Source organism: Anomaloglossus baeobatrachus, unplaced genomic scaffold, assembly GCF_048569485.1.
Source record: "Anomaloglossus baeobatrachus isolate aAnoBae1 unplaced genomic scaffold, aAnoBae1.hap1 Scaffold_424, whole genome shotgun sequence".
Taxonomy (NCBI): Eukaryota; Metazoa; Chordata; class Amphibia; order Anura; family Aromobatidae; genus Anomaloglossus; species Anomaloglossus baeobatrachus.
The window spans coordinates 127,725-270,000 of record NW_027443575.1 but is presented as its reverse complement, the minus strand read 5'-3'; the positions used below and the strand labels follow the sequence as shown (position 1 = coordinate 270,000).

The window sequence follows — 142,276 nt, the reverse complement described above, 5'->3', positions numbered from 1 at the left end:
ATGCACATCATCCTCCTGTGTCCTCCAATGTATTCAACAAGAGGATTTTTATGGTAAATGGAGAAATACAAATTTTACACCTAAAACGCACGGGACTCGGATACAAAAGATTTTTTTTCTTTCATTGTCGCCAATGTCCAACATGGCTTTATTCTACGTATTAATTTGTAAAGTTGATTGTTACAGTATATATTTGTATCCCCGACCTACTGTCTCCCCCTCCCTAATTACCCTGTAGACTGTGAGCCCCTGAGGGCAGTGTCCGCTCTCCTCTGTACCCGTCTGTCAGTGTTATATATTTGTATCCCCGACCTTCTGTCTCCTCCCCATTCCCCTGTAGACTGTGAGCCCCCGAGGGCTGGGTCCGCTCCCCTCTGTACCCGTCTGTCAGGATTGGTTTATTCACTGTAATTTATATCTGTATTTTGGGTGTAACCCGTTCCCATGTACAGCATGGAATAAATGTTCTCTATAAAAATAAAGCTATAAATATATCTCCTTTTTTTTTTTAAATTGATATACTTATTTTAATAAAACTGTTCTAGAAGTTTGGGCTGAATGTTCATTTCTATAATGATAAAGCTCGGTGTGACATTAGTGAGCAGTCACTGCCGGTCGGGCTGCGGTCACAGTGTTGTAGGTAGTTTCCAAAACATCTCAGTCCTCACATGTAGACCCACAGTAAACTGATCAGATCTCGCTGACAATTTATTTTCTGTCTTTAGCAGCCCCCTGATCCTCTCTCACGCCCCCCATTTATTAGGCCCCAGTCCTGTTTCACCCCTTTGGTGGCAACATAACTCCATGAGGCTCACACCGCCTGATTCCGGTCATATGGGGCAAAAATGTTTTTTAATTTTAAAGGGACGTAAGTTGCTTTTTGCTGAGCGTCTGAAGCTGTTGTCACCACTGTTCCATAGGACAGGCTCTGGCAGAGGTCACACTACATATTTTACAGAGGGGGAACAATACTCCTTAGAAATCTTGAGAAGTATTTTTAGCCAAGGAGGAGAACATCATAATTTGCAGCAACTCAAAATGATAGTACATACAGTAGATGGGTATCTATAAGGCCCCCTTTCAGATGTCCGTGTTTAAACAGGTGCAAGCCACACGTACCAGTATGGTTGTCCGTGTGGTACCGGTAAAAAAAAATAAGATACTGAAATGAATGTTTTTGTTGTTTTTTTGTTTTGTTTAATGTAGAAAGCCTAAAAAATTAAAGATATAGGGAGATAAATAGAGCTTATAGAATAGTGTTCTAGAGATAGTTAGCTTGACCAGCATTTTTACACCACTTTTATTTTTTAATTTAAAAAAAAAAAAGACGTGGGGTCCCCCCAACTTTCATGTCCAGCACAGGAACAGCAGCAGCTGTAGGCTGAAATCCTCAGCTCTCTGCTGTACCTTGGCTGGTTATGAAAAATAGAGGGGATCCCATGCTTATTTTTTACATTTTTAGATTAAAAAAAATTACGTGTGGTCCCCTCCATTTTTACTAAAAAAACAGCCATGGTACAGCAGACAACTGGGGGATGATATTCTTAGGGTGGAAAGGGCCATGGTTATTTGGCTCTTTCCAGCCTAACAATAGCAGCCCACAGACGCCCGAGAAGTGGCACATCAATAAGATGCGCCAATTGTGGTGCTGGACCTGGCTCTTCCCGTTGCTTTGGTGCAATGGCAAACTGGGTAATATTTGTGGGGTTGATGCCAGCTCCAGCATACACCCCTACTACTAATCCAGTAGATGAAAGGAGAATAACAAACTTTATTTGAACAAAAAACCTTCGACCTCATTCACCAATTTATTTGATTTTTATAAATAAAAAACAGTTCTGCCGTAATCTATGGTGAGGTCCCACGACATTCCCCAAAAGCAAACCTGGAAAGACATAAAAGAGAAAATCATTCAATAAATAAAGACAAAAGACACCCTCTTTTCCAATTTATTTCTCTATCAAAGCCCTAATCCTGGTCTGCCGAAAGCCAATTGGGGGCGGTCACGTCAATCCTATACTGCTGTCACACTCAATAGAGAACCGAACATTCCTCATTGGTTGTGAAAGTACACACACACTGCTGTGGATGCTGCTGTTCGATGACCTGCATCTCATAAGGTGAGCTCAGGTTATTCAGGTCAGCAGTATGTGTGTGGGCGCGGCAGTGATGTCACAGGTTAATCAGAGTTCACAATGAACTCAGATGACATCCTGATGACACCCGCGCTACTGTGGGTGTCGCGGCAGTAACGTCATGGGTTCATCGGAGTTCCCAATGAACTTTGAAGAACCCGTGAAGTCACTGTCGCTACACCCGCGGTAGCGTAGGTGTCGTCAGGATATCAGAGTTCCTTGGATACTCACCTGTCCCCAGCGATGCTGTCCCTGGCACTGATGTCTATGGTGCTGCTGCTTCCAGGTCCTCCGTTGAGTGCATATTCATGGAGTATAATGAGCGGGGATCGGAAGCAAGTGACAGCAGGGCTGGAGACAAGTAAGTGTAAAAATTCATTTTATTTCAGAGACACGTGTTTTCTCCGGTTCTTGTCACACGGATCACATCAGTGTGTGACACCCGTGCTGCCTGAGAAAAAAAAAAATAATGTCTGCATGCAGGGAAATGTGGGGCAACACGGTCCATGTAAAAACATGCATGTGAGGGGAACACTATAGAATAACGTGAGTACGTGTGGCATCCGTGTTAAAAATGGATGTCACACACACATACCTGAAACATATGGATAAAAATTCCCCGTTTTCCCAATCTGTGCGGGTTCCAGTGATCGGACACTGATCAGCAGGTGATCACCTGGCCCATGGATAGGTGATAACTTGTTTTCACTAAACAATCCTTTAAGGCGTGTAAACAATCCCTACAATTATTTGTCCGACAGCTCTCTCTTGACTATCACATACAGGATGTGCTCGGCCAAATGTTCTTGTGTTCTCTCTCTGAGAGCAGATGTCGCCTCCTCTGGGGGTGGATTATCTTTCAAGAGATCAAAAGCATCAACAAGTGGAATTCAAACACGCCGGTTCCTTCACTCCCTTTCCATCCATTCTCGAGGTAAGTCAGATAGCCCCCATACACATCAGATTGTTGTCTGATCCGGGCGATTTTAGCCCTATGTTTATGGAGCTTTCATGTAATCTGTATAAGGGCTTATTCAAACATCTATGAACGTCAGTACAATCTCTGAACACAATGCATGGACTGGCTGAGGCCGTCCTTATAGACAGTACTGCGAGCTCAGAAATCATGAGCCTCAGTGCAGCAACTCCGCTCTAGTCACCTCTGTAGTGAGATAGAATGGAGTTACTGTACAGGGGACGTTCCTTATAGACAGTGCTGTGAGCTCAGAAATCATGAACCTCAGTGCAGCAACTCTGATCTAGTCACCTCTAGTGAGATAGAATGGAGTTACTGTATAGGGGACGTTCCTTACAGACAGTGCTGTGAGCTCAGAAATCATGAACCTTAGTGCAACAACTGCGATCTAGTCACCTCTAGTGAGATAGAATGGAGTTACTGTACAGGGGACGTTCCTTACAGACAGTGCTGTGAGCTCAGAAATCATGAACCTCACTGCAGCAACTCCGCTCTAGTCACCTCTAGGGAGATAGAATGGAGTTACTGTACAGGGGACGTTCCTTACAGACAGTGCTGTGAGATCAGAAATCATGAACCTTAGTGCAACAACTGCGATCTAGTCACCTCTAGTGAGATAGAATGGAGTTACTGTACAGAGGACGTTCCTTACAGACAGTGCTGTGAGATCAGAAATCATGAACCTCACTGCAGCAACTCTGATCTAGTCACCTCTAGTGAGATAGAATGGAGTTACTGTACAGGGGACGTTCCTTACAGACAGTGCTGTGAGATCAGAAATCATGAACCTCACTGCAGCAACTCTGATCTAGTCACCTCTAGTGAGATAGAATGGAGTTACTGTACAGGGGACGTTCCTTACAGACAGTGCTGTGAGCTCAGAAATCATGAACCTTAGTGCAACAACTGCGATCTAGTCACCTCTAGTGAGATAGAATGGAGTTACTGTACAGGGGACGTTCCTTACAGACAGTGCTGTGAGATCAGAAATCATGAACCTTAGTGCAACAACTGCGATCTAGTCACCTCTAGTGAGATAGAATGGAGTTACTGTACAGGGGACGTTCCTTACAGACAGTGCTGTGAGCTCAGAAATCATGAACCTTAGTGCAACAACTGCGATCTAGTCACCTCTAGTGAGATAGAATGGAGTTACTGTACAGGGGACGTTCCTTACAGACAGTGCTGTGAGATCAGAAATCATGAACCTCACTGCAGCAACTCTGATCTAGTCACCTCTAGTGAGATAGAATGGAGTTACTGTACAGGGGACGTTCCTTACAGACAGTGCTGTGAGATCAGAAATCATGAACCTTAGTGCAACAACTGCGATCTAGTCACCTCTAGTGAGATAGAATGGAGTTACTGTACAGGGGACGTTCCTTACAGACAGTGCTGTGAGATCAGAAATCATGAACCTTAGTGCAACAACTGCGATCTAGTCACCTCTAGTGAGATAGAATGGAGTTACTGTATAGGGGACGTTCCTTACAGACAGTGCTGTGAGCTCAGAAATCATGAACCTTAGTGCAACAACTGCGATCTAGTCACCTCTAGTGAGATAGAATGGAGTTACTGTACAGGGGACGTTCCTTACAGACAGTGCTGTGAGATCAGAAATCATGAACCTTAGTGCAACAACTGCGATCTAGTCACCTCTAGTGAGATAGAATGGAGTTACTGTATAGGGGACGTTCCTTACAGACAGTGCTGTGAGCTCAGAAATCATGAACCTTAGTGCAACAACTGCGATCTAGTCACCTCTAGTGAGATAGAATGGAGTTACTGTACAGGGGACGTTCCTTACAGACAGTGCTGTGAGATCAGAAATCATGAACCTTAGTGCAACAACTGCGATCTAGTCACCTCTAGTGAGATAGAATGGAGTTACTGTATAGGGGACGTTCCTTACAGACAGTGCTGTGAGCTCAGAAATCATGAACCTTAGTGCAACAACTGCGATCTAGTCACCTCTAGTGAGATAGAATGGAGTTACTGTATAGGGGACGTTCCTTACAGACAGTGCTGTGAGATCAGAAATCATGAACCTTAGTGCAACAACTGCGATCTAGTCACCTCTAGTGAGATAGAATGGAGTTACTGTACAGGGGACGTCCCTTATAGACAGTGCTGTGAGATCAGAAATCATGAACCTTAGTGCAACAACTGCGATCTAGTCACCTCTAGTGAGATAGAATGGAGTTACTGTACAGGGGACGTTCCTTACAGACAGTGCTGTGAGATCAGAAATCATGAACCTTAGTGCAACAACTGCGATCTAGTCACCTCTAGTGAGATAGAATGGAGTTACTGTATAGGGGACGTTCCTTACAGACAGTGCTGTGAGATCAGAAATCATGAACCTTAGTGCAACAACTGCGATCTAGTCACCTCTAGTGAGATAGAATAGAGTTACTGTACAGGGGACGTTCCTTACAGACAGTGCTGTGAGCTCAGGAATCATGAACCTCACTGCAGCAACTCTGATCTAGTCACCTCTAGTGAGATAGAATGGAGTTACTGTACAGGGGACGTTCCTTACAGGTGCTGTGAGATCAGAAATCATGAACCTTAGTGCAACAACTGTGATCTAGTCATCTCTGTGCTGGGCAGTGTTGTAAGTAGAATTTGATGGGCCCCAGTGCAAAATTAGGACCTGCCCCCCCCCCCCAACACAGATACACTGGGTACAGGATAATGACACCGACACTTGGGGCATGGGATAATGACGCTGACACTCAGGGTACGGGATAATGAAGTTAACACTTTGCTCTTTCCCTCAGCACTCAGGTTTCCCATGATCTGAAATCCCTCTTTCTATCATCATCCAGCTTTCCTATGTTCTGATATCCATCTTGTCCTCAGCACCCAGCTTCCCTAGGCTCTGCTATACATCTTTCCCTCAGCACCCAGCTTTCCCATATCAGAGTATCGGAAAGCTGGGTGCTGCGGGTAAGAGCCTCTTTCCATCAGCACAAAACTTTCCCATCCCAAGCTTATGTCTTTGTCCCCCCTCGTATATATAGTTCTCCAAATACTATAATGGCCCCCACATAGCCTTCCATATAGCATATTGGGTCCCACGTAACCCTTCATTTTACTAGAATGCGCCCCATAGTCCTCCTTGTATTATAATGCATTTCCCATAGTCCTCTATGTATAAGGTAGCTCTTATAGCCCTCCAATTATTATACTACAACTCCCATAGTCCTCCATGTATTATAATTCACTCCATAGTCCTCCATATATTATACTGCACCCCATAGTCCTCCATATATTATAATGCACCCCCATAGTCCTCCATGTTTTATAATGCACCCCCATAGTCCATGGATAAGGTAGCCCTCATAGGCCTTCATATATTATAATGCAGCCCCCATAGTCCTGCATGTATTATAATGCACCCCACAGCTCACTATGTATTCTAATACAGACCTCAGAGGCCTCCATGTATAATAATGCAGCCCCCATAATCCTCCATATATTATAATAGTAGCTGTCATATACCGTCCCCCAGGCCCACCCACCCAGTTCCTTGACCACTTTTCAGCCTGGCTGCCGCACTTCATGTCCTCAGAATTACCAACCCTCATCCTAGGAGACTTTAACATACCCATGACCAGCCCCTCCTCCCCATCTGCATCCCAGCTTCTATCTCTCACCACCTCCCTTGGCCTCTCACAGCTCTCATCTTCTGAGACACATGAAGATGGTAACACTCTTGACCTGGTCTTTATCCGCCTCTGCTCAATCTCTGACTTTGACAACTCACCTCTTCCCCTCTCTGACCACAACATCCTCTCCTTCAAGCTCACAAACCCTCGTCCACCCCAGTACACTCCCACCTATCACACATTCAGAAACCTACAGGCCATTGACTTTCAGACCCTTACAGACTCTTTACACTCATCACTGTCCCCTATATCCTCACTTTCCTGTCCTGATCTGGCTGTAAACCATTACAATGACACACTCAGAAATACCCTAGACCAAGTAGCACCCCTCACCCTCAGAACCTCCAAACACAGAGTAAAACAGCCTTGGCTCACTTCCCAAACTCGATTTCTCCAGCGATGCTCTAGGAGTGCCAAACGCATATGGAGGAAATCCCGCACACCAGAAAACTTCATCCACTACAAGTTCATCTTAAGAACCTACAACTCTTCCCTTCACCTCGCCAAACAGACCTACTTCACCACCCTTATTTCCTCACTATCCAACAATCCAAAAAAGCTCTTTGACACCTTTCACTCCCTCCTCAGTCCCAAAGTACATACCCCCATCACAGACCTTCATGCTGATGACCTGGCCTCATATTTCACAGATAAAATAGAAAACATCCGCCAGGAGATCAGCTCCCAGCTACCAAGCGTTGTGAATCCCATCCCTCCATATATCCCATCAAGCTCACTTTCCACATTTGACCCAGTCACAGAGGAGGAAGTCTCCAGGCTCCTCTCTTCTTCTCATCCTACCACTTGCCCTACTGATCCCTTACACCTACTCCAGTCCCTCTCTCCGGTTGTCACCACTCACCTAACTAAAATCTTCAATCTCTCTCTCTCTTCGGGTATCTTCCCCTCCTCCCTCAAACACTCTATTATTACTCCATTATTAAAAAAACCTTCCCTTGATCCGTCCTGCACAAGCAACTACAGACCAGTCTCCAATCTCCCCTTCATCTTCAAACTCTTGGAGCGCCTGGTCTACTCTCGCCTCACCCGCTACCTCTCCTCTCACTCTCCTCTAGATCCTTTACAGTCTGGCTTCCGCCCTTTACACTCAACAGAAACTGCCCTTGTCAAAGTGACCAATGACCTATTGACTGCAAAACGTAATGGTGACCACTCTCTGCTTATCCTTCTTGACCTCTCTGCCGCCTTCGACACTGTTGACCACCATCTCCTTCTCTCTATGCTCCATTCTATCGGCCTAAAGGACACTGTGCTCTTGTGGTTCTCTAACTATCTTTCTCGCCGTTCATTCAATGTATCATTTGCTGGCTCCACATCTTCTCCTCTTGCTCTCACTGTTGGGGTCCCTCAAGGTTCAGTCCTCGGCCCTCTTCTTTTCTCCCTCTACACTGCCCCAATTGGAATGACCATCAGCAGATTTGGTTTTCAGTACCATCTTTATGCTGATGACACACAGCTATACACCTCATCCCCTGAGCTCACCCCCCTGTACTACAGAACAGAAGTGACTGCCTGACTGCAGTTTGCAATGTCATGTCTGCTCTCTATCTCAAACTTAACCTTTCCAAAACTGCCCGCTCCTGCCGCTTGCACCTCAAGAACATCTCTAGAATCCGCCCCTTTCTCACAATGGAAATGACAAAAACACTCACCGTGGCCCTGATCCACTCTCGCCTTGACTACTGTAACTCTCTATTAATTGGTCTCCCCCTAACTAGACTCTCTCCTCTACAGTCCATCCTTAATGCAGCAGCTAGGGTCATCTATCTGGCTAATCGTTACTCGGATGCCTCTGCTCTGTGCCAGTCATTGCACTGGCTGCCCATATATCACAGGATCCAATTCAAACTGCTTGTTCTCACCCACAAAGCTCTCCACAGTACAGCACCCCCTACATCTCCACCCTCCTCTCTGTCTATCACCACAAAGCTCTCCACAGTGCGGCACCCCCCTACATCTCCACCCTCCTCTCTGTCTGTCTCTGTCTCACCCCACCCGTTCTCTACGCTCTGAAAACGACTTTCGACTAACATCAACACTAATCCGAACCTCCCACTCCCGGATCCAAGACTTCTTCCGAGCTGCACCAATCCTCTGGAACGCTCTACCCCAAGAAGTTAGGATGAATCATAACTTACTCTGCTTCAGACGCTCCCTAAAAACGCATCTTTTTAGGGCGGCCTATCACACTCCCTAATCTAATCCAATTCACACAGTGCCTCTACAACTTCTCACAACATAACCCCACGTCAAACTCCATGCCACCCAAATGCATCTCAAGATTCAGGCCCACTGGTCCAGGAAGCCATTATCTATCCCCCATTTCCTTGAAATTGCTGGATTGTCATTATAAATAAGAACTTGTACCTTTCCCCCCCACCCCACCCATATCTCATTGTAGAGTGTAAGCTCTCACGAGCAGGGTTGTCTTTTTTTTCCCCTCTAAATATTGTATTTTCTATTACTGTTATTACTGTTACTTGTTTGTATATGATCCTCCTGAATTGTAAAGCGCTGCGGAATATGTTGGCGCTATAGAAATAAAGATTATTATTATTATTATTAATATTATTAATACAGCTCACATAGTACTCCATGTATTACTGTATAATGCACTCCCCATAGTCATTCATGTATTATAATGCAGCCCTCAAAGTCCTCTGTATATTATACTGAACCCCATTGTCCTGCATATACTGCACCCCATAGCCATCTATGTAAAATTCACCCCATAGTACTCCATATATTATACTGCACCACATAGTTCTCCATGTATTATACTGCACCCCATAGTACTACATATATTATACTGCACCCCACAGTCCTGCGTATATTATACTGCACCCCATAGTTTTCCATATATTATAATGCACCCCCATAGTCCTATATGTATTATAATGCAGTCACCATAGTCCTTCATACACTGTGTGCAGAATTATTAGGCAAGTTGTATTTCAGAGGATTTTTTTCTATTATTGATCAACAACTATGTTCTCAATCACCCAAAAGACTCATAAATATCAAAGCTTAATATTTTTGGCAGTTGGAGTGGGGTTTTTTAGATTTGGCTATCTTAGGCTATGTGTCCACGCTGCAGAAAATGAACGGATTTTGCCGCGGATTTCTCGCGGAAAAGCCGCGGATTTCCCGAAAATCTGCAGCACCGGCACTTCCCAGCCATTTCTATGGCATTTTGGAAAAAAAAAAATCCGCACCAAAATCCGCGGCAATTCTGCGGTAAATCCGCAGCAAATCCGCACCTTTGAAAAGGTGCGGATTTTGCGGGAAAGCTGCGGATTTTGATGCAGAAAAATCCGCAGCTACATTCTCTCGTGGACACATAGCCTTAGGAGGATATCTGTCTGTGCGGGTAACTATTACTGTGCAGAATTATTATGCAACTTAATAAAAACCAAATCTATTCCCATCTCACTTGTTTATTTTCACCAGGTAAACCAATGTAACTGCACAAAATTTAAAAATAAACATTTCTGACATGCAAAAAAAAAAAACACAAAAAATTAGTGACCAATATAGCCCCCTTTCTTTATGATGACACTTAACAGCCGACTATCCATAGATTCTGTCATTGCTTGATCTGTTTACACTCAACATTGCGTGCATCAGACACCACAGCCTCCAGCCACCACAGCCTCCAGCCACCACAGCCTCCAGCCACCACAGCCTCCAGCCACCACAGCCTCCAGCCACTGCTCCCAGAGGTGGACTGTTTTCTCTCCCTGTAGATCTCACATTTTATGAGGGACCACAGATTCTCTATGGGGTTCAGATCAGGTGAACAAGGGGGCCATGTCATTATTTTTTCATCTTTTAGACCTTTACTGGCCAGCCACGCTGTGGAGTAGTTGGATGCATGTGATGGAGCATTGTCCTGCATGAAAATCAAGTTTTTCTTGAACGATAGCGACTTCTCCCTGTACCACTGCTTGAAGAAGTTGTCTTCTATAAACTGGCAGTCGGTCTGGGAGTTGAGCTTCACTCCATTCTCAACCCGAAAAGGTCACACAAGTTGATCTTTGATGATCCCAGCCCATACCAGTACCCACCTCCACCTTGCTGGCGTCTGAGTCGGAGTGGAGCTCTCTGCCCTTTACTGATCCAGCCTCTGGCCCATCCATCTGCCCATCAAGAGTCCCTCTCATTTCATCAGTCCATAAAACCTTTGAAAAATCAGTCCTAAGATATTTCTTGGCCCAGGCTTGACGTTTTATCTTATGTTTCTTGTTCATAGGCGGTGGTTTTTCAGCCTTCCTTACCTTGGCCATGTCCCTGAGTATGGCACACCTTGTGCTTTTTGATACTCCAGTAACGTTGCAGCTGTGAAATATGGCCAAACTGGTGGCAAATGGCATCTTGGCAGCTTCACGCTTGATTTTCCTCAATTCATGGGCAGTTATTTTGTGCCTTTTTGTCCTGGAACGCTTCTTGCGACCCTGTTGGCTATTTGACATGAAACGCTTGATTGTTAGGTGATCACGCTTCAAAGGTTTGGCAATTTCAAGACTGCTGCATCCCTCTGCAAGACATCTCACAATTTTAGACTTTTCAGAGCCTGTCAAATCTCTCTTCTGACCCATTTTGTCAAAGGAAAGGAAGCTGCCTAATAATTAAGCACACGTTATATAGGGTGTTGATGTCATTACACCGCACCCCTCCTCATTACAGAGATGCACATCACCTGATTTACTTAATTGGCAGTTGGCTTTCACTATACAGCTTGGAGTAGGACAACATGTAGAAAAAGTATCATGTGATCAAAATACTAATTTGCCTAATAATTCTGCACACAGTGTATTGTATTATTCACCCCGTAGTCCTTAATGTATTCTAATGCAGCCCTATTGTCCATGTATAAGGTAACGCCATTAGTCCTCATATAATGCAGCCCCCATAATCCTATATGTATTATAACGCATCCCCATAGTCCTTCATATTGTATTATGCAGCCCCATAGTTCTCCATGTATAATGCACCCTCACATTCCATGTATAAGGTGTCCTTCATATTGTATTATGCAGCCCTATAACCTCCATATACAGTGCCTACAAGTAGTATTCAACCCCCTGCAGATTTAGCAGGTTTACACATTCGGCATTAACTTGGCATTGTGACATTTGGACTGTAGATCAGCCTGGAAGTGTGAAATGCAGCAAAAAAGAATGTTATTTCTTTTTTTATTTTTTTTTTAAATTGTGAAAAGTTTATTCAGAGGGTCATTTATTATTCAACCCCTCAAACCACCAGAATTCTGTTTGGTTCCCCTAAAGTATTAAGAAGTATTTCAGGCACAAAGAACAATGAGCTTCACATGTTTGGATTAATTATCTCTTTTTCCAGCCTTTTCTGACTAATTAAGACCCTCCCCAAACTTGTGAACAGCACTCATACTTGGTCAACATGGGAAAGACAAAGGAGCATTCCAAGGCCATCAGAGACAAGATTGTGGAGGGTCACAAGGCTGGCAAGGGGTACAAAACCCTTTCCAAGGAGTTGGGCCTACCTGTCTCCACTGTTGGGAGCATCATCCGGAAGTGGAAGGCTTATGGAACTACTGTTAGCCTTCCACAGCCTGGACAGCCTTTGAAAGTTTCCACCCGTGCCGAGGCCAGGCTTGTCCGAAGAGTCAAGGCTAACCCAAGGACAACAAGGAAGGAGCTCAGGGAAGATCTCATGGCAGTGGGGACATTGGTTTCAGTCAATACCATAAGTAACGTACTCCACCGCAATGGTCTCCATTCCAGACGAGCCCGTAAGGTACCTTTACTTTCAAAGCGTCATGTCAAGGCTCGTCTACAGTTTGCTCATGATCACTTGGAGGACTCTGAGACAGACTGGTTCAAGGTTCTCTGGTCTGATGAGACCAAGATCGAGATCTTTGGTGCCAACCACACACGTGACGTTTGGAGACTGGATGGCACTGCATACGACCCCAAGAATACCATCCCTACAGTCAAGCATGGTGGTGGCAGCATCATGCAGTGGGGCTGTTTCTCAGCCAAGGGGCCTGGCCATCTGGTCCGCATCCATGGGAAGAATGATAGCACGGCCTACCTGGAGATTTTGGCCAAGAACCTCCGCTCCTCCATCAAGGATCTTAAAATGGGTCGTCATTTCATCTTCCAACAAGACAACGACCCAAAGCACACAGCCAAGAAAACCAAGGCCTGGTTCAAGAGGGAAAAATTAAGGTGTTGCAGTGGCCTAGTCAGTCTCCTGACCTTAACCCAATTGAAATCTTGTGGAAGGAGCTCAAGATTAAAGTCCACATGAGACACCCAAAGAACCTAGATAACTTGGAGAAGATCTGCATGGAGGAGTGGGCCAAGATAACTCCAGAGACCTGTGCCGGCCTGATCAGGTCTTATAAAAGACGATTATTAGCTGTAATTGCAAACAAGGGTTATTCCACAAAATATTAAACCTAGGGGTTGAGTAATAATTGACCCACACTTTTATGTTGAAAATTTATTAAAATTTAACTGAGCAACATAACTTGTTGGCTTGTAAGATTTATGCATCTGTTAATAAATCTGTCACGCTCCCCGGGTCCTCACCCCCGTTCCCCGGCTCACCTGCCACGCTCTCCGCTCCCCAGTCACCGGATTCCGTCCGTCCCAGGGCTCCGGGCCCCCGATCCCGGCGCTCGACAGCTTCCCTGGACCTGGCCGGCTCCCCTGCGTCCTCCTCGCAGCCTCCTTCCCTGGCTTCTGGCACCCGGGCGGCGCGCATGCGCATTAGGGCGCGCGCAGCGGTCACTGACCCTTTCTTAAAGGGCCAGCGTCCATTAACAGGAAATGAGGTTGCACAGGTACAGGGTATATAAGGGGTCATTGTCCAAGGGGGCGGGGCCTGATCTTCGTGTTCCCTGAGCTAGGAGTCAGGTCTCCTGGTGTTACTGTGCTCGTACTCACCTATCTCTCTTTGTAGAGCCGTGCCTGCTTCGCCATCCAGTCTGCCGTGTCCTGATCCCCTCACGCTGTCCGTCTGCCATCTGACAGTCCGTACCATCCCGGATCCCTGCGGTGACCCGTCATCTTGCTCCAGAGGTTCCGGACCCCGCCTGATATCACCTCGGCCTCCGAACCTGAGCTACGTCACCAAGACCACCTTCTGTGACTCCGTGGTCCCTGGGACTCCTCCGCTGCCTTCACTTGCACGGACTGTTCTACTGCCCATCAGTGCTTCAGCTGCCGGACTCCCTACCACCATCTCAGAGAGTTCGGTCCAGTGGATCCACCTCCTGGGTCTGCCCGACCGCCCGGCCGTGACAGTAAGATCAGGCCATGGATCCCGCTGCAGCACTATTGGCCCTGCAAGAGGAACTCCAACGCCAGCGTGAAGTCCAGACCCGCATGCTGCAATTTATGACCTCCGTGGACACCCGCCTGTACACATTACAAGCATCCATGACGCCTGCGGCACCCAGGTCCTCCAATGGACAATCCACGGCTCCCGCACCAGTGGCAGCCTCGTCGGGTGCTTCCCAACTCCGGTTGGCTTCACCACCTCGTTATTCTGGAGATCCCAAGACCTGCAGGGGCTTCATCAACCAATGTTCCCTTCATTTCACGCAGCTGCCACATCTATTCGCCTCCGACCAAGCCAAGGTCGCCTTTATAATGTCCCACCTAGAGGGCGAGGCACTGGCGTGGATGAACCCCTTGTGGGAGAAGGAGGACCCCGTGACCAAGAACCTTCGAGAGTTCCTGCAGGCCTTTCGCAGTACCTTTGACGAGCCGGGACGCGCCTCTGCGTCTGCTTCATCACTTCTCCGCCTACGTCAAGGAACACTGACGGTGGGCCAATACGCCATCCGTTTCCGCACTTTGGCTTCTGAACTCGGGTGGAATAATGAGGCCCTGACAGCCGCCTTCTGGGAGGGACTCTCGAGTCGCATCAAAGATGAGTTGGCGGGTCGTGACTTGCCCTCCACCCTAGATGCCCTGATTGCCCTGGCTACTCGAGTGGACATTCGTTTTCAGGAGCGCTCTAAAGAGCTGTCTCGTGAGAGACGACCGGTACGGCATTCCTCACCTCCCCAGAAGCCCTCCGCACCTCAGTCATCAACAGCTGGGATTCCCGTCCACGAGCCCATGCAGATTGACCGTGTGCGACAGTCTGAACAGCGTCGAGCAGAGCGGCTCGCCAAGGGCCTCTGCTTTTACTGCGGAGAGGGCACACACCTGCTACGCGCCTGTCCAGAGAGGCCGGGAAACTCCAAAGCCTAGGGTTGGTAGGAGAGGCCACCCTAGGTGCTGGGACTCTCTCAGACCCGGTTATGTGGACTGTGCAAGTGTCAACGGGAGAGACACGGTTCACGGCTGAGGCATACCTCGATTCCGGGGCAGCAGGCAATTTCATTCAGCAGGCCACGGTGGACAAGTACCAGCTGCCTGTTACTCCACTTGACAAACCCCTCGTGATAGCCTCTGTGGATGGGAGACCCCTCTCTGATACCATCTCCTGGGTCACCAGACCGGTCGAACTACGTATCGGTGCCCTGCACACCGAGAACATCTCTCTCTACGTCCTTCCACACATGTCCCATCAAATCCTGCTGGGACTTCCCTGGTTGCGGACACACGAACCCTCAGTCAGCTGGGGTACTGGCGAAATCACCCGATGGGGTCCTTCTTGTCATGAGAAGTGTCTGAAGTCCATACCACACATCCGACGACCTCCGGTTCCAGAGAACCTACCGGAACTGCCCTCGGCCTATTGGTCCTTCGCAGACGTCTTCGACAAGAAGGAGTCTGAGGTACTTCCGCCACACCGTCCCTACGATTGTGCCATCGACCTGCTCCCAGGAACAACACCACCTCGAGGACGGATATATCCGTTGTCCCCAGCCGAAACCAGGGCCATGTCTACCTACATCACAGAGAGCCTGGCTAAGGGATTCATCCGGAGATCCTCCTCTCCTGCGGGAGCGGGCTTCTTCTTCGTTAAGAAGAAAGAGGGTGACCTACGCCCCTGCATCGACTACCGGGGTCTGAATCAGATCACCGTAAAGAACAAGTACCCTCTGCCGCTCATCCCCGAATTGTTCGACCGGCTCAGAGGAGCCCGTGTGTTCACCAAGCTGGATCTTCGGGGTGCCTACAACCTAGTTCGTATCCGCTCTGGGGACGAATGGAAGACCGCGTTTAATACTCGCGATGGGCACTATGAATACTGCGTGATGCCCTTCGGCCTATGTAATGCACCAGCAGTCTTCCAAGAATTGGTGAACGACATCTTCCGGGACCTCCTCTACGTCTGTGTAGTAGTGTATCTGGATGACATCCTTATCTACTCCCCGGACCTCCAGACCCACAGAGAGAACGTCCAGCTGGTCCTACAACGACTGAGAGAGAATCGTCTATACGCCAAATATGAGAAGTGTGTCTTTGAGCAGTCTTCTCTCCCTTTCCTGGGATACATCATCTCGGGTACTGGACTGCAAATGGATCCTAAGAAGGTGTCCTCCATACTCAACTGGCCTCCCCCTTCTGGACTAAAGGCAATCCAACGGTTCCTGGGATTTGCCAACTACTACCGCCAGTTCATCCCTCACTTCTCTGCCCTGACTGCTCCTCTCTCCGCCTTGACCAAAAAGGAGGCTAATCCAAAGGACTGGTCACCTGCGGCCGACGCCGCGTTTTGCTCACTGAAGCGAGCATTTGCCTCCGCTCCTGTACTCCACCGTCCGGAGTTAAACCGCCAGTTCACCTTGGAGGTGGATGCCTCCTCCTCGGGAGCCGGAGCAGTGCTCATGCAAAAGTCCTCCTCCGGCAAGATGGTGACGTGCGGTTTCTTCTCCAAGAGCTTCTCTGCACCTGAACGTAATTACACCATCGGTGACCGAGAACTATTGGCGGTCAAACTGGCTCTGGAGGAATGGCGCTACCTCCTGGAAGGAGCAGTGTACCCCGTGATTATCTACACGGACCACAAGAACCTGGAATACCTACGGTCCGCTCAGCGACTGAACCCACGGCAAGCCAGGTGGTCCTTATTCTTTGCCAGGTTCGACTTCCAGCTCCATTTCCGACCCGCAGACAAGAATGTACGTGCGGATGCCTTGTCTAGGTCTTTCATGCCCATGGAGCAGGAGGAAGAGACTACCCAGCCTATCATCCCTCCTAGCAAGATTATTCCGGTGGCCCCTGTCACCCTGGCCCAGATACCGCCCGGAAAGACCTATGTCTCTGAGACTGACAGGCAAAAGGTGTTACACTGGGGTCATGCCTCGAAAACAGCCGGTCATGCAGGCCAGAAGAGAACATGGGGTGCGATTGTACGCCATTATTGGTGGCCATCCCTTCGCACGGACGTCGCTGCTTTTGTCTCTGCCTGCTCCTCTTGTGCCAGGAACAAGACGCCCAAACACCTGCCCTATGGCCGTCTTCTGCCTCTGCCGATACCCACAATTCCGTGGCAACACATAGCGATGGATTTTATTACGGACTTGCCATTATCCTCTGGACACACAGTCATATGGGTCGTGGTGGACCGGTTCTCCAAAATGGCTCACTTCGTCCCTATGGCTGGACTGCCCTCTGCTCAGGAACTCGCGGAAGCCTATATACATCACATCTTCCGCTTGCATGGTTTCCCATCCCACATCGTGTCCGACCGAGGAACTCAGTTTACCTCCCGCTTCTGGAGGGCGCTCTGCAAACATCTGGGTGTGACTCTGGACTTTTCTTCTGCTTACCATCCTCAGTCTAATGGCCAAGTGGAGAGGGTCAATCAAATCTTGACCTCCTTCTTACGTCACTACGTCAACGCCCATCACGACGACTGGTCCACGCTTCTACCTTGGGCTGAATTCTCACATAACCACCACATCAGTGAGTCGTCCTCCAAATCTCCCTTCCATGTAGTTTACGGACTTCAACCCTCCGTCCCGTTGCCTATATCCCCTTCATCGGATGTTCCGGCTGCTGATACTGCAGTTCGTGACTTTGCTACCATTTGGGACTCTGTCAAAGCGTCCCTTGGGCGCGCTTCCCAGCGGATGAAGAAACACGCTGACAAGAGACGTCTGGATCCTCCGTGTTTCTCTCCTGGTGACCTGGTCTGGCTTGCTTCCCAGTACATCCGATTGAAGATACCTTCCTACAAGCTGGGTCCTCGCTACATCGGGCCGTTTAAGGTCCTCAGCAAGATCAATGAGGTATCCTACAAGCTACAGCTCCCGGCCACGATGAGGATACCCAACTCCTTCCACGTCTCTCTGCTCAAGCCGGTTGTCCTTGGTCCCTTCTCCGCTGCTGCCAGTCCGGCCCCTCCTCCTATTGCCGATGATGACATCTATGCGGTAAGGGATATCGTGGCCATGAAGACCGTACGAGGTCGACAGTTCTTCCTGGTGGACTGGGAAGGGTATGGTCCTGAGGATAGGTCTTGGGAGCCCAGGGAGAACGTGGGCACTCCTCTTATCCGTGCCTTCATGTCCCGGTTGCGGGGAGGGGGGCGTGGGGGGGGGGGTACTGTCACGCTCCCCGGGTCCTCACCCCCGTTCCCCGGCTCACCTGCCACGCTCTCCGCTCCCCAGTCACCGGATTCCGTCCGTCCCAGGGCTCCGGGCCCCCGATCCCGGCGCTCGACAGCTTCCCTGGACCTGGCCGGCTCCCCTGCGTCCTCCTCGCAGCCTCCTTCCCTGGCTTCTGGCACCCGGGCGGCGCGCATGCGCATTAGGGCGCGCGCGCGGTCACTGACCCTGTCTTAAAGGGCCAGCGTCCATTAACAGGAAATGAGGTTGCACAGGTACAGGGTATATAAGGGGTCATTGTCCAAGGGGGCGGGGCCTGATCTTCGTGTTCCCTGAGCTAGGAGTCAGGTCTCCTGGTGTTACTGTGCTCGTACTCACCTATCTCTCTTTGTAGAGCCGTGCCTGCTTCGCCATCCAGTCTGCCGTGTCCTGATCCCCTCACGCTGTCCGTCTGCCATCTGACAGTCCGTACCATCCCGGATCCCTGCGGTGACCCGTCATCTTGCTCCAGAGGTTCCGGACCCCGCCTGATATCACCTCGGCCTCCGAACCTGAGCTACGTCACCAAGACCACCTTCTGTGACTCCGTGGTCCCTGGGACTCCTCCGCTGCCTTCACTTGCACGGACTGTTCTACTGCCCATCAGTGCTTCAGCTGCCGGACTCCCTACCACCATCTCAGAGAGTTCGGTCCAGTGGATCCACCTCCTGGGTCTGCCCGACCGCCCGGCCGTGACAAAATCCTGCTCTTGTTTGAAGTTTGCAGGCTCTAACTTATTTGCATCTTATCAAACCTGCTAAATCTGCAGGGGGTTGAATACTACTTGTAGGCACTGTATAATGCACCCCTAAAGTCCATGTATAAGGTAACCCAATTAGTCCTCCATATAATGCAACCCCCTAAGTCCTATATGTATTAAAATGCACCCCATAGTCCTTCATATTGGATTATGCAGCTCCATAGTCCTCCATGTATAATGCACCCCTATATTCCATGTAAAAGGGATCCTTCATATAGTATTATGCACCCCTTATATTCCTGTATATAGTATTATGCACCCCTTATATTCCTCCATATAGTATTATGCTCCCCTTATATTCCTTCATATAGTTTAGTACACGCCTTATATTCCTCCATATAGTAGTATGCACCCCTTATATTCCGCCATATACTAGTAAGCAGCCCCCATATAGTGCACCACCATATTGTGTGCCCCAATATAATATTGTGCGCCAACATATAGTTATATGTATCACGCTCCCCGGTGCCCGTGCCATGCTCCCCGGTGCCCGTGCCACGCTCCCCGGTTCCCCTGCCACGCTCCCCGGCTCCTCTGCCACGCTCCCCGGCTCCTCTGCCACGCTCCCCCGCTCCCGGACCTCGCTTCCCCGCTCCCGTGCCACGCTCCCCGGTCCCCCGCTCCTCAGCCTCCATGCTCACTCACCTGCGTCCTGCAGGCAACCCGGTCCCTGGTCCCGGCGCCCGTCTGCTGTCCTGAGCCGGCCCGGCACTCCTGCCTCCTGTACACCGCATCCTGCTCTGGCTTCTGGCACCCGGGCCTCGCGCATGCGCATTAGGGCGCGCGCGCGGTCATTGACCTTTTCTTAAAGGGCCAGCGTCCTCCAACAGGATATTAAAGATGCAGGTACAGGGTATATAGGGGGTTCCTTTCCAAGTGGGCGGGGCCTGTTCTTCGTGTTTGCTAAGCTAGGAGTCAGGTCTCCCTGTGCCATTGTCTCGTACTCACCTATCTCTCTTGTAGAGCCGCTCCTGTCCCGCCAACCGGTCCTGACGGTTCCAGAACCCCGAACGGACTGTCCGCCATCTTCTCAGTTCCTACCGTCTCCGATTCCTGGATCTGTGTGGTGACCGATCTCCCCGTTCCGCTGGTTCCGGACCCTGCCTGACATCATCTCGGCCTCCAAACCTGCGCTCCGTCACCTGGACTACCTTCAGAGACTCCGTGATCCCAGGGACTTTAACACACACTCCTCTGAACGGACTGTCCTGCTACCCGTAGTGCTTCGGCTACCGGGCACCTTACCCTCGGTGGGGTGCTCAGTCCAGTGGATCCACCTCCTGGGCCTACCCGTCATCCTGGTCCTAACAATATGCAGCCCCATATACTATTTTGCAACCCCCATATATGCTTCCCCATAGTCCTCTGGAATTCCTGATTAAATACACAAATATACTCACTTCTACTCATTCAGCCACTGCCCCAGTCTCCTCAGCGTGTGTCCACTGTTATGCCACTCTGACATTTTAGCACATCAGTGCGCAGTAGTGACGTCACTGCTAGAGATGAGCGATGTTCGAGGTTCGCCAATTTCATGTTCGAGTGATTTTTGCTAAAAGCTCGACAGTTCGAGTTACGTTCGAGAACGGTTCGATCACCAAAAAGCCTAGCTAGTTACTAGCTGGCTTTTCACTGTAATAGTGTGAGTCACTCTGTGATTCACACTATTATCAAATTTCAGCGTATAGTGTGCGGGGGGGACGGGGTTTAGATCTGTGCTGCTGCAAAGTGCTGAGAGAATGCCGATCACCATTTTTTAATTTTTTTTTCCCCTAACCGCGCGTGCAGTGGGGCGTTCCAGGCTGTCAGCAAATCACAGACACACACACAGCTAAGTGGATTTTTGCCAGACAAGCAAGGGCATGTGTCATAGGCTGTGCATGTCACATGTCCTTAACCTATAAGATACGGCCATTTTCTCCTTCGCCGCTATTATCTGTCTTCTGCGTGTGGGTGACAGTCACCGCTCACGCTGCTGCTGCTGCTGTGTGCGCTATAGAGATACAGTGCAATCTACACAGCGCTTTAGGGATTAGGGACTGCTGGTTATTTCAGCCCTTTTCAGGGCTGATTTACAGGCATTCATAGCCATAGCTGCTAAGCATGTCCGTGCAAATGCGGTGTAGGGCTTTAGATAACAGCGTCTGGCTACCTCAGCTCAGGCAATTCCTTGCTGCATTTTTTCATTAGCAGGGATAGAAAGTGAGGCTTCCTTTGCTGTCCTGCTCACCAGAGCACCCGTGCATTCTACCCACATGCACATTTTTGCCACGCTATTTTATTTGCCCAAAGAGCTGACACTTTTTGTGCCATCCTAAAAGTGTCTGGAATACTACCTTAGTGTTCCTTTGCTGTCTTGCTACCTACAGCACCCGTGCATTATACCCACCTGCCCATTTTTGCCATGCTATTTTATTTGCCCTAAGAGCTGACACTTTTTGTGACATCCTAAAAGTGTCTGAGATAGTACCTTAGGGCGGCTTTGCACACTACGACATCGCAGGTGCGATGTCGGTGGGGTCAAATTGAAAGTGACGCACATCCGGCATCGCATGCGACATCGTAGTGTGTAAAGCCTAGATGATACGATTAACCAGCGCAAAATCGTCGTAATCGTATCATCGGTGCAGCGTCGGCGTAATCCATAATTACGGTGACGCGACGGTCCGATGTTGTTCCTCGTTCCTGTGGCAGCACACATCGCTGTGTGTGAAGTCGCAGGAGCGAGGAACATCTCCTACCGGCGTCACCGCGGCTTCCGTAGGATATGCGGAAGGAAGGAGGTGGGCAGGATGTTTACATCCTGCTCATCTCTGCCCCTCCGCCGCTATTGGCCGCCTGCCATGTGACGTCGCTATGACGCCGCACGACCCGCCCCCTTAGGAAGGAGGCGGGTCGCCGGCCAGAGCGACGGTCGCAGGGCGGGTGAGTGCGTGTGAAGCTGGCGTAGCGATAATTTTCGCTACGCCAGCTATCACATGATATCGTACCTGCGACGGGGGCGGGGACTATCGCGTGCGACATCGCAGCATCGGCTTGCGATGTCGCAACGTGCAAAGCCCGCCTTAGTGTTCCTTTGCTGTCCTACTACCCACAGCACCCGTGCATTATACCCACCTGCCCATTTTTGCCACGCTATTTTATTTGACCAAAGAGCTGACACTTTTTGTGCCATCCTAAAAGTGTCTGGAATACTACGTTAGTGTCCCTTTGCTGTCCTGCTACCCACAGCACCCGGGCATTCTACCCAACTGCCCATTTTTCCCACACAATTCTAATTGCAAACTGTGCTGCCACTGTTAGGGGCATATTAAAATTGTCTGGGATAGTCAGTGTTGGTTCTTCAGCTGTCAATAAAGCTAGACCACCTCTGCAATCTACAGCACCTCTCCATTTTTGCTACCACATTTTAAGTGTCCAATCTTTTCACTAACAAAATGAGTGGCAAAAGGACAGATGCTGGTGGAAAGGGGAACAGGCGTGTTGGAAAAGGAAAAAAAGTTTGTGTCTGTGGGGTAGGTGGGAAAGCTACATTAACATCTGCTGAAGAAATGCCATCTTCCAGCAAAAGTAAGATGTCTACTACTTTCCGTGGACAATCCGATGTGCTTCCTTTTTTACGGAACCGAACAACTGTAACAAAGGTAGATGATGCACAAAAAAAGAACAAGCTTGAATGGATCTCAAGTGCTCCAACAAGTGGCCTCTCCTCCACCTCAACTTCAACATCCAAAAAACAACAGTCCTCTGAGTTGTCATCCCAATCGCACTTGCTTTCTCCCAGCTCTCAAGTCTCCACCCGCCCTGAAGAGTATGGTGTAACAGAGATGGCTGAGTCTGCAGAGCTGTTCAGTCACACTATAGCCTGGGAATCAGAGGTCTGTTGCCAAGCTACAGTGAGTACAAACCAGGAAATGGTCTGCAGTGATGCCCAGAAGCTTTGTGAGTCTGATTCAGGCCTTGATGACCAAGTTTCTGAGCATAATGTAGACCCTCATTCCCAAACTGTAACACCTGTTGGTAGAGACAATGAGGAACATACTGATGACGATGAGACGCAGATACCAGATTGGGATGACAACTTAACTTGATAATGAAGTTCTAGATCCCACTTACTGTCAACCCACAGTCAGGCACTCGAGGAGGACACCAGAGTCGGTGGAGGAGGATGCAACTGATGACGAAGTTACCTTGCGCCTTCCTTTACAGAGTCGGAGAACTCGAAGCACGTCAACAACTGCATCCTCAGCCACAACTCTGCCTCTGAGTACAAGTCGGGGTGGCTCTGCAGGTCGCATGGCCTCTAAGCCTTGCCTAGCCGGGTCCTTTTTTGACCTTGCAAAGGATCTCCCAAATCATGTGATCTGTAAAATTTGTCACCAATCTATAAGTAAAGGCCAAAACCTCACCAGTTTGACAACTTCTTCCATGAATCGTCACATGAATAACAAGCATAAGTCCCAGTGGGAAGCTCACCGTGCTGCAATGCGGCCTAGCGGAGCGGGCCAACCACCGCCTGCCCCTTCAAATTCCTCTGCGCGCCCTTCATCTTCTATGACTGTGGGGACAGCTGTCACACATGTTTTTCCACGCAGACCTTCCACCTCTTTAACCGCAACAGCCAGTTTGCTTGGCAGGTTGTCAGTTGGTTTGGAAGGGGAAACAAGTGCTGGTGTAGAGCTCTCTCAGACATCGAGAGCACCAACTTTGGATGAAGGCAACATCATGTCTCCGCCTGCACTTTCCTCACAGACCTGCAGTTTTCCAGGGACACCCTACTCACCACCGTCTCCACACAGCAGCCAGATCTCGGTCCCTCAGATGTGGACAAATAAAAGGCCATTTCCTCCGAGCCATGACAAAGCTAAGAGGTTGACTTTCAGCCTCTGTAAGCTTTTGGCTACCGAAATGCTGCCTTTCCGCCTGGTGGACACAGAAGATTTTCAAGACCTTATATCAGTCGCAGTGCCCCAGTGCCAGATGCCCAGTCGCCACTACTTCTCCAAGAAAGGTATGCCTGCGCTACACCAGCATGTCGCACACAACATCGCCGCTTCCTTGAGAAACTCTGTGTGTGACAGGGTGCATTTCCCCACCGATACTTGGACCAGTAAGCATGGACAGGGGCGTTACATGTCGCTGACTGGGCACTGGGTAACTATGGTGAGAGATGGTGAGGGGTCTGCTGAACAAGTCTTGCCATCCCCACGACTTGTGCGTCAATCCTCTGTATGTCGAAGTTCCTCCACTGCTTCTGCCTCCTCAACCTCATCTGGGTCCTCCACCTCCGCCCAAAGCCTGTGTGGTCAGGCCACCCGCGTTGTAACTGTGCACAAGGAATCCCACACACCTCCTTACTATGCTGGCAGCAGAGCTCAACGGCATCAGGCGGTCTTTACGTTGAAATGTCTGGGAAATAAGAGTCACACAGCTGAGGAGTTGTGGTAAGCTCTGCACTCGGAGTTTCGTAAACGGTTGTCTCCACTCAACCTGCAGCCAGGTAAGGCCGTGTGCGACAATGCTGCAAACCTGGGTGCGGCCCCTCGCCGGGGCAAGGTGACACACGTGCCTTGTATGGCTCACGTTTTGAACCTTGTTGTCCAGCAATTTTTCACCCACTATCCCGACCTAGATGGGCTTCTGCACAGGGCACGGTCACTCTCTGCTCACTTCCGCCGTTCAACCGCCGCAGCTGACTGACTTGCATCGCTGCAGAGGTCTTTCGGCCTGCTGGTTCATTGCCTGAAATGCGATGTGACGACACGCTGGAATTCGACTCTCCACATGTTACAGCGACTATGGCAGCACCGCCGAGCCCTGGTGCAATACGTTATGACGTATAGCCTGGGCCAACGAGATGCAGAGGTGGGGCAGATCACGCTGATGGAGTGGTCTCAGATCAAGGACCTATGCACCTGTCACGCTCCCCGGGTCCTCTGCTCCGCTCCCCGGCTCACCTGCCACGCTCCCTGCTCTCCAGCCTCCATTGGCCGCGCTTCCCAGGCCCCCTGGTCCCCGCTCCCGGCGCCCGTCGGCTTCCCAGCCCCTGGCCGGCTCTGCTGCTTCCTCCTCTCAGCTTCCTGCCCTGGCTTCTGGCACCCGGGCCGCGCGCATGCGCATTAGGGCGCGCGCGCGGTCACTGACCCTTTCTTAAAGGGCCAGTGTCCACTGACAGGAAATGATGCACACAGGTACAGGGTATAAAGGGGATTAATGTCCAAGGGGGCGGGGCCTGTTCTTCGTGTTTCCCAAACTAGGAGTCAGGTCTCCTTGTGTTCCTGTGAGATACTTACCTCTCTCTCTTTTAGAGCCGATCCTGCATTGCCATCCGGTCCTGCTGTATCTCGAACCCCGAACGCTGCCTATCTACCATCCTGACAGTCCGTACCATCCCGGTTCCCTGCGGTGACCCGTCATCTCGCTCCAACGGTTCCGGACCCCGCCTGACATCATCCCGGCTTCCGAACCTGAGCTCCGTCACCCGGACCACCATCAGTGACCTCGTGGTCCCAGGGACTTCTCCATTGTGTTCTAAGTGCATGGACTGTTCTGCTACCTAAAGTGCTCCGGCTACCGGACTCCGTTCCCTCTTCGGGGAGTTCGGCCCAGTGGATCCACCTCCCGGGTCTGCCCATCCATCTGGCCCTAACAGCACCCTTCTGCACAGCTTCGACATGGCGACGAATATGTTTAGCACTGACAATGCCATTATTAGCATGACAACAGAAGGGCTAACAAGATCTACAAGGACCAGACGTTCATCATCACCAAGGCGGCAGGCATGGGACAGTGGGGGAGAGGGATTAACAAGGGCGCATGGTAGCAGCCAAACTGTTTAGGAAGGGGCAGGAGCCCATGAAGAAATGGAGGACGAACTGTCGATGGGCATGGAAGACTCAGCTGATGAGGGAGACCTTGGTCAAATTTCGGTTGTTCGAGGTTGGGAGGATATGTCAGAGGATGGCAGCATGGTTATCACCTCGCCGCCACCAACACAGCAAGGACTTGGTCTGCTGGAATGGGCAAAACACATGAGTGCCTTCTTGCTGCACTACCTTCAACATGACCCTCGGATTGTCCGAATTAGAAGTAATGATGACTACTGGCTTGCCACACTCTTAGATCCCCGGTACAAGTCCAAGTTTTGTAAAATAATTCCAGCCATAGCAAGGGACGCACGTATGCAGGAGTATCAGCAGAAGCTGTTACTCGATCTTAGCTCGGCTTTTCCACCAAACAACCGTGCAGGTGCAGGGAGTGAATCTCCCAGTTGTAACTTGACAAACATGGGACTGTCTCGTCATCAACAGTCAAACCGTACCAGCAGCACCGTATCTGGTGGTAACAGCAGTTTTATTGAATCGTTTCATAATTTTTTAGACCCTCCTTTGCAAGGCCATCAGAGACAAGAAGTCTGACACATAGTCAACGGCTGGAGAGGATGATACAGGAGTATCTCCAAATGAACATCGATGCCATGACTTTGCAAATGGAGCCTTGCTCATTTTGGGCTTCAAATCTTGAAAAATGGCCAGAGCTCTCCACTTACGCCTTGGAGATCTTGTCGTGTCCCGCGGCCAGCGTTGTCTCTGAACGTGTCTTCAGTGCTGCTGGGTGTGTGCTGACAGATAAGCGCACGCGTCTGTCCAGTGACAATGTGGACAGACTGACGTTCATCAAAATGAACAAGTCATAGATCAGCAAGGACTTTGCTACCCCGGTGTCATCCTGGGGAGAGTAAAGGCTTGTGGATTTGGATTGTGCTTGATGCAAGTCAACATGTGAAGTTTACAACTGGGGCACAAGTGATGCCACTGATGTGGTGTCTGTGTGGCCCAATTTTTGGAAAAAAGGGAAACTCCGCTTGGAGTCCCCTTGCTGTGTTTTTAAAAATGATCCAAGATGAACAAGTCATGGTTCAGCAAGGACTTTGCTACCTACCCTGGTGTCATCCTGAAGACAGTTAAGGCTGGCGTATTTTTGAATGTGCTTGATGCAAATCAACAGGTCAAGTTTACAACTGGGGCACAAGTGATGCCACTGAAGGGGTGTGTGTGGCCCAATTTTTGGAAAAAAGGGAGACTCTGCTTAGAGTCCCCTTGCTGTGTTTTACATGATTTTAGAAGGGCGTGCCATGCCTATATCTGTGTCTCCTCTTTTTCCTCGTCCAGCTGTTTGTTTTCGCATGAGTATATGTCCTTGTCACTTTCCCATGTGTTTGTGGTATGTTGTGAGTTGTTTGTCACCTTTTGGACACCTTTGAAGGTGTTTTCTATGTGTTTTTATGTGTTTGCCTCCCATTGTTTTCAATGGGATTCGAGAGGTTCGTCAAACGGTTCGTCGAACGGCGCCTCGAACGGAGCCTTCAGAGGCTCGCTCATCTCTAGTAACCGCAGTCCTCCATGCTGAAACATCAGTGTCTCACAGACACATAGTAGTAGAATGATTAGAAATAGCGTGTTCTGCTCCTCCTCGCATTGTTCCTTTCAATTGTATTGGCATCTGTGATGGTGATGCCGATATAAATGAAAGTACGATCGTCGGCAGGAGGTCCACGGGGCCACAGTGACTCACGGGCCCAATCTACACAGCTCACTAGTGAATCATCTAGAATGGAGTGGCAAAAATGAGGTGCTCAAAATATCCACTCTGATATAGACGGCTCACTACTGAAGCAGCTAGAACGGAGTGGCTAAAATGAGGTCCTCAAAAAATCCACTACGACACAATGTGGATGAGGACTTTCAGCTGCGCTCTGTTACGGTTTTTGCTTTGATGCTCCTCCCACTATTCAAAAAATTCCATTCCAATCACTTCAGTACCAAATATACATAATGTAGTGGCTAAAATGAGGTCCTCAAAAAATCCACTCTGATATAGACGGCTCACTACTGAAGCAGCTAGAACGGAGTGGCTTTTTTGAGGTCCTCAAAAAATCCACTACGACACAATGTGGATATTATGAGGACTTTCAGCTGCGTTCTGTTACGCTTTTTGCTTTGAGGCTCCTCCCACTCTTCGAAAAAATCCATTGCAGTCACCTCAGTACCAAATGTACATAATGTAGTGGCTAAAATGAGGTCCTCAAAAAATCCACTCTGATATAGACGGCTCACTACTGAAGCAGCTAGAACGGAGTGGCTAAAATGAGGTCCTCAAAAAATCCACTACGACACAATGTGTGAAATTATAAGCACTTTCTCGGTTGCGCTCTGTTACGTTTTTCGCCGTGAGGCTCCTCCCACTCTTCAAAAAACTGAATTTCAGTCACCTCAGTACCAAATGTACATAATGAAGGCTACAGAGAGATCCTCAAAAAATCCACTCTGATCCAATATGGTAAGTTATGAAGACTGTCAGCTGCGCGGTTCCGTTTTTCCTTGTGAGGCTCCGCCTACTCTTTCAATGTCAGTCCTGCGGCCACGACTCGTGGAAATACGGTAAAATTAAAATTCCAGCAAAACTGAACAATCAGCGCTGTGTGGAATTATTTATATTGTAAAAAATAATAATAAAATGTAAGTTCTAATAATAATGAAAATAAAAATTTGCCCTTTGGAAAAAAATAATAAATATAACAGTGTGAGCATCTAATAAATAAAAACATGAAATCATTCCAATTATAAATCTGATTCCAGTTCCTGCTGTAGAAACTGAACTGTGCTGTATGGAGAAAAGATCACAGAGATCATCAAAAAATCAACTCTGATCTAGCCTCCTCACTGGTGAAGCAGCGAGAACGGAGTGGATAAAATGAGGTGACCAAAAACATGTGACTGCAGCGAGGCCTCAAGAAATCAACTCTGATCTAGACACTTCAGCACTGAACCGGCTAGATCAGAGTGGAAAAAATGAGGCCTCAAAAAATCAACTCTGAACTAGACGCAACCCTGACAGGAGACGCTGCTCTGTGCCCCCAACACTGACAGGAGACGCTGCTCTGTGCCCCCAACACTGACAGGAGACGCTGCTCTGTGCCCCCAACACTGACAGGAGACGCTGCTCTGTGCCCCCCAACACTGACAGGAGACGCTGCTCTGTACCCCCAACACTGACAGGAGACGCTGCTCTGTGTCCCCCAACACTGACAGGAGACGCTGCTCTGTGCCCCCCAACACTGACAGGAGACGCTGCTCTGTGCCCCCCAACACTGACAGGAGACGCTGCTCTGTGCCCCCCAACACTGACAGGAGACGCTGCTCTGTGCCCCCAACACTGACAGGAGACGCTGCTCTGTGCCCCCAACACTGACAGGAGACGCTGCTCTGTGCCCCCCAACACTGACAGGAGACGCTGCTCTGTGCCCCCCAACACTGACAGGAGACGCTGCTCTGTACCCCCAACACTGACAGGAGACGCTGCTCTGTGCCCCCCAACACTGACAGGAGACGCTGCTCTGTGCCCCCCAACACTGACAGGAGACGCTGCTCTGTGCCCCAAACACTGACAGGAGACGCTGCTCTGTGCCCCCAACACTGACAGGAGACGCTGCTCTGTGCCCCCCAACACTGACAGGAGACGCTGCTCTGTGCCCCCAACACTGACAGGAGACGCTGCTCTGTGCCCCCCAACACTGACAGGAGACGCTGCTCTGTGCCCCCCAACACTGACAGGAGACGCTGCTCTGTGCCCCCAACACTGACAGGAGACGCTGCTCTGTACCCCCCAACACTGACAGGAGACGCTGCTCTGTGCCCCCAACACTGACAGGAGACGCTGCTCTGTACCCCCCAACACTGACAGGAGACGCTGCTCTGTGCCCCCAACACTGACAGGAGACGCTGCTCTGTGCCCCCAACACTGACAGGAGACGCTGCTCTGTGCCCCCAACACTGACAGGAGGCGCTGCTCTGTGCCCCCAACACTGACAGGAGACGCTGCTCTGTACCCCCAACACTGACAGGAGACGCTGCTCTGTACCCCCCAACACTGACAGGAGACGCTGCTCTGTGCCCCCAACACTGACAGGAGACGCTGCTCTGTACCCCCCAACACTGACAGGAGACGCTGCTCTGTGCTCCCAACACTGACAGGAGACGCTGCTCTGTGCCCCCCAACACTGACAGGAGACGCTGCTCTGTGCCCCCCAACACTGACAGGAGACGCTGCTCTGTACCCCCAACACTGACAGGAGACGCTGCTCTGTGCCCCCAACACTGACAGGAGACGCTGCTCTGTGCCCCCAACACTGACAGGAGACGCTGCTCTGTACCCCCAACACTGACAGGAGACGCTGCTCTGTGCCCCCAACACTGACAGGAGACGCTGCTCTGTGCCCCCCAACACTGACAGGAGACGCTGCTCTGTGCCCCCAACACTGACAGGAGACTCTGCTCTGTGCCCCCAACACTGACAGGAGACGCTGCTCTGTGCCCCCAACACTGACAGGAGACGCTGCTCTGTACCCCCCAACACTGACAGGAGACGCTGCTCTGTGCTCCCAACACTGACAGGAGACGCTGCTCTGTGCCCCCAACACTGACAGGAGACGCTGCTCTGTGCCCCCAACACTGACAGGAGACGCTGCTCTGTACCCCCCAACACTGACAGGAGACGCTGCTCTGTGCCCCCAACACTGACAGGAGACGCTGCTCTGTACCCCCAACACTGACAGGAGACGCTGCTCTGTGCCCCCCAACACTGACAGGAGACGCTGCTCTGTGCCCCCAACACTGACAGGAGACGCTGCTCTGTGCCCCCCAACACTGACAGGAGACGCTGCTCTGTGCCCCCAACACTGACAGGAGACGCTGCTCTGTGCCCCCAACACTGACAGGAGACGCTGCTCTGTACCCCCAACACTGACAGGAGACGCTGCTCTGTGCCCCCAACACTGACAGGAGACGCTGCTCTGTGCCCCCCAACACTGACAGGAGACGCTGCTCTGTGCCCCCCAACACTGACAGGAGACGCTGCTCTGTGCCCCCCAACACTGACAGGAGACGCTGCTCTGTGCCCCCAACACTGACAGGATACGCTGCTCTGTACCCCCCAACACTGACAGGAGACGCTGCTCTGTGCCCCCAACACTGACAGGAGACGCTGCTCTGTGCCCCCAACACTGACAGGAGACGCTGCTCTGTGCCCCCAACACTGACAGGAGACGCTGCTCTGTGCCCCCAACACTGACAGGAGACGCTGCTCTGTGCCTCCAACACTGACCGGAGACGCTGCTCTGTACCCCCAACACTGACAGGAGACGCTGCTCTGTACCCCCCAACACTGACAGGAGACGCTGCTCTATGCCCCCCAACACTGACAGGAGACGCTGCTCTGTGCCCCCAACACTGACAGGAGACGCTGCTCTGTGCCCCCAACACTGACAGGAGACGCTGCTCTGTGCCCCCAACACTGACAGGAGGCGCTGCTCTGTGCCCCCAACACTGACAGGAGACGCTGCTCTGTACCCCCAACACTGACAGGAGACGCTGCTCTGTACCCCCCAACACTGACAGGAGACGCTGCTCTGTGCCCCCAACACTGACAGGAGACGCTGCTCTGTGCCCCCCAACACTGACAGGAGACGCTGCTCTGTGCCCCCCAACACTGACAGGAGACGCTGCTCTGTGCCCCCCAACACTGACAGGAGACGCTGCTCTGTGCCCCCCAACACTGACAGGAGACGCTGCTCTGTACCCCCAACACTGACAGGAGACGCTGCTCTGTGCCCCCAACACTGACAGGAGACGCTGCTCTGTGCCCCCAACACTGACAGGAGACGCTGCTCTGTACCCCCAACACTGACAGGAGACGCTGCTCTGTGCCCCCAACACTGACAGGAGACGCTGCTCTGTGCCCCCCAACACTGACAGGAGACGCTGCTCTGTGCCCCCAACACTGACAGGAGACTCTGCTCTGTGCCCCCAACACTGACAGGAGACGCTGCTCTGTGCCCCCAACACTGACAGGAGACGCTGCTCTGTACCCCCCAACACTGACAGGAGACGCTGCTCTGTGCCCCCAACACTGACAGGAGACGCTGCTCTGTACCCCCCAACACTGACAGGAGACGCTGCTCTGTGCCCCCAACACTGACAGGAGACGCTGCTCTGTACCCCCCAACACTGACAGGAGACGCTGCTCTGTGCCCCCAACACTGACAGGAGACGCTGCTCTGTGCCCCCCAACACTGACAGGAGACGCTGCTCTGTGCCCCCCAACACTGACAGGAGACGCTGCTCTGTACCCCCAACACTGACAGGAGACGCTGCTCTGTGCCCCCAACACTGACAGGAGACGCTGCTCTGTGCCCCCAACACTGACAGGAGACGCTGCTCTGTACCCCCAACACTGACAGGAGACGCTGCTCTGTGCCCCCAACACTGACAGGAGACGCTGCTCTGTGCCCCCCAACACTGACAGGAGACGCTGCTCTGTGCCCCCAACACTGACAGGAGACTCTGCTCTGTGCCCCCAACACTGACAGGAGACGCTGCTCTGTGCCCCCAACACTGACAGGAGACGCTGCTCTGTACCCCCCAACACTGACAGGAGACGCTGCTCTGTGCTCCCAACACTGACAGGAGACGCTGCTCTGTGCCCCCAACACTGACAGGAGACGCTGCTCTGTGCCCCCAACACTGACAGGAGACGCTGCTCTGTACCCCCCAACACTGACAGGAGACGCTGCTCTGTGCCCCCAACACTGACAGGAGACGCTGCTCTGTACCCCCAACACTGACAGGAGACGCTGCTCTGTGCCCCCCAACACTGACAGGAGACGCTGCTCTGTGCCCCCAACACTGACAGGAGACGCTGCTCTGTGCCCCCCAACACTGACAGGAGACGCTGCTCTGTGCCCCCAACACTGACAGGAGACGCTGCTCTGTGCCCCCAACACTGACAGGAGACGCTGCTCTGTACCCCCAACACTGACAGGAGACGCTGCTCTGTGCCCCCAACACTGACAGGAGACGCTGCTCTGTGCCCCCCAACACTGACAGGAGACGCTGCTCTGTGCCCCCCAACACTGACAGGAGACGCTGCTCTGTGCCCCCCAACACTGACAGGAGACGCTGCTCTGTGCCCCCAACACTGACAGGATACGCTGCTCTGTACCCCCCAACACTGACAGGAGACGCTGCTCTGTGCCCCCAACACTGACAGGAGACGCTGCTCTGTGCCCCCAACACTGACAGGAGACGCTGCTCTGTACCCCCAACACTGACAGGAGACGCTGCTCTGTGCCCCCAACACTGACAGGAGACGCTGCTCTGTGCCCCCAACACTGACAGGAGACGCTGCTCTGTGCCCCCAACACTGACAGGAGACGCTGCTCTGTGCCCCCAACACTGACAGGAGACGCTGCTCTGTGCCCCCAACACTGACAGGAGACGCTGCTCTGTGCCCCCAACACTGACAGGAGACGCTGCTCTGTGCCCCCCAACACTGACAGGAGACGCTGCTCTGTGCCCCCAACATCCAGCCTGACACCCCAGAGCTATCACTAATGAGGAGAAGCGGAACATTCCCCACCTCAGGGTCAGATCCGTCCGCTCTGCACAGCCCGAGCCCTGCCCCGCCCACAGCTCTGCCCCGCCCACAGATCAGTTCAGCCTAGAGAATACAGACCACGCTGAATAAAGGACACGCCCCAATAGTAGATGAATACGCCCCGGAAGTGACGTCATAGCCTGCAAGCAGCCTGTATTCTCTAGCTTCTATCCTGGTGCTTCTCGCCCGCCGCTCTGCCCCGCCTTTTCCGGTGACGTCACCCCTCAGGAAATCTGCAGGACGTGTCCTCCCCCAGCACAGAGCGGAGAACTCCAGATCCCAGCGCTCTACAGAGACACAGACTCCCCGCACCACAAGTCCCAGCCACACTAATGTCACACTGCGCCTGCGCCCCCAGTGCTGGCCACAGAGCAAGTGCAGCGCCACCTACAGGCAGAAGCCGGGAATAAGGGTAAATGCCGGATCCTCTGGAGACGTTTCTCCGAGTTGTTTCCTGTGAAGTTTCCGTTATTTTCTCATCTTTTCTCCATTCAGATTCCTCCAATAAAGAATCCTCTGAAGAAAAGAGGCAAAATGGCGGCGAGGATCATTCCCCTCACCCTGGAGCTCCTCTCCCATCTTACTGCAGAGGTGAGAGGCTGTGACGTCACCACATGACATCATTATCTATGGGGATAACAGAGGATATGACCGGGGAGGTGAGAGGCTGTGACGTCACCACATGACATCATTATCTATGGGAATAACAGAGGATATGACCGGGGAGGTGAGAGGCTGTGATGTCATCACATTACATCATTATCTATGGGAATAACAGAGGATATGACCGGGGAGGTGAGAGGCTCTGATGTCATCACATTACATCATTATCTATGGGAATAACAGAGGATATGACCGGGGAGGGGAGAGGCTCTGATGTCATCACATTACATCATTATCTATGGGAATAACAGAGGATATGACCGGGGAGGTGAGAGGTTCTGATGTCATCACATTACATCATTATCTATGGGGATAACAGAGGATATGACCGGGGAGGTGAGAGGCTCTGATGTCATCACATTACATCATTATCTATGGGAATAACAGAGGATATGACCGGGGAGGTGAGAGGCTCTGATGTCATCACATTACATCATTATCTATGGGAATAACAGAGGATATGACCGGGGAGGGGAGAGGCTCTGATGTCATCACATTACATCATTATCTATGGGAATAACAGAGGATATGACCGGGGAGGTGAGAGGTTCTGATGTCATCACATTACATCATTATCTATGGGGATAACAGAGGATATGACCGGGGAGGTGAGAGGCTCTGATGTCATCACATTACATCATTATCTATGGGGATAACAGAGGATATGACCGGGGAGGTGAGAGGCTCTGATGTCATCACATTACATCATTCTCTATGGGAATAACAGAGGATATGACCGGGGAGGTGAGAGGCTGTGACGTCACCACATTACATCAGTATCTATGGGGATAACAGAGGATATGACCGGGGAGGTGAGAGGCTCTGATGTCATCACATTACATCATTATCTATGGGAATAACAGAGGATATGACCGGGGAGGTGAGAGGTTCCGATGTCATCACATTACATCATTCTCTATGGGAATAACAGAGGATATGACCGGGGAGGTGAGAGGCTCTGATGTCATCACATTACATCATTATCTATGGGGATAACAGAGGATATGACCGGGGAGGTGAGAGGCTCTGATGTCATCACATTACATCATTCTCTATGGGAATAACAGAGGATATGACCGGGGAGGTGAGAGGTTCTGATGTCATCACATTACATCATTATCTATGGGAATAACAGAGGATATGACCGGGGAGGTGAGAGGTTCTGATGTCATCACATTACATCATTATCTATGGGAATAACAGAGGATATGACCGGGGAGGTGAGAGGTTCTGATGTCACCACATTACATCATTATCTATGGGAATAACAGAGGATATGACCGGGGAGGTGAGAGGCTCTGATGTCATCACATTACATCATTATCTATGGGAATAACAGAGGATATGACCGGGGAGGTGAGAGGTTCTGATGTCACCACATTACATCATTATCTATGGGGATAACAGAGGATATGACCGGGGAGGTGAGAGGTTCTGATGTCATCACATTACATCATTATCTATGGGAATAACAGAGGATATGACCGGGGAGGTGAGAGGTTCTGATGTCACCACATTACATCATTATCTATGGGAATAACAGAGGATATGACCGGGGAGGTGAGAGGCTCTGATGTCATCACATTACATCATTATCTATGGGAATAACAGAGGATATGACCGGGGAGGTGAGAGGTTCTGATGTCACCACATTACATCATTATCTATGGGAATAACAGGATATGACCGGGGAGGTGAGAGGTTCTGATGTCACCACATTACATCATTATCTATGGGGATAACAGAGGATATGACCGGGGAGGTGAGAGGTTCTGATGTCATCACATTACATCATTATCTATGGGAATAACAGGATATGACCGGGGAGGTGAGAGGTTCTGATGTCACCACATTACATCATTATCTATGGGAATAACAGAGTATATGACCGGGGAGGTGAGAGGCTCTGATGTCATCACATTACATCATTATCTATGGGAATAACTGAGGATATGACCAAGGAGGTGAGAGGCTCTGATGTCATCACATTACATCATTATCTATGGGAATAACAGAGGATATGACCGGGGAGGTGAGAGGTTCTGATGTCATCACATTACATCATTATCTATGGGGATAACAGAGGATATGACCGGGGAGGTGAGAGGCTCTGATGTCATCACATTACATCATTATCTATGGGGATAACAGAGGATATGACCGGGGAGGTGAGAGGTTCTGATGTCATCACATTACATCATTATCTATGGGGATAACAGAGGATATGACCGGGGAGGTGAGAGGTTCTGATGTCATCACATTACATCATTATCTATGGGGATAACAGAGGATATGACCGGGGAGGTGAGAGGCTGTGACGTCACCACATTACATCATTATCTATGGGATAACAGAGGATATGACCGGGGAGGTGAGAGGTTCTGATGTCATCACATTACATCATTATCTATGGGGATAACAGAGGATATGACCGGGGAGGTGAGAGGCTCTGATGTCATCACATTACATCATTATCTATGGGAATAACAGAGGATATGACCGGGGAGGTGAGAGGCTCTGATGTCATCACATTACATCATTATCTATGGGGATAACAGAGGATATGACCGGGGAGGTGATGGACTCTGGAAATGTCTGTAGTGATATTATTAATGTCTTCACACTCAGGATTACACAGTAGTGAAGACCTCTAGTGATCGCTGTCAGGTCCCTGTGTGTGAAGGACGGGGAGGAACCCTGAGCCCAATCCCGGGGCCTCCACCTCACCCCCGGATACATGAGGACATCAATGACCAGAAGATTCTAGAACTCACCAACAAGATGCTGGAGCTGCTGACTGGAGAGGTGACACTGCTGGGAATGCTGGGACATTATACAGGACGGCACTGGAGGATTCTGGGTGATGACGGTATCATTGTGTTGTCAGGTTCCTATAAGGTGTCGGGACGTCACCGTCTATTTCTCCATGGAGGAGTGGGAGTATCTAGAAGGACACAAGGAGCGGTACAAGGAGGTGATGATGGAGGAGCCCCAGCCCCGCACATCACCAGGTAATAGACAGGACTGAATACACCCGGCCTATAATTATCTGTATGTAATAATGATGTCCGTCCTGTCTGTGTCTCCTGCAGGTCTCTCCAGTACGAGGACGACCCCAGAGAGATGTCCCGCTCCTCCTCCTCCACAGGATCCTCAGGTAGATGGAGATCTCCCCTATGAGGTGTAGACGGCTGTGACCTCCTTGTGTTCAGTCTTGTTTTCTCCTCCAGTATTAGATGTTTTATACTTGTGTAATGAGAGCGGTGGAGACGGCAGGATCACAGCTGACCACAGGCCTCACATGTCCGGATCTTATCTCCATTATTCCCGGGGACTTTTACAATATTTTGTTTTGCAGATTTTGGATCCGGATAAAGATCTGAGCAATATTAATTCTCCAGAGAGAAATGTGAGGGGCGATCAGCGGAGTAACGAGGGGATTCCTACAGATCACCGCCCCGGTGAGGCTCTTAGATGTATAATCACTTTTTTGGCCAAAATCTTGCTCCTTTATGATGCAATACTGTTATGTGATGTCACAGGTTGTGGATTTATAATATGGATGATAAGATACAGCCGGGGATGAATTATACTAATGTGACTGCAGCCGGTTTCTTCATCATCCGCGGTCAGTCCTGATGAAGAAAAAGTATTTGTCCAATTTGGGACTAAGAAGCCGTCGTCTCCTATTACTCTCATGTCAGTGTTTGATAACATTATAAAGAATATGGAGACATAAACCCCAATATCAGTGACTGACAGCCGGGCTCCTGCCACAATGATTGGGATTGGAGATAACGCTGAGCCTCATCTTTACCCCTTAAGATGCTGCGCTTAGTAGCAAAGAAGGACTCTAGGTGGTTAGATAATGGAGGGGACTTTCTCTCACCCATGAGACCCAATGGACTAAATAAATAATTTTTTTTTGCAAAATGAATGTGCACTGGAATAAAAAAAATCTAAAACCTTTTTATTTTTACAAATCTATTAAATAGACTCCTATAGAGTGTAACCCATATAATAAAGTTAATACGTTATTTTGACATAAAGGGTTTCTTGAAGTCAAACAGAAGAGAAGGTATTTTCCCTCTGGATATAGAAATTCCATGTTACAGGGAAGTTGGGTTATTGGGGATAACCTAAAGGTGGTAAAGGCCCGGACTTTATCCTCAATCCCAATCTCCAGAGTAAAGGCCATAGAGATCAGAGGATGACTGATCGGCTTGGCCTAACAATTGGAATCTATAACCAGAAATGCTTCGATCCTGAAAACCTTCATTAATGGGTACAAGATGGAGTTACTCTCCAATCCAATGTTGTATTAAGTGATGCCACGCCTACTAGTCGAATTCTTACCGGGTGCATGCATATCGCAGAATTGCGTTGTGTGACCGCCGTTCCCAGCTCAAAAAACGGTGAATCATCGCAGCACACAGTGTGCGCACTGGGAGGGTGCATAAGTCCGCAGTCACAAAGAGAGACTGACGACTTAACATTTAAGGCCAGAGAACCCGTTTAACAAAGTAGCTGTGACTCCAGACAATCATCCATCCAGAAATAACCAGCACTGAGGCATGTGAGTAGTGAGTGTAAATGGCTTCTCCCAAAATGTGATTGGGCAAACCAAACAAGAATTTGCACCCTCGGATGGCGTGGCCTGGACGTCAATGTGAGGAGACGTGTCTCTGGAGCTCTCCTGGAATCACCCGCAATAAATACCTGACACGTCGCTAGTACCGCTGCCTCAGCCGGCTGACTGGATATTGCGGTAGTGGTGATTTGTCCGGGGTGAGTCTGGTGGATCATTAGCAGCGCCATGACCCGCCGCCGGCAGAAAGACACTTGAGGCGGGAAAGTCCCCAGCTCTCAAGATGGCTTTGTGATAAGGGAGGAAGCAGAGAAAGCCAATGCAGCCTGCCAGCAACAGATGCAGGTCGCAGCGAAGCTGGCGGTTTGCCCGGAATTCAGAGGAATCCCTGCAGCATGCAGACAATGGAGGTGAGGAGGAGGGGGAAGACGCTGCAAGCTCTGATGAGATGGGGGATGGTGAAGAGTAGCAAGATAGTGCACGAGAGGTGGAGGTGGAGAACGCCCACAGTGCAGAGGAGGCTCCAGAAAACCCCACTATAAAGGACGTTTTGGCAGTGGTGTCCTTTTGTAAACAAGCCCTGACTACCCTGACAAAGCAAGTTTAGGGAATACAGGCAGAGGTTGCTGGCATCAAGAAGGACTTGAAAAAAAGCTGACCTGAGAACAGGAGTTGTGGAGGAAAGGGTGGGGATAACAGAGGACCATATCACAAAATTACAAAAGTCTGAAAAAACGTTTGCACAGCAGATAGCTGAAGTCATGGCAAAAAACGATGACCTAGAGAATCAATCGTGAAGGAATAACATCAGGATTGTTGGCATCCCTGAGAAAGCGGAAGGAAGGAACCCCACTGAATATGTAGAAGGGTGGCTCAGGGAAAAAATTGGTGCTAATGTCTTATCCAAGCTCTATGCCGGGGAACGTGCACACAGAGTCCCGATGCAGTCACAGCCAGCCGGCAGGGGTCCTCGCACTATGCTAGCCAAGCTCCTTAACTACAGGGACACTATACTGCGAAAGGCAAGAGACATGGAGGATCTTATGATTGACGGTCAGAGAATTTCCATATACCCGGACTACTCCATTTCTGTTCAATAGCTGCGTATGACTTTTACTGGAGTAAAGAGGCGCCTGTGAGAGATTGGGGTGCAATACTCAATGATGTTCCCGGCAAAGCTAAGAGTGACGGCGTTGGAACGGGTGCACTTTTTTACAACTCCGGAGGAAGCCATGCAGTGGTTGTACGCAAACGAAAAATGGATCCGTGCGAAGGATTGAGCTGACTGTCTGAATCTGCAGTATATTGGAGAAGGCCGGCTGAGGCTCTACGACATCATTAGGAGCTTACAAGGGACCCTTCTTGTTTTTTCTTCCCCCCCCCCCCCCCCTTTTATCTCCTCCTTCCCTTTGGGATTGAGGTAGTATACAGGGGAGTGCGAAGGGTTTGATGTGAGCTTCTCAGGACATGGGGACTGCCTAATTAGGCGCGGTGGTGGTGTCTACAATTTGAGATTCCAGTTTAATTACTGTTCGCCATTTTACTGTTATATTGGTTGAATGGAATATGATTATACATAGGAAGGGTGGGAGCAGGGAGCTGTTGAAAAAGGGACGAGTTTCAAAATGTGTCTAGGAGGGGAAGACTGGATAGGCGGGGAGGAATTTAGCACGGACAATGGTCCAGGTTTGGAAAACCCGATGCTTCAAGGGAGTACTCAAGAACAGGAGGTGGCGGGAAGCAGGGGGCGAGGGGGGAAAGGGGTAGGGTAAAGGAAGCATGAGGAGATACTACAAGGTTGGATGGTTTTACTGGGTGGGATTATGGGGGATAGAATTAACGTGTTGATTTGGAATGTTAGAGGTTTGTCAGATAGGTCCAGGAGGGCGGCAATAATTAAATATATTCAAGACCAGAATCCGTCAGTAATATGTCTACTAGAAACCCATCTAACAAAGGAGACAACACATGTTTTAAATAGGAGATGGGTGCAGAAGGCCTAGCATTCCACCTTTTCCAACTATGAAGAGATAGAAGTGTATGTGGATAAAGTGGGACAGTGTGTGGCCGTCAAGTGTAAAATATTTGGCAAACTCATGTGTATAGCTGCAATATATATACCACCTCCACATATGTGCACCAAACTAAGGGAGATAAGGGAGTTCTCTGAGAAGGGGGGAGTAATCCCTTTTTTACTGGTGGGGTTTTCAATAATGTGATAGATCTGTACTGGGATAGGAGTAGTAGACCTCCAGGTATTCAGGATAGTTGTATGACCCCATTTGGCACTCTTATTGGGGAACTTGGAATGGTGGATGCCTGGCGAGTAAGGAATGAGAGGGTATCCTGCTTCTCTTGTTACTCTGCTTTGCATAACATTTTGTCCCGCATTGATATGTTACATAGTTACATATAGTTACATAGTTACTTAGGTTGAAAAAAGACCTAGGTCCATCTAGTTCAACCTTCCTCCACCAGTTCTACATTTAGTCACTAAGTCATTTATAACCAACAATGTTTTGTGTACTGAGGAAATCATCCAGCCCTTTTTTAAAAGCTGTTATAGTATCTGCCATTACAACCTCTTGTGGTATTGTATTCCACAGTCTGACCGCTCTAACTGTAAAGAACCCTTTCCTATTTAGGTTTCGGAATCGCTTTTCTTCCACTCGCAGTGAGTGCCCCCTGGTCCTTAGTATTGTTTTTGGAAGAAATAAGTCATGTGCCAGTCCTTTATATTGACCACACATGTATTTATACATATAAATGAGATCTCCTCTGAGACGTCTTTTTTCTAAGCTAAACATATCTAACTTTTTCAACCTGCCATCATATGGGAGGCCTTCCATTCCTTGTAATAGTCTAGTTGCCCGCCTTTGAACTGACTCTAACTTCTGAATGTCCTTTTTAAAATGTGGAGCCCAAAACTGGATCCCGTATTCCAGATGTGGTCTTACAAGTGATTTATAGAGGGGTAACAATACGTTGGGATCACGGGATCTAATCTCTCTTTTTATACACCCTAAAATCTTGTTTGCTTTAGCAGCTGCTGCTTGACATTGAGTGCTGCTGCTCAGCTTATTTGTAATGAGAATACCCAAGTCCTTCTCCTGTTCTGTAGTCCCGAGTTTACTTCCATTTAATGTATACGCAGCTATAGGATTACTCCGTCCTAGGTGCATTACTTTACATTTATCAACATTAAATCTCATTTGCCAAGTATCTGCCCATTCTGACATCTTATCCAGATCTTTTTGTAATATTATACTATCCAGGTCAGTTTTTAATATCCTACATAGTTTGGTGTCATCGGCAAAGACTGACACTGTACTATCAATCCCATCCACAAGGTAATTAATAAAGAGAGTAAAAAGAATCGGTCCAAGCACAGATCCCTGCGGCACACCACTGCTGACTATAGCCCATTTAGAGAATGTACCATTTATGACTACTCTTTGTTTCCTATCTCTTAGCCAATTCCTTACCCAGTTGCATATTGTGTCCCCTAGTCCTTGCTTCTGGAGCTTTAGTATAAGGCTATTATGTGGTACAGTATCAAATGCCTTTGCAAAGTCCAAATAAATCACATCAGCTGCATTACCAATGTCCAGGTTTGAACTTACCCCCTCATAGAACCCCAACAGGTTGGTTAGACACAACTTATCTTTCATGAATCCATGCTGTTTGTCAGTTATCATATTTTCTTTGTCGCTCCATTGGGAGACCCAGACAATTGACAATTGGGTGTATAGCTATGCCTCCGGAGGCCACACAAAGTATTACACTAAAAGTGTAAAGCCCCTCCCCTTCTGCCTATACACCCCCCGTGCTCCCACGGGCTCCTCAGTTTTTATGCTTTGTGCGATGGAGGCAGACATGCACGCATAGCTCCACAGCTTAGTCAGCAGTAGCTGCTGACTATGTCGGATGGAAGAAAAGAGGGCCCTTAACAGGGCCCCCAGCATGCTCCCTTCTCACCCCACTCTTGTCGGCGGTGTTGTTAAGGTTGAGGTATCCATTGCGGGTACGGAGGCTGGAGCCCACATGCTGTTTTCCTTCCCCATCCCCTTTAGGGCTCTGGGTGAAGTGGGATCCTAATCGGTCTCCAGGCACTGAGACCGTGCTCCATCCACAGCTCCTTGGGACTCTGCTGGATAAGGAGCCGAGTATCGTCAGGGACATGGCCCTGCTACTTTCAGGTACTCTGTGTCCCCGTGGGGACCGCGCACAGAAACACTCCAGCATTGCTGGGTGTGTTAGTGCGCCGGGGACCGCAGCGCTGACCGCGCTTGTGCCATCACACACTGCAGCGTGGCTGGGTGTGTTAGTTTACTGGGGACTACCGCGCTGACCGCCGCTGCCATGTTTACTCTGCGGCGCGGCTGGGACTGTTAGTACGCCGGGGACTACCGCGCCGACCGCGCTTATACAGCGGCCGCGCTTATAACTTTAGTCCCCGGCTTTTGCGGCCTAGTCTCATTCTTTTCCCGCCCCCAGGCCTGCCAGTCAGGGGAAGGGCGGGACGCTGTACAGGACATCAGCACTGAGGGCTGGAACATGCTCTGCATACTCCACCCCCCTCACTGTGCACAGTGGGGCACCAGATTCCCGCACTTTCTAGGGCACGCCAACGGCCCCCTCCTCTCCTCAGGACGCCGGCAGCCATTCCTGTCCGCTCTTCTGACGCTGGAGAGGGGAGACAAGCTCTGGGAGACCCAGGCAGGGATTCTGGTGACCACACAACCGCTTTGAGCGGGCGGTAAGCAGCACCTGTGGTGCTGGCCCCACTTGTGCAGAAGTGTACTTATAGATTATATGATTATAGGCTATACTTTACACTGTATGGTGCACGGTTGATTTTTGGCTATATACCCTCCTGGGTTGCTCAGGGGAGACAACAGCATGGCGCCCACAAGAAGCAAGGGTGCCAAAACTCAGGCTTACTATGCTGCCTGCGCCGCATGTAAGGCTTCACTACCGGCAGGTTCCACTGACCCTCATTGTGTACAGTGCTCGGCCCCTGTGGCACTTGCTCAGCCGGAGCCTCTGCTAAGGGTGGCCCAGGGGGAGCCACCTGCTAACACTGTCCAGGTGACAGGGACGGAGTTTGCAGTTTTTACTGAAAGACTTTCTGAGACTATGGCTAAGATACTAGAAGCTTTGCAGTCCAGACCGGTATCTCAGACCAGGGGCACTGTGGAATCATTGCCCCCTGGTTCCCCTCTGTTGGAACAACAATGTCCTCCCGGGGTGTCTCATAGATCCCAGGGTGAGGTCTCTGACACGGACCGCAGCCCCAGACCGCCTAAGCGAGCTCGCTGGGAAATCCCCTCGACATCATCACATTGTTCAGGGTCTCAGCGGGAGGACTCTCTGTATGATGAAGCGGAGGTAGCTGATCAGGATTCTGATCCTGAGGCCGCTCTCAACCTTGATACTCCTGATGGGGACGCCATAGTGAATGATCTTATCGCGTCCATAAATCAAATGTTGGATACTTCTCCCTCAGCTCCTCCAGTAGAGGAGTCAGCTTCTCAGCAGGAGAAATTCCGTTTCAGGTTTCCCAAGCGTACAACGAGTATGTTTCTGGACCACTCTGACTTCAGAGAGGCAGTCCAGAAACACCGAGTTTGTCCAGATAAGCGTTTTTCCAAGCGCCTTAAGGATACACGTTATCCCTTCCCCCCTGACGTGGTCAAGGGCTGGACTCCGTGTCCCAAGGTGGATCCTCCAATCTCCAGACTGGCGGCTAGATCCATAGTTGCAGTTGAAGATGGGGCTTCTCTCAAGGATGCCACTGACAGACAGATGGAGCTCTGGTTGAAATCCATCTATGAAGCTATCGGCGCGTCTTTTGCTCCAGCATTCGCAGCCGTATGGGCACTCCAAGCTATCTCAGCGGGTCAAGCGCAAATTGACGCACTCACACGTACGTCTGCGCCGCAAGTGGCGTCCATAACCTCTCAAACGTCGGCATTTGCGTCCTACGCTATTAATGCTGTCCTGGACTCTGCGAGCCGTACGGCGGTTGCAGCCGACAATTCGGTGGCAATACGCAGGGCCTTGTGGCTGCGGGAATGGAAGGCAGATTCGGCTTCCAAAAAGTGCTTAACCGGTTTGCCATTTTCTGGCGACCGTTTGTTTGGTGAGAGATTGGATGAAATCATCAAACAATCCAAGGGAAAGGAAACATCCTTACCCCAGGCCAAACCAAACATACCCCAACAGAGGAGGGGACAGTCGAGGTTTCGGTCCTTTCGGGGTGCGGGCAAGTCCCGATTCTCCTCGTCCAAAAGGCCTCAGAAGGATCAGAGGAACTCCGATTCATGGCGGTCTAAGTCACGCCCTAAAAAGACCGCCGGAGGTGCCGCTACCAAGGCGGCTTCCTCATGACTTACGGCCTCCTCACACCGCATCCTCGGTCGGTGGCAGGCTCTCCCGCTTTTGCGACACCTGGCTGCCACAGGTAAAAGACCGTTGGGTGAGAGACATTCTGTCTCACGGTTACAGGATAGAGTTCAGCTCTCGTCCTCCGACTCGATTCTTCAGAACATCTCCGCCTCCCGAGCGAGCCGATGCTCTTCTGCAGACGCTGGGCACTCTGAAGGCAGAAGGAGTGGTGGTCCCTGTTCCTCTTCAGCAACAGGGTCACGGTTTTTACTCCAACCTGTTTGTGGTTCCAAAGAAGGACGGGTCTTTCCGTCCGGTCCTGGACCTAAAACTGCTCAACAAACACGTAAAGACCAGGCGGTTCCGGATGGAATCCCTCCGCTCCGTCATCGCCTCAATGTCCCAAGGAGATTTCCTTGCATCGATCGATATCAAAGATGCTTATCTCCACGTACCGATTGCTCCAGAGCATCAGCGCTTCCTGCACTTCGCCATAGGAGACGAACACCTTCAGTTCGTGGCACTGCCGTTGGGCCTGGCGACAGCCCCACGGGTTTTCACCAAGGTCATGGCTACAGTAGTAGCGGTCCTCCACTCTCAGGGTCACTCGGTGATCCCTTACTTGGACGATCTGCTGGTCAAGGCACCCTCTCAAGAGGCATGCCAGCACAGCCTCAACGCTACTCTGGAGACTCTCCAGAGTTTCGGGTGGATCATCAATTTTCCAAAGTCAAATCTGACACCGGCCCAATCGCTGACATACCTTGGCATGGAGTTTCATACCCTCTCAGCGATAGTGAAGCTTCCGCTGAACAAGCAGCGTTCACTACAGACGGGGGTGCAATCCCTCCTTCAAGGTCAGTCACACCCATTGAGGCGCCTCATGCACTTCCTGGGGAAGATGGTGGCAGCAATGGAGGCAGTCCCTTTCGCGCAGTTTCACCTGCGTCCTCTTCAATGGGACATCCTACGCAAATGGGACAGGAAGCCGACGTCCCTCGACAGGAACGTCTCCCTCTCTCAGGCAACCAAAGCTTCCCTTCGGTGGTGGCTTCTTCCCACTTCGTTATCGAAGGGGAAATCCTTCCTACCCCCATCCTGGGCGGTGGTCACGACGGACGCGAGTCTGTCAGGGTGGGGAGCAGTTTTTCTCCACCACAGGGCTCAGGGTACGTGGACTCGGTAAGAGTCCTCACTTCAGATCAATGTTCTGGAGATCAGGGCAGTGTATCTGGCCCTAAAAGCGTTCCAGCAGTGGCTGGAAGGCAAGCAGATCCGAATTCAGTCGGACAACTCCACAGCGGTGGCTTACATCAACCACCAAGGAGGAACACGCAGTCGGCAAGCCTTCCAGGAAGTCCGGCGGATTTTGATGTGGGTGGAAGCCACGGCCTCCACCATATCCGCAGTTCACATCCCGGGCGTGGAAAACTGGGAAGCAGATTTTCTCAGTCGCCAGGGCATGGACGCAGGGGAATGGTCCCTTCACCCGGACGTGTTTCAGGAGATCTGTTGCCGCTGGGGGATGCCGGACGTCGACCTAATGGCGTCCCGGCACAACAACAAGGTCACGGCATTCATGGCACGTTCTCACGATCACAGAGCTCTGGCGGCAGATGCCTTAGTTCAGGATTGGTCGCAGTTTCAACTCCCTTATGTGTTTCCTCCGCTGGCACTGTTGCCCAGAGTGTTACGCAAGATCAGGGCAGACTGCCGCCGCGCCATCCTCGTCGCTCCAGACTGGCCGAGGAGGTCGTGGTACCCGGATCTGTGGCATCTCACGGTCGGCCAACCGTGGGCACTACCAGACCGACCAGACTTGCTGTCTCAAGGGCCGTTTTTCCATCTGAATTCTGCGGCCCTCAACCTGACTGTGTGGCCATTGAGTCCTGGATCCTAGCGTCTTCAGGATTATCTCAAGAGGTCATTGCCACTATGAGACAGGCTAGGAAACCAACGTCCGCCAAGATCTACCACAGGACGTGGAAAATATTCCTGTCGTGGTGCTCTGCTCAGGGTTTTTCTCCCTGGCCATTTGCCTTGCCCACTTTTCTGTCCTTTCTTCAGTCCGGATTGGAAAAGGGTTTGTCACTCGGCTCCCTTAAGGGACAAGTCTCTGCGCTCTCTGTGTTTTTTCAGAAGCGCCTGGCCAGACTTCCACAGGTACGCACGTTCCTGCAGGGGGTTTGTCACATCGTCCCTCCTTACAAACGTCCGTTGGAACCCTGGGATCTGAACAGGGTGCTGATGGTTCTTCAGAAACCACCGTTCGAGCCAATGAGGGATATTTCTCTCGCACGCCTTTCGCAGAAAGTGGTTTTCCTAGTAGCAGTCACTTCACTTCGGAGAGTGTCTGAGCTAGCAGCACTGTCATGCAAAGCCCCTTTCCTGGTGTTTCACCAGGACAAGGTGGTTCTACGTCCGGTTCCGGAATTTCTCCCTAAGGTGGTATCCCCCTTCCATCTCAATCAGGATATCTCCTTACCTTCTTTTTGCCCTCATCCAGTTCACCAATGTGAAAAGGATTTGCACTTGTTAGATCTGGTGAGAGCACTCAGATTCTACATTTCTCGTACGGCGCCCCTGCGCCGCTCGGATGCACTCTTTGTCCTTGTCGCTGGCCAGCGTAAAGGGACACAAGCTTCCAAATCAACCCTGGCTCGGTGGATCAAGGAACCAATTCTCGAAGCTTATCATTCCTCGGGGCTTCCGGTTCCATCAGGGCTGAAGGCCCATTCTACCAGGGCCGTGGGAGCGTCCTGGGCCTTGCGGCACCAGGCTACGGCTCAGCAGGTGTGTCAGGCAGCTACCTGGTCGAGCCTGCACACTTTCACGAAACACTATCAGGTGCATACCTATGCTTCGGCAGATGCCAGCCTAGGTAGGCGAGTCCTTCAGGCGGCGGTTGCCCACCTGTAGGACGGAGCCGTTACGGCTCTATTATGAGGTATTATTTACCCACCCAGGGACTGCTTTTGGACGTCCCAATTGTCTGGGTCTCCCAATGGAGCGACAAAGAAGAAGGGAATTTTGTTTACTTACCGTAAATTCCTTTTCTTCTAGCTCCAATTGGGAGACCCAGCACCCGCCCCTGTTTTTTTGTGTACACATGTTGTTCATGTTGAATGGTTTCAGTTCTCCGATATTCCTTCGGATTGAATTTACTTTAAACCTGTTTATAATTTTTTCCTCCTTCTTGCTTTTGCACCAAAACTGAGGAGCCCGTGGGAGCACGGGGGGTGTATAGGCAGAAGGGGAGGGGCTTTACACTTTTAGTGTAATACTTTGTGTGGCCTCCGGAGGCATAGCTATACACCCAATTGTCAATTGTCTGGGTCTCCCAATTGGAGCTAGAAGAAAAGGAATTTACGGTAAGTAAACAAAATTCCCTTCATTTTCTGCAATATATTTTTGCATGTCATCCCTTAAAATGCCCTCAAAAACTTTGCATACTACTGATGTCAGGCTTACTGGACGGTAGTTGCCTGGATCTACCCTCTTACCTTTCTTAAATATCGGTACCACATCAGCAATCCTCCAATCCTGAGGCACCAACCCCGTTACAAGTGAGTCTAAAAAGATGAGATACAGCGGTCTGTCGATTACGGAGCTCAATTCCCTCAATATTCGTGGATGAATGCCATCTGGCCCTGGGGATTTGTCAATGTTTAATTTACTCAGACGTAGGCGTACTTCATCTTGTGTTAAATTAATTATATCGGGTAGTGGACTTTGATTTTTCACTTGTTGAATGATCCCTGGTACAGTCAGTTCCTTGGTGAATACAGATGAGAAATGCCTATTTAATATCTCAGTCTTTTGTTTGTCCTCTATAACTAACTTGTTATTATATTTTAAGGGTCCGATACTATCCTTTGTTTTCCTTTTGGCATTAATGTATTTATAAAAGATTTTGGGATTTATTTTAATGTCATTGGCGATTTTTGTTTCAGTAGCTAGTTTTGCTTGTTTGATTTCTTTTTTGCATTGCCTATTGATATCTTTATACTCCTGCAATGCTATTTCTGTATTCTCAGCCTTTAAGATTTTAAACGCCCTTTGTTTTTGTTTTATTATACTTTGTACAGTCTTATTTATCCATAGTGGTTTCTTTTTATTCCTGGACATTTTATTACCAGGGGGTATACGTTTTTTACAGGACTCTAGTAGTATATCCTTAAACTTACCCCATTTATGTTCGGTATCCCCAGTTACCATGACTCTGTCCCAATCTACACATTTAAGCTCTTCCCTTAATTTGTTGAAATCAGCTTTCCTAAAATTCCAGGTTTTAGCATTCCCCCTTTGAAATGTTCTATTGAATATTACGTCGAAGCTTTCCATATTATGATCGCTGGTGCCCAAGTGCTCCCGGACCTGTAGATCTGAAATTGTATCCGGTCTATTTGACAGGACCAGATCTAGCAAATTATCTCCCCTGGTCGGTTCACCTACCATCTGAGAGAGGAAATGGTCTTGAATGGTAGATAAGAACTTACAGCTTTTAGCAGAACCAGAAGATTCTATGTCCCACTGTATGTCTGGATAGTTGAAATCCCCCATAATAAGAACCCGATTATTATTATTAGCTGCCTTTTCAATTTGTTCCAGAATTTCACCCTCTATTTGTTCAGGTATGTTAGGAGGCTTATAGCAAACTCCAATTAGCATTTTTCCATTATTCCCCTCCCCATGTACATTTACCCATACTGACTCTACATTGTTGCTGTTCCCCTCAATGTCATCATACAACACAGGTTTTAGGTTAGATTTGATAAATATACACACCCCACCACCTTTTTGGCCTTTCCTGTCCTTCCTAAATGTACTATAACCCTGTATGTTTGTCACCCAGTCATGGCTTTCTTTGTCGCTCCATTGGGAGACCCAGACAATTGGGTGTATAGGCTATGCCTCCGGAGGCCGCACAAAGTATTACACTAAAAGTGTAAAGCCCCTCCCCTTCTGCCTATACACCCCCCGTGCTCCCACGGGCTCCTCAGTTTTTATGCTTTGTGCGAAGGAGGCAGACATGCACGCACAGCTCCACAGATTGGTCAGCAGCAGCTGCTGACTATGTCGGATGGAAGAAAAGTGGGCCCATATAGGGCCCCCAGCATGCTCCCTTCTCACCCCACTCTTGTCGGCGGTGTTGTTAAGGTTGAGGTATCCATTGCGGGTACGGAGGCTGGAGCCCACATGCTGTTTTCCTTCCCCATCCCCCTTAGGGCTCTGGGTGAAGTGGGATCCTATCGGTCTCCAGGCACTGAGACCGTGCTTCATCCACAACTCCTGTGGAGCCTGCTGGATAGGAGCCGGGTATCGTTCAGGGACATGGCCCTGCTACTTGGAGGTACTCTGTGTCCCCGTGGGGACCGCGCACAGCAACACTCCAGCATTGCTGGGTGTGCTAGTGCACCGGGGACCGCGGCGCTGACCGGGTTAAATGTGCCATTACACACTCAGCGTCGCTGACCGCGGGGACTACCGCGCTGACCGCCGCTGCCATGGTTAACACTGCGGCGCGGCTGGGACTTGTAGTGCGCCGGGGACTTCCGCGCCGGCCGCGCTTATACGGCGGCCGCGCTTATTACTCGAGTCCCCGGCTTTTGCGGCCTAGTCTTTTTTCCTCCCACCCCCAGCCCTGACAGGCAGGGGAAGGGCGGGACGCTGTACAGGACGAGCGGCAATGAGGGCTGGAGCATGCTTTGCATACTCCACCCCCCTCACTGTGCACAGTGGGGCACCAGTTCCCGCACTTTCTGGGTCACGCCCACGGCTCCCTCCTCTCCTCAGGACGCCGGCAGCCATTCCTCTCAGCTCCTCGGACGCTGCAGAGGGGGACAAATTCTGGGAGACCCAGGCAGGGACTCTGGTGGCCTCACAACCGCTTTAAGCGGGTGGTAAGCAGCACCTGTGGTGCTAGCCCCATTGTGCAGAAGTGTAATTATAAATTATATGTTTATGGTATATACTTTACACTGTATGGTGCACAGTTGATTTCTGGCTACCCTATTGTGTTGCTCAGGGAAGACAATAGCATGGCGCCCACAAAAGGCAGGGGTGCCAAAACACAGGCTTATTATGCTGCCTGCGCCGCATGTACGACGCCGCTACCGGCAGGTTCCACTGACCCTCATTGTGTGCACTGCTCGGCCCCTGCGGCACTTACTCAGCCGGAGCCTCTGCTAAGAGGGACCCAGGGGGAGCCACCTGCTGACACTGTCCAGGTGACGGGGACGGAGTTTGCAGTCTTTACGGATAAACTCTCTGAGACTATGGCTAAGATACTAGAAGCCTTGCAGTCCAGACCGGTATCTCAGCACAGGGACTCTGTTGAATCATTGTTCCCTGGCCCCCTCAGTTGGACCAACAATGTCCCCCCGGGGTGTCTCATAGATCCCAGGCTGAGGGCTCTGACACAGACCCCAGCCCCAGACCGACTAAGCGAGCTCGCTGGGAAATTCCCTCGACATCATCATATTGTTCAGGGTCTCAGCGGGGGGAATCTCGGGTTGATGACGCGGAGACAGCTGATCAGGATTCTGATCCTGAGGCCGCTCTCAATCTTGATACTCCGGACGGGGACGCCATAGTGAACGATCTTATTGCGTCCATCAATCAAATGTTGGATATTTCTCCCTCAGCTCCTCCGGTGGAGGAGTCAGCTTCTCAGCAGGAGAAATTCCGTTTCAGGTTTCCCAAGCGTACACCGAGTATGTTTCTGGACCACTCTGATTTCAGAGAGGCAGTCCAGAATCACCATGATTGTCCAGATAAGCGTTTTTCTAAGCGCCTTAAGGATACACGTTATCCCTTTCCCCCTGACGTGGTCAAAGGTTGGACTCAGTGTCCCAAGGTGGATCCTCCAATCTCCAGACTGGCGGCTAGATCCATACTTGCAGTGGAAGATGGGGCTTCACTCAAAGATGCCACTGACAGGCAGATGGAGCTCTGGTTGAAATCCATCTATGAAGCTATCGGCGCTTCTTTTGCCCCAGCATTCGCAGCCGTATGGGCGCTACAAGCTATCTCAGCAGGTCAAGCGCAAATTGACGCAGCCACACGCACGTCCGCGCCGCAGGTGGCGTCCATAACCTCTCAGACGTCGGCATTTGCGTCTTACGCTATTAATGCTGTCCTGGACTCTGCGAGCCGTATGGCGGTTGCATCCGCCAATTCGGTGGTACTCCGCAGGGCCTTGTGGCTACGGGAATGGAAGGCAGATTCTGCTTCCAAAAAGCGCTTAACCAGTTTGCCAATTTCTGGCGACCGATTGTTTGGCGAGCGTTTGGATGAAATCATCAAACAATCCAAGGGAAAGGATACATCCTTACCCCAGCCCAAACCGAACATACCCCAACAGAGGAGGGGGCAGTCGAGGTTTCGGTCCTTTCGGGGCGCGGGCAGGTCCCAATTCTCCTCGTCCAAAAGGCCTCAGAAAGATAAAAGGAACTCTGATTCATGGCGGTCTAAGTCACGTCCTAAAAAGACCACCGGAGGTGCCGCTACCAAAGCGGCTTCCTCATGACTTTCGGCCTCCTCAATCCGCATCCTCGGTCGGTGGCAGGCTCTCCCGCTTTTGCGACACCTGGCTGCCACGGGTAAAAGACCGTTGGGTGAGAGACATTCTGTCTCACGGTTACAAGATAGAGTTCACCTCTCGTCCCCCGACTCGATTCTTCAGGTCATCCCCGCCTCCCGAGCGAGCCGAGGCTCTTCTGCAGGCGCTGGGCACTCTGAAGGCAGAAGGAGTGGTGGTCCCTGTTCCTCTTCAGCAACAGGGTCACGGTTTTTACTCCAACCTGTTTGTGGTCCCAAAGAAGGACGGGTCTTTCCGTCCTGTCCTGGACCTGAAACTGCTCAACAAACACGTAAAGACCAGGCGGTTCCGGATGGAATCCCTCCGCTCCGTCATCGCCTCAATGTCCCAAGGAGATTTCCTTGCATCGATCGATATCAAAGATGCTTATCTCCACGTACCGATTGCTCCAGAGCACCAGCGCTTCTTGCGCTTCGCCATAGGAGACGAACACCTGCAGTTCGTGGCACTGCCGTTCGGCCTGGCAACAGCCCCACGGGTTTTCACCAAGGTCATGGCTACTGTAGTAGCGGTCCTCCACTCTCAGGGTCACTCGGTGATCCCTTACTTGGACGATCTGCTGATCAAGGCACCCTCTCAAGAGGCATGCCAGCACAGCCTCAACGCTACTCTGGAGACTCTCCAGAGTTTCGGGTGGATCATCAATTTTCCAAAGTCAAATCTGACACCGGCCCAATCGCTGACATATCTTGGCATGGAGTTTCATACCCTCTCAGCGATAGTGAAGCTTCCGCTGATCAAATATTTAGCACCAGTGAGGATAAATTACTAAAACTTAGCTTTTATTTAAGCTCTTTAAAATTCAAAGATAAACAGATAATTATAAAATACACTTAGGATCACCCTGCAGGTAGCCAAGGTGCATGTTACCATGCTGTAATAAACAACCCTTGGAAAAACATCAATAGGGGAATACAAATTATGTGTAATACAAATATCAATTACTGTCATACACAAAGCATTCTGAAGATATTGAACACAGGTTCCGTTATCTAAATGCCAAAAATTGGAGACCTATCTCCTCAAAGACAGTAAGATATAGACTATCTCCTTATACAGGGATCGCTTACACATAATAGAATATAAAACTTGGAAAGATCTCACCCATTTGGAGGATCTTCAGACGTTTGGTACGGCAGTTCGTCTTATGGAGGGGTCACAAAGGGGCTTGTGGTCCAGGCTGGATATAGCTCGCCCTAAACCCCCTTGTCTCCCGTCCTTACAAGGACGGTCCACATCTGAACCTGTGTCCTTGCAAAAAGTAGTCCCACATGCCTCCCACCTCCCGACGCGTTTCGTCACTTTCTGTGACTCCTCAGGGGTCCAAGCATGAAAGATCATGTAGTGGGTCAAAGAGTGGTGTGTGACCTGCAGAGTCCAAACACCAAATGCTGCCTTTGGGCAGCATTTGGTGTTTGGACTCTGCAGGTCACACACCACTCTTTGACCCACTACATGATCTTTCATGCTTGGACCCCTGAGGAGTCACAGAAAGTGACGAAACGCGTCGGGAGGTGGGAGGCATGTGGGACTACTTTTTGCAAGGACACAGGTTCAGATGTGGACCGTCCTTGTAAGGACGGGAGACAAGGGGGTTTAGGGCGAGCTATATCCAGCCTGGACCACAAGCCCCTTTGTGACCCCTCCATAAGACGAACTGCCGTACCAAACGTCTGAAGATCCTCCAAATGGGTGAGATCTTTCCAAGTTTTATATTCTATTATGTGTAAGCGATCCCTGTATAAGGAGATAGTCTATATCTTACTGTCTTTGAGGAGATAGGTCTCCAATTTTTGGCATTTAGATAACGGAACCTGTGTTCAATATCTTCAGAATGCTTTGTGTATGACAGTAATTGATATTTGTATTACACATAATTTGTATTCCCCTATTGATGTTTTTCCAAGGGTTGTTTATTACAGCATGGTAACATGCACCTTGGCTACCTGCAGGGTGATCCTAAGTGTATTTTATAATTATCTGTTTATCTTTGAATTTTAAAGAGCTTAAATAAAAGCTAAGTTTTAGTAATTTATCCTCACTGGTGCTAAATATCCAACTGTATGTGAGTATTGTCCCCCAGAAAAACACCAACTGGTGATTTCTTGCTTTATTACTTCCGCTGATCAAGCAGCGTTCACTACAGAAAGGGGTGCAATCTCTCCTTCAAGGTCAGGCACACCCCTTGAGGCGCCTCATGCACTTCCTGGGGAAGATGGTGGCAGCAATGGAGGCAGTCCCTTTCGCGCAGTTTCACCTGCGTCCTCTTCAATGGGACATCCTACGCAAATGGGACAGGAAGCCGACGTCCCTCGACAGGAACGTCTCCCTCTCTCAGGCGACCAAAGCTTCCCTTCGGTGGTGGCTTCTTCCCACTTCATTATCGAAGGGGAAATCCTTCCTACCCCCATCCTGGGCGGTGGTCACGACGGACGCGAGTCTGTCAGGGTGGGGAGCGGTTTTTCTCCACCACAGGGCTCAGGGTACGTGGACCCAGCAAGAGTCCTCACTTCAGATCAATGTTCTGGAAATACGGGCAGTGTATCTTGCCCTGAAAGCGTTCCAGCAGTGGCTGGAAGGCAAGCAGATCCGAATTCAGTCGGACAATTCCACAGCGGTGGCATACATCAACCACCAAGGCGGCACACGCAGTCGGCAAGCCTTCCAGGAAGTCCGGCGGATTTTGATGTGGGTGGAAGCCACGGCCTCCACCATCTCTGCAGTTCACATCCCAGGCGTGGAAAACTGGGAAGCAGATTATCTCAGTCGCCAGGGCATGGACGCAGGGGAATGGTCCCTTCACCCGGACGTGTTTCAGGAGATCTGTTGCCGCTGGGGGGTGCCGGACGTCGACATCATGGCGTCCCGGCACAACAACAAGGTACCGACGTTCATGGCACGGTCTCACGATCACAGAGCTATGGCGGCAGACGCCTTAGTTCAGGATTGGTCGCAGTTTCAGCTCCCTTATGTGTTTCCTCCGCTGGCGCTGTTGCCCAGAGTGTTGCGCAAGATCAGGGCCGACTGCCGCCGCGTCATCCTCGTCGCTCCAGACTGGCCGAGGAGGTCGTGGTACCCGGATCTGTGGCATCTCACGGTCGGCCAACCGTGGGCACTACCAGACCGACCAGACTTGCTGTCTCAAGGGCCGTTTTTCCATCTGAATTCTGCGGCCCTCAACCTGACTGTGTGGCCATTGAGTCCTGGATCCTAGCGTTTTCAGGATTATCTCAAGAGGTCATTGCCACTATGAGACAGGCTAGGAAACCAACGTCCGCCAAGATCTACCACAGGACGTGGAAAATTTTCCTGTCGTGGTGCTCTGCTCAGGGTTTTTCTCCCTGGCCATTTGCCTTGCCCACTTTTCTGTCCTTCCTTCAATCTGGACTGGAAAAGGGTTTGTCGCTCGGCTCCCTTAAGGGACAAGTCTCAGCGCTCTCTGTGTTTTTCCAGAAGCGCCTAGCCAGACTTCCACAGGTACGCACGTTCCTGCAGGGGGTTTGTCACATCGTTCCTCCTTACAAGCGGCCGTTAGAACCCTGGGATCTGAACAGGGTGCTGATGGTTCTTCAGAAACCACCATTCGAGCCAATGAGGGATATTTCTCTCTCACGCCTTTCGCAGAAAGTGGTTTTCCTAGTAGCAGTCACTTCACTTCGGAGAGTGTCTGAGCTAGCAGCGTTGTCGTGCAAAGCCCCTTTCCTGGTGTTTCACCAGGACAAGGTGGTTCTGCGTCCGGTTCCGGAATTTCTCCCTAAGGTGGTATCCCCCTTTCATCTCAATCAGGATATCTCCTTACCCTCTTTTTGTCCTCATCCAGTTCACCAATGTGAAAAGGATTTGCACTTGTTAGATCTGGTGAGAGCACTCAGACTCTACATTTCTCGTACGGCGCCCCTGCGCCGCTCGGATGCACTCTTTGTCCTTGTCGCTGGCCAGCGTAAAGGGTTACAGGCTTCCAAATCAACCCTGGCTCGGTGGATCAAGGAACCAATTCTCGAAGCTTACCGTTCTGCTGGGCTTCCGGTTCCCTCAGGGCTGAAGGCCATTCTACCAGAGCCGTGGGTGCGTCCTGGGCTTTGAGGCACCAGGCTATGGCTCAGCAGGTGTGTCAGGCGGCTACCTGGTCGAGCCTGCACACTTTCACGAAACACTATCAGGTGCATACCTATGCTTCGGCGGATGCCAGCCTAGGTAGACGAGTCCTTCAGGCGGCGGTTGCCCACCTGTAGGAAGGGGCCGTTTTACGGCTCTATTACGAGGTATTATTTTACCCACCCAGGGACTGCTTTTGGACGTCCCAATTGTCTGGGTCTCCCAATGGAGCGACAAAGAAGAAGGGAATTTTGTTTACTTACCGTAAATTCCTTTTCTTCTAGCTCCAATTGGGAGACCCAGCACCCGCCCCTGTTTTTTTGTGTACACATGTTGTTCATGTTGAATGGTTTCAGTTCTCCGATATTCCTTCGGATTGAATTTACTTTAAACCAGTTTATAATTTTTTCCTCCTTCTTGCTTTTGCACCAAAACTGAGGAGCCCGTGGGAGCACGGGGGGTGTATAGGCAGAAGGGGAGGGGCTTTACACTTTTAGTGTAATACTTTGTGCGGCCTCCGGAGGCATAGCCTATACACCCAATTGTCTGGGTCTCCCAATTGGAGCTAGAAGAAAAGGAATTTACGGTAAGTAAACAAAATTCCCTTCTTCATCCAGCCAGGTTTCCGTAATGCCCACCACATCATAATCCATGGTTGACATAAGAGTCTCCAATTCATTCATTTTATTTGCAAGACTTCTTGCATTTGCCAGTAGACATTTAATCCTATTAACACCTTTATTACTCCTAGCCTCCCTACGTTCCTTGCATGTCCCATCCCCCCCTAATCCTTCATTGACCCCTACCATCTCACTGTCTCTATCTGCTCTATCTATCCCCTTTTTTGCTCCACTACCCTCCCTCCCCCCCGATCCTAGTTTAAAAGCTCCTCCATCCGTCTGACCATTTTCTCCCCCAGCACAGCTGCACCTTCCCCATTGAGGTGCAGCCCGTTCCTACCGTAGAGCCTGTAGCCGACTGAGAAGTCGGCCCAGTTCTCCATGAACCCGAACCCTTCCTTCCTGCACCAATTTCTAAGCCACATATTTATCTCCCTAAGCTCCCGCTGTCTTTCTAGTGACGCTCGTGGCACCGGTAGTATTTCTGAAAACACCACCTTGGAGGTCCTGGACTTCAGCTTCTCTCCTAGTGCCCTGTAATAATTTTTAAGGACCTTCCACCTGCCTCTAACTTTGTCATTAGTACCAATGTGCACCATGACCGCTGGGTTTTCCCCAGCCCCACCCAGCAATCTGTCTATCCGATCCACAATATGTCGAACCCGAGCACCCGGCAGACAACACACTGTTCGGCATTCACGGTCTCGGCGACAGATGACCCTGTCTGTCCGCCTAATTATAGAGTCCCCTACCACCAACATCTGTCTGGGCTTTGCTGCACTCCTATTTCCCACCTTCCTACAGCAGTTGTTTTCCTGGTTGCTAGGAGCAACATCCTGCTGTAGTGACCCTAGTCCAGGCCCTTCATTCCTAATATCAGCCAAACAGGCATATTTACTAGGTTGTGCCAGGTCAGGACTAGGCTCCCTGACACTTTTCCCCCTACCTCTTCTTCTAACTGTTACCCAGCTACCTACCTCTGGGTCCTGATCTTCCCCACTTCCACCCTCCTCCATATCACTGGCCCCAGCCAGAGAAAGCTCAGTGAGCTCTAAACTCCTCTCCAGGTTTGCAATGCCCCTTAGTGTTGCAAGCTGCTTATTTAGATCAGTTACCTTGGCTTCCAAATACGCAACATGCTTGCATCGAGTGCAGACATATTCACCCTCGAACGGCTGCTCAAGGCATGCATACATCTGACAAGATACACACCTGGTAGCATTGTCCATGGAGCACCTATCAAATGGGGATCAACAGTAAAGTAGAAAAACAAAGAGAAAAAAACGAAAGAAACCCAATGGAAAAGTATAAGGATAAATTCAAACTATGTTCTTGTGTCAAACTATGTAATTGTGTTGAAACTATGCACTTATCTTAATTTCAGCACTTTACTTCAGTTCAGCACCTCACTCGCTCAGCTAGCTATGGCTCTAGCTAGTGATCTGATGGATGCAATGATAGGCGATGTGCAATATCTGACGAGTGATTTCAGATCATAGCCCGATTCTAGTGTCCATGCGACAGGAGACCCTGAAAGGGGGAAGAAGGTGAGAGTGGAAGCTTCATCCAGCATAGATCCGTCATATTAATATGGGGAACATAGAGTGGGATTTCAGGGAATTTTTTATCCACAACGAGGGTAGCACTGGTCCCATGGTGTTATGGGATGCGATGAAGGCATACCTCAGGGGGCTCCTGTTCAGGGATATCTGTAAACGTAAAACACAGACGAGGCAGGATGAGAAAAATAGCCTGGAGGCCCTAGATAAGGCGCAGCTGGAAGCAATCCGGAGTAATACAACGGACGCGAAGCAAAATCTTAGGAAGGCGCATGAGCAGGTTAATAAGATGCTTTTGGAGAAGGCGGTAATGAAGCAGGCATTCCAAAAACTGAATTTTTATGAGGAGGGAGAAAAAGTTGATCATCTATTATCGGTCATAGCTGCAGCTCAAAGGAGCAGCTCATTTGTGCATGGTATGGACACGGTGGAGGGGACACAGGTCACTGAGGTTGAAGAGGTCCTGGGGGTCTTTAAAGATTTCTATCGCACACTATATTCTTCCAGCGGTGAGGTAAGGGCGGAAGAGGTGGACTCATTTCTTGAACGATGTGAGCTTCCTGTGTTGTCGGTGGCCGATAGAGATAAATTGGAGTTACCTATTACTATTGATGAACTGGAGGGCGCTCTGCATGGCATGAGCAATGACAAGGCACCGGGAGCAGACGGGCTACCAGTTGAAACTTATAAACAGAAGAAATCCTATTACCCAAACTATTGAAAGTCTTTGAGGTGGCGGACGGGGGAAGGTGTATTGCCTGGATCTATGAGAGAAGCAATAATAGTAGTAATTCCTAAGGAGGATAAAAATCCGAGGCTTCCGGACTCATATAGACCAATCTCGCTAATAACAGCGGACGTGAAACTTCTGGCTAAAGTGTTGTCAAATCAGCTAACTGGAGTTATATCTAACCTAATACATATGGACCAATCAGGGTTCATGGCCAATAGGTCGACAGCTGCTAATATCGGGAGACTATACCTTAATTTACAGTTGCCGCCTGATAACCCTGGCCGGAGGGTGATCGCTTCGCTAGATGCCCAGACAGCTTTCGATAGTGTTGAGCGGGTGTATCTGTGGAAAGTGTTGCAACATATGGGTTTTGGCCCACGGTTTGTAAAGTGGGTGCAGCTGTTGTATAATAGGCCTACTGCTAAAGTGAGAGTTAATGGTATGACTTCCTCAGCGTTTGAGTTACACCAGGGAACGAGGCAGGGCTGCCCACTATCGCCGCTCCTATTTGCTATTGCAATAGAGCCTCTGGCGGCGGCCATTAGGAACTCAAAGGAGATCCATGGATTTAGATATGGAAACTTAGAGGAGAAAATAGCTCTATATGCCGATGACCTATTACTTTTCTTGGGGGATCCGTCAGCCTCATTGGATCATGACATGCAGATAATAGAGAAATTTGGAGAAGTTTCGGGACTGACCATTAAATGGTCTAAATCGAGCCTCTTTAATGTGAATGGGGAAGTAACCTGCACAAATGATGATACTGGGGCTAACAAATTGAAGAGTGTTGACGAATTAAAATATTTAGGCATCCAGATATCTCTGCCAGTAGAAAAATACATACAGGTGAACTTATAGCCGCTTCTTAACAAATTGAGAGCCAAAGTGGATGCCTGGAACAAGCTAGATTTATCGGTTGTTGGAAGAGTTAATTTATTAAAGATGGTAGTAATGCCTAAACTCCTATACATACTGCACAATGCCCCTGTTTGTATTTCAAGAAGAGATTTAAAGGGATAAACTCACTGTTTAGGGACCTGGTGTGGGGTAAAAAGTAGCCTATGGTGAGATTGGAGACTTTAGAGGCCGAAGGATGAGTGGGGTCTGGCAATCCCAAATCCGGAATTGTATTATATGGCGGCGCAATGTCAACACCTCAGGGGTGGTCCGATCGGGAGAAAGATGGGGGCATTAAAGAAGTGCTGGAATACATAGTGGGTAGAAGTCCATTGATAATGGGACTAGAGGATGGTGCGGTGGGGCTCCTGGGTGGAACACCTCCTACAATGGCACTTATAAACAAGACCTGGGAGAGGCTAAAAAGGGTGAGAGGGGTGACCCGGTTAACTAAGTTTACACCTATCTGGGATAACAGTAATCTCCCGGAGATTCAGAAAATGGGGAATATTGAGGAATGGAGACCCAAGGGTGTAATATACATGCATCAGATATTGGACGGAGGAATTCTGAAATCGTTCCCACAGTTTACAGAGTGAGTTTCAGTTACCGGCGTCCGGCTGGCTTCACTACAGTCAATTGAAACATGCGATTGCAGCCCAAGCGGCTAAAAAAAGTGTGGACATACAGACTGACCTGGTACTGGAGTATGTGTGTAAGGGCGGAGGAAGCACTAAAGGGATAATTTCTGGCACATATATACTACATACCTTTCTTTTAGACTACCTACTTAAAACTAAATCTAAATGGGAGGAGGAAGTTGGGCCGATAACGGAGGAGGTGTGGGAGAGTATCCTGGAGTATGTACCTAAACTCTCTATGAGCGAACTGGCCAGGTTATCTCACCTATGCGTGATTCACCGGGTATATAGGTCTCCCTTACTGATGTTTAAAATGGGGTTGAAAAGGAATTCGGAGTGTCCAAGGTGTCAGGGATCTGACGCAGGTATTGTTCATATGATGTGGTCTTGACCGAGACTGGTCTCCTTTTGGACTAAGGTTAGTCACAAGATAGGAAAAACATATGGGTGTGTCCTTCCCAGGGAACCATTGATATGCCTATTGGGATACGTTGAGGAGCTTGGGGTTGAAAATACTATGAAAATTGCCATTGCTAGGCTGCTATATGCGGCAAGAAAGTGAATCGCCAGGTCCTGGATTGAAAAGGACCCCCCGACCAGGGGAGAGTACATTAAAAGGGTGAAATGTATTATTCAGCTGGAGCAGGGAGTGTATGAAAGGGGGAATGTTAAAATGTTTGAGAAGCTATGGACTTTCTGGCTGCAATGCGGATAGGTGATGGACCAGTAAACTGATATGGGACGGGGATAGCCATCGGAGACCTCTGATGTGTTTTGTTTTATATTATTTGTATTATTAGTAATTCCTCTTGCGCAGCGGGGTGAACTGGACGTTTGCTATACTACAGTTGGAGGATATTCTAAGTATGTACTAAATGGGATGTAGTATTGGGGGAGGAGTGCTGCTGGTGGGGTGGGGTGGGGGAGGGGGGAAAGGGGTAATTGATATGATAAACTTAAATTGAATGCCGATTTGTTATACTGTTGTATGTATTCTGGTTTGATAAAAAAAAGTATCTGATTTGAAAAAAAAAAAGAAATTGCACCCTCCTGAATAGAAGTGAAAGTGGAAGGCAAAACATAAGAAATAAAGACAACGTCCTTCATCAGTTGTACGAACACAAAACAGGCAGTTTCCAACAAAGAGGGAAAGCAACAAACAACCAGAAAGCATCGGTTTGAACCCCAGAGAGGAGCCATGATAATACCTTAGTAGGCATGAAATCCTTCATTGCCTCCCAGACGCATTGTGTGGAGGAATCGTGACAGCACCCTCTTCTAGGGATCACAATCATGCTTTACGATGTCCAGCGTCATCTGCATCTCTATATAAAGCCGGGCGTACCTCTCGGCATTGAGCATGTCCAACGCCAGGTGTAGGCTCACTGCTCATGGTCAGAAGTCATCGCACTTCCGGTCTTGCACACTATATATCTCTGAAGCCAACAACAGAAGAATCCAAGAAAAGGAACACCGGGCACTAATCAGCTCACCGACCGACCTCCAAGCAAATTCACCTTTCCACTCAAAGTCCGGTACAGCTCACTCCGGCATAGTTACAGCTTTGCTCCGGGCACTGGTGCTCCTTCCAAGCATAAGTCCCATCCATAAGAAGCAAATTAAGAGGAGGGCACTCACCGGGCTGCCATATACAAAAAGTCTGTTTATTTCAGCATCAGGTAAAATATAAAAACAGCGGGGGAGAGGAAGGGGAAATGCACGGCACAGCAGACGACGGCCGTTTAGTGCTTAAGAAGCAATTCAACAGGTCTACAAACACATGACATCAGATCCCCTTTCTTATAGGGCAACACCCCACAGAGGAAATATCAGAAACTTATAAAAACATTTTAAAAACATCAATAAACAACAAAAATGCAAATATAATCCACTAGAGAATACTATTCATTCAATTATTAACAGAAATTGTCATTTAATAGAGAAAGATGGGGATCTAACCGATTTGGCAAGACATAGACCAATACAATAGTAGCCTTCAAAAGATGCAAAAGTTTGGGTGATATTTTGGTTAAAAGATATTTGCCACCCACTATCTGGTTGCATAAATATAGCCTAAAAGGGAATTACAAGTGTGGCAGTTGTTCATTTTCCAAGTTTCACTGCACAGATAGACCTCTAAAAATAGGGAACATCTGGCATATTACTAAACAACTGATCACTTGCAAAACCAAAATGGTGGTATATATCATTTTTTGCCCGTGCAGAATGTACTACATCGGGAAAACTATCCGGCCGCTCTTTGTTAGATTTGGAGAGCACCGCAACTCTATAGAGACAGGTATTGGTGCAACTAAAATGATTTCACATGTTAGAGACATACATGGAGCCAATACAAATATACTAAATTTTGCTGGTTTAGAGCAAATGGAGCCCAGAGCAGAAGAAGGAGATCTCCATAACATTCTACTACAAAGGGAAGCTCAATATATAATAAAGTACAATGCTCTGGGCCCGCTAGGGTTAAACGAGAAAAACGATCTCCGTGTTCTTGTACGATTAGAAAAGCCGGAGATTTCTTGCTTTTTTCATGTCTTTGTTATAAGTGTTACAGTCTGATGTTGTTTATTGATGTTTTTAAAATGTTTTTATACGTTTCTATTTCCTCTGTTGGGTGTTGCCCTATAAGAAAGGGGATATGACGTCATGTCTTTGTAGATCTGGTGAAGTGCTGGTTAAGCACGAAACGGCCGTCGTCTGCTGTGCCGTGCATTTCCCCCTCCTCCCTCCCGCTGTTTTTATTTCATGCTGAAACAAAAAGACTTTTTGTATGCGACAGCCCAGTGAGTGCACTCCTCTTTTGCTTCTTACATCTCTGAATTCAGGACACGTACAGCTGTTTGTAGCCCAGTGAGTGCCCTCCTCTTTTGCTTCTTACATCTCTGAAGTCAGGACACGTAAAATCTGTTTGTGTGCTACTACGTATATGCTGAGACTGTTGGGCAAGGATTCTAGATATGCATACAGAACTGCTCGTTCTGGGTGCTAGTATGCTGTCCGCACTCTCTTCCAAACTGGGCTGGAATAATGAAACACTGGTGGCAGCTACATTATGGCAAGGATTGTTTTGTAGGATTAAGGACAAGCTGGCTGGTCAAGATGTGCCTTCTTCTCTGGCCGACCTGGTTTTGCTAGCTATCCGCCTTGACCTCAGGTTCCAAGAATGATCCAGAGAGATGAACCTGGAGAAAAGACTGTTACGCCTGGTTCCTTCATTCCAGAAACCCCATATGCCATGACCCGTAGACTCTGTGACTCCTCCCGAGCCCATGGAAGCGGATCAAATGCATCCAGAAAAGCGCCACTGAGAGATCCATCCCACTGGAGAGGGGTGCTTCTACTGCGGAAGTACTGCTCACCTGATTCGTTTCTGTCAAAGAATTCCGGGAAACTGCCAACCTGAGGGTCAGTAGGAGAGGCTACCCTAGGTGAGAATGTTTCATCACTATTTATTTATATCCGTGTTTGTAACTAGTGGCAACACCTGATTCACCGAGTTGGCCTTATTGGACTCTGGTTGCATCGGGAACTTTGTACAGCAGGCCATTGTGGATCAGTATCTGATTCAGGTCCATCAGCTACAAGCTCCCTATGCAGTGTCCTCTGTGGATGGAAAGCACTTGTTAGAGGCTATCCATTTAATCACCGAGCAAGTTGACCTTCAGATGGAAATGCTGCACATGGAGAGAATCACTTTCTACTTGTTACCAAGAATGTTGCATTTACTGTTATGGAGTCTGCCATGGCTTTGGAGGCATGAACCAATTTTAGAATAGAGATCCAGAGATGTGCTCAGGTCGGGGTCACACCTGTCTCAAAGAATGTTTCTTTTCAGCTCAACCTGTGAGGCCTTCAAATCTTCTGGGTCTGCCGTCTGCCTGCTGGTCCTACTCGGATGTCTTCGACAAGAAGGGAACTGAGACTGCCACCACATAGGCCACGTGATTACCTTATCAACCTACTTCTTCCTGGTTCCACTTCTCTCCACGGTCGTATCTACCCTCTGTCTCAGGCGGAGACCCAAGCCATGTCCGAATACATCAAGGAAAACCTGGCAAAAGGATTCATCCAAAAGGTCCTGCTCACCGGCCGGAGCCAGATTTTTCTTTGTCAAGAAAAAGGATGGTTTCCTTCGGCCATGTATTGATGATAGAGGTCTTAACGAAATCACTGTCAAGAATAAATACTGGAATTGTTTGACTCTCCGTGGTTCCAGGATCTTCTCCAAGCTTGACCTCCGTGGTGCGTATAACCTCGTCCAGATATAACCATATGGGTGATGAATGGAAGATTGCTTTTAATGCCCGTAACGGTCACTTTGAGTATCGGGAAATGCAATTTGGGCTCAGCAATGTTCTGGCGATCGTCCAGGAATTTGTGAACGATTTATTTCAGGACCCTCCTCTACCCATGCGGGGTGGTGTACCTGGACGACATCCTGGTGGTCTCTCCTGATCTCTCTACACACAGGAACTACAGAGACTAAGTGAGAATCAATTATACGCCAAATTTGAGAAGTGCCCCCTTGAACTGTCTTCCCTCCCTTTGCTTGGTTACGTAATCTTGGACACCAGCCTGAAGATTGACCCGGACAAGGTGTCGGTGGTGCTGAAGTGACCCTGTCCTGATGGAGTAAAGGTGATTCAACTGTTCCTCAGTTTTGCCAATTATTACCATCAGTTCATCCCTCAGTTTTCTTCCCGGATTCTGCGCATTACTGCCTTGACAAGCAAGAGGGCGAATCCTAAGATGTGGACTCCAGAAGAAGACAGCTCGTTTATCGCCCTCAAGGCCCTTCTTTTCGGCCCGGCGCTGCATAGATCGGACATTAATGGGAACTTCATCCTGGAAGTGGATGCTTTGTCCTCCAGGGTTGGTGCAGTTCTCACACAGAAGTCTACCTGCTGGTAAGACATTAACCTGCGGTTTCTGTTCCAGGGTCTTCTTTGCTTCTAATCGCAATTCGCTACCGAGCACTGTTAGCGACTAAGATGGCTTTGTAAGCGTGGCAATACCTTCTGGGGGGTTCGGGGGTGCATCCAGTCATCATCTACACTGACCACAAGTCCTTACAGTTGGCTCAGAGGCTGAGTCAGTGCTAAACCCGCTGGATGCTGTTCTTCGCTCATTTTGACTTTGTTCTTTACTTCCGGCCGTCCGAGACAAACGTCTAGGCAGATGTAATGCACTTTCCAGGTCCTTTCTACTGCTGATCAAGAAGAAGAGCCTCAACATATTGACCCCCTCTGAGATGTTCCCGGTGGCACCAGTAAACGTGTCTTAAGTCTCACCCGGAAAGATGTTTGTTGCTAAGGCAGATGGGTGTGTGTTGCAACAGGGTCTGTCTTCTAAGCTGGCCGGTGACGCTGAACAAATGAAGACAACTCTGCTCATCTTGCATTACTGGTGGCCAATGCTTCCTAAAGACTATGTGGAATTTGTCTCAGCCTGTCCCTCGTCTGCTCATAACAAAACCTCAAGAGTGAGTACTCTGCTCGTTCCATATAGTGTATGTTCAGCAGCCCAAAATCCAGTTCCCTATGGCGATTTCCCCCAGCAACCCTGCAGCCGATGCTCTCATCAATACTTTCTTCGATGTCTGGGCGGAGACCAAGTCCTCCCTGGAGCAGTCCTCCATCTAAATGAAGAGTCATACGGATAAGAGACGCCTAGACCTCACTTTGTTCCAGCCAGGAGACAATCCCAGATATGTCTGCCTCAAGTTGCTGTCCTACAAGTTAGGTCCCTGCATTATCAGTTTCTTCAAGGTGCTCCAGCTGATCAATGATGTGTCCTACAAGCTAACGCACAAGCAGCAACTGGTGAGTGCCTGATGTTTTTTCCTTTTTTATCGCTCTGATGTTCATATGTTTATTCACATCAACGGCACCGCAGAGCATGTGCACCTTTTTCGGCCCAGTATAGGATGTTCTGAAAGTTTTTTTGGTGTTGGGGCAGTGCCCTGAACTGTTCTCCTTTTTCGCATGAATATGTTCCATGTTTCTGTCCTCCAACCTGTCCTGAGCCGCTACTTCCAGGATTCTGGAAAGGGTTCAAAGTAAAACCCTCCTCTTAGAGGACTAGAAGGGGTTTGGTCCTGAGGAGAGATCATGGGAGCCCAATAAGAATAATATGTCCTTCTTCTCCTTAAAGGGAACCAATCAATATTTTTGTATATGAGCTGAAGCCAGTGCTATACTGTCACTATCAGGCAGATTATCTACATACCATTAGTGGGCAGCTCGGATGTTTAGGCTTTCAAATCTAAGAAAGTGAAGTTGAAAATTCGTCAGCTTTTTGATTGACAGTTTCACTGCAGCAGATAATAGCAGGGTGGGTTATGCACATGGATTCCCGCCCCCCGCCTCTTGTTCCTCCCTCTCTCTCTGGCTCTATGCTAATTTTTCTATTCAGTAAGATGGCGTCGGGGTTGGTGTCTGCGCATAGCGCTTATCTCAGCACCATCTTTCTGAAGTCCGTGTTACCCCCTGTCATTATATTCTTGTGTTCCGGTGTTCTGGAGTGGTCCGGTGTCCTGTAGCGCTCCCTCGGTCACAAAGAGAGCTGAAGAAGCAAGGACGCATGCGCCGCCCTCAGCCACAAGAATATAATGACGGGGGGTAACACTGTCTTCAGAAAGATGGCGCCGGAGATAAGCGCTATGCACAGGCGCCAACTCCAATGCCATCTTACTGAATAGAAAAATTAGCATAGAGCCAGAGAGAGGGGGAGGAATAATAGGCAGGGGGGGGTGGGAATCAATGTGCATAACCCACCCTGCTATTATCTGCTGTGGTGAAACTGTCAATCAAAAAACTGACGAATTTTTAAACTTCACTTTCTTGGATTTGAAAGCCTAAACATCCGAGCTGCCCACTAATGGTATGTAGATAATCTGCCTCATAGCACCAGTATAGCACTGGCTTCAGCTTATATACGAAAATCCTGATGATTAGTTCCCTTTAAGGCCTGTTTCACACGTCAGAAAAACACAGATGTTCTTAACTGACATGTAAAACACGCCTATGTCCTTCCGTGTGCCATGATTCACGGCACACGGGGGTTGTCCATGTGCAATCCGTGAAATGTGATCCGTATTCCGTGATTGCACATGGACAAATACTCACCTGTCCCGTTCCTGTTCTCCGTGGTGCTGAAGTCTCCAGTTCTGCAGCATCCGGCCCCCGCCACTCTCTGTCCTCTGCAGCTAATAATGAATATGCACAACAGTAATGAGCCGGGCAGGAAGCCTGCATCCCCGCACTGCATCCCCGCACTGTCCTGCCCCTCCTCCCCAGCTTCAATGCCAGCACACTCACCAACCCGTCTGTTCCGTCCCTGGTCCCTACTGCCACCTCCCGGGACCTGTGCACGCCGCATAGCTCTCCTGGTAGCAATCTTAGGGCGTGCATGCAGCTTTTCTGAAAGGGCCAATGAGCCCTAACCCGGAAGTGCCTCTCAGCCTATGGCTGAGAGCCACTTGGTATTTAAACTACCGTGGTCTATTCCTAGAAACACGTTGTTAAGGTTGCTTACCTATGTGCTGCTGCTGTGTTACTTAAAATTGTCTGTTTCGTAGTCTCAGCTGCTGCAGCTGAATCGTACCCTATCGGCCAAGCCTGCTGTACTGGCTACTGCTGCATCGTACCATATCAGCCAAATCTGCTTCATCAGAGACTGTCAGTGTCCATATCCCTGGGGTCAGCTGTCACAGCACCGCATCTCCCTGAGTGGCAACTGGTATCTACTTGCAGCCCAAATACACCCTCACCAAATACACCCTCATCAAACAGAGGCTGTGGTGACAAACTGGTGCGTGCCATAGCCACGTCCCTAAGATATTCTATGTGCTGTAGTTCAGTGGGTCCACTCCCTTCTTGCACCTGCAAGCTTTACATCGTGAAGCCCAGTTGTTAGGTCCTTCCACTACTCCAAAGTCCAAATTATTTGATCCTGTGTACCTGAGATTATGTCTGCTGAACTTTCATGACTCTATTTTGAGTGGTCACCCAGGGGTCCCAGCTACCCTGAAAGCTATTGCTAAACTTTTTTGGTGTTCATCCATGTTTAATGATATTAAAGATTTTGTATCCGTTTGTGAAACTTGCGCACACGCTAAAGGCCATCATAGCCGGGGAATTGGCTGCATTTTGTCCATGAATTTCATCACTGATTTGCTTTTGTCAACTTTCACAGAATTCACAGAAATTCTTCTTTCCAGACCTAATCTTGACCTTCACTGTTAACGGCCATTTTTTAATTACATATCAAACCGAGGAAAGGGCAACTTGAAAACTCTTTGCTATCTTCCTATAGCCTTCTCCTGCTTTGTGGGCCTGCACCATTTTCAGAGTGCTAGGCAGCTGCTTAGAAGAACCCATGGCTGTTGTTTTTTGGCACAAGGTTAGAGGAGGCTGTGGTGTTTATAAAGGTTTGAAATTTCCATCACCTGGTCTTTCCTAATGATGGTGAACAAGCCATAAAGGCCTTGTCACACACAACGAGATCGCTAACGAGATCGCTAATGAGATCGTTGCTGCGTCACCGTTTTCGTGACACAGCAGCGATCTCGTGTGACACCTACCAGCGATCAGGCCCCTGCTGTGAGATCGCTAGTCATTGCTGAATGGTTGGGACCATTTTCTCCAAAGGCGATGTCCTGCTGGGCAGGACGCATCGCTATGTTTGACGCTGTGTGACCGGGTCCCAGTGACAGCAGAGATCGTTACACAGGTCGCTACTGAGACCTGTATCGTTACTGAGTCGTTGGTAAGGTCTGACTGTGTGACATCTCACCAGCAACTTACCAGCGATCCCTATCAGGTCGCATCGTTTTCGGGATCGCTGGTAAGTCGCTAAATGTGACGGGTGCTTAACCCTAACAGGGTAATTAAGGACTGAAAAAAACCAAGGAGAAAAATTGTAGGAAAAATACCCTGACTATAAATAAATAAATTGCAAGTGCTTAATAACAGGGTACTTAGTATATACATTTTTGCAAAAAGGTAAGAAGCTGTCTCACCTCGTCACGGTGTACCCATCTGAGACAGTCCCTAACCTACTAAAGTTAAAAACATATTCTGTACCTGACTTGTGTCATGTCCAAAACTTCAATATGGATGGTAAAGTGGTCAGCTGGGTCCCAGATTAAATACACAGCAAAAAGTGAGACGCAGGTAATTGTTCAGCCTCAGTATCAGGAGGGCTGCACCCCCAACTTGCATTAACGCAAGATAACAGACAGATAATTAAGGACTGAAACCTTGATCAAAGTTATCTGAGCACACAAATATCCAAGGGTGGCCACACTTTTCTATCAGTCAATTTTCCTTTTTGTAATTTTTAAAATGTAAAAGATGAAAATAATTTTTATTTTTTGCTTAAAATACAAAGGACATGTGTCATCTGTGACTTTCTGCCTTTTTAGAGATTTCATATTCAACTTGCTTAACTGTTCACAATAACAGCAATTTTCACCAAGGGTGCACAAACTTTTGCATGCCACTGTACTGGCCGTTCGCAGTCCAGTAATGTTTCTATAACAGAAGCTACATGCTGCTTTCCATGTGGAAACACAAACTTTTTGATGCAATTTCCATACAATTGTACGTCTTTTGATGGCTGGATATCATCATATATGACTGTTTTGAGGTGTGCTAAATAATGCATATATATATATATATATATATATAGATATATATATAGATATATAGATATATATATAGATATATATATAGATATATATATATAGATATATATAGATATATATATATATAGATATATATATATATATATATATATATATATATATATATATATATATATATATATATATATATATATATATATATATATATATATATATATATATATATATATATATATATATATATATATATATATAATTTGGACCTGATTTCTCACCCTCATGGTTGTTTGGTTGGACCTTTAGTGTTTAACCATTAGGACCCCCTTTTTGTAAAACCTGTTGTGTTATGAATGTGTAAATTATTTGATTTGATCTATTTCTTGCTATAAAAATATGTAATAAAAAAAGTTTTATATTTTTGCAGGTAACTAGTTTATGACTCATTCTTTGATAAATTGGACTATGATTCCCAGTTTTTCCTCTTGTTTAGTGATATGCTGCTTTGGAGGTGGATGTGGCCCCCTTATTTCCTGAGCCCTTGTGCAGCTGCACAGGTAGCACTAGTAATGGGGGGCATTTTACTACCGTGTTTTTCCAAAAATAAGACACTGTCTTATACTGTTTTTGCCCCCCCCCCCCCCCCCTCCAAAAAGCACTAGGGCTTTTTTTTTGGAGGAGGTCTTATTTTTGGAGAAACATGGCTGGGGGTAAGTTTATCCCCTCCAAAAAAGCAGACGCCCCACTTTCCAGAGGACACATACTTACCAGACCCGGATGTCTGCATGGCTCCCAGGTCCTCCCTGTGATCTCTGGTGGGTGCTGCATGCCGTCCTTCCATGCTTCTGGCTGACTGACTGACACACACACACACACACACACACACACACACACACACACACACACACACACACACACACACATTACATCCAGTGTTACAGAATACTTCTGGCTGCAGGGAATGATGGGAGGAAGTCACGTGTCCGGCTCACAGGTCCTGTAAGCAAGCAAGCAAGCATTCTTGTGCTCCACTGACCAGCCTCCCAGGATTCTGCCATCCAGAAGAAATCGGTGTCGCTGGATGTGGGGTGTGTGTGTGATGCGATGTGTGTGTGTGTGTGTGTGTGATGCGATGTGTGATGCGATGTGTGTGTGTCATGCGATGTGTGTGTGTGTGATGCGATGTGTGTGATGCGATGTGTGTGATGCGATGTGTGATGCGATGTGTGTGTGTGATGCGATGTGTGTGTGTGTGTGTGTGTGATGCGGTGTGTGTGTGATGTGATTGTGTGTGTGTGTGTGTGTGTGTGTGTGTGTGTGTGTGATCAGATGTGTGTGGGTGTGTGATCACTGCAGGGCCTCCCGCTCGGCGTCTGTGGAGTGTGATTGTGGGGTGCCCGCTTTCTATAATGAAGTGTACTGCAGTATCTCTAACTTTTTTAGCTGCACGGACACTCCATTATTGAACCGTGGCTAGGGCTTATTTTCAGGGAGGGCTTATTTTTTGAAAAACACGGTATATGTGTACCGCCCCGGTGCTCGGCGGCCGCCGAGCCTACTCTGATCCGGACTCGAGTGGTGGCTCGAGCGTCTCCGGACCCGGGGGCCCCAATGGTCACTTCGATCTGAAAGGAAGGGCTGGCGCTTTAGGGGATGTAGGTGTACGGCCGGAGCCATGTTGGTAAGTTCGTGACACCATCCACGGGTTGTGGTGAAGGTGTGCACCACCGCTGCTGTTTTACAGGGCACCCGTGGGAGATATTTGCGCAGCAAGTTGTTAACCCCGCCGTGGGTAGGGATGGTGGCCCCGGGACCCGTTGGCGGAGAGTTGGGCGGTGCAGGGCAACATGCGGCCGGAGGGCACTGTTGTACTCATGCTTAGTAACACACACCAGTCTTTGGTAAACTGAGTTGATGGTGGTCGGTGCCCGCAGCCGGCTGCGGTCAGGTCCCCCACCCGGTTGGTGGTCTCTGCCTTTCTCCTGCACTGTGTTGTGTGATTCTGCTGCCTGTGCTTCAGCAACAGGGAATCCGCTCCCCGGCATTGTGTATGTCGGGAAAGCCCTTTGCCCGCAGACGCTGGCACGTGGGATCTCCTGCCTGTGCGGTGGCTTTCTATCCCCCTCGTTGGGCTGTTGTCTTCAGTTGGAACTTGGGTGGGAAAGGACCTATAGTCCTGGCCGCAATCAGTGAATTAACTCAGTCCAGTGGTTTCTGGACCTCGTTTCAGGGTCTGAGTACCCCCTCCTTGTGCTTTGGTTTCCAGTCTGTTCCCTGGGTCGGTACCGGCGGGCCACTACCCTGTCCCGGTCCACCATGGTTCCACCAGGCTGTCTTCCCGGCTCCTGCGGGCAGAGGCCTCCGTATGCCTGCTAGCCAAATGTGCCTGGGCTCCGACCCTGGCACCTGTCAGACTGCCGCAGACCTGTGTCACAGGCCTGCTTCTACTCTGCTTCATCTCCTGAACGATCTCTCCTACTCCTCTCCTCCAACTCATCTGACTACTTTTCCCGCCTCAGGCTATCCGAACTCCTCGGTGGGCGTGGTCAACCACCTGACCACGCCCCCTGGTGTGTCCATCAGCACTGAGGAAGGTGGTGTAGGGTTTTTGTGGTTGGCTGATGTGACCTAATGTAGGGACAGGTGTTGTACGGGGCCTACCTGTGACTACCTGGCTGGTCCAGGGCGTCACATATAGAATCAATGTAGGGGCCATTACACTGTTTACAGGATTATGATGGAGCCATTATACTGTATGTGAGGAATTATACAGTATGAAGGATTGTGTGGGGTCCATCATACGGTGCGTGTGGAGGAATTCACAGTGGGGGTATCATACTGTCTTTTGGGGCACTTATTTGTTTATACCTTGAGCCGGAAGAAGCTCTTAAGGTTAAACAGGACCTGTGCTCGCACAAGACTCCCAGCACATAGTGTAGAACTACAGATCCCAGCACTCTGCAGAGAGACATAGATCCCATGCTGGACGGCACAACAAATCACAGCCACACTAATGTCACACAGCACTGCGCCTGCGCCCCCAGTGCTGTCCACAGAGCAAATGCGGCACCGCCTAGATGCAGAAACCGGGGTATATGGTTACATGACGGTTACAATGTAAACGTTTCTCTGTATTGTTTACTATGAAGTTTACGTTGTTTTAATAGTCTCCTCATTTTTCCATTCAGATTCCTATAATAAAGAATCCTCTGCTGATCACATCTCTGCGACAATGAAGGACAGAGGCAAGATGGCGGAGAGGATAATACACCTCACCCTGGAGATAATCTTCCATCTTACTGGAGAGGTGAGAGGCTCTGATGTCATCACATTACATCATTATCTATGGGAATAATAGAGGATATGACCGGGGAGGTGAGAGCTTCTGATGTCATCACATTACATCATTATCTATGGGGATAACAGAGGATATGACCGGGGAGGTGAGAGGTTCTGATGTCATTACATTACATCATTATCTATGGGAATAACAGAAGATATGACCGGGGAGGTGAGAGGCTCTGATGTCATCACATTACATCATTATCTATGGGAATAACAGAGGATATGACCGGGGAGGTGATGGACTCTGGAAATGTCTGAAGTGATATTATTAATGTCTCCACACTCAGGATTACACAGTAGTGAAGACCTCTAGTGATCGCTGTCAGGCTCCTGTGTCTGAAGGACAGGGAGGAACCATGAGCCCAATCCCGGGGCCTCCACCTCATCCCCGGATACATGAGGACATCAAAGACCAGAAGATCCTAGAACTTACCCACAAGATGCTGGAGCTGCTGACTGGAGAGGTGACACTGCTGGGAATGCTGGGACATTTATACAGGACGGCACTGGAGGATTCTGGGTGATGATGGTATCATTGTGTTGTCAGGTTCCTATAAGGTGTCAGGACGTCACCGTCTATTTCTCCATGGAGGAGTGGGAGTATCTAGAAGGACACAAGGACCAGTACAAGGAGGTGATGATGGAGGAGCCCCAGCCCCGCACATCACCAGGTAATAGACAGGACTGAATACACCCACCCTATAATTATCTGTATGTAATAATGATGTCCGTCTTGTTTGTGTCTCCTGCAGGTCTCTCCAGTACGAGGACGACCCCAGAGAGATGTCCTGCTCCTCCTCCTCCACAGGACCCTCAGGTAGATGGAGATCTCCCCTATGAGGTGTAAACGTCTGTGACCTCCTTGTGTTCAGTCTTGTTTTCTCTAGTCACCCTCCAGGACAGCACCACAGCAGGAGTTAACTCTCTGACCAAATAGGGATAGGAAACAGAGTCCCTTACCACCTCCCATTTCCAGTTTTGTTTTCTGTCCTTATGAGGGCATGAAGAGGTTACCTGCGGTGCTTCGTGGCTGGTGACCAGAACACTGCTACAGCAAAATTCCACCTTTATACCAGGTAGCTGAGGTCAGAGCTCACTCGCTTTCTCCTTCATCGCTGATTTGCAAAGGCAGCAGTACTATCAAATTCTGCAAGAAGGGCCCTGTGGTTCAAGTTCTGGAGCAGTGATGCTACATCAAAGATCTGGCTCTTCTCCATCCCCTTCCAGGGAGAGTACATCTCCAGTCTGGCTCTAAACGAGTTACTAGAAAGGGCAATCGAAAAATTCACTACCAGAGCATAAACCGATAAAAAATATTTTCAGAGCCAGCCATTTCAGTATAGAGGTAAAGGTAAAACAGGATGGTGGAGTTACCTAAAAGGATGAAAAGGCAGGAACATTTTTACCTCCCAGAGGTCGAACGATTGGAACTAGCATCAGGAGAAACAATGACGCCAACATAGTAGGAGGCCACATCTCAAAATTCCTTCCCAATTGCAAATTATTTCATCAAGCCAGTGGGTCCTAAATACTATCAGAGACGGGTTGAAGATTGAGCTCTCCTCCTATCCTCCACGACATCTAAGACTCACCTGTACTTCCTTTCAGGGTTGGCAGGACACGCTCATGTAAGGTCTTCGAGAGCTCCAGAGGTCTGGGGTAATATCACCACTTCCAGAGACAGAGGTCAGACAAGGCCGCTACTTTCAGTTATTCTTGATAAAGAAACCCAATGGCTCGCACAGGGTTTTAATAAACTTAAAACCCTTGAACGAGTACTTAACCTACAGACGGTTTAAAATGGAATCAGTCAAGTCCATAATTCCACTAATCAGGTGCAATGTCGTAATGGCAACAATCGACCTAAAGGATGCCTACTACCATATCCTAATCCACCAGTCTCACAAGAAATTCTTCGAGTTTGTGGTGTCTCACAACCGGTAGATATTACACTACTACCCGTACAACGTAAACCCATTCGGCATCTGCTCAGCTCGTTGTGTGTTCACCAAGCTGAGGGCAGAGGTTGTGGCTTTCATTAGGGAACAAGACTTCTGCATTGTTCCCTACCTCAATGGCTTCCTTGTCCTTGCTCCTCAACTCCGGTACTCCAACAGCACATACAGATAACCCTCGAGGTCCTAAAGAAGTTGGGGTGGAAGGTAAATCCAAGGAAGTCCGATCTGAAACCCTCCACAAGGAAGAATTTCCACAGAATCCCACTAGACTCAAGCAAGCAAACATCCTTCCTGCCCAGGGAAAATCAGTCAGAAATCAATTCCAAATCTCAGCGATACACAGAGATCGGTAACACTGAGGTTGACAATGTCAATACTGGGATCTATGACATTGTACATCCAAGCAGTAGCCTAGGCCCAGGCCCGCATGAGTATCCTGCAGACACACATCTGTTGTGATTGTCAGTTATGCTTTGGCTGCTGGGAGGCTCCCTCTTGTGGCCAGGAATGGTTTGGACAGAAACCAGGTGTGTTGAGCAATGGGCGTTTCCATTGCTAACTCTCTGCTTATTTAAATCCTGGTCTGATAGCAGGCTATGCCGGATGTCAGTTGTTCTTTGTTCACTAGCCTGCTTCAGACCACATCTACCTCAGATAAATGCTTTGCTCTTTATTTGTTGCTTTGTGCTTTTTGCTCTTATCTGAGTTTGTCATTTGCTGTGGTTGTTTTCAGTTTATTTGCATGCAGGGATCTTCCCTCTCAGTTGCTTAGCTGGGAAACTCCCTGCAGTTATGTTTGGAGTATAGCTCCTATAAGTCCACGTGTTTGTGGCTTTTTTGAATTTGTAATGATTCCTGTTTTCTGTTCATTGGTATGACAAGAGCGCCTGGTATAGGACGGAGTGCAGATCGTGCGATCTGAGGGCTTTTTTGTACTATCAGGAATTTGGAATTTTGTAGGGTTTTTCTCTAGCCACCATCAGCCCCTTTCCTGTCCTTTCCTATTTTAGTCAGTGGGGGCCTCACCTTTGCTAATCCTATGATCTATCTGTGTATTATGTTTTCCTATATCACCGCAGTCTTTGATTGTGGGGGGCTTGCTATTCTTTATCTATTTTCTGAGGTAGAGAGTTATTCATCTTTCCTTCCTTTAGGATAGCTAGTTCTCCGGCTGGGTTCGCGGTGCACAGGATGTTAGTTCACCCCTCGGCTACTTCTAGTGTTGATGGTTAGTAAGGGGATGGCGGCCAGTTTAGTTGCCAATGTTCTTGTCACCTTTTACCAATGATTTATGGTGGTCTTCCATGGTTCCGGATCATAATAGTACATCCGGCCTACAAATTTAAAGGGTACTCTTAAGAAGGAAAAATAAAAAAAAAAGGTGTGCTGAAAATTGTTTTTTTTTGTGTTTCTCTTTTTCTTTGGGTTTTGTGGAAGATTTCTTTTTTCTAGCATGGATGAATTGGGTGAGCGTGTTGCTCATCTTGATGCTAAGGTTCGTCATATAGAGTCTTTTCTTGCACAGACTCCCCTTGCAGAGCCTAAGATTCTTGTTCCTGAATTTTTTTCGGGAGATAGGTCAAGATTTTTGAGTTTCAAAAATAATTGTAAATTATTTTTTGACCTTCGCCCTAAGTCCTCAGGGAATCCCGTACAGCAGGTTAAGATTGTCATCTCCTTACTGCGTGTTGAACCTCAGGACTGGGCCTTCTCTTTAGCGTCTGATGATCCGATTCTCAGTGATGTGGAGTCCTTTTTTCAGGGCTTGGGTTTATTATATGATGAACCCAATATTGTGGACCAAGCAGAAAAGGCCTTGTCCTTAACTCAGGGTTTGGATTCTGCTGAAACTTTTTGTCAGAAGTTTCGAAAGTGGGCGGTCCTTACCAAATGGAATGATGACGCGCTTGCGGCTCTTTTTCGGAAGGGTATTGCTGATACAGTGAAGGATGTAATGGTGGCATTCCCCATCCCTTCTGGTCTTGATGCCTCTATGACCTTGGACATTCAGATTGATAGGCGGTTGCGTGAGCGCAGGAAGATACCTGCTGGTTTTGTTCCTGTGGAACAGCCTTTGGAGCCTATGGAGTGTGATAGGGTCCTCTCTAATGCTAGTCGGCAGGGGTTCAGACGGAAGAATAGACTGTGCTTCTATTGTGGAGTCGCTTCTCATAACATCTGTCTGCCCTAAACGTGAAAGGAGATTGGCTACTTCTGTTAGGGGTGCTTCACACACAGCGAGCTCGCTGCCGAGATCGCTGCTGAGTCACGCTTTTTGTGACGCAGCAGTGACCTCATTAGCGATCTCGCTGTGTGTGACACTGAGCAGCGATCTGGCCCCTGCTGCGAGATCGCTGCTCGTTACACACAGCCCTGGTTCGTTTTCTTCAAAGGCGCTCTCCCGCTGTGACACACAGATCGCTGTGTGTGACAGCGAGAGAGCGACAAATGAAGCGAGCAGGGAGCAGGAGCCGGCGTCTGGCAGCTGCGGAGGCTGGTAACTAAGATAAACATCGGGTAACCAAGGTGGTTACCCGATATTTACCTTAGTTACCAGCCTCCGCAGCTCTCACGCTGCCTGTGCTGCCGGCTCCGGCTCTCTACACATGTAGCTGCTGTACACATCGGGTTAATTAACCTGATGTGTACTGTAGCTAGGAGAGCAAGGAGCCAGCGCTCAGTGTGCACGGCTCCCTGCTCCCTGCACACACAGCTAAGCGGTGTGCGCTGGTAACTAATGTAAACATCGGGTAACCATACCCGATGTTTACCTTAGTTACCAGTGTCCGCAGCTTCCAGACGCCGGCTCCGTGCAAGCGCAGCGTCGCTTGCACGTCGCTGCTGGCTGGGGGCTGTTCACTGGTCGCTGGTGAGATCTGCCTGTTTGACAGCTCACCAGCGACCATGTAGCGATGCAGCAGCGATCCTGACCAGGTCAGATCGCTGGTCGGATCGCTGCTGCATCGCTAAAGTGTGAAGGTACCCTAACTGTGGGTTCTTTGCAACCAAAGTTTCTTTTGTCTGTCACATTGCTTTGCTCATTGTCTTCCTTTTCTGCATTTGCCTTTGTGGACTCAGGGGCAGCGCTCAATTTGATGGATTTTGGGTTTGCTAGGGATTGTGGTTTCCCCATGGTTCCTTTGCAAACTCCTATTCCTTTAAGGGGCATTGATGCTACCCCTTTGGCAGAAAATAAACCCCAATTTTGGACCCAGGTGCCTATGAAAGTTGCACCAGCGCATCAGGAAACTTGTACATTTTTAGTATTGCATAATCTACAGGATACCTTGGTACTGGGATTTCCGTGGTTGCAGACCCATAATCCAGTTCTTGACTGGAGATCCTTGTCGGTAGCTAGTTGGGGTTGTCAAGGTTTGCATCAGGACCTTTCCGTGTCGTCCACGTCTGCTCAGGCAGTTGATGTTCCGGCCTTCCTGTCTGATTTCCGTGATGTATTTAATGACCAGGAATCTGATTCTCTGCCCCCACACCGGGACTGTGACTGTGCCATTGAGCTGGTGCCGGGTTGTAAATTTCCCAAGGGGTGGATTTTCAACTTGTCTGTGCCCAAACATGATGCCATGCGGTCATACATCAGGGAATCATTGGAGAAGGGGCACATTCGGCCCTCATCTTCTCCTTTGGGTGCTGGCTTTTTCTTTGTTGCTAAGAAAGATGGGTCGTTGAGGCCTTGTATTGATTACCGTCTTCTTAATAAAATTACGGTCAAATATCAGTACCCTTTGCCTCTGATGTCTGATCTTTTCGCTAGAGTGAAGAGCGCCAAATGGTTTACAAAACTGGATCTCAAGGGTGCGTATAATCTCATCCGTATTAAGGAGGGTGATGAATGGAAGACGGCTTTTAATACTCCTGAGGGGCATTTTGAGTACCTAGTGATGCCTTTTGGGCTCACTAATGCACCCTCAGTCTTCCAGGCCTTCATGAATGATATTTTTCGGGACCTTATTGGTAAATTTGGTAAATTTTTGATTGTGTATTTGGATGACATCTTGATTTTTTCTGATGATTGGGACTCTCATGTTGGGCAAGTACGGGCTGTTTTTCCGATACTTAAGGATCATGCACTGTACGTTAAGGGGTCAAAGTGCCTCTTTGAGGTGCAAAGGATTTTCTTTTTGGGCTTCATCTTGTCTCCCGCTATCGAAATGGACCCGGTTAAGGTTCAGGCTATTTACGACTGGGTGCAACAGACTTCTCTAAAATCCCTGCAGCAGTTTTTGGGGTTTGCTAATTTGTACCGTAAATTTATAGCCAATTTTTCTGCCATTGTCAAACCTCTGACAGATTTGACCAAGAAGGGAGCTGATGCTGAGCATTTGGACCCCAGAGGCGATTGTGGCCTTCCAGGAGCTTAAAAGGTGATTCACTTCTGCCACAGTCCTGCAGCAAACTGATGTGTCTCGCCCATTTCAAGTTGAGATCGATGCCTCAGAGATCGGAGCTGGAGCTGTTCTGACTTAACGAGACGCTACTTCGGGTAAACTTAAGCCCTGTGCCTTTTTCTCTCGGAAGTTTGCTCCTTCTGAACGGAATTATGATGTGGGGAACCGGGAATTATTGGCTATGAAGTGGGCATTTGAAGAGTAGAGACATTGGTTGGAGGGGGCTAGACATCAAGTTGTGGTGCTTACGGACCACAAGAATCTCATCTATCTGGAATCGGCCAAGAGGTTGAATCCTCGGCAGGCCAGGTGGGCTTTGTTTTTTACCCGGTTTAATTTTGTGGTCTCTCTTTTGCCGGGAACCAAGAATGTTAAGGCCGATGCCCTTTCCAGGAGTTTCTGTGCTGACTCTTTGGAGGTTGTCGAGCCGTCTACTATCCTGAATGATGGTGTAGTTTTCTCGGCCATTACGCCTGATCTGCGGTTGGCACTGGCGGAATTTCAGGGGGATAAACCTGAGAGATGTCCTGCGGGGAAACTGTTTGTCCCGGACCAATGGAGAGACCGAGTTCTCTCTGAGGTTCATTGCTCTGTTTTGGCTGGTCATCCTGGCATTTTTGGTACTCGGGATCTTGTGAGACGCTCTTTTTGGTGGCCTTCCCTCTCCCGGGATGTCCGTCGTTTTGTGCAGTCGTGTGGAGTTTGTTCTAGGTCCAAGCCCTGTTGTTCACGTTCTAGTGGGCTGTTATTGCCTTTGCCGGTACCTAAGAAACCTTGGACGCACATCTCTATGGATTTTATTTCAGAGCTTCCCGTCTCTCAGAAAATGATTGTGATTTGGGTGATCTGTGATAGATTCTCCAAGATGGTCCACTTGGTTCCCCTACCTAAGTTGCCGTCTTCATCAGAGTTGGTGCCTTTGTTTTTCCAACATGTTGTTCGTTTGCATGGTATTCCTGAAAATATTGTTTCTGACAGAGGGGTGCAGTTTGTATCCAGGTTTTGGAGGATTTTTTTGCTCCAAATTGGGTGTTCAGCTGTCTTTCTCCTTGGCGTTTCATCCTCAGACCAACGGTCAGACTGAAAGGGCTAACCAGACCCTGGAGACCTATTTACGGTGTTTTGTTTCTGCGGATCAGGATGACTGGGTTTCGATTTTGCCTTTGGCTGAATTTGCCCTTAACAATAGAGCTAGCTCTACCACATTGGTGTCCCCCTTTTTCTGCAATTTTGGGTATCACCCCAGGTTCCTCTCGGGGCAGCTTGAGGCGTCTGATTGTCCAGGGGTGGATTCGGTGGTAAACAGAATGCAGCAGATTTGGGGGCAGGTAGTGGATAAATTGTTTCAGTCCCAAGAAACTGCCCAAAAGTTTGCCAACCGGCGTCGGACTGTTGGTCCCCGGTTTAAAGTAGGGGACATGGTGTGGTTGTCCTCTAAAAATATTCCTATGAGAGTTCCATCTCCTAAATTTAAGCCCAGATTTATTGGACCTTATAAGATTTCGGAGATTATCAACCCTGTATCTTTCCGTTTGACTCTGCCTGTGTCATTTAAGATTCACAAGGTCTTCCATAAGTTCTTGTTGAAGAAACATGTGGAGCCAACGGTTCCTACAGCAGCGCCTCCTGACCCTGTTTTTGGACAAGGGGATCTGGAGTATGAGGTTGAAAAAATTCTAGATTCCTGTCGCAGTAGGCGACAGCTTCAGTACCTTGTGAAATGGAAGGGTTATGGGCAGGAGAATAACTCTTGGGTTGTGGCTTCTGACATTCATGCGGACAGGTTGGTTCGCGCCTTCCATCATGCTCATCCCGAGCGACCCGGTGGCGTTGGTGAGGGTTCGGTGACCCCTCCTCAAGGGGGGGGGGGGGTAATGTTGTGAATGTCAGTTATGCTTTGGCTGCTGGAAGGCTCCCTCTTGTGGCCAGGAATGGTTTGGACAGAAACCAGGTGTGTTGAGCAATGGGCGTTTCCATTGCTAACTCTCTGCTTATTTAAATCCTGGTCTGATAGCAGGCTATGCCGGATGTCGGTTGTTCTTTATTCACTAGCCTGCTTCAGACCACATCTACCTCAGATATATACTTTGCTCTTTATTTGTTCCTTTGTGCTTTTTGCTCTTATCTGAGTTTGTCATTTGCTGTGGTTGTTTTCAGTTTATTTGCATGCAGGGATCTTCCCTCTCAGTTGCTTAGCTGGGAAACTCTCTGCAGTTATGTTTGGAGTATTGCTCCTATAAGTCCATGTGTTTGTGGCTTTTTTGAATTTGTAATGATTCCTGTTTTCTGTTCATTGGTATGACAAGAGCGCCTGGTATAGGACGGAGTGCAGATCGTGCGATCTGAGGGCTTTTTTGTACTATCAGGAATTTGGAATTTTTTAGGGTTTTTCTCTGGCTACCATCAGCCCCTTTCCTGTCCTTTTCTATTTTAGTCAGTGGGGGCCTCACCTTTTGCTAATCCTATGATCTATCTGTGTATTGTGTTTTCCTATATCACCGCAGTCTTTGATTGTGGGGGCCTTGCTATTCTTTATCTATTTTCTGAGGTAGAGAGTTATTCATCTTTCCTTCCTTTTAGGATAGCTAGTTCTTCGGCTGGGTTCGCGGTGCACAGGATGTTAGTTCACCCATCGGCTATTTCTAGTTGTGATGGTTAGTAAGGGGAAGGCGGCCAGATTAGTTGCCAATGCTCTTGTCACCTTTTACCAATGATTTATGGTGGTCTTCCATGGTTCCGTATCATAACACACATCCTAGCCTCTTGGGACGAATCGCTGTTATGGTCATGAGACCACAAAAGATCTTGCAAAAAAAACATAAACGATGATTGAAGATAATGCACAACAGTAGTTGGAAACTTAGCTGGCTGCAATTCACTAACTGCACAAATACAAATAGAAGTAGCAGTGGAGCGTTCCTAACCAAGGTAGACTCCTCTTCACCGCCAGAGAACTAACCTCAAAGATGAAATGAGGAATCTTGACTTGCCTCAGAATTGCCCCAAAGGAAAGAGACAAGCCCCCAACATATAACGACGGTGATTTAAGAAAAAACAACACACAGATGGAAATTATAGGGTTAAGCAAAGTGAGTCCCTGCTAGCTAGATACAAAAGGATAGGATAGATTTCCTAGTTACAGCCACTAAAAACCCTTAAAGAAATACCAACACCTGATAATCAAAAATTCCTTAAAAAGATCACACGATCTTTCCTCCCACTATATCAGGAATTCTTGTGCAAATACATGAGATACAAAAATACAAACTCTAGATTAGATTAGACTGGGAGCAAAACTCCCTTTCTTGCTGGGAATAAATAGTCCTACAAACAAAGTGCAGGGAGAGCACTTATTCACATGCAAGAAACAAAAAGGTGCTTGAGAACTAATTAAATCTCAGAAGGAAAAAATAAAAATACTTATGAGGCATAGCTGCAGACCAGGATGGCATGTAAACAAAACCGACGCAAAGGAACGAAAAAATCGCTGCAGAAATCATTCCTGGAGAGTCCAAAAAAGGAGCAGAAAAAAATGCATAAACAGAACTTGCAGGGAAAGGCAAAAGCCTCAAAGCTGGAGGACAAAGTTCAGGACATTTTCTCATTGAGCAGAAACAATTATCACCAGCAAAGGCTAGACAGAAATTGTCTTCCTTTATTTCTCCAGGCTGGACTCCATAGGCTTCCTGGAACAGCAATCATCTCCTGCACCTGTCTGAGCAACAGATGCAGAATCGGACCCACTACCGGCACTAGCCACCAGAGGGAGCGCAGAAACACTCTCGGGAACAGCACCATGTCTAATGATATTCACAACATATCGCCCAGGTCCCTAGACAAGAAGGTCCTTCTACCTGGGCGGATAAGAGTATAACTTTTATTGTAGATGTCCAAGAAAGTATGCCAGCCAGAGAGGTTGGGGAGCAATGGTCTAACAAATATCCTTCCAGGGACTCTGCACTCGACATCAGCTGCAAGTCTTCCCCTGTCAGGGAACTGAAAATAGTAGTCTACACTGTGTGCAGACTTATTAGGCAAATGACAATTTTTATACATGTCCTACTCCAAGCTTTATAGGCTAGAGAGCCAACTACCAATTAAGTAAATCAGGTGATGTGCATCTCTGTAATGAGGAGGGGTGTGGTGTAATGACATCAACACCTATATAAGGGGTGCATACTTATTAGACAACTTCCTTTCCTTTGGAAATATGGGTCAGAAAAGAGGTTTGAAGGGCTCTGAAAAGTCCAAAATTGTGAGATGTCTTGCAAAGGGGTGCAGCAATCTTGACATTGCCAAACGTTTGAAGTGTGATTTAAGCGCTTCATTGCAAATAGCCAACAGGATCGTTAGAGGCATGTTGGGCAAAAAAGGCGCAACATAATTGCTCATCAATTGAGGAAAATCAAGCGTGAAGCTGCCAAGATGCCATTTTCCACCAGTTTGGCCATATTTCATAGCTGCAACTTTACTGGAGTATCAAAAAGCACAAGGTGTACCATACTCAGGGACATGGCCAAGGTAAGGAAGGCTGAAAAATGTCCACCTTTTGAACAAGAAACATAACATAAAATGTCAAAACTGGGCCAAGAAATATCTTAAGAAGGATTTTTCAAAGGTTTTATGGACTGATGAAATGACAGTGACTCATGATGGGCCAGAGGCTGATCAGTAAAGGACAGATAGCTCCACTCCGACTCAGACACCAGCAAGATGGAGATAGGGTACTGGTATAGGCTGGCATTATCAAAGATAAACTTGTGGGACCTTTTCGGGTTGAGGATGGAGTGAAGCTCAACTCCCAGACCTACTGCCAGTTTCTGGACGACAACTTCTTAAAGCAGTGGTACAGGAAGAAGTCGGTATCGTTCAAAAAAAACCATGCTTTTCATGCAGGACAATGCTCCATCACATGCATCCAACTACTCCACAGCGTGGCTGGCCAGTAAAGGTCTAAAAGATGAAAAAATAATGACATGGCCCCCTTGTTCACCTGATTTGAACCCCATAGAGAACCTGTGGTCCCTCATAAAATGTGAGATCTATAGGGAGGGAAAACAGTACACCTCTTGGAACAGTGTCTGGGAGGCTGTGGTGGCTGCTACATGCAATATTGATCGTAAACAGATCAAGCAACTGACAGAATCTATGAATGGTAGGTTGTGGAGTGTCATCATAAAGAAAGGTGGCTATATTGGTCACTCATTTTTTTCGGTTTTATTTTTGCATGTCAGAAATGTTTGTCTAAATTTTGAGCAGTTATATTGGTTGACCTTGTGAAAATACACAAGTGAGATGGGAATATATTTTGTTTTTATTAAGTTGCCTAATAAGTCTACACAGTAATAGTTACCTGCACAAACAGATATCCTCCTAAGATAGCCAAATCTAAAAAAAAAACACTCCAACTTCCAAAAATATTAAGCTCTTATATGTATGAGTCTTTTGAGTTGATTTAGAACGTAGTTGTTGATCAATAATAAAAAAAATCCGCTAAAATACAACTTGCCTAATAAGTCTGCACCCAGTGTGGGTTCTCAAAGCTGCAGTTACTCTCATCAGCCTAGCCCAAGAAGCATACACCAAATATACAACCCCCCCACCAGGGTCCACTCTTCTTCTTCTTCTTCTTCTTCTTCTTCTTCTTCTTCTTCTTCTTCTTTTTTTCTTTTTTTTTTTTTTTTTTACCCATTACCTCCACAGGTCGAACTTGGTGGTTTGTCTTCTGAAGCCACTCTCCTGAAAGCCAGAGGCTAGCCTGTCGGACAGGGTAATCGAAACCCTTCAGACGTGCAGCACACCAGTAACAAACGCCATTTATAATAAAATATGGAACACCTGGTGTAAACCCAATATTCCAGACCCATTCCGTCCTAGCATAGCTCAAATCTTAGGGGTACTTTGCACACTGCGACCATCGCTAGCGATCTCGTTAGCGATGTGAAAATCTAGATCGCAAGTGCGATCTTTCTAGGTCGCACATGCGTAAAATTACTTATGTGCGATCCCGAAAGATCGCACTTGCGATCTAGAATTTCACATCGCTAGCGATGGTCACAGCGTGCAAAGTGCCTCTTAGTGTTTCTGCAGAATGGGCTAAAGAAAGATCTCAGACCTGGAACACTTAAGGTCCAAATCTCGGCTCTAGGTTCCTACTTTCATCAAAACCTTGCAGGCCACCGTTGGATCAAAAGTTTCATGTCAGTTAGGTTAAGACCCAGACAAGTCAACCTAGTTCCCCTTTTGGATTTGAAAATAGTTCTTAAAGGACTTACACAACCTTCCCTTTGAGCCAGTTACCTCATCAAACCTAAGAATCTTATCCTGGAAAACCACCTTCCTGGTGGCAATTACCACAGCCAAACGAAAAGGTGAACTCTAGGCTTTGTCAACAAGAGAACCGTACATATGAATTTGCAAAGACAGAATACTATTTCGCTTAGATTAGTCATTCCTTCCAAAGGTATTATGAGTTTTACAGTTCCTAGGACATTGTGTTACTATTCTTCTGCCAAAAGTCTACCAATTATAAAGAAGTGGAATTCCATTCCTTAGATGTACATAGAGGAGTAATGAACTACCTTCCAAGAACCAAGCCCTTGCAGAAGGACCAAAGTCTCTTGTCTAAATCATTGGTCAAACCACAGGCAAGAAAGCTTGCAAGAGTACAATCACTAACTGGATTAAAAATGCAATCAGCGAAGCATGCAAGAACCAGGGTCTCACAGCTCATTTTACCAGATCAGTGTCCGGCTTTTGGGTCCGAGAAACCAGACTCCTCCATTGAGCAGATTTGCAGAGTCACCACTTGGTCCTCAGTCCATACCTTCTTAAAGCATTATAGGCTATATTTGCTATCTAATAAAGACCTATCCTTTGGTCGAAATGTCCTTAAAGCTGTTGGCCGCCCCCCCTAAGTGTACTTGTTGGTACTCCTCCTGTGGTGCTGTTGTGGATGGAGAATAAAGAAAATAGAATTTATCTTACCGGTAATTCAGTTTCTAGGAACCCTTCATGACAGCACGGTTATTCCCTCTCTGTCTGTTTTGCACTTAATGGCTTATTTCTGAAATAAAAGATTTAGACCATTCATGCTAGTGTGGTTTCTTGAAAAAAACAACACTGCAGATGGGAGGTGGGAAGAGGTTATTTCTTTATCGCTTCATTGGGGGACACAGGAAACCATGGGTGTATGCTGCTGGGACTAGTAGGTGACACTATGCAAATAAGAAAGATGGCTCCTCCCCCGCAGTATACACCCACTGACTGGAGCTGAGGAGATCAGTTTTTGCTTAGTGTCCGAGGAGGTTGGACACGCAGGGGCTGCTCTCAGCCCCTCAGGTTTGTATTGTTGTGTTTTATTAATGTTTTCCCTTTGTTTTTCAGACACAGCTTGTCGGGCGACAGGGTGTAATCGCTCACACTGCTCTCCCTCATAGAGACCGGTCGCACAGAAGTGGGGTCCGTCCGCCACTTCCGTTGTCCTCCGTGTCAGTCTGGCAGGACCCTACCCCCCTAACACTCTGAAGACTGTTTGGGGGGCATCCGCACAGAGGGACAGGCGGATGGTCCTTGCTCCCCTCCCCAAACTCTCTCGCTTCCGAGCCTGATTGTGGGGTAGGAAGACGAAGACCGTACCCAGGATGGAGAGGTACCTTTCCGGTCTCCCCTAGACTATGCCCGGGACGACCGTCGAGACGTCTTCGCTCGCCCTCCAGGATGGATCCAGGATCACCTCAAGACAAGCAGGGACCTCAGATAAGTACTCCACTCCCCCCTCCTCTTCCCCGTCCCGGGTTATGGGGAGGGATCCCGGGTATAGAAACCCACAGTTTTTTCCACCTGGGTCAGGGGGTCCCATATCTCCCCTAGAACCCCTCACCTTAGGCCCCTTGGTAGTTATTTCCCCGGTTCCGTGACCTCCCTGCGTTCCACCAACCGGCCCCCCTGCTGTGGCGTCCATTATCCGGCGTCCCCTCCGGCGGCCTATCCTCAAACCTTAGCCCCCGGCTCCAGTGCGGCCTACTCTTAAAATTTAGGCCCCGGCTCCATTGCGGCCCGGCGTGTTCTCTGGCGGCCTACCCTTACAAATTTACGTCCCGGCTCCACTGCGGCCCGGCGTCTCCTCCGGCGGCCTACTCTTAAAATTTAGGCCCCGGTTCCATTGCGGCCTGGCGTCTCCCTGCGGCCCGGCGTCTCCTCCGGCGGCATACCTTTACAAATTTAGGTCCCAGCTCCATTGCGGCCCGGCGTCCCCTCCGGGGCCTACCTTAAAATTTAGCCCCCGGCTTCATTGCGGCCCTCTGTGCCCGCACGCTCTCCTGGCCACGCCCCCATGCTCCTGGCCGGCTTTTCAAATTCTTCCAAGGGCTTGCGTTCCTGTGCAACCGCCGCCCCCCTCCTTCCTGGCGCCTGACGTCACCACCCGGCGCTGAGACTCCCGGGGACCGTCACTCCTGCCCGCTCTTCAGCCTCCCGGCTCGGTAAGTAGCCCCACCGCCGCAGCTTCAGCGTCCCCTGCAGGCAACCAGTGCGACTCAGGCCCCCCGCAGTCACCGCTCCGGGCTGCACAGCACCACTTGCTTCACTTTTTTACTCCCGGTCCCTGTAAGACTGCAGAGATAAAAAAAAAAGATCTTAAGCATGCCGCAAAACCGGCTCTCCTGTTATTACTCCATGAGCATACCGCATGGCTATAGAGCTACTTCAGTCCGGGAATATTAACAGCCCCCCCTCCCACCTCCTACAGGTGCGAGATACCAATCTCCTACACGCACTCCATTTCTAGGGGTTTTCCAGCGTACTGTGGTCCTATCCACTTCCACTGTCTGTGTATCTCGTGCTCCTGCCTACTTTCCTGTTAACACTACCTAGTGTGTCAGTGTTTTTCGCGTAGGGTCACCGTTGGTGGGTTAATGTTCATCATGTCCTCTGCTGTCTTATACCCGCCTACCGCAGGGTCATTGACCCGTCCTCTTTTTTCAGCCTCAGCCTGTCCACTATCCAGTGTCTCCATTTACCTGTCTGCTATACAGTGTGCCAGTGTTCCCATGTGCCTGTCCACTACCCAGTTTGCCAGTGTTTCGCTTGCAATGGTCTACACCAGTGTGCCCGTGGTCTTCACCTGTGTGCCAGTGTCTTCATGTACTTGCCCACTATCCCGTGTGTCAGCGTCTCTACGCACTGGCCTACATCTCCGTGCCAGCGCTTCCCTGTTCCTGTCCACTATCCAGTGTGCCAGTGTTTGTGTGCCCCAATACCCAGGTGCCAGTGTCTGTGCCATGCCGGTCTGCCCCAATACACAGGTGCCTTTGGGATTCTGCCCGCTATTCAGTGGGCCGGCGTTTCTACGCGCATTTGTTTACTCTGGTGTACCAGTGTCCTCTCGAGCCGGCTCACTATTCAGTGCGCTAGTGTTTCTTTACGCACCTGTTTACACCACTGTACCAGTGTTGTGTGAACCTACCCACTGTTTGGGGTGTCAGGTCTCTAATCGCACCTGTCTGTTTCTGCAGACAAAAGATTTTTTTTGTATATAGACAATCAAGTCCAGCATCCAGATTGACAGTTTCACAAATCTGTCCACTTGCTTGTGTGCCAATGTCTCTATATGTCGGTCCATCTTCCAGGGTGCCAGTATCCTCTATCCAGAGTGTCTCTGGGGACCTACCCACCATCCGGTGTGCTAGTGTTTCTTGAATGGGCCCCGATCTCGTGTACCTGTTGGCTATAAGCACCTGTATACTACAGCGTGACAAGGATTTGATGACCCGTGCCAGCATCCACTATCCAGTGTATCTCTAGGCACCTACCCACCATTCGGTGTGCTAGTGTTTTCTTGCATGTGACCTCTATCTTGTGTGCCAGTGTTTCTATATGCACCTGTACACTACAGCGGACAGTGATTTGATGAGCCTGCCCACTAGCCTTTGGACCAGCACTTATCTGAACCAGAAGCCAGATACAGCAACTGGCTTAAGTGCTTTGCTCAGCTTTTCCGCTCATCTCTGACCGAGGCGAGAGCTCCATCCATCACTGCCCCATGAGGCGGCACGGCAGCAGCTGTCACATTCAGTGCCAGTACTCCTGATCGATGATCCTGCCCGCTACCCAAGGGGCTAGCGTTTCTCCACTCCAGAGCCTGGATACTGTAACAGGTATGTGTTTCTCTACTCTCGACCCAGTGATTCGAACAGACTGAGTCACCTAGTAGGTCAGCTATTTCCCTCATCTCCGACCGAAGTGAGGACTGGGTTCTGCAGGGAACCCATGATGCGGCACGGTTGCAACTGTCAGTAGGTTGCTCCCCAGTGACCCAGGACTCTCTCCTACTTCAAACCACCCATTCAGGTGACCTGGAGGTAAGCCAGAGTCTTTTGTACCAGTTCATTGTCTTTCCTTCCTGCACCAGCTATTTACTCACTTCCCAGTGATCTGCATCCATACCTCTGGAGTAACCTTGAGGTAAGACTACACGCGACCATTTAACTGGAGAGTCGTGTGCTTCACCCCCGGCAGCAAGCACGAACCCCATGACGCGGCACAGCAGCAGCTCTCTTTTGGTCTCTTCCCAGTGACTCGAGACCTTCTCCTACCTCGCACATGCATGTAAGGTAACCACGAGGTAAGGCTTCTTCTCTGTTGACCGTACGTTGGCTCCGTCGTTTTCTTGAAGCAGCAGTCATTTTGGTTCCCAAATGAGGTAAGCAGGGTACAGCTCTGTCTGCTAACCAGTATGTGGTCCGTTTTTTACTTCCTGCCACCCCCCTCGGGTGGTTCATAGTACTTCTGGTATCCGCCTATTTTTTGGCTTAGACCAGCCTTGGCTGCGCCCGCCACTAGGGTTCAGGCCAGGCACTGTACATGTCTAAAGCCATAAGTCGTTACTTACATTCTCTCTCTTTCAGATAGAGTTCAGATTCCTCAGTCCCTTCTCAGTCAACAGATGAAGTTAAGAACCAGACACAGGAGCGTCCAATCGTCGATTCCACGGAGGACCAGTTTCCCCAAGGGACCTCTAGTATCCTGATGGCCCACTCATTGGGTTCACTCTTCCGGACAGGTCGTAGGTTCCAATGTTTGTCTTCTGTCCTTTTTCCACAACAGAATCCTCCAGGGAGCCCTGATTACTCGGGCCACTGGGTGTTTCCACCCGAACACTCAACACTACAGCGAGTGATCCCTGTCTGATCTACCACTCTTCGCCAACACCTAGACATGACCTGCTTCAGTTTCAGGCCAAGAGGGGTCTTCTTTTCTTCTGTCCCGGGTCTGCCTCCCTTCCCTCGTAGCCATTCTAGATGGCTCTTGGAGATATGCTAGATCTTTCCGTAGTCTCCGCCATACCAGATTCCATGCCCGTTTTCCACCGCTTGGTCTCAGTCTCTTGTGCATCCCTGCACTTTTTCAAGCAGAGTTCCTGCCAGACCATTTAGACTCACATATTCTCACTCATTTCCTTCCCCTCGTCGTCACTTCTAGTTGTGACTGGATGACGCATTTTACAATAATATTGAGAATGTTTTATTCATTCTCCCGTCACTGTCCCATTTTCCTTGCTACCTTCCAGGAATAGGCGTCCCTCCCCTGGTCGGCTACCGCTTAAGCCGACGACATAGTTCGAGCCCTTTCTTGAAGTCCCCCTCGAAAGGGTCTTCCTTCTTCCACTTCAGGTCATATATCCCAGGTCTTGTGCCTCTTTGTCATTCTCAGGAGCCTTCCCCCTTGGGGGTTCTCCTTCCCATAATTCACTGCAATGATCACCCAGTACCCGACTACAGAGTTCGAGTTTTTTCCCAGTCACGTCATTGTAGATGCTCTGATTCCCTTCTCCTGTCTGTCACGTCACAGTGGTAATCGGTCCTGGGAATTCCTTTGGCTCTCTAACCCTGTCATTTTTCTCCGAGCCTCACAGGTTCTCTGAACCCCTTCCATACAAAGGAGAATTATCTCCCGTATTATTTTACCCGTCCGCAGGCTGTTTCTTCCACTAGGGTCAGATCACTTTCCTCGGGTACTGTGGAACCAACGGGTCACGTTCCCCTATGGCGGAATTCCCTTGCACGCTTCTCGAGTATCCCGACTCCCTTGCAACCTTTTAGGCAGTCGGTTTCCCTTTTAGTCATTCTGCGGCAATAAGGGGCCAAGGCTCCTTTGGCCTCCGCTTTCTAGCTCCTACCTCTACCAGGTGTCCTAGCCTTTCGCTCATTCTTACACTCTCAAACGTAGTACCAGGGTCTGTCGAGTTCTTTCTCTCTTAGCCAGACCTATTGCTGTCAATCGCCTTAGATCCTTAGCTTTCTCTTAGGTACAGACCTCAGAGGATGCAGTTTCTCCCTGATCATCCTATTCCCCAGCACACGCATTTTACACTGGTTCTTAGTACTCCCTAGTACTCTAACTCGTCTCCTGTACTTCGGCCCCTGGCCGGATAGGGGTTCCTTACGGGGTCTAGGACCAGGTTCCGGTCAAAGAACCTTGTCTCTGCTAACCCTGTTTTCGGGTTTTTCTCTTCCCACCCTTAGGGACTGCTTTAGGACGTCCCATGGTTTCCTGTGTCCCCCAATGAAGCGATAAAGAAAAGTAGATTTTGGGTACTCACCGTAAAATCTCTTTCTTGGAGCCTTCATTGGGGGACACAGCACCCGCCCTTTTCTAAGACTTCAATGGATTCGGAATGTTATAGATTTCAAGCTTCTCCTCGTACTGCTTTTACAAAAACTGATCTCCTCAGCTCCAGTCAGTGGGTGTATACTGCGGGGGAGGAGCCATCTTTCTTATTTGCATAGTGTCACCTCCTAGTCCCAGCAGCATACACCCATGGTTTCCTGTGTCCCCCAATGAAGGCTCCAAGAAAGAGATTTTTACGGCGAGTACCCAAAATCTACTTTTATCCTCTGTGTTTCCAGTCCATATTAGGGTAGAGCGTTAACTCCTGTGGTGCTGTCGTGGAGGGTTTCCTAGAAACTGAATTACCAGTATGACAAATCCTATTTTCTTTGTCGCTCCATTGGGAGACCCAGACAATTGAGACAATTGGGTGTATAGCTACTGCCTCCGGAGGCCACACAAAGTATTACACTTTAAAAAGTGTAACCCCTCCCCTCTGCCTATACACCCTCCCGTGCATCACGGGCCCATCAGTTTTATGCTTTGTGTTGAAGGAGGCACACATTCACTCATGCTCCCATTTTAGTCAGCAGCAGTGTGGGATTCTGACGGACAGGAGACTGAGTGTCATCAGGGACAGGACCCTGCATCTACAGGTACTCTGTGTCCCCTTGGGGATGGTGCATGGAGCACTTTGGCCTCAGACGCTGCAGCGGCTGCGGTGTTGGTATGAGACCGGGACTACCGCGCCGACCGCGCCTGGTTGCCGGCCGCGGTTTTAACTTTAGCCCCCGGCTTTTGCGGCCTAGTGCCTTAAACTCCCGCCCCCGGGCCTGCCAGTCAGGGGTAAGGGCGGGACGGTCGGCGTGACGCCGACAGTGAGGGCTGGAGCACGCTTAGGTGTCCTCCTCCCCCCTCACTAATCACTCTGGGGCACCAGATTCCCGCACTTATTTAGTTACGCCCACGGCTCCCTCCTCCCCTGTGAACGCCGACAGCCATGTTTTAAGCACATTCTGCCGGTGGAGGACTTCTGGCTGCAGCTCTGGGAGACCCGAGGCAGGGAATCTGGTGGCCACACACCGCTTGAGCGGTCGGTAAGCCACACCGGTCACCCGGTGCTGGTCCCCCTAGGGTGCCGAACTGTATATATATATATATTATATCTGTATACATTTTCTCGGTTCGGCTGTACTGTTAGCTTGTGGCTATATACCCTCAGTGATCACTCTCCTGGGAGACAACAGCATGTCGTTCACAAGGAGCAAGGGTGCCAAGACACAGGGTTATTTTGCAACCTGTACCTCTTGTGAGGCTATGCTACCTGCAGGTTCCACCTACCCTCACTGTGAGCAATGCTCGGCCCCTGTGGCACTCGCTCAGCCGGAGCCTGGGGCACTGGTGGGACCCTCGGCTCAGGTAGACCCCCCTGCCCCCCCTGTCCAGGTGGCAGGGACAGAGTTTGCAGTTTTAGCTGAGAAACTCTCTGAGTCACTTTCACAATCCATGGCTCAGTCTAAGGACAAATGGTCTGCTAAGATACTAGAGGCTTTGCAGTCCAGACCGGCCCTTACACAGGCCCTGGGCACTGCAGGATCGCCCCCAGGCCCCTCTCGGTCTGCGCGGCTAAGCGGGCTCGCTTAGAATCTTACCCGACTTCATCACGCTGTTCGGGGTCTCAGCTTGAGGACTCTCTGGAGGATGAGGCGGAGGTCGCAGCCCAGGACTCTGACCCTGACGTTGCGCTCAATCTTGATACACCTGAAGGGGACGCCATAGTAAATGACCTTATAGCGTCCATCAACCAGGTGCTAGATCTTTCCCCTCCAACTCCACTTGTAGAGGAGTCGGCTTCACAGCAGGAGAAGCACCAGTTTAGGTTTCCCAAACGTACTCTGAGTGCTTTCTTCGATCACTCTAACTTCAGAGTTGCTGTCCAGAAGCACAGGGCTTTTCCGGACAAGCGCTTTACTAAACGCCTTGATGACACACGTTACCCCTTCCCCTCTGACGTAGTTAAGGGTTGGGCTCAATGTCCCAAGGTGGATCCTCCAGTCTCTAGACTGGCGGCTAGATCCGTAGTAGCAGTGGCTGACGGTTCATCGCTCAAGGATGCCACAGACAGGCAGATAGAGCTCCTAATGAAATCCATCTATGAAGCCATAGGCGCGTCCTTTACCCCAGCCTTTGCAGCAGTGTGGGCACTCCAGGCTATCTCAGCTTGTTTGTCTGAGATTAATGCGGTCACCCGTACCTCTGCTCCGCAAGTAGCGTCTTTGACTTCTCAGGCGTCGGTGTTTTCATCCTACGCCATGAATGCTGTCCTGGACTCGGCTAGCCGTACAGCGGTAGCATCCGCCAATTCGGTGGCAGTCCGCAGGGCCATGTGGCTACGCGAATGGAAGGCAGACTCTGCTTCCAAGAAGTTCTTGACCGGTTTGCCTTTTTCTGGCGACCGATTGTTTGGCGAGCAATTGGATGAAATTATTAAGCAGTCCAAGGGAAAGGACTCGTCCTTACCCCAGCCCAAACCAAAGAGACCTCAGCAACGAAAATTTCAAGCGAGGTTTCGGTCCTTTCGACCCTCAGCCAGATCCCAATCCTCCTCGTCCAACAGGCCACAGAAGAGCCAGAGGAACTCTTCTGCATGGCGGTCTAAGTCACGTCCTCCAAAGACCGCCGGAGGCACCGTCTCCAAGGCGGCCTCCTCATGACTTTCGGCCTCCCCAAACCGCATCCTCGGTCGGTGGCAGGCTCTCCCGCTTTTGCGACGCCTGGTGGCCACATGTCCAAGACCGATGGGTGAGAGACGTTCTGTCTCACGGTTACAGGATAGAGTTCAGCTCTCGTCCTCCGACTCGTTTTTTCAGAACATCTCCGCCCCCCGAGCGAACCGTTGCACTTTTTCAGGCGGTGGACACTCTGAAGACAGAAGGAGTTGTGATCCCCGTTCCCCTTCAGGAACGTGGTCGCGGTTTTTACTCCAGCCTGTTCGTGGTGCCAAAAAAGGACGGTTCATTCCGTCCCGTTTTGGACCTCAAATTGCTCAACCGACATGTGAGAACCAGGCGGTTTCGCATGGAATCCCTCCGCTCTGTCATCGCTTCGATGTCCCAAGGAGACTTCCTTGCATCAATCAACATCAGGGATGCCTATCTCCATGTGCCGATCGCACCAGAGCATCAACGCTTCCTGCGTTTCGCCATGGGGGACGAACACCTTCAGTTTGTGGCACTGCCTTTCGGCCTGGCGACAGCCCCACGGGTCTTCACCAAGATCATGGCAGCCGTTGTGGCAGTCCTACACTCTCAGGGCCACTCGGTGATCCCGTACTTAGACGATCTCCTAGTCAAGGCACCCTCCAGGGTGGCATGTCAACACAGTCTGACCGTTGCTCTGGAGACTCTCCAGAGGTTCGGGTGGATCATCAATTTCCCAAAGTCAAAATTGACTCCGACCCAATCACTGACGTACCTCGGGATGGAGTTTCATACTCTCTCAGCGATAGTCAAGCTTCCGCTGGACAAACAGCGTTCGCTGCAAACAGGGGTGCAATCTCTCCTTCGGGCCCAGTCACACCCCTTGAGGCGCCTCATGCACTTCCTGGGGAAGATGGTGGCAGCAATGGAGGCAGTTCCCTTTGCGCAGTTTCATCTGCGTCCACTCCAATGGGACATTCTCCGCAAATGGGACAGGAGGTCGACGTCCCTAGACAGGAACGTCTCTCTTTCTCTGGCAGCCAAGACCTCTCTTCAGTGGTGGCTTCTTCCCACTTCTCTGTCGAAGGGAAAATCTTTCCTGCCCCCATCCTGGGCTGTGGTCACGACGGACGCGAGTCTGTAAGGGTGGGGAGCGGTTTTTCTCCACCACAAGGCTCAGGGAACCTGGACTCCGACAGAGTCCTCCCTTCAGATCAATGTTCTGGAGATAAGGGCAGTGTATCTAGCCCTAAAAGCGTTCCATCGGTGGCTGGAGGGCAGGCAGATCCGCATACAGTCGGACAACGCCACGGCGGTCGTGTACATCAACCACCAGGGCGGCACTCGCAGTCGTCAAGCCTTCCAAGAAGTTCGGCGGATTCTGCTGTGGGCGGAGACCACAGCCTCCACCATCTCCGCGGTTCACATCCCGGGCATAGAAAACTGGGAAGCAGACTTTCTCAGTCGCCAGGGCATGGACGCAGGGGAATGGTCTCTTCACCCGGACGTGTTTCAAGAGATCTGTTGCCGCTGGGGAACGCCGGACGTCGATCTCATGGCGTCTCTGCACAACAACAAGGTCCCGGCATTCATGGCACGGTCTCAGGATCACAGAGCTCTGGCGGCGGACGCCTTAGTTCAGGATTGGTCGCAGTTTCGACTTCCTTATGTATTTCCTCCTCTGGCAATGCTGCCCAGAGTGTTGCGCAAGATCAGGTCCGACTGCCGCCGCGCCATCCTCGTTGCTCCAGACTGGCCGAGGAGGTCGTGGTACCCGGACCTGTGGCACCTCACGGTGGGTCAACCGTGGGCGCTCCCAGACCGACCAGACTTGCTGTCCCAAGGGCCATTTTTCCATCTGAATTCTGTGGCCCTCAACCTGACTGTGTGGCCATTGAGTCCTGGCTCCTAGCGTCCTCAGGGTTATCTCAAGAGGTCATTGCCACTATGAGACAGGCCAGGAAACCAACGTCCGCCAAGATCTATCACAGGGCTTGGAGGATCTTCTTAGCCTGGTGCTCTGATAAGGGGTTTACCCCCTGGCCGTTTGCCTTACCCACTTTTCTTTCCTTCCTTCAATCCGGAATGGACAAGGGTTTGTCTCTCGGCTCTCTCAAGGGACAAGTATCGGCGCTTTCCGTGTTTTTTCAAAAGCGTCTAGCTAGGCTTCCGCAGGTCCGCACGTTCCTGCAGGGAGTTTGCCACATAGTCCCACCTTACAAGCGGCCACTGGAACCCTGGGATCTCAACGGGGTTCTACGGGCTCTTCAGAAACCACCTTTTGAGCCGCTGCGGGATGTCTCTCTATCACGTCTTTCGCAGAAGGTGGCATTTCTAGTGGGTTACATCACTCCGAAGAGTGTCAGAGCTTGCAGCGCTGTCATGCAAAGCCCCCTTCCTGGTATTTCACCAGGATAAGGTGGTTCTACGTCCGGTCCCGGACTTTCTCCCTAAGGTGGTGTCCCCTTTTCATCTCAATCAGGATATCTCCTTACCTTCATTTTGCCCTCATCCAATTCACCAATGTGAAAAGGATTTGCATTTGTTAGATCTAGTGAGAGCACTCCGGATCTACGTGTCTCGCACGGCGCCACTGCGCCGTTCTGATGCGCTCTTTGTCCTCGTCGCTGGCCAGCGTAAGGGGTCGCAGGCTTCCAAGTCAACCTTGGCTCGGTGGATCAAGGAACCGATTTTTGAAGCCTACCGTTCCTCTGGGCTTCCGATTCCTTCAGGGCTGAAAGCCCATTCTACCAGAGCCGTAGGGGCGTCTTGGGCATTGAGGCACCGGGCTACGGCTCAGCAGGTGTGTCAGGCGGCTACCTGGTCTAGTCTGCACACTTTCACGAAACACTATCAGGTGCATACCTATGCTTCGGCGGATGCCAGTCTAGGTAGGCGAGTCCTTCAGGCGGCGGTTGCCCACCTGTAGGAGAGGGCCGTTGTTGGCTCTTTTTATCGGGGTATTCTTTTACCCACCCAGGGACTGCTTTTGGACGTCCCAATTGTCTGGGTCTCCCAATGGAGCGACAAAGAAGAAGGGAATTTTGTTTACTTACCGTAAATTCCTTTTCTTCTAGCTCCTATTGGGAGACCCAGCACCCGCCCCTGTTCCCTTCGGGCTGTTGTTCTTTTGTGTACACATGTTGTTCATGTTGAATTGTTCTTTTGGTTCATGGTTTCAGTTCTCCGAACATCCTTCGGATTGAATTTACCTTAGACCAATTTATATAGTTTCCTCCTTCCTGCTTTGGCACCAAAACTGATGGGCCCGTGATGCACGGGAGGGTGTATAGGCAGAGGGGAGGGGTTACACTTTTTAAAGTGTAATACTTTGTGTGGCCTCCGGAGGCAGTAGCTATACACCCAATTGTCTCAATTGTCTGGGTCTCCCAATAGGAGCTAGAAGAAAAGGAATTTACGGTAAGTAAACAAAATTCCCTTCTTCTCCTCCAGTATTGGATGTTATATACTTGTGTCATGAGAGCGGTAGAGCGGCAGGATCACAGCTGACCACAGATTTCACATGTCCGGATCTTATCTCCATTATTCCCGGGGACTTTTACAATATTTTGTTTTGCAGCTTTTGGATCTGGATAAAGATCTGAACAATATTAATTCTCCAGAGAGAAATGTGAGTGGCGATCAGCGGAGTAAAGAGGGGATTCCTACAGATCACCGCCCCGGTGAGTACAGACCACCGAATAACGCAAACAAGTCACACATTACAATTTCTCCGCTCCTTCCGGTGTCAGTTTTTCCATTACTCACAGCAAGTTGGGCTGCAGTTTGTACATCGCTCAGCCCAAAAGCTAATGCTCTACCAGGATACAGCTAAACCTCCATTAATGTGGAAGAGTCACAGGTGCAGGAGAAGCAGATCACACACACACACACCTCCATGGAATGGAGGGGAGGCAAATGCTAGATGATAAAACTGCACACTAGTGTCTTGCACAGAGCGCTGTTCACATGCAGATGGCACAGTCACAAACCCGCAGCCTATTAGGTGATGCCCTTCTATTAGATCAGGCGGGCTGCCAAGCCGTACCCCACTGTGTATCATGCACGGACAGACACTCTACAATGCAAGGCCCAACAGAAAGGGGCCTGGCTGTATCCTGTACAAACAAAAAAAAATATACACAGTGGGGTACGGCTTGGCAGCCCGCCTGATCTAATAGAAGGGCGTCACCTAATAGGCTGCGGGTTTGTGACTGTGCCATCTGCATGTGAACAGCGCTCTATGCAAGCCACTAGTGTGCAGTTTTATCATCTAGCATTCGCCTCCCCTCCATTCCATGGAGGTGTGTGTGTGATCTGCTTCTCCTGCACCTGTGACGCTTCCACATTAGTGGGGGTTTAGCTGTATCCTGGTAGAGCATTAGCTTTTGGCCTGGGCGATGTACACACTGCAGCCCAACTTGCTGTGAGTAATACTTAATTTTTGGAGGACATTGTCCTCTTTTTGTTGCTATTTTTATATGTCAGTTTTTCCAGCGGTATATTAACCCTTCATGTAAAATAAACATGAAATGTGAATGAATCTGTGATCCCGGTGCAGGGGATAACACGGGATGTGCAGTTATGTTATAGAGGAGAAATACAGCTGCACGTGAATTCTGCCGATGTGAGCGAGGACGAGCTCCAGCTCTTTCCTATTATCCGCTGTCAGGGCTGATGAGGGGTTTCTCCAGTTTAAGGACTAAGTCTCCATTATCTCCTGTTACAGTCATGTCAGTGTGTGAGATACAGAACGGGGACATATACCCAAATAACCGGAGCGGATGGAGATTACTGCTCTGAGGGTCGGTAATGGTGCTCACCAGGGAGGAGGCAGAGACAAAGATGGCAGAGCATTATCATCACATAACAAATATGGTTACATGAAGATGAGCGTCACCTCTTATATATAACCTATTGTGTCCTGATAGGATGTCCGGGGTCCAGCAATTTAATCCAGATATTGGGGGGTGGGATTCTTGGGCGATTCTTTTACTGACATTTCATCTGTCATTGTGCCGGATACGAGTTTAATAATAGCAAATGGCATAAACTATTTCTATATTCTGATTTTTTTTTTTCTAGGAGTCAAAATGTTCAGATTTATTTTTTTCTCTTTTATATCACAAGATGCTGAAATGTAACAAATCTCTCTTTGCTTATTTCTGTTGCTGACTCCTCCATCTTATAGAGGATTTATGGAAGGAAAGGGGCTGCAGAGCGGTATTCTGTAAGAATTGATTGTTCCTGCACTGGCTCGCCTCCTCTTTTTGCAGCGCTCGGATCATCCTGCTATGCAGCCCCTTTCCTTCCATGATCAGCTCTCTTGTCTTGGGCGGTCGGTGCTGCAGCTTCCGCAGGATTTTTTCTGGGCTGTTTCCAGTGTTGTACCTGCTAGCACAACTTGCTGTGGTGAGCGCTGTATTTTGACCCTCACCTTCATGGCATCATAAAGTATAATTCCTCTTATGTCGCCTTCTATAAGGCAGCCATGGACACTGTGCTTATGTTACCAGATATGATATTCAGTATATAATCAATATTATTAACTCATTTTCTATGTGATTTCTTTTTGGAATTGTGGAAGAGTCGTCTTAAATATAATAAAATCATCACAATCTGGGCAGCACAACGATACTGCAGTTAGGGGCCTGAATTTACCAATAAAAACCAAGTTCAAATGTTACAAATTTTTAAATGTACAAAATCTGTTTTTATTCTTTTGACAGAATATTGTGGTATTATACAGAATAAGTATGAAGAACAAGTCATTATCCCAGATAAATCCTCAGTCCTTCACATTCAAGATCCGTCATCTTATGCTTCTAAACAATATCCTGAGTCACCTCAGAATGTTCAGCAAATTAAAAGCCACATAAGGGGGCATCAACAGCAACAAACTCACACAAGGGATAAGCTGTACTCCTGTTCAGAATGTGAGATATGTTTTAATCAAAAATCACAGCTTATTTTACATCTAAAAGCTAGTCAATGTGGAAAATGTATAACCCAAAAGTCTGCTTTAATTTCACATAATATAATTCACAAAGGAAAACCATTTTCTTGTCCAGAATGTGTAAAATGTTTTACTTTGAAATCAAAACTTATTCAACATCTAAAAATTCACACAGGGGAGAAGCTATTTTCATGTTCAGAATGTAGGAAATGTTTTGTTCGGAAATCAACGCTTGACCTGCATATAAAAATTCACACAGGGGAGAAGCCATTTTCATGTTCAGAATGTGGGAAATGTTTTATTCAGAAATCACAGCTTGATTTACATATAAAATCTCACACGGGGGAGAAGCCATTTCCATGTACAGAATGTGGGAAATGTTTTTTTCGGAAATCACACCTTGATAGGCATATAAAAACTCATACAGGTGAGAAGCCATTTTCATGTTCAGAATGTGGGAAATGTTTTTTTCGGAAAAAAACGCTTAATGAGCATATAAAAACTCATACAGAGGAGAAGCCATTTTCATGTTCAGAATGTGGGAAATGTTTTATTCTGAAATCACTGCTTGATTTGCATATAAAAACTCATACGGGGGAGAAGCCATTTTTATGTTCAGAATGTGGGAAATGTTTTATACAGAAATCACACCTTAATGTGCATATAAAAACTCACACTGGGGAGAAGCCATTTTCATGTACAGAATGTGGGAAATGTTTTATTCGGAAATCACACCTTGATAGGCATATAAAAACTCATACAGGTGAGAAGCCATTTTCATGTTCAGAATGTGGGAAATGTTTTATTATGAAATCAGACCTTGATAGGCATATACAAACTCATACAGGGGAGAAGCCAATTTCATGTCCACAATGTGGGAAATGTTTTATTCAGACATCAAGCCTTCGTCAGCATATAAAAACTCACACAGGGGAGAAGCCATTTTCATGTCCACAATGTGGGAAATGTTTTATTCGGAAATCACGTCTTGATGACCATATCAAAACTCATACGGGGGAAAAGCCATTTTCATGTCCAGCATGTGGGAAATGTTTTTTTCTGAAATCACACCTTGATATGCATATAAAAACTCATACAGGGGAGAAGCCATTTTCATGTTCAGAATGTGGGAAATGTTTTATTCTGAAATCACTGCTTGATTTGCATATAAAAACTCATACGGGGGAAAAGCCATTTTCATGTGCAGAATGCGTGAAATGTTTTTTTCGGAAATCACACCTTTATAGGCATATAAAAACTCATACAGGGGAGAAGCCATTTTCATGTTCAGAATGTGGGAAATGTTTTATTGTGAAATCACTGCTTGATTTGCATATAAAAACTCATACGAGGGAGAAGCCATTTTCATGTTCAGTATGTGGGAAATGTTTTTTTCAGAAATCAAACCTTCGTCAGCATATAAAAATTCACACAGGGGAGAAGCCATTTTCATGTCCACAATGTGGGAAATCTTTTATTCGGAAATCACATCTTGATAGGCATATAAAAACTCATACAGGGGAGAAGCCATTTTCATGTTCAGAATGTGGGAAATGTTTTATTGTGAAATCACTGCTTGATTTGCATATAAAAACTCATACGGGGAAAAGCCATTTTCATGTTCAGAATGTGGGAAATGTTTTATTCGGAAAGCAAATCTTTTTGGACATATAAAAACTCACAGAAGGTAGCAGACATTTTTATGTTTATAATGTGGGAAATGTTATACAGTGGAACCTTGGTTTTAGAGTTACTTAGTTTGAGAGCGTATTGCAAGACAATCAAAGCTTTTTAAAAATGTGTAACTTTGTTTAAGAGCAATGCTTTGCAATAAGAGCAAATATTCACTGCAATCACTTGTGGGTCAGTCCTTTCACCATGCTCTGATTCGCTCTGGAGGTAACTTTCTGTACATATGTACAGTATACAGTATACCATTGCACAGGTGGACGTGTTGGTCTGCTCCTCTCATCCCAGTGTGCCTTCCAGGTGTTCCCCTCAGTACCCTCACTCTTGTTTCCTTCTTTTGAAGTCCACACCATTAGACTCTTCAAACCATTCTCCCTGCGAGTGGCAGTTGTGTATCGCCCTTCAGGCTCCTCCCATCAGTTCCTTGATCATTTTGCCACTTGGCTTCCACACTTTTTATCCTGTGACCTTCCCACTCTCAGCATGGGGGATTTCAACATCCCTATTGACGACTCACTCTCCCCATCTGCCACCCATTTTCTTTCTCTAACCTCGTCATTCGGCCTCTCACAACTCACTAAGTCTCCTACACATGAGGATGGGAATACGCTGGACCTGGTCTTCTCCCGCCTCCTCACTCTTCATGACTTCACCAATTTCCCTTTCCCACTCTGACCACAACCTTCTCTCCTTTTCCATCACAAACGGTCTTCAAACACGGGATGCCCCCACCTATCACCCATACAGAAATCTAAGCGCCATCAATACCCAACTGTTAATGAACAATTTGCAGTCATCCTTGGCTCCCATCTCCTCCCTCTCCTGTGCAGACTCTGCAGTTTCACATTATAATAAGACATTGCAGAGTGCCCTGGATGAAGCTGCACCAGCTACATGCAGAAAAAAAAACACACAGGCAGCGGCAGCCCTGGCACACGCCTCAAACACGTTTCCTACAGCGCTGTTCTAGGTGTGCTGAGTGTCTGTGGAGAAAATCCTTTTCAGCTGAAGACTTCATCCACTAGCAGTTCATGCTCAAAAAATATAACTTTGCTCTCCATCTGGCTAAACAAGTATAGTTTTTACCACTCTCCTCACTTCACTAGCCAACAATCCTAAACGACTCTTTGAAACCTTCCACTCCCTCCTGAGCCCTAAAGCACAGACCCCGGTCACCAACCTAAGCTCTGATGATATGGCCACTTTCTTCTTACAAAAGATCAACGATATCCGCAAAGAAATCTTTGAAAAATCCCCTCAGAGCCTTGATCCGCTCCTTTCCCGCACCTCAAGCTCACTATCAAAATTCGAACCGGTCACAGAAAAAGTGACATGACTCCTTGCTCTTCCCGCCCAACAACACGCACGAGTGACCCTCTTCCCTCACATCTCCTTCAGGCTCTCTCCCCAGCTGTCACTACCTATCTAACCAAAATGTTTAACCTCTCTTTCATCAGGTATCTTTCCTTCATCATTTGAACATACCACCATAACCCCTCTACTTACAAAACCTTTCCTCAATCAGAACTGTGCCGCTAACTACAGACCAGTCTCTAACCTTCCCTTTATCTCTAAGCTCCTGGAATGCTTGGTCCACTCTTGGCTAATCCGCTATTTATCTGAAAACTCACTTTCTTTTTCGCTCCTAATTGGGAGACCCAGACAATTGGGTGTATAGCTATTGCCTCCGGAGGCCACACAAAGTATTACACTTAAAAGTGTAAGGCCCCTCCCCTTCTGGCTATACACCCCCAGTGGGATCACTGGCTCACCAGTTTTGTGCTTTGTGCGAAAATTATTTGCGGGGCCTATAAGAACGGGCCGTTCCGTCCCTTCTGGATCTAAAACTGCTCAGCAAGCTCGTGGACACCAGGCGGTTCCGGATGGAATCCCTCCGCCATGTCATCGCCTCAATGTCCCAAGGAGATTTCCTAGCATCATTAGGCATCAAGGATGCTTGTCCACACGTGCCGATTGATCCAGAGCACTAGCGTTTCTACGCTTCGTTATAGGAGACGAACACCTTCTGTTCGTAGCTCTACCTTCCGGCTAGCGACAGTCCCACTGGTCTTCGCCAGGGTCAGGGCAGCAGTGGTCACAGTCCTGCACTCTCAGGGTCACTCTGTGATCCCATATTTAGACGATCTACTTGTCAAGGCACTCTCTTAGGAAACATGCCGACACTGCCCGAACGTTGCGCTGGAGACTCTCTAGAGTTTTGGGTGGATCATCAACTTTTTGAAGTCAGATCCGACCCCGACCCTATCGCTAACATATCTAGGCATGGAGTTTCATACTCTCTCAGCGATAGTGAAGCTTCCGCTAGACAAACAGCATTCACTACGGGCTGCAATCTCTTCTTTAAGAACCAGTCGCATACATTGAGACGCCTCATGCACTTCCTACGTAAGATGGTAGCAATGGAGGCAGTTCTTTTCGCGCAGTTTCATCTGCGTCCACTACAATGTGACATTCTCCGCCAATGGGACGGGGAGTCGACCTCCCTCAACAGAGTCGTCTTTCTTTCTCAGGCGGCCAAGGAATCTCTACGGTGGTGGCTTCTTCCCACCTTATGGTCAAAAAGAAGGTCCTTCCTATCCCCATCCTGGGCGATAGTTACGACAGACGCGAGTCTATCAGAGTGGGGAGCAGTTTTTCTCCACCACAGCGCTCAGGGTACGTGGACTCAGCAAGAGTCCACCCTTCAGATCAATGTTCTTGAACACAGAGCAGTGTATCTTGCCCTACAAGCCTTCCAACACCAGCTGGACAGCAAGCAATTCCGACTTCAGTCGGACAACTCCACAGCGGTGGCATACATCAACCACCAAGGAAGAACGCGCAACCGGCAAGCCTTCCAGGAAGTCCGGCAGGTTCTGATGTGGGTGGAAGACACGGCATCCACCATATCCACAGTTCACATCCCAGGCGTGGAAAACTAGGAAGCTGACTTCCTAAGTCGCCGGGGTGTGGCCGAAAGGGTATGGTCTCTTCACCCGGACGGGTTTCAGGAGATCTGGCGCCGCTGACAGAGGCCGGACGTCGATCTAATGGCGTCACGGCACAACAACAATGTGCCAGCTTCATGGCACGGTTTCACAATCATCGAGCTCTGGCGGCAGACGCCTTAGTTCAGCATTGGTCGCAGTTCCAGCTACCTTATGTGCCACCTCTGGCATTGTTGCCCAGAGTGCTGCGTTAGATCAGGACCGACTGCGGCCGCGCCATCCTCGTCGCTACAGATTGGCCGAGGATGTTGTGGTTCCCGGTTCTGTGGTGCCTCACGGTAGGCTAACCGGGGGCACTACCAGACCAATCAGACTGGCTGTCTCAAGGGCCATTCTTCCATTTGAATTCTACGGCCCTCAACCTGATGGTGTGGCTTTGAGTCCTGGAACCTAGTGTCGTCAGGATTACCTCAGGACGTGGTTGCCACCATGAGACAGGCTAGCATACCAACGTCCGCCAAGATTGACCACAGGACGTGGAGGATATTCTTATCTCGGTGCTCGGCGCAGGGTGTTTCTCCCTGGCCGGTTGCATCGTCTATGTTTCCTTCCGTCCTGCAATCTAGGTTGGAAAGAGGGTTGTCGCTCAGTTCCCTTTAGGGACAAGTCTCAGCGCTATCTGTATTTTTTCAGAAACGACTTCCTCAGGTACGCACGTTCCTACGGGGAGTTTGTCTTCTCAGCACTCCGTACAGGCGGCCGTTAGAGCCCTGGGATCTGAACAAGGTTCCAATTGCTCTCCAGATGCCGCCTTTCGAGCCTTGAAAGAGGTCTCCCTTCCCGCTTTTCTCGGGAAGTTGCCTTCTAGTAACGGTCTCGTCTCTTAGGAGACTTTCCGAGCTAGCAACGCTCTCATACAAATCTCCCTTCCTGGTCCTTCACCAGGACAGGGTAGTTCTGCGTCCGATTCCGGAATTTCTCCCTAAGGTGGTATCCCACTTTCATATCAATCAGGATATCACCTCACCTTTTTTGTGTCCTCGTCCAGTCCATCAATTTCAGAAGGATTTGCATCTGTTGGTTCTGGTGAGAGCACTCAGGTTCTACTTCCCGCATGGCGCTCCTGCGCCACCCGGATGCACTCTTTGTCCTTGTCGCTAGTCGGCGTAAACAGTCGCAAGCTTCTGAATCCACCCTGGCTCGGGGGATCGAGGAACCAATTCTTGAAACCTACAGTTCTACTGGGCTTCTGGTTCTCTCAAGGCTGAAGGCCCATTCTACCAGAGCCGTGGGTGCATCCTGGGCATTACGGCACCAGGCTGCGGCTCAGCAGGTGTGTCAGGCACCTACCTGATTGAATCTGCATACTTTTACCAAGCATTTTCAGGTGCATACCTACGCTTCGGCAGACGCCAGCCTAGGTAGATAAGTCCTTCAGGCGGCGATTGCCCACCTGTAGGGAAGGGCTGTTTGACGGCCCTATCACGAGGTATTCTTTTACCCACCCAGGGACTGCTTTTGGACGTCCCAATTGTCTGGGTCTCCCAATTAGGAGCGAAAAAGAAGAAGGGAATTTTGTTTACTTACCGTAAATTCCTTTTCTTCTAGCTCCAATTGGGAGACCCAGCACCCGCCCTGTTTTCTCGGGGTTTTTTCTGTTTTTTCGGGTACACATGTTGTTCATGTGGTATGGTTCAGTTCTCCGATGTTTCCTCGGATTGAATTGGTCTTTAAATCAGTTATTGGCTTTCCTCCTTCTTGCTTTGGCACTAAAACTGGTGAGCCAGTGATCCCACTGGGGGTGTATAGCCAGAAGGGGAGGGGCCTTACACTTTTAAGTGTAATACTTTGTGTGGCCTCCGGAGGCAATAGCTATACACCCAATTGTCTGGGTCTCCCAATTGGAGCTAGAAGAAAAGGAATTTACGGTAAGTAAACAAAATTCCCTTCTCTTGATCCCTCTAAATCTGGTTTCCGCTCTTTACACTCCACCGAAACGGCCCTCACCAAAGTCTCAAATGATCTATTAACAGCAAAATCTAAAGGCCACTATTCCCTATTGTTTCTCTTGGATCTCTCAACTGCTTTTGACACTGTGGATCAACAACTTCTCCTCACCATGCTCCGCTCTATTGGCCTCAAGGACACCGCTCTCGCCTGGTTCTCCTCCTATCTCTCCGACCACTCCTTCACTGTTTCCTTTCCTGGCTCTTAAGACCGCTTTACACACTGTGATCTCGCTAGCGAGATCACTAGCGTTCGTACCCGCCCCCATCATTTGTGTGTCACGGGCAAATCGCTGCCCGTGGCGCACAAAATCGCGCAGACCTGTCACACTACTTACCTGCCTAGCGACGTCGCTGTGACCGGCGAACCGCCTCCTTTCTAAGGGGACGGTTCATTCGGCGTCACAGCTACGTAACTAAGCGGCCGCCCAATAGAAGCGGAGATGAGCGGGACGTAACATCCCGCCCACCTTCTTCCTTCCTCATTGCCGGCGGCCGCAGGTAAGGTGAAGTTCCTCGTTCCTGCGGTGTCACACATAGCGATGTGTGCTGCCGCAGGAACGACGAACAACATCGTACCTGCAGCAGCAACGATAATTGGGAATAGGGGGGCATGTCACAGATTTAGCGATTTTGAACGTTTTTGCGACAAATTCCGTGACCCCAACGACATCACTTTAGCGATGTTGTAGCGTGTAAAGCGGCCTTTACTCCACTCCTCTCCCCCTCACCTCTGGGGTTCCTCAAGGCTCAGTCTTGGGCCCGCTCCTTTTCTCTCTATACACCGCCCCTATTGGACAAACCATCAGCAGATTCGGTTTCCAATACCATTTCTATGCTGATGATACCCAATTATATACATAATCTCCAATCATCACCCCTGCTTTGTTGCAAAATACCAGAGATTGTCTGCTGTCTCTCAAAGCATGTCTTCCCTCTGTCTGAAACTGGATCTCTCCAAAACTGAGTTTCTTATGTTTCCTCACTCTACCAACCAACCTACACCCGACATCTCAATTACCTTTGATGATTTAATCATTATTCCCGAGCAGCATGCTCGCTGTCTTGGGGTCATATTTGACTCAGAACTCTCCTTCATTCCCCATATACAATCACTCAGTTGCACATGTCACCTACATCTCAAAAACATGTCCAGAATCCGACCATTTCTTACTTTCGAAACTGCAAAAACCCTTACTGTCGCTCTTATTCATTCCCGCCTGGATTACTGCAACTCTTTATTGATTTGTACAAAAACTTGTGAACGAGGGGGGGGTATTTTTCATGTTTTTTTGGAGTAAGAATTACTGCACCACAATTGTGAAAAAAGTATACAGTTTTTATTATTACAAAAAATACAAAATGCTGGAAATCACATGTGATTGCAGTTAGTGATTAGACTTATTTAAAATCCAATTAAATGAGACAGAGAAAAGAAGGTCACAGGGAGGAAGACAGGCTACCCCTTAATTTCTGTGCAGGGAAGAGGATAGTTAGATTATATCCAAGATGTCCATATAAATAACCCGAGAAACATAGGTATATCCCCTAAGATAGTAGAGTAATGGAGGGCTTATACATGAAAAGTAACCAACAGGATAAGGTCCAAATCAGGGCCTGAACACAATAGTATTTAACACCACCAGCAAGCACATAGCATAATCTCAAAAAAAATAATAATTCATACAATGGTGGAGATTGGCACCTGAAGGACCTACCTGTGGTATGTATAGCACCCAAGGAGGGGAGTCTGTCAGCCTCACATGTGGACATGTGTTCAGGCCCTAATTTGGACCTTATCCTGTTGGTTACTTTTCATGTATAAGCACTCCATTACTCTACTATCTTAGGGGATATACCTATGTTTCTCGGGTTATTTATATGGCCATCTTGGATATAATCTAACTATCCTCTTCCCTGCACAGAAATTAAGGGGTAGCCTGTCTTCTTCCCTGTGACCTTCTTTTCTCTGTCTCATTTAATTGAATTTTAACTATGTATGTCTAATCACTAACTGCAATCACATGTGATTTCCAGTATTTTGTATTTTTTGTAATAATAAAAACTGTATACTTTTTTCACAGTTGTGGTGCAGTAATTCTTACTCCAAAAAAACATGAAAAATACCCCCCCTCGTTCACAAGTTTTTGTATGTATTCTATGTTGTTCATGTACACTACCATCATTATGAGGTTTGCTGTACTTGGTCTTTGTTTTTCTCTTTATTGATTTGGTCTCCCTCGGACCAAACTCTCCCCTCTCCAATCCATCACGAATGTAGCAGCCAAGGTCATATTCCTGTCCTGCCGCTTCACCGATGCCTCCACCTTGTGCCAGTCACTACAATGGCTACCTATCAGCTACAGAATACAATACAAACTCATATCCCTCACCCACAAAGCTCTCCACAGCTCTGCACCACCATATATCTCATCCCTCATCTCTGTCTATCATCTTACCCGCCCCTTTCGTTCCGCAAATGATCTTAGACTAAAGGGGGCTTTACACTCTGTGATATCGCTAACAATTTATCGTCGGGGTCACGGTGTTTGTGACGTACATCCAGCACCGTTAGCGACATTGCAGCGTGTAACACGTACGAGCAACCTACAACGATCGCAAAAGAGACAAAAATCGTTGGTTTTGGAGAGGGTGTCCAAACAGCAAAAATCGTCTCGTACGTAGCGATGTGTGACACCGCAGGAGCGACGAACATCTTCGGAGGTGGGCGGGATGTTACGTCTCGCTCATCTCCGCTTCTATTGGACGGCTGCCGTGTGACGTCGCTGTGAAGCCACACGACCTGCCCCTTTAGAAAGGAGGTGGTTCGCCGGCCAGAGCGACGTCGATAGGCAGGTAAGTCCGTGCGACGGGTATTAGCGATGTTGTGCGTCACGGGTAGCGATTTGCCCGTGTCGCACAACCGACGGGGGCGGGTACGCTCGCTAGCGATATTGGTACAGATTTCGCAGCGTGTTAAGTACCCTTAACATCCTCCATAATACGAACCTCACACCTCCGTCTCCAAGACTTTTCTCGTGCCGCACCAGTTTTCTGGAATGCACTACCGCAAAGAATGCGACTAATATCCAGCCCCCAAGTTTTTAAGCGTACATTTAAAAACATCTCTTCAGACAAGCTTATCATAATAACTTAACCTAACCTAACTCTCCCCCGTCCCACCTTCTAAATGCTACTCGTAACCTTCTCTCTCCTATTTCTGTCCTCACATCCTACATACAACCAATAGCACGTAAGGGTACCCAAAAGGTTACTGTTAAAAGACCAGATCATTCATCTTTATATGTAACCAATAAACTAGCATAATGATGGCCGGCCAAATCTACAAGTGTGCTTCACCTGTTGTGTCCCCCTTTTTCCCCATAGATTATAAGCTTTCGAGCAGGGCCCTCATTCCTACTATAGCTGTTGAATTATGTACCATTTTGTTTTGTTTCTGTCTATACAACCTTCGACAGGACTGTAAAGTGCTGCAGAATATGTTGGCGCTATATAAACTTTATTATTATTATATACTACCGTGTTTTTCCAAAAATAAGACACTGTGCTAAACTTTTTTGCCCCCCCCCCCCCCCAACACACTAGAGCTTATTTTTGGAGGAGGTCTTATTCTTGGAGAAACATGGTTGTGGGTAAGTTTACCCCCCCAAAAAAGCAGACCCCCCCCCCCTCCCACTTGGCTCATACTTACCAGACCTGCTCATCTGCTTGTCTCCCAGGTCCTCCTGTGATCTCCGGTGGGTGCTGCACGCCATCCTCCCCTGCTTCTGGCCGACACACTCACACACAGAAGAGCACACACACACAGACACTCATTCATCACATCCAGCATTACAAATGCTTCTGGCCGCAGGGAATGATGGGAGGAAGTCACTTGTCCACTGGTCCTGTAAGCAAGCATTGCGGCAGGTCCTTGCACTCCACTGCATTGCCTCTATGGATTCTGGCGGCGAGAAGAAATTGGTGTCGCTGGATGTCGTGAGTGTGTGTGATCCGATGTTTGTGTGCGTGAGATCGGATGTGTGCGGGGGTGCGATCACTGTAGAGCCTTCCGCTCGGCATCTGGTGTGTGTGATTTGCGGGGTGTCTGCTTTATATAATGAGGTTTCCTGCAGTATTCTTTAACTTTTTTAGCTGCATGGACACTTCATTATTGAACCGCGACTAGGGCTTATTTTTGGGGGAGGGCTTATATTTATGCCTTGCTCCGAAAATGCTGAAATTCCCTGCTAGAGCTTATTTTTGGGGGAGGTCTTATTTTTGGAAAAACACGGTATATAGCATGTCTATCAATTTGCATTTGTGGATACAGTACTGTACTGTACTTTCTTTCTGCTAACCAGTACAGCACATTGCTTGAACTGTAATCTAATTGCCTGTGCAGTATTCCTACCCCACATTTGGCTTAGTTGTGCCCTTATATTGGGGAGAATAGATTTGGGGTGTGTACTTTTGTATACTGTACTACAATATAGATTGTCATATTTATACATAATTTTTTTCTCTATTGTACCTCCCGCACACCAATAATTCTATTGTAAGGTAATGTGTAGTTTAATTTGTTTTATGTTTTTTACTGTACTGTATTTTGTTAGTGTACCGTAATTTTACATGAATAGAGTACATTATTTTGTATTACTGTAATCAGTTTGTATAAATACAGTAAATATTTTTAGGTTGTGGAACAAATTGTCTGCGCTTCAATTATTTCCTATGGGAAAATTTGCTTTGATATAAGAGTAACTTGGTTTAAGAGCAGACTCCCGGAACCAATTATGCTCGTAATCCAAGGTTTCACTGTGCCAGTAAATCAACTCTTGCTGAACATCTAAGAACTCACACAGGGGAGAAGCCGTACTCATGTCCAGAATGTGAGAAATGTTTTTCCCAGAAATCAGATCTTGTAAGATATCAGACAAATTACAAAGGGTAGAAACAATTTTTATGTTCTGTATGTGGTAAAGTGTCGTCAGCAAAAGTCACAACTGAAATACAGGACTCACTGAAAACTAGCAGTGTGGCTGTTTTCAAAATGCACAATGAGGAGGCAGAAAATTTAATCTGCCCAATTTCTAGAGCAAGGTAATCTTCTCTGAGTCTAATTTTCAGCTTTGCCCAACACAGGGTCGTCTATAGTTAGATGGAGACCTGGAGAGGCGTACAAGCCATAGTGTCTTGCACCCTCTGTTTAATTTCGTGGAGGATCAGTGATGATCTGGAGATGCTTCAGCAAAACTGGAATTGGGGAGATTAAATTTTATGAAAGACTTATGAATCAAGCTGCATACAAGGTTATCCTGGAAAAACAGTTGCTTCCTTCTGCTCAGGCAGTGTTCCCCAACTCTGAGGACTGTTTTTTTCCAGCAGGACAATGCGCCATGCAACACAGTTGGGTAAATCAATATGTGGATGAAGAACCACCACATCAAAACCCTGTCATGGCCAGCCCAATCTCCAGACCTGAACCCCATTGAAAACCTCTGGAAAATAATCAAGAGGAAGATGGGTAGTCAGAAGGCATCAAACAAAGAAGAACTGATTAGATTTTTGTGCCAGGAGTGGCATAAGTTCACCTAAAAGCAGTGTGAAAGACTGGTGGAAAGCAGCCAACACGCATGAAAGCTGTGATTAAAAATCATGGTTATTCCACAAAATATTGATCTCTGAATCTTCCTGAGGTAAAACATTATTAGTATTGTTGTTTCTAAATGATTATGAACTTGTTCTCTTTGCATTATTTGAGATGTGAAAGCAATGCATTGTTCTGTTATTTTCACCATTTCTCATTTTCAGAAAATAAATACAAAATTTATTGCTTGGAAATTCGGAGACATTTGTCAGTAATTTATAGAATAAAAGAACAATTTACATTTTACTCAAAAATATAAAGAGGAAACTTTTGCAGTGATGTCTCAATTTTTGCCAGAGATGTACCGTATCTTTGGTTTTAGAAGACGCACCAGATTATAAGACGCACCCCAAATGTGGAGATAAAAAAAGATATAAAGGAAAGGGGGTCCGGTCCGTCTTATATTCCGGTGTTGTCAAACTGGAGGGGGCGGCAGCAGTGGTGGAGCAGGGACACAGGAGGCAGAGGCTGTGCTGGTAGCAACGGCAGGTCAGTGGTTGAGGCAGCGGTGGTTCAGTGGTGGCAGCGGTGGGTTAGTAGTGGAGCAGGCCTGAGTGGCGAGTGTCCCAGTCTGTCCGCGGTCCCAGCTTCAAACGATGGTGCCCAGAGCGGCGCGTGGGCAGATAGAGCTCTCATCCAAGAGCTACATCTGCACACGCGCTGACTCCCTGTGCCATAATTTGAAGCCGGGACTGCGGACAGACTGGGACACCTGCAGCACAGCCACCGCAGTCCGCCTTTCCGCACAGAGTGGCCGCAGGCACCCAGCTACCCGCATGCACCGGGCCGCCCGCGCACAGGCAGCCCCCCTTTCCCCGGTAAGCTATATTCGGGTTTTAAAACGCACCCCTCTTTTTCCTCCCAAATTTTGGGAGGAAAAGTGCGTCTTATCAAAAAATTCAGTATATAATATCACTCAAGTGAAGTGACAATACACTGAGCTATAAGAGATGACTTGTCACTGACCCTATGTTGCAAAATGCCATTAGGAGGCTAATATTTAAAAGAGTTGTCCGACATAAACTCCCCAAAAAATGTTAAGCTAATCATCATTATATTATCATATAAAACACCCCTACATTCTTTTTTTCGTTTTCTAACTTTTGTTCCTCTTGATTTTTCACTTTTTTCTCTGCAGCACTTTGTTTACATGCAGCTCAACCAATCATGACATGTTTGACTGCCGAACTTCACAGTCACAGCTGGCACCGGCCGGCCTCAATGTCCAACCCCGCCCCCTGCACACACATTCCTGTCAGTATTCTGCCCCAGCACCTGATATATAATTTTCATTACATGGTATTCATTTATCTATCGCCCCTAATGTGAGTCTATAGGAGATACATACACTCACACACATACACCTAGAGTTATATAATATATTCTATATAATCCCCCCTCATGCACTCTCTCCTCTCCCCCTGTGCTGTCTCCTCTGCCCCCCAAGCACTCCCCTGTCTCTCATCCATGCACTCTCTAGTCTGCCCCACCCGCTCAGTCTCCTATGCACTCTTGTCTCTCCCCCCTGCACTGTCAGCCATGCAGTCTGTTCTCTGCCCCCTCCCCGCACTGTCAGCCATGCACTCGCTTCTCTGACCCCACCCCGCACTGTCAGCCATGCACTCGGTTCTCTGCCCCCCTGCACTGTCAGCTGTGCACTCTGTTCTCTGCCCCCCCGTCACCCGTGCACTCTGTTCTCTGCCCCCCCCACACTGCACTGTCAGCCGTGCACTCTGTTCTCTGCCCCCCCCGCACTGTCACCCGAGCACTCTGTTCTCTGCCCCCCCCACACTGCACTGTCAGCCGTGCACTCTGTTCTCTGTCCCCCCCGCACTGTCACCCGAGCACTCTGTTCTCTGCTCCCCATGCACTGTCACTCATGCTCGTTCTCTCTTCTCACTTATGCTGTATCTTCTCCTCCATGCTGTGATGATTGCAGCGTCCTTACAGCCGAGCAATGCAGAGCTCAGTGCTGCTTACCTGGTGTCAGGTGACGCTCCTGCTCTCTGCTCCTAACTATTCAGAAACCAGGAGCACGGGAGGCTGCATTCATCACAGAGACAGCGCACGGGGGAGGAGGGTCACAGTTGCCCGGACACCATACAACATAATGAGCTGAGAACACAGTCGGGCAAACATCGCTGATGGTGTCCTAGACAGAGAGGGCAACCCTGTTTGTCCACCACATACAGGGCATATACAGAAAGCAGTGCATAGGAAGTGGGGGAAGGAGGGTGCAGAGAGGGGGCGGGGACTCCGATGCACTGTACCTGCCCAGCAGAGCGGCAACATGCTGTTCACTGTGAAGCCCGACAAACGTTTCAGCCCAGAACATGACCTTTGCCAATGACTGAAAATAAAGTAGACCAATATTATACAATTACATATAAAATAGTTCATAGCACATATGGTTTCATCTTGAAAAATGTATGCAATGAATAAGGAAAAAAAGGGGAGGGCAAAAAAAAGATAAAGAATAGACCAAGAAAGAGATAAAATGATGTACGTGAAAGTGGTAGTGTCATCTAATATATAAAGCTCAGTGTGTGTGTGTGTGTGTGTGTGTATGTCCGCTAAAGGAATCCGCACCGTCGCATTTACAATCACGAAATTTTGCACAGACGCCCCATGTGACTCAGGGTACGTCGTAGACTATGTTTTGACAGAAAAATTTAACACCGTGCTTTACAGTTAGGGGTACTTTACACACTGCGACATCGCTAGCAATCTCATTAACGATGTGAAATTCTAGATCGCAAGTGCGATCTTTCGGGATCGCACATGCGGTAAATGACCTATGTGCGATAGAATTTCACATCGCTAATGAGATCGCTAGCGATGTCGCAGTGTGTAAAGTACCCTTTAGTCTCTAAAATCCTGCCGCCATTAAATTGAATGGAGGAGGGAGCTATAGGTTATTAATAGCAACTATCAGTGGTTGCTATAGGAATAAAATAAACTGTTAGTTGAAGCTTATGCGTGAAGTTATATGATGCCGGTGGAGAGGTGGATAGAGAGACACAGAAAAAGACAGACAGAGACAGACGGGGAAAGAGACAGAAAGACAGACTGGCAAAGAGACAGACCTGCAAAGAGACAGACGGGCAAAGAGACAGACGGGGAAAGAGACAGACCTGGAAAGAGACAGCCCTGGAAAGAGCCAAACTGGCAAAGAGACAGACGGGCAAAGAGAAAGTCCTGGAAAGAGACAGACGGTCAAAGAGACATACAGGGAAAGGGACAGACGGGGAAAGAGACAGACCTGGAAAGAGACAGACGAGCAAAGAGAAAGCCCTGGAAAGAGACAGACGGTCAAAGAGACATACGGGGTAAGGGACAGACGGGGAAAGAGACAGCCCTGGAAAGAGACAGCCCTGGAAAGAGACAGCCCTGGAAAGAGACAGACCTGGAAAGAGACAGACCGGGAAAGAGACAGACCGGGAAAGAGACAGACCGGGAAGAGCCCTGGAAAGAGACAGACGGGGAAAGAGACAGACGGGGAAAGAGACAGACGGGGAAAGAGACAGCCCTGGAAAGAGACAGACCTGGAAAGAGACAGACCTGGAAAGAGACAGTCGGGGAAAGAGACAGCCCTGAAAAGAGACAGTCCTGGAAAGAGTCAGCCAGGCAAAGACACATCCCTGGAAAGAGATAGCCCTGGAAAGAGAGAGGCGGAGAAAGAGACAGATGTGGAAAGAGAGAGACCTGGAAAGAGACAGACGGGCAAAGAGACAGACGGTGAAAGAGACAGACGGTGAAAGAGACGGGTGGGGAAAGAGACGGGTGGGGAAAGAGACGGGTGGGGAAACAGACAGCTGGGGAAAGAGACAGCCGGGGAAAGAGAGAGACCTGGAAAGAGACAGCTGGGCAAAGAGACAGACGGGGAAAGAGACAGGCCTGGAAAGAGACATCCCTGAAAAGAGACAGATGGGGAAAGATACAGCTCTGAAAAAAGACAGTCCTGGAAAGAGTCAGCCGGGCAAAGAGACAGCCCTGGAAAGAGAGATCCCTGGAAAGAGACAGATTGGGAAAGAGACAGACAGAGAAAGAGAGATCCCTGGAAAGAGACAGACGGGCAAAGAGACAGCCCTGGAAAGACACAGACGGGAAAGAGACAGACAAGGAAAGAGACAAACCTGGAAAGAGACAGACCTGGAAAGAGACAGACCTGGAAGAGACATCCCTGAAAAGAGACAGTCCTGGAAAGAGTCATCTGGGCAAAGAGACAGACGGGGAAAGAGACAGGAGGGGAAAGAGACAGACCTGGAAAGATACAGCCCTGGAAAGAGACAGCTGGGGAAAGAGACAGCCGGGGAGAGAGACCGACCTGGAAAGAGACAGACGGGGAAAGAGACAGTCCTGAAAAGAGACAGTCCTGGAAAGAGTCAGCCGGTCAAAGAGACAGATGGGGAAAGAGACAGACCTGGAAAGAGACAGACCAAGATAGATGGGGAAAGAGATAGACAGACACACAGATAGACACAGAGATAGAGAGAGACAGACAGACACAGAGATGGAGACCGATAGACTGATACAAATACAGACAGAGATAGAAATAGTCAGACAGAGACATAGACACAGACAAACAAGGATAGAGACAGACAGAGAGACAGACAGACAGACAGCGACACACAGACAGTGACTGGGAGAGAGACAGTTACTATCCCGGGCAACGCCGGGTACTACAGCTAGTCTAATATATAAAGCTCAGTGTGTGTGTGTGTGTGTGTGTGTGTGTGTCCGCTAAAGGAATCCGCACCGTCGCATTTACAATCACGAAATTTTGCACAGACACTCCATGTGACTCAGGGAACGTCATAGACTATGTTTTGACAGGAAAATTTAACCCCGTGCTTTACAGTTACTCTCAAAAAACATGTCTCCATTTAACTGAATGGAGGTAGGAGCTAAAGGTCATTAATAGCAACTGTCAGTGGTTGCTATAGGAACAAAATAAACTGTTAGTATAAGAAGTTTATGTCTGAAGTAATATGATGTCAGTGGTGAGATGGATAGAGAGAGACAGAGACAGACAGAGACAACCCTGGAAAGAGACAACCCTGGAAAGAGACATCCCTGGAAAAAGACAGCCGGGCAAAGAGACAGCCAGGCAAAAAGACAGCCGGGCAAAGAGTCAGCCCTGGAAAGAGACAGACGGGCAAAGAGACAGACCGGTCAAAGAGACAGACCTGGAAAGAGACAGCCCTGGAAAGAGACAGACGGGCAAAGACAGATGGGCAAAGAGACCGAAATGGAAAGAGACCGACCTGGAAAGAGACCGGAAAAGAGACAGACCTGGAAAGAGACAGCCCTAGAAAGAGACAGACCAGGAAAAAGACAGACCAGGAAAGAGACAGCCCTGGAAAGAGACAGCCAGGCAAAGAGACAGACCTGGAAATAGACAGACCTGGAAATAGACAGAATGGGAAAAAGACAGATCGGGAAAGAAACAGACGAGGAAAGAGATAGACGGGCAAAGCGACAGACCCAGAAAGAGACAGACCTGGAAAGAGACAGAAGGGCAAAGAGATAGACGGGCAAAGCGACAGACCCAGAAAGAGACAAACCTGGAAAGAGGAAGACCTAGAAAGAGACAGCCCTGGAAAGAGACAGCCCTGGAAAGAGACAGACCGGGAAAGAGACAGATGGCCAAAGAGATAGATGGCCAAAGAGACAGCCCTGGAAAGAGACAGACGGGCAAGGAGACAGACCTGGAAAGAGACAGCCGGGCAAAGAGACAGCCGGGCAAAGAGACAGCCGGGCAAAGAGACAGCCCTGGAAAGAGACAGCCGGGCAAAGAGACAGCCGGGCAAAGAGACAGACCGGGCAAAGAGACAGACCGGGCAAAGAGACAGCCCTGGAAAGAGACAGACAGTCAAAGAGACAAATCTGGAAATAGAATGGGAAAGAGACAGATCGGGAAAGAAACAGACGAGGAGAGAGACAGACGAGGAAAGAGACAGACGAGGAAAGAGATAGACGGGCAAAGCGACAGACCTAGAAAGAGACAGACCTGGAAAGAGACAGAAGGGCAAAGAGACAGACCTAGAAAGAGACAGCCCTGGAAAGAGACAGCCCTGGAAAGAGACAGCCCTGGAAAGAGACAGACCGGGAAAGAGACAGATGGCCAAAGAGACAGCCTTGGAAAGAGACAGACGGGCAAAGAGACAGACCTGGAAAGAGACAGCCGGGCAAAGAGACAGCCCTGGAAAGAGACAGCCCTGGAAAGAGACAGCCGGGCAAAGAGACAGCCGGGCAAAGAGACAGAACGGGCAAAGAGACAGACCGGGCAAAGAGACAGACCGGGCAAAGAGACAGCCCTGGAAAGAGACAGACAGTCAAAGAGACAAATCTGGAAATAGAATGGGAAAGAGACAGATCGGGAAAGAAACAGACGAGGAGAGAGACAGACGAGGAGAGAGACAGACGAGGAAAGAGACAGACGAGGAAAGAGATAGACGGGCAAAGCGACAGACCTGGAAAGAGACAGAAGGGCAAAGAGACAGACCTAGAAAGAGACAGACCTGGAAAGAGACAGCCCTGGAAAAAGACAGCCCTGGAAAGAGACAGACAGGCAAAGAGACAGACCTGGAAATAGACTTAGAAATAGACAGAATGGGAAAGAGACAGATCGGGAAAGAAACAGACGAGTTAAGAGACAGACAAGGAAAGAGACAGATGAGGAAAGAGACAGATGGCCAAAGAGATAGATGGGCAAAGCGACAGACCTAGAAAGAGAGAGACCCGGAAAGAGACAGAAGGGCAAAGAGACAGAAGGGCAAAGAGACAGACCTAGAAAGAGACAGACCTAGAAAGAGACAGACCTGGAAAGAGACAGACCTGGAAAGAGACAGACGGGGAAAGAGACAGACGGGGAAAGAGACAGACGGGGACAGAGACAGACGGGGAAAGAGACAGACGGGGAAAGAGACAGACCTGGAAAGAGACAGCCCTGGAAAGAGACAGACCGGGAAAGAGACAGACCGGGAAAGAGACAGACCGGGAAAGAGACAGATGATGAAAGAGACAGACGGGGAAGAGACTGATGGCCAAAGAGACAGACGGCCAAAGAGACAAACCTGGAAAGAGACAGCCGGGCAAATAGACAGCCCTAAAAAGAGACAGCAAGGCTAAGAGACAGCCCTGGAAAGAGACAGCTGGGCAAAGAGACAGACCTGGAAATAGACAGACTTAGAAATAGACAGAATGGGAAAGAGAGAGATCGGGAAAGAAACAGACGAGGAAAGAGACAGACAAGGAAAGAGACAGATGAGGAAAGAGACAGACAGGCAAAGAGATCGATGGGCAAAGCGACAGACCTAGAAAGAGACAGACCCTGAAAGAGACAGATGGGGACAGAGACAGACGGGGACAGAGACAGACGGGGACAGAGACAGACGGGGAAAGAGACAGACGGGGAAAGAGACAGCCCTGGAAAGAGACAGCCCTGGAAAGAGACAGCCCTGGAAAAAAGACAGACCTGGAAAAAGACAGACCTGGAAAGAGACAGACCGGGAAAGAGACAGACGGGCAAAGAGACAGACGGGCAAAGAGACAGACGGGCAAAGAGACAGACGGGCAAAGAGACAGACGGGCAAAGAGACAGACGGGCAAAGAGACAGACAGGCAAAAAGACAGACGGGGAAAGAGAGAGCCCTGGAAAGAGACAGCCCTGGAAAGAGACAGCCCCGGAAAAAAGACAGACCTGGAAAAAGACAGACCTGGAAAGAGACAGACCGGGAAAGAGACAGACCGGGGAAGAGACAGACCGGGGAAGAGACAGATGAGGAAAGAGACAGACGGGAAAGAGACAGACGGCCAAAGAGACAGACGGCCAAAGAGACAAACCTGGAAAGAGACAGCCGGGCAAAGAGACAGCCCTAAAAAGAGACAGCAAGGCTAAGAGACAGCCCTGGAAAGAGACAGCTGGGCAAAGAGACAGCCGGGCAAAGAGACAGACCGAGCAAAGAGACAGACCTGGAAAGAGACAGCCCTGGAAAGAGACAGCCCTGGAAAAAAGACAGACCTGGAAAAAGACAGACCTGGAAAGAGACAGACCGGGAAAGAGACAGACCGGGGAAGAGACAGACGGGCAAAGAGACAGGCGGGCAGAGAGAGAGCCCTGGAAAGAGACAGCCCTGGAAGAGATAGCCGGGTAAAGAGACAGCGGGTAAAGAGACAGCCGGGCAAACAGACAGCCAGGTAAAAAGACAGCTGGGCAAAAAGACAGCTGGACAAGGAGACAGACGGGCAAAGAGACAGCCGGGCAAAGAGACAGCCCTGGAAAGAGACAGCCCTGGAAAGAGACAGACGGGCAAAGAGACAGACGGGCAAAGAGACAGACGGGCAAAGAGACAGACGGGCAAAGAGACAGACGGGCAAAGAGACAGACGGGCAAAGAGACAGCCGGGCAAAGAGACAGCCCTGGAAAGAGACAGCCCTGGAAAGAGACAGACGGGCAAAGAGACAGACGGGCAAAGAGACAGACGGGCAAAGAGACAGACGGGCAAAGAGACAGACGGGCAAAGAGACAGACGGGCAAAGAGACAGACAGGCAAAAAGACAGACGGGGAAAGAGAGAGGCAGACATACACACACATAGAGACAGACACAGAGATGGAGACACACAGAGATGGAGACAGACTGATACAAATACAGACAGACAGAGAGATAGAAACAGACAGAGTCAATGACACAGGCAAACAAGGAAAGCGACAGAGAGACAGACAGACAACGACACACTGACAGAGACTGGGAGAGAGACAGTTACTATCCCGGGCAACGCCGGGTACTACAGCTAGTATAACATAAAGCTTCCAGGTGAGGGTGAAGGAGCAAAGGACTTGGGTGTCATTATAGAGAAATAGCGCTATTGTGAAGTAATACTCTTACCCAGCAAATGAGCTATGCCTTCAAACCATAGAAATTGCATAAGTAGGGAACATGTGCAAAGCGCTGTTTAGTATATACAGAACACAAAGTGGTCACTAATAGGTTAAAGTCTGTCGAACAGTCTAAAGCTCAGCCCACCCTGCTCACCTATTAGGTATGCGCTGTAAGATAAAGCTCTATTGAAAGCGGTATCCACGGTATGTAAGCGGTATGTGTATTTATAAAGCGCTAAGGAAAACAAACAGAAGCATTCATCACTAATAGGTTCATGATAAGCATGGAGCGGGATTGTTGATTACTGCGCTTACCTAGTGGGATGGCACCATCTGTATGGAATCTATGAAGCAGCAGTATCCACCGCCGTGCTAGCAAGAGGGCTGGGGAAGGCACCAGGGTTAAAAAGCCGATCCAAGCCAATCAGGTGTGAGTGGGCAGTTCTGTCTACATGGCAGAGCGATGACCGGTCATAGGAGGTTCGTTCAATACAACCAATGAAAGGATAGTGGGCGTGGCTAAACAGCACTGCATAGAAATGCATGGAGAAAAGCAGGCGCTTGCGCAGTGGCTCCAAATCTAGACTTGAGTGCTCATGGAGGGGAGTGTTAACACTAGGCTTGTGCTGTGAGCAGGTGCACACGTTGTGGACTAGAAGGGCATACAAATAACAGGAAATCGAGAATTAGTCAGTGAATTATAGGTGAAACCCTGTTCTTATGGCAGAATCAGCCGGTGAGGCATGGAAACCAGTGGACACAGAGGAGAATCCAGAGGAGAATTTATGAAAATTGTATAATCACAGATGTATCCATAAGGAAAGAGAATTTACGTTAGTATTCAAATAGGCACAATACTATTACAGTAAGATCATCAGAAAAGGGCAGAAACTATAAGAGAGGTCTAGTAGGAGTTGATGGGCCCGGCTGGTGGGCTGGGGTTGGTAATGCAGGCAGGCATCTAAGGGGTACTTCACACACAGCGAGATCGCTACTGAGATCGCTGCTGAGTCACGTTTTTTGTGACCTCATTAGTGATCTCGCTGCGTGTGACACTGAGCAGCGATCTGGCCCCTGCTGTGAGATCGCTGCTCGTTACACACAGCGCTGGTTCATTTTTTTATTGTTGCTCTCCCGCTGATAAGCACACATCGCTGTGTGTCACAGCGAGAGAGCAACAATCCTGAATGTGCAGGGAGCAGGAGCCGGCATCTGACAGCCTGCGGTAAGCTGTAACCAAGGTAAACATCGGGTAACCAAGGTGGTTACCCGATATTTACCTTCGTTACCAGCCTCCGCAGCTCTCATGCTGCCAGTGCCGGCTCCTGCTCCCTGCACACGCTAAGCTAAGCGGTGTGCGCTGGTAACTAAGGTAAACATCGGGTAACCATACCCGATGTTTACCTTAGTTACCAGTGTCCGGAGCTTTCCGATGCCGGCTCAGTGCAAGCGCAGCGTCGCTTGCACGTCGCTGCTGGCTGGGGGCTGGTCACTGGTCGCTGGTGAGATCTGTCTGTTTGACAGCTCACCAGCGACCATGTAGCGATGCAGCAGCGATCCTGACCAGGTCAGATCGCTGGTCGGATCGCTGCTGCATCGCTAAAGTGTGAAGGTACCCTAACCCTCTACCCTTACTAACCTCCCCTCCCACTCCCCACAACCCTACCTTCTTCCCCTCCCCCTTTGTTCTTGTGCCCAGTTACTTGAATAAAGTCCCCATCTTTCCTCCCCCCCTCCTCCCTCCCCATGTTGTTGTGTGGTTAAAGTGTAAGGTAGAGGAATTGTAACCGGATTGTCTTGGAGTATACTAATGTATGGAGCCCTCATGTGCGGGTGGTTGACAAATGTAATCTTCATTTACCATGCATGATTTTGTATCTGCCGTGTTTTCAATAAAAACGAATTGGATTAAAAAAAGAAAAGGGCAGAAACAATTTAAAATGAATCAAAAATCATGAAAATGAGTAAATGATATGCGTTATTCAACCCTTTTGGGTGCAATATATTAAGTTTGTGAATCCAAAAGGCTTCTCTCTTAAGCATCATTTGTTTATTGTTGCCACCCCTGCGCGGGGGCAAAACCTGTTCAATTACTTGGAACTTCAATTGCAAAATTCTGTGTCCCGTGGTGTTGAAATGGTGGGAAACCGGTAATATATTCTCTTGGCATCTTATAGAGGACGGGAATTTGAAAAAGAATCAAGACACCTCATTAATCTAGAACTGCATTGTGTGACCCTCATGGAGTACCTGAGGGCACAGAGGATATCCGGAGGACTGAAGGCCAACCTCAGACCCACAATTTTTCACGAGAACCCAGACAACAACAGGAGGTTTGAATAGATTCTTAACAAATGTTCTTTTGACTTAATGACCCTAAAGGTACCGTCACACTAAGCGACGCTCCAGCGATCCCACCAGCAACCTGACCTGGCAGGGATCGCTGGAGCGTCGCTACACGGGTTGCTGGTGAGCTGTCAAACAGGCAGATCTCACCAGCAACCAGTGACCAGCCCCCAACCAGCAGCGACGCGTGGAAGCGACGTTGCGCTTGGTAACTAAGGTAAATATCGGGTAACCAACCCGATATTTACCTTGGTTACCAGCGCACACCGCTTAGCGCTGGCTCCCTGCTCTCCTAGGCAGAGTACACATCGGGTTAATTACCCGATGTGTACTCCACCTACGTGTGCAGGGAGCAGGGAGCCAGCACTGACAGCGTGAGAGCGGCGGACGCTGGTAACGAAGGTAAATATCGGGTAACCAAGGGAAGGGCTTGTTGGTTACCCGATGTTTACAGTGGTTACCAGTGTCCGCAGAAGCTGGCTCCTGCTGCCTGCACATTCAGTTGTTGCTCTGTCGCTGTCACACACAGCGATCTGTGCTTCACAGCGGGAGAGCAACAACTAAAAAATGAACCAGGACATTCAGCAATAACCAGCGACCTCACAGCTGGGGCCAGGTTGTTGCTGGATGTCACACATAGCGACATCACTAGCAACATCGCTGTTGCGTCACAAAAGTCGTGCCTCAGCAGTGATGTTGCTAGCGATGTTGCTTAGTGAGACGTGGCCTTAACAGTTGAATTTTTACAGAAGGAAATTAAGAAGACCTAAGATAAGATCACAGCCATTAACACCCAGCTGGAGACCTTTATCACATCCCGAGAGGAACTTGAGGGATTAAAAACTCAAATCAACGAAATCCTTGCTACCCACAGAAAAGAAGTGATGTAGAGAATAAAAATCGCCCAAAATTCACTCGTGATACGGAGGATTATCAATACAATTGAGTATACAGATGGTATTCAGGTTTCTTCAGCTCCAGACCCCGATCACAATACAGAGGATCTTCCAGCGAATCCTTGTCCAGCCAGGAGAGAGATACCAGGGGCCCTCGAGGTCCGCAGTCTTCCACTTTTTCTGTTTTAAGGGGATGTACACGACAACAAAATCGACAACAAGGAGAGGGGGCTACGGGAAGAGGCAACATAGGAATGTCGAAATCAACCAGGTCACAGGTAAAGACTCATTAGTCGTTAACGTTTCATCTAAGTTAATCAGTCCAGCACAATTGCTGGTTCTACATAGAGGCTTATTGTTTTGCCCAATCCAAAAATTTAACACTTTTGAATTAGAAATGGACCTGAATAGATTCTATAGAACTCTGAAACTGGATGCCCATTTTAGCGAATCTATAACATCCATAACCCAACCTACATCTGCCTTGGTCTCTATCACAGACATGGGCCTTACAAAGAAGAGTTCATTCAGACCCCCAAGGGGATCAGCTCCCCTAGAGACCTTCATAGAGTTCACCCAGAGAGACTTTGAACAGCTGATAAAAAGTGTTGAATGTGGACAAATTCATCTACGAAGCAATCTGTCAGTCGTCGAGCAACGGGCGATCAACAGCTTACTGGAAGATAAAGACATCATAATTAAACCCACTGACAAGGGTGGTGCGGTGGTAATTATGAATCATAATGATTATATAGGAGAGATTAAAAGACAATTAAATAATTCTGATGTATATCATGTACTGTTGAGGGATCCCACACAAAAAAATCAGGGATGTTTTATTGAAACACCTGAATAATAGTACTATCAATCAAAAGACAGTAGAATATTTAACGAATAAACACCCTGTCACACTGGTCATATATATACTCCCGAAAATTCATAAAAGCCTTAATACCCCCCCAGGGAGACCAATTGTCGCATCCTCAGACTCTCTACTCTCCCCCCTCTCCAAATTTCTTGAAAAGATACTGACCCCCTTACCGATAAAACAAAAGCAATTATTTTGGATACGTCTGATTTTCTAGACACCATTAAACGCATAGGTAAATTTGACCCCACGGCCTTGCTGGTCAGCTTGACGTAGAAAGTCTCTACACTAATATTACACTCGATAGGGGCATGGAGTCCTTGCGTAAACTCCTCTTATATGACAATAGCATTCAACCATCAGTCATAGATCTGTGTATGGATTTCCTTGATCTAGTTTTAAGGGAAACCTTCTTGTTTGAAGATACATACTATCTAAAGCCATGAGGGACTGCGATGGACTTGAATGTGGCCCCCCTTATGCCAATTATTACATGGCAGACTTTGAGGACACCATCGTTTACAAGCATCCATTATTCATCAAACATTGTCTTCTATGTCGTAGATTTATAGATGATGTCTTTTGCATATGGGTGGGGCCACTCGAGTCCCTACCTGATCTCCACATCTTGTCCAAAAAACTGTTATTAAGAAGATTGCACACACGTGGTTCTGGACACCCGGAGCAAGTGACACTGAAATGGAGGCATTGATGGCCCTCGAGGAGCTTATGCTAGAGAGTAACTCTGAGCCACAAGGTGGATTCCCTCCTAAGATTGTGCCTAAATCGACAAGGTTTCCCCCTCTGTCTCTGTGTTCATCAGTGGAGATCTTTACACGGTTAGTTGCGGATGATTTCCGTACTATCTCCACGTGACATGCACATAATAACTGCAGTCAGCGTCAAAGGGTGGCATTGAGAGAGCTCCAGGAGCTCACTGATGTTCAGATAAAAGCAGCGGACAAGGGGGGAAACATTGTTGTATGGCCTAATCAAAAATATGAGAAGGAGGTTATGAGACATCTTCATGATAAAAACACCTATCGTAGATTGGATTTTAACCCACTACCCACATTTGTGGCTCAGTTACAGAAGATCCTGATAAAGGCTTTTGAAGAGGGCATCATTACCAAAAAAGTACTCAATGGCCTCACGGTGAGATCCTCTATGGTTCCAACCTTCTATCTCCTCCCTAAAATCCACAAAGACCCCATCAACCCACTGGGGCGTCCAATTGTGTCTGGCATTGGCGGCTTATGTGAACCAGCTTGCAGGTTTATAGACTTCTATTTACAGCCACTGGCTGAGACTTTGCCGTCATTTGTTAAGGACACAACGGACGTCCTTAAACAGGTTGATGGGGTCTTTGTGGATCCAGACACCTTGATTGTGTCTGCTGATGTAGAATCCCTGTACACGTGTATTTCACACAGTGATGGTTTGCGAGCAGTCCGCTATTTTTTGATGAGCAGTGGTCGGGACAGCCTTCTTTGTGAATTGATTCTTGAGCTACTCCACTATATCCTGTTCCACAACTTTTTAGTATTCCGTGATTGGTTTTATCTGCAGACACACGGCACTGCAATGGGTGCGGTCTGCGCGCCCTCGTACGCTAATCTCTTTCTCGGCTTTTGGGAGAGGGAGATTTTTGGCGACAAGGGCGCGGGGGTCGCTTCCCATGTTCAGTGCTGGATCAGGTACATCGATGATTGTGTTGTGGCAGGGTACAGTGGACCAGCTCAGATAATTTATGGATGCATTAAACCAGAATCCATATAATATTAGACTCACTTTCAAATTTGATACCCAGAGGATGGATTTCTTGGATATCTCCCTAATGGTGTATAGGGAGCGGCATTTGCAGATGGACGTCTACAAGAAGTACACGGCTGTCCCGATCTGACAAATTTTACGCAGGCGGCGGATTTGTTCTATCCCAGAAGCCTTTGAAAAACAAGCTGGTGATTTACAAACTCGACTTTTTGAAAGGGGCTATAGCCATCGCTGTGTGAGACATGGGTACAAAAGTGCTAAGAATACTCTAAGACATCAGCTGTTATATAACAAAGGGAGGAGGGAGAATAACCAGAGTATTATTCAGTTTATTGGAACCTTTAATGATCAGTGGGACACCATGAGGTTGATCTTGAGAAAACATTGGTCCATTCTGCGTACAGATCCTGTTCTGGGGAAATGTATCACCGGTGAGCCAGCTATGACTCCAAGGAGATCAAAAAATCTCAAGGATCTCCTGACGCACAGTCACTATGTTACTGTTTCAGGGAATCCCTTTGGGGAAACTCGCCCCATTAAGGGATGTTATCCCTGTGGTTACTGTGCGGCCTGTAGTAACATACGTAGGACTAGAGTGTTCCGGGGCGTGGCTAATACAAAGGAATTCTCTGTTGAGCATTATGTATCCTGTGGCACGAAAAATGTTATCTATAACGCAACTTGCGCGTGCAACAGGATATATATTGGGTTGACTTCTCGTGAGTTCCATATCTGCGTGCGGGAGCACATTCGAGACATCGAGGCTGCCAGATTTGAAAAGGACATTACAAAATTAAAAACTTTGCCGACCCATTTTAAAAAATTCCATGACTGTGATCCAAGATCCCTTAGATTTGTAGGTATTGATGTCATTCATATGGGGATTCGTGGTGGTGATGTGAGAAAGGTGCTTGCCCAGTGGGAGACATGATGGATTGTTATATTGGGGACAATGTCTCCCGCGGGACTTAATGAAAGCCTTAGTTTTGCCCCTTTTTTGTGATCTGGTTCTCTCTTTTATGTTGGCCTTCCATGCTTCAACTTGTTTATGCACCTTTTGTATTGTAATTATTATATTTTTAATATATTTGTATTTCATTAATGTTTTTAGTTTCACTCGTGGCTACTCATTTGGTCTGGACCATTCAGCAGTTTTTCATCTTGCCGCTAATTACTGCGTATACATCCATCATCTCCAGATGCGTCCTGTGCGACTCTCTGCAGTAGTCTGCATACATGCGATTTATGTAATTTATGTATTTTGGTGTCCTTTCTTTCTGTATTGGGTGGATATTGTGGAAATCCTATTCTCTATAGTAAGTTTGCGATCAGCATGGTTCATATGTCTATGGGGTTTGCCTATTCTACATATGGTGTATGTGGCTATTTTGGAGGTGGTGTGATTATCTCCATATGCACTTTTCCATTTATACTCTAAAGAGTATTAATGACACCTTATATGCACCAAGGTCCGCTATATCTCCCTTCTGTCTGGCTGCGTGCGGTAACGCAGGAGTGGGAGGGATGGTGACGCGTCCCTCCTCCCAATCTGTGAACAATGTCCGGACTAAGTGGTTGAGATGTAGAAGGACCTGTTGGTTGCAACGTGATAGCTACTGCACATGGCACTTTATGAGCATTTATCATATTGAGGAGAATATCGTCATCTTTGCTATTGTATAGAACATATTTGAAATTGTTACCATCATTCCATGTTATGCAGTACGCATTTTGCACAATCTCTTGTACAATGTAGTTTTTTATTTTGTTCTTGTGTGCAATAGAATTCATTATTTTTGAGTAAATAACTTGTATAACTGATCACCCTGTTCCTTATATGCGCCAGAGCATAATGTGATATTACAAGTACTGACTAATGCCTGCTCTGGGGCCATGGGTTCAGTACGGTAGTTATTGCACACAGCACTTTATGAATATCTATCATATTGGGGGGATTAATGGCATCTTTTGTATTACAAAAATCATGCTTTAACCAATTAGTGTATGTATGTACCTGAGGACCCTTTGTTCCTCATCTTTATGCAATATTAATGGTTTTTCTGAAACTTTGTAAGGCACTTGTTATTCAATAAAAATGAATTGTTATTCCCTTTAAGTCACTTTTTTGCGGTTTTATTTGTACAATGAATTCTCCTTAAGCATCAATAACACGTGGCCTTCACTCAGGGTTACTATTGCAGCTCCATCATAATAAGATCAATTTTCTGGATACATATACAGTAGAACCTTGCTTAACGAGAACAATCCGTTCTGGGACTGTGCTTGTTAACCAAGTTACTCGTTAGGCAAAGCAAGACTTCTCATAGGAAATCATTGCAATGCAAACGATTCGTTCCACAACGTGTTAAATTTCCCATCCTGGTCCCCTATTCTGTCATTCCACACACGTGCAAACACACACAAACAAGTGCAAACACACACAAACACGTACAAACACACACAAACTCACACAAACACACACAAATACACACAAACACGCACACACACACAAACTCACACACACACAAACACACACAAACACACACAAACACACACAAACACACATGCACGCACGCAAACGCACATATTATATGCTCACCTCACCTTCCGTTCCATCGCCGGTCTCCTGGGACTTGCTGTTCTCTGGTACGGGGCCGGGCTGTGTATCGCATTACCATAACGACAAGGGAGGAACTTCCTGGCCAGAGCGCTGACGTCAAATGCAGAGCTGCTTGCCTCTGATTGGCCAGCGCGCTGCCTTTCAGTAGCAGTGACAGGAAGTTCCTGCCTCGTTGCTATGGATGCCGATACACAGCGTGGATTGGAGCGCAGCGGCGAACTACAGCACCCAGGAGGCCAGCGATGAAACGAAAGGTACATATATTATGTTATATTATATGCTCACCTTACCTTCCGTTCCATCGCAGGCCTCCTGGGTCTTGTAGTTCGCCGCGAGGACGTCGCGATGTACCCGGGAACTACAAGAACCATGAGCCCGGCGGTGGAACGGAAGGTAAGGTGAGCATAATACTGTATGTGTGTGTGCATGCATGTCTGTTTGTGCGTACATTATTATTATTATTTATTATTATAGTGCCATTTATTCCATGGCGCTTTTTTTTTTTAAATCAGATCTTTTTTTATTAAATCATTAGGGATCAATACAGAGAGTATTTCACTTTTCATATAACTGATAACAATAAACAGATAAACACATATGATTTATAAATCAGGTTCTTTCTCTGCATATATGTAAATATAATAATAGAGTTCTCAAATCATAATTATATTATATAACTTGAGCCTACAAACCTCGTGGCTCTACAAATAAACAAAACTTAAATTATGCAATAATGCCTCAGACTAACAGAAACACCTCCTCCATCAGCCGTGTCGCTCCACATCATATTGCTATACTCTCCTGCTCCTCCCTCTCCGCGCAGTCATCCATGAAACCATTCCAGTCCTCTCTCACCTCTTCATTCAAAGTCCATTTCGCCACAGAAAAAACTAGTTTTAATTCCCTTCCTCACACACGCCATCACTGCAGGCACAACAGTAACCGGTCCAGCATTGCATCCCGAACCAGTGCACTAGAGGGTAGGCCCGGCAACTCCATCCATGGCCGCCAAATGTTGTAAAACTTTTTCAATGTTTTTCTTTTTAAATAAACTCCCCTTTCCAATCTTATGACGTTATTTAATTTGTTTTTGAGCTCTGGTAATGTTGGTGGTAGAGGGTCTAACCAGTGATATGCAAGTAGCTTTCTTGCTTGGTACAAGATACGTGCTATTCCCAGGGCTGTTGGAGAATCCGGATCCACTTCTCCTTCCCATAGGCTCAACAGGCACAGGCGGGGCGACGGTTGTATTGTGATATGATATATTTGACCTATAAGTCCCAGGGTTTGGTTCCAGAAATCACCAATGTGTCCACACTCCCACATAACATGCATCAAATGGGCATCATCCTGTCCACACCTAACACACTGTGTGTTTGGTCTGAGTCCCATCTTAAATAGTAGACTGGGAGTTTTATATACCCTGTGGATGAGATATATTTGAGACAGCTTTTGGCACTCCGATACCGCCAGTTTAGGAACTTGTTCCAATATATCAGACCACTGGCCTTCCGTCAGGGGACCGACGTCTCGTTCCCATTTGCTTTTAACAAGCAATGGATGTGTTTCCAGATGGGCAGGTAGTAATTTTTTATATAGTTCCGAAATAAGACCCTTAGAGGACTCAGATGTAAGCAGCCTATGTAATGTTTGATTATGTGTCACTGTCACCGGGTTGGTCCTCCCCTGTCTTTCCAGTGCGTGTCTCAGCTGCAAATACTGATAAAAGAAGACATGCGGAAGGTGAAACTCCGTTCTCAATTGTTCAAAGCTTTTAAGAGTATTATTTTGTAGTACTTGTGACACTAAATGGATCCCTTTATCCTCCCATCCTCTGAACCCTACTAATTTTTTAATTTCTGGCAAGTCGGGGTTCTGCCACAGTGGCCAGAGCTCTGTAGGTCCGCTTATCCCCAAAAGAGACTTACCCCTGTCCCACACCCGGAATATCATAGCCAGTGTGGGATATCGTGCCCCATTTATCTGTCTTTGTCCCACATCCAACCGGCAACCTGGGTACTTCCATACTGATCCCTCTCTCACTATATCACCACTGGTATCATACCCTCCTTCTTTGCCTCAACCCCTCAGATGTTGCATCTGGGAGGCTATATAGTATATATATGGGTTTGGTACCGCCAGTCCTCCCTCCTCCTTTCCCCGCTGTAGCACTTCCAGTCGAATCCTAGCTTGCTTTTTCTTCCAAATAAGTTCCCGGAATATTGTATTAATTTTTACAAAAAATTCCCTACATATCCACACTGGAGAATTATGTATAAGGTATAGTAATTGTGGCATCATTACCATTTTAATTAAATTGGATCTGCCGACATTTGATAGCGGCAAACGGCACCAGGTATGCACTTTTGCTCTGAATCGCTGTAACAGGGGTTCCAGATTTAGGGCCTGGAAATCCTTCGGGATTGGGCTGACAATTACTCCCAGATATTTAAACTCCCGGACCACAGGAACTGGAATCTGTAAGTCCGAAAAGTCCCCCGGAAGGGGGTCCAACGGCATTAAAGCCGACTTGGACCAGTTGATTAGTAGACCAGACCTCTGTCCAAATTCCCGAATGATATTCATTGCCGGCAAAATCGAGGAACGTACCCTGTCTAAATATAAGAGTAGATCGTCTGCGTATAATGATATCTTTTGTTCCACGGCTCCACACCGAAATCCCTCTACCTCCCTGGATTTCCGTATTGCCACTGCCAACGGCTCCACTGCAGTTGCGAATAGCAAGGGTGAAAGCGGGCACACCTGTCTAGTACCTCTTCCAAGAGGAAAAGACTCGGAGACCCTGCCATTAACCCTAACCTTTGCCACCGGTGAGTCATATAGCAGTTTTACCCAATCTATGAATCTATGTCCAAAGCCCATTTTCCGAAGTACAGCCCACATATATTCCCATTCAAGGCTATCGAACGCCTTAGCGGCGTCTAATGACAAAATTGCCCTTTCCCCCGGTACCTCAGAACTATGTTGAATTCCCAAATATAATTTCCTGAGATTCATAGATGTGGCTCTGCATGGAATGAAGCCCGTCTGATCACTCTGCACTATAGATGAGATGACTCGGGACATCCTATTGGCGAGCACCTTGGCCAGCAATTTAATGTCTGTTTGTAGGACAGAGATTGGGCGATACGAATCCGGGATCTCTGGATCTTTTCCAGGTTTTAATATTAAGACTATTAAGGCTTCCCTCATAGAGGGCGGGAGGACCCTCTGCCTTTCAGCCTCTTCAAATACCTTAAGTAGTTTGGGTAGCAGTAAGGGTGCATACGCTTTATAAAACTCTCCAGGCAGGCCATCCGTTCCCGGAGCTTTTTCATTTTGTGTCTGGCCAAGCGCTTCCTCCAGTTCTTCCAATGAGATGTCCCGGTCCAGCAATTCCCTGTTTACATCACTCAGTGAAGGAAGAGAGAGAGCATCCAAATACTGCTCAATCTCAGTCTCCGTGAGGTCACAGTCTGATGTGTATAGCCGCATATAATAGCTCTTTATTTCTCTTATTATATCCTCGCTTGCTGTTACAAAGTCACCTGATTCCGTCTTTAACCTATTTATATAAGAAGATCCTTCCTGTGCTCTAATGACTGTGGCCAGTAGGTGCCCCACGCCCTCCCCCGCCATAAAATAATTTTGTTTAAGGAAATAGCGTTTATTTTCTGCCACCGACATGAGATTTTCTTTGAGTGACATCTGTGCCTTCTCTAGAGTGTTTTTAGTTTCTACTGTTGGGTTGAGCACCACCGCAGCCTCCGCATCAGATACCTCCTGAATCAGACTCTGGGTGTAACATTTGGTTTGATTTTTGCGTATGCATATTTCTCTAATATATATGCCCCTTACCACAGCTTTCATAGAGTCCCAAACTATGTGTGGCGGTGCAGAGCACTCATTAATATGGAAGTATTCCAGAATGTTATCATGTAAAGATCCCCCAATAAGCTGGATCCAGAAGGGATTAAGTTTCCAGATAGGCCTGGGCAGAGTGACGGGGTTTCCCCATGCAAGCGTAACATGTAATGGTGAGTGATCAGATACGCTTCTAGGTAGGTAGGCCACCTTTTGTGTATATGAGGCCATAAGTGCGTTTCCAATAGCCAGGTCTATCCGTGACATGGTGTGGTGGGAGCTAGAGTAACAGGAGAATTGTTTGGTTGTGGGGTGTTGGGCACGCCAAAGATCTACAAAACCCAGCTCCGTTAGCATTCTAGCAAATGAAGTCGGGGCGGCGTTCTCCGATATGTTTCCCGAGTGTAATTTATCTAGATAGGGATGTAAGTAATTATTAAAATCCCCTATCAAAAGCGTCGGCACAGATGGAAGGGAATCTAAAATAGACAATATCCTTTTTACCGGTTCGACTGAATATGGTGGAGGGATATATATCGCAACCAGAATAAATTGTATACCATACAGCATGCAAAGCAAACATACAAATCTGCCCCCCGGGTCAATCACTGATTTGGTACATGAGAACGGGATGGATTTGTGCACCAACACACTCACACCCCGTGCATGGGTCGAGTATGTGGAATGATATTCATGCGCGATCCATCCCTTCCTCAGCCAATGAACATTATCCCTGACCATGTGGGTCTCGGAGAGACATAAAATAGCCGGTAAAAGTTTCTGTAGGTGAGTAAATATAGCACATCTTTTGTTCGCATCTCCGAGCCCTCTAACATTCCACGCTACAATATTTAAAGATGTCGCCATAAGCGTAGACTAAGATATGATCCGGACGGATACTTCATACCTGGAGGAGAGAGGCGTTCTCCACCGATTCTCAAAAACATTAGGTTGAGCGACACGACTGAGGCACACCACACTTCCCAAACAGATTGCATCATACAACAATAAACAAGAAAAACAAGGAGAGAGATAGGGCTCCGCACACCAGTGCGCAGTGCCCCTGCCCTCAAAATCAAGTGTATCTTACACATTTCTCCCAAATAGAGAGAATCAGGGCTAAAAACACGCCCCAAGTCCATGCAGGGAGGGGGTCCACAACTCGCTAGTGCAGCGGGTGTCCACAATGAACCGGCCGTCTCCCAACCTGGATCCTAGATGAATTTAACTGTAATGAGCTCACCAGCATAGCGTCCCAAACAAAAACAACGCCTGGCGGCAGAAAGGGAAATCTCAGGTATTCTTCCTCCTCAGGGATCTCTCATTGATATCCAGCCAAGACAATGCCGCCCCAGCCGTATCAAAAAAATGAGTCTCTCCATTCGCAGCAATCCGCAGCTTAGCAGGGTACATCATGGAGTATGGCACTTGCAGGTTGCGCAGTCGTTTTTTGATCTCAATAAATTGCGCTCTTTTACGTTGCACTTCCATGGAGAAATCAGGAAATATTGATATCTTCCTCCCATCAATTGCAAGTTCTTTGATATCTCTGGCTCTGCGCAGGATAGTGTCCCTATCTTTATAGTGCAGTAGTTTAATCAGAATAGGACGTGGGGGTGCTCCCGGCTGTGGGGCACGCGCAGGGACCCTGTGCGCCCTTTCAATGGTGAAGAAAGGGGACAGTATGTCTTTTCCCATGGTGTCTTTAAGCCATTTTTCAAAGAAATTCAGTGGGTCATTGCCCTCCATCCTCTCTGGGACCCCCACCAGTCGCAAATTACTTCTGCGGGAGCGATTTTCCAAATCATCCACCTTGTTTAGCAGTGTGGAGATATTTTGCGTGGCCTTTCCCAGCTCTCGTGACATTGGGGGCAATTTATCCTCTGTTGTACTCACTCTTTCCTCCAACTCCCCCATTCTGACAGTCACCCCTTGCAGCTCACGTTTAATACAGGCCATATCTGAGGTGACAGTTCCCATCTGGCTGCTTAGAGTGGCCAATGTGGTATTGCAAGAGTTAATTGCTGCCAGAATGTCTCTCAGTATGGCCTCAGTGAAAACAGGTGTTGTTTGCTCCACATCTCCCCCTCCTCCCTCTGCCAGCACAGGCCTGTGTGTTTGCATACCTTGTGCTGCTGAACATGCAGGGCCCAGGGTACTCACAGTCTCACTGTCGGGTATGTTTTCTCCCTGCTCCAGGGCCCGTTCAGCGCTGCCATCGGGTGCCTCGTTGCAGGTAGGCTCTGTGCCAGGGGCCACTCTGGCAAACCGCTCCAACCTGCTTGCTACTCCCACTGCTCCAGCTCGGGATGGTGTGGATGCCGGCGGCGCCATATTGGATTCTTCAGAGGCATGCTCCTGCGCGTCTCTGTCCCTTTTATTGCTACTGCGGGTCGGCATATCCTGGCTGTGCTCGCTTCCCTGGGTGTTATAAGTTGTGTTGCAGACCTCCAGGGTCGGTAGTGCCTGTCAGCAAGGCCGGTGTGCAGGATAATTCAGGATCCAGGCAGGAGCTCACCCACGCTGCTTCCTCTCTACATGAGGTCCAGGCCACACCCCATTCCATGGCGCTTTACAAGTGAAAGAGGGTATACGTACAACAATCACTAACAGTACAAAACAGACTGGTACAGGAGGAGACAGGACCCTGCCCGCGAGGGCTTACAGTCTACAGGGAATGGGTGATGGTACAATAGGTGAGGACAGAGCTGGTCGCACATTGGTCTACTGGACTGAGGGCTATTGTAGGTTGTAGGCTTGTTGGAAGAGGTGGGTCTTGAGGTTCCTCTTGAAGCTTTCCACGGTAGGGGAGAGTCTGATGTGCTGAGGTAGAGCGTTCCAGATTATGGGGGAGGCACGGGAGAAATCTTGTACGCGATTGTGGGAAGAGGAGATAAGAGAGGAGCAGAGAAGGAGATCTTGTGAGGATCTGAGGTTGCGTGCAGGTAGGTACCGGGAGACTAGGTCACAGATGTAAGGAGAAGACAGGTTGTGGATGGCTTTGTATGTCATGGTTCATGTTTTGAACTGGATTCGTTGGTGATGGGAAGCCAGTGAAGGGATTGGCAGAGTGGCGAGGCTGGGGAATAGCGAGGGGAGAGGTGGATTAAGCGGGCTGCAGAGTTTAGGATAGATTGGAGGGGTGCAAGAGTGTTGGAAGGGAGGCCAGAGAGCAGGAGGTTGCAGTAATCGAGGCGGGAGATGATGAGGGCATGCACTAATGTTTTTTGCTGATTCTTGGTTAAATGGTTGGTTGGTTGGTACATGTGTGTTTGTGTGGACTGCAAGTGCGGGTCAGAGCGCGGTGGATGGACGGAACCGGAAGTGTTTGCAGTGAAGATTTCGCTCGTACAGCAAAGCTTACAGAAAGCTTTGCTTGTTAAGCGAAATTCTCGTTAAGTGGGTTACTCATTAAGCGAGGTACCACTGTATACTAAAGGATGTTTATGGTAATCTTTCCTCTGATCTTCACGTTAAACCCACGGACCATAATACCCTACTAGACTACACAAGTCACCATCTCAAAGCCACCAAAAATTCAATCCCTATCTCCCAGTTTGAACGGGTTAAAAGAATTGTTTCTGATCCCGATATATGGGAACGAAGATTATCGGAAATGAGAAATAAATTTGCACAGCGTGGATATCCTCCAATTGTCCTTGATGAGTGTTTACAACACACATCCTTTCAAAAGTAGGGTAACACAGGGCATATCCCATTTGTCCACACCTTTCATCCCTTTATGTATAAATTACATGGTGCTATTCGTAAACATTGGCACATTTTGGAAAATAGGTATCCCAAAGTTCCTGAATTCCATAACAAATTTCTCCCCTGTTTTCGTCGAGGGAACAATCTTAAAGATCAGTCAGGGCTGATATAGGGCCCAGTACAACTTTACCCATCCAAAGACTTCTGGGTACACCCAAAATGGGAACATTTCCCTGTCTGCATTGTTCCCAGTGCAATAATATACAGAAGGGGGATACACTAGTACATCCACGAACCGGGAAACAATATCAGATAAGGGACTATTTTCCTGCGACTCGATGCATGTTATATACATTATAAAGTGCCCATGTAGCTTATTATACGTTAGCGAGACCACACAGCGCATAAAGGATAGAATAGCTAAACATAAGTCCACAATAAGATGCCAAGACAATATATTACCGGTTCCCCACCATTTCAACACCACGGGACACAGAATTTCGCAATTGAAGTTCCAGGTAATTGAACAGGTTTTGCCCCCGCGCAGGGGTGACAACAATAAACAAATGATGCTTAAGAGAGAAGCCTTTTGGATTCACAAACTTAATATATTGCACCCAAAAGGGTTGAATAAGGCATATCATTTACTCATTTTCATGATTTTTGATTAATTTTAAATTGTTTCTGCCCTTTACTGATGATCTTACTGTAATAGTATTGTGCCTATTTGAATACTAATGTAAATTCTCTTTCCTTATGGATACATCTGTGATTATACAATTTCATAAATTCTCCTCTGGATTCTCCTCTGTGTCCACTGGTTTCCATGACTCACCGGCTGATTCTGCCATAAGAACAGGATTTCACCTATAATTCACTGACTAATTCTCGTTTTCCTGTTATATGTATGCCCTTCTAGTCCACAACGTGTGCACCTGCTCACAGCACAAGCCTAGTGTAAACACTCCCCTCCATGAGTGCTTAAGTCCAGCTTTGGAGCCTCTGCGCAAGCGCCTGCTTTTCTCCATGCATTTCTATGCAGTGCTGTTTAGCCACGCCCACTAACATTTTATTGGTTGTATTGAACGAGCCTCCTATGACCGGTCATCGCTCTGCGACATAGACAGAACTGCCCGCTCACCCCTGATTGGCTGGGACTGGCTTTTTAACCCTGGTGCCTTCCCCAACCCTCTTGCTACCACGGCGGTGGATACCGCTGCTTCATAGATTCCATACAGATGGTGCCATCCCACTAGGTAAGTGCAGTAATCAACAATCCCGCTCCATGCTTATCATGAACCTATTAGTGATGACTGCTTCTGTTTGTTTTCCTTAGCGCTTTATAAATACACATACCGCTTACATACCGTGGATACCGCTTTCAATAGAGCCTTATCTTACAGCACATACCTAATAGGTGAGCAGGGTGGACTGAGCTTTAGCCTGTTCCCCAGACTCCATTAGTGATCAATTTTTTTTTCTGTATATACTAAACAGCGCTTTGCACATGTTCCCTATTTTTGGAATTTCTATGGTTTGAAGGGATAACTCATTTGCTGGGTAGGAGTATTACTTCACAATAGCGCTATTTCTCTATAATGACACCCAAGTCCCTTGCTCCTTCACCCTCACCTGGAAGCTTTATGTGAGATGACCCTACCACTTTCACTTACATCATTTTCTCTCTTTGTTGGGCTATTCTTTTTGATATTTTTTTTCCCTCCCCTTTTTTTCCTTACTTATTGCATACATTTTTCAAGATGCAACCATATGTACTATGAACTTTATTTTATATGTAACGAGCTGTAGTACCCGGGCGCTGCCCGGGATAGTAACTGTCTCTTTGTCTCTCTCCCAGTCTCTGTCTGTGTGTCGCTGTCTGTCTGTCTCTCTGTCTGTCTCTTTCCTTGTCTGTTTGAGTCTATGTCTCTGTCTGTCTGTTTCTATCTCTCTGTATTTGTATCAGTCTATCTGTCTCCATCTCTGTATCTGTATGTCTCTCTATCTCTGTATCTGTCTATATGTGTGTGTGTCTTTCTGTCTCTCTCTCTTTGCCTGTCTGTCTCATTGCCCGTTTGTCTCTTTGCCCGGCTGTCTTTTTGCCCGGCTGTCTCTTTCCAGGTCTGTCTCTTTCCCCGTCTGTCTCTTTCCCGGTCTGTCTCTTTGCCCGGCTGTCTCTTTGCTCGGCTGTCTTGTCAAGGGAGGAATTTTGGGTGAAGACTGCTAATGGAGTCTTCATTTAGGATCCAGAGACGGTGCCACATTAATGCTGTATACCAGTGCCGATATATATCAATGTATATAAGACAAAGAACACACAGACAACATGCTCTCTCCTTGAGTCAGCAATACCCACTGAGCTCATTATTATATTGAAAGAAACTTAATTATTACAGAAGGCACCTTTGGCCTTGAAAATGATACACAGAGTTTATGGGAGTGTCACTCCCCTATTTCTCCCAGCAGATGTTCATTAAAACATTCTTTCTATGTGAACATTACTGATAACTCTTCTTACAGCTTCACATTCTGGCTTCATCTTTGGTTAACTCCTTCATGATTATACAACTTTAAATTATACTATAGGTCTGTGCAATGGCTACATAGACAGACAGATAATTTTGCATCTACATTTTGATTTAGTTATATACACAGATATTCTTATTACGTTTAAACAAACATACTACAGCTCAGGTGACCTCCACAGTCCCCCCTTAATAAAATATCTGTGAATATTATCAACCTTAAATTTAAAATTTTTCCCCATTTAGATATATTTTATTATTTGGCACTTATTTGTGACCTACTGCCCTTGGGATTTTAATTATATCCATATCTATATATGTGGGCTTTCTATGGGATTGTTGTTTAATTTAACACTACAGGCTTTAGCTCCCCCCTTAAGTACTTATTTTTATTTATTAAACATAACTTTATGATTTATAGGGGCTATTAGAAATGGCGTTATTACTCTCATTAGGGCACATTATCCT

The 142,276-nt window shown here is 48.3% G+C and overlaps 1 protein-coding gene across 1 annotated transcript; it reads left to right on the top strand.

Annotated features, from left to right (window-relative positions):
• Window positions 1-33,819: 33,819 nt before the first annotated feature.
• On the top strand, window positions 33,820-106,715 carry LOC142279148 (uncharacterized). The gene is made up of 12 exons (XM_075332666.1): window positions 33,820-34,010; window positions 34,094-34,189; window positions 36,890-37,066; window positions 37,149-37,272; window positions 37,354-37,418; window positions 37,620-37,722; window positions 74,243-74,361; window positions 74,687-74,863; window positions 74,947-75,070; window positions 75,152-75,216; window positions 99,652-99,754; window positions 101,801-106,715. Exons 2-12 carry the CDS (start codon window positions 34,133-34,135, stop codon window positions 103,699-103,701), a joined length of 3,015 nt encoding a protein of 1,004 aa, XP_075188781.1. The 5' UTR covers window positions 33,820-34,010; window positions 34,094-34,132; the 3' UTR covers window positions 103,702-106,715.
• Window positions 106,716-142,276: the final 35,561 nt, after the last annotated feature.

What these genes read in the sequence shown, in the direction of transcription:
- LOC142279148 (XM_075332666.1), top strand. Translation starts at nt 34,133, where the DNA reads ATGGCGGCGAGGATCATTCCCCTCACCCTGGAGCTCCTCTCCCATCTT. An exon ending in CTCCTCCACAGGATCCTCAG is followed by an intron (nt 37,419 to 37,619) that starts GTAGATGGAGAT and finishes TTTGTTTTGCAG; the next exon opens with ATTTTGGATCCGGATAAAGA. An exon ending in TCCTACAGATCACCGCCCCG is followed by an intron (nt 37,723 to 74,242) that starts GTGAGGCTCTTA and finishes TTTTCCATTCAG; the next exon opens with ATTCCTATAATAAAGAATCC.